The following is a 119,670-nucleotide window of genomic DNA, read 5'->3' on the forward strand; positions in this document are numbered from 1 at the left end:
TTCTTCAAGCCTCAAGTGTCATATCTGAACTGGAATTTTCACAGAATCACACATCAAGCTCAAAGAGTACCTCCGTGATCTTAATTCCCATAGCTGTGACTTAATACATCCGAGGATGCAACAATTGCATTACCCTTACAATCAAGGGCTGCATTCACAAATATGAGGCTGTGTTGTGTGTGTGTGCATGCACGCGCACAGGGCTTGCGTGCGTGCGTGCAAGGGAGAGAGAGATTTCCAGCTCTTCCTTGCATTCATGGTACTTCCTTAAAGATGACAATCGCTTCTTCAGGAAAGAGCCGACAGCTTCGGATGGGCAGTGAGACCAACGATCAAAGATGAGATGCACAATGAGAACAACGGGAAATCTATGTATATATTTCTTTTCTCTTAAAGAAGCTTTACACAGGAAATATCCTAATTGATCCTTCTGATACTAGTAAACACTCAACAAATCTTTCTTACAAAGAATCATCGCTGCTGGAATGCTCTGAAGCTACAAAGGTATGGAGGGAAAAATGGCTATGGTTCACGTTCACTCCCATGATTATCTGACACAGTTTCCTCAGATGATATTTCCCCTTCAGGCCGGTCGATGTTACAAGGATCGGAGTGAGTCTTGCTCGAGTCACCACTTTCAGTCCTGTCAGTTATATCCTTAGGAACCTCACTCCAAGGAGGGAATAAGATGCTCTGCACTGCCTTTGATTTTTCATGTACACCTTTCAATTCGGAGCTTCCACCCTCGCCAACTGCATCAGGAACCTTTGGCAAAGGCATCTCACTCCTGAGGAAGCTACCTCTCTCCATTCCTGGTACTGGTGGTAACTGTGGGCCTGGAGCCACACAAGATGCTACCAAGTGAAGCACTTCAGGAGAGGGGGATAATCCTTTGCCAATTTTCTTGCGGTGGTTTATATAGGATGATGATGATGGTGGAGAACTCATCAGATCTAAATTTAATGGCGGCAAGTTAAGATCAGGTTCACTCCAAGGAAACCCTGATGTCCCAGGCATCGATGGTGGCTGCAATGGCATCGGAAATGGCGGTACCAGAGGAACAGAGCTTGAAGCAACATTGTCACCAAGCAAACTGGTCTGAAATTTTTTGCTGGATTCAGCAATGTCTGGTGTCATCCGCTTGAGCTTTCGCAACCTACGTTTCTCTTTCTTCAGACTCCTCCTAGGATCCCTAGGCTGGGAAGGGGGAGGACCTGGAACAGTAAATGGTGGAATTGTCAGTTTCTCTTCGCCATAAAGCAAGCGTACAGAATGAGCTATTGCCGAAACAGTTGGGGGCAGGTCAGGTTCTGGCGGCCTCGCAGGAACACTGACAGCTTCCCGGAGCCAATGAGGAAGCTTGCTTGTCATAGAACTAGTTCCAGCTGTGTCATTCTTTGCAGCAGAAGAGCTACTGAGCTGCTTATTGGGCTCAGGCAGCACCCGAGTGCTAGTGGATTCACCACCATGCATGTGGTTATGAGAATCCCGCAACAAATTAAGTGATCTATCCAAAAAACTTGGCAATTTGGAATACTTATTTGCACCCTGTTCATCCTCCTTTTGCTTAAACTCGCAGCTGCTTGAGCAATTCACAGCATGAGCACTCAAACTACGGTTTGCGAAAGAATTGAGCATAAATGGATGCTCCGAATGTAAGTTTGAAGAAGTCCCAGGTCTATCTGATGGCCCAGCAGGAATATCTCCAATGAAATCTGGCCGAAATTTATCAGGTTTCCAAGGTGGAAGAAGTGCGTTATGCTCATTTGGAACACCGAATTGTTCAGATTGAACTTGTGGCAGGGTTGATGATAGATCCCCATAACTCAATTGCATATCTGTCAGATGAGTTCGAAATTTAGTTGGCGGACAGCGGTCTGTCCCAAGACTAGAAAGTCTACTTCCATGCAATGCCCGCACCATCATTCCATCAGAGATGCCAGGGAACTCGGTAGATTTGGTGGCTTTCCCTGCCTTTGATACTGGTAATCCTGTTCCATCAAAGATCTTGCGTTGTTCCTCCTCCCACTTCGCTGACAAATCTTCAGATGTTCTGAATTTAGAGAACTTTAGCTTGGAATCTCTGAGCATGGCATCCCAGTTACCCCGCCCATGGCGACGCACACCGATCCAGAGGGCATCAAGTTCATCTTCAGACCAGGTATCTATCTTTAATCTCTTTTTGAATAATTTATTTGATCCAGATCCTGTTCTCATCATTATGTTATCAAGTACCTTCTTATGATTCTCTGGTAAGGAGGAATACAAGGGCTGCACCTGACCTAGAGTCAATGTGGGAGGCACCTCTCTCGACTGTGGATTATATCTTGGATCTTCTGGTGGCAATCTCAAATTTGGCAACAATCGCATTGCAGGGAGATCTTGCAATGAGTCGTTTAAAGCTTCATTTCTCATGCCCAGTGACAAGTTAGGCAAGAAATCAGGATGGGACCTTGGCACATTCTGAACTGGGAGTGAGAATTTAGGTAGCCGGTTTTCATTAACAGCCAAGTTTGGGCGTGCCATCTTTTCTTGAAAGGCAGAGAAAGAAGAATCTGTAATACTGACAGGATCAGGGCCTCTTCCTTGTGTGGTTGCAGGAGGATACTGCAAAATAGCCACCAAATAGAAGGGGAGAATTCATAATATTGACCAAGTTGAAGCTCAAGATATCAATAATCAGAATGTGCTGCATTGTTTTAACTGAGAATGAAAGAAAATCAGAACACCGAATAGTTCCAAAGCATACATACCGGATTAAATGGAAAGTAATCTGGGATGGTACTCTTGGCTCGGCACTGTGAGCCATCTGAGCATGAATCTGGCAGTGAATATGCATCTGCAACACTCTCTCGGTCTTTTATGTCCATGTTAATTGATGATCCAGCACCAGGGGCTAGATGGAAAGGAAATTCTGGAAAACCCAAGCTTACACTGCTTTGGCCACAGTTTGATCTTGGGAGGGAGTAAGAGTGCAGGCTACTATGTATTGAATCTCGTTGATTAGCATTGGGAGCACAAAGTCCCAAAACTGGTAACAGGTTGCTGGTAGGCACTGAATTACTGTAACTTGTGCGCTGCAACTGGGGGCTATGGAGGAAGACATCAGATGCAAGAGGACCAAGGGGCCTGACAGAAAGGTCCAGACCAGGTTTTGGGGGCTTGCCTAACCCTAGAGTTGAGTCACCCTTGTTCTTGGATGCATCTGATGACTGATCAAATTTGTCATTCTCCAAATCAATTGCTAAAGCTTGTTTGCTGGCAGGACCAACTGATTGCTCCCCTCCCTTGGCATCAGTGGTAGGGAATGGGGGAAGTGACTCGGGCCCAAGCTGCCCCTCTATATAATGAGATCCATCAGTGATATTTCTCTGAGCAAGCCTTTCTTTTTGTCTAGCACGGAGTTTGGCACTGTTCAAAGATAGAATTCAGTAAATGTGGGATCTTAACATGAACAAAGGCAGTCAATACCAATTAAAGAGAAAGACTTTGAACTTACAACTTCGCTTTTAGAGCTCTACCAGCAGGTGTATATTCCGGCTCTGGCACCTGCTCCTCCTCTTCATTACCACTCTGATTGGCATATTACAATTACAGTCAACAAGTAGACATAATCCATTTCAAAAACAAGCAAAAGTAATAGGCTTCCTTGAGTCATGAAAATAGTACAGAAGAAACAAGTGAAGCTTCAATGGAATAAGCAACTAAGGAGTGAAGAGAAGAAACCGTACTTTTTTTTAAAAATTGCTGAGGTAACACAGTACAGATCACAATTTACTGAAACAGCGCTAGCTATGATGGTATGCTTCACATTTGAACACATTTAATTTGGCTCGTCAACAGATTCAGACAGCAAGGTTTAGGCTAATGCATAATTCTGAGAAAAACTAATGTGGTTCCCGTGGAAAAGATACTTGAAGTGAAGAGCAAGTTATACCAGTAAGGTGGATGAAAATGGGATTGGCTCCAGGAATCATGTTGCATCATTCTACTCTATGTAAACCAATTATGCTGCCAACTCACAAGTACACATGTCTTTGCTCATGATTTCAACCTAGGTTATATTTGGTCAGTACACCTCTTGTTTGCACCATATAACTCCTCACTGGCAATCTGGCACATTAAATGGACTTCATTGCACATGTCCAGACAATCTCGAACGATTCCCTTATCTTTTCACTTGGTGGTACACCCCCCCCCCCCCCGCCCTTTTTCAAATATCATTTCTAATTGTATCCCTCCTAGTGTTGCCATTCATACATCTCAACAGCCTCATTTCAGCCATACTCAGCTTATGTATGTGCTGTTTCCTTATCTCTGTTTATTCAGCCCCATATAACATTTATGCCACATCCATCTTGTAAAGTTTTCATTTTAATATTAACTGTGTTATGGCCACAGGACACTCCAAAAGCACCTCTCAGCTGGCATAAAAGTCAAAAACTTTAGGGAAAAGTTTATAAGACAGCTATAGCACCAACAATATTCTAAGAACCCAAATGCTGCAAATAGAGAAACAAATACATAAGTTTTAGCTGAAATAGGGTTGTTGAGACGGATGAATTGAAATACTTGGAAGCATGTGATCCAATTCTCCTCGACTGAACCAGAATAGTGTGCTCCATACCATTGGATGATTGTCATGGTTGAACTGTTATAGAGCAGCCTAGGCATCTGCATTCCCTCATTGTGCCTTATAAGTTCCTCTTTTCCATTTTTGCACAGTGAAACTTTTTCCAATAACAATAAAACAGAAGAAACGATACTAATAGAAGGTGACTTAACAACGATGAATGGCTGGAGCTCATTTGAGGAGGTGGCTGTAGGAGTATCCTATTTCATTTTCAAGTGTCATGCCTTGACTGTAGGAGAATTATCCATTCAGGGGTACCAGCTAAGCAGCTAGGCCAAAGCCAAACCACTAATTAATCAGTTTAAGCACCAGCCCAAACTCCATGTTAGTTATGTAGGAGCATTCCATCTGCTGTTTATCAAGCCTTGTCCGAGACCAGTTCAGGACAGTTTACAGGTGGGAACATCTTCTCACAGTGGGATTGGAGCATGAGAAAAATAATTTATCCCTGGTAAAAATTGTAGTTTTTTCTACTCCAGAGAGGTTTTGCCATGTGGTTTTGTAGTAGAATCAGCTTAGATATGCATTGGATAGTAAGATTTCAGTGGTCTTAGGATGGCTGTTTAGTCCTATATAAAGTTAGATATAGTTAAATTCTAAGTAGAAATTTAGCTAGTATCAATAGGATTAACTCATTCACTAACACTTGTTAGTGTCTTATTCCTTTACATTTCTAGTATTTTTAGAACTATTTAGGTAAACAAAATGCAAGTTTCGGTGTGGTGGTATTCCTACAGAGGATGCCTTGAAGGGTTTGGGTCAATGTTGTGGTCACCCTAAAGGAGAATCAGTGTCCTATTGCTTAGTGGAGGGCACTACGGCTTCAAAGGTTTGGGGTTTCTTCTCAAGGCTCTTTGATGTGGAAGTGGTTCAGGTGCAGGGTGTCAAAAATAGAATCATGTTCTGGCAAAATCATGCTAATGGTAGATCCCTTTGTGGGGTGATTATAGATTTTATCCCTTCGATAATCATATGGGAGCTTTGGAAGGAGAGAAACAAAAAGAGGGATGGTGAGAAGGCTCGCTCCGCTAGTTTCCTTGTTGAGGCTGTCAAAGGTTAGGTTAAGGAGCTTCCATATTTGTATATTACAAAACAGCCCTCGATGAAGGAGGTGCTCATTCTCCAGGTTCTTGATCTTCCTCATCCTCCAATTATTCTCAAACCGCCTATCCCAGTGTGGTGGTGTCCCCCAGTTAGTGCAGTGAAGCTTAATGTGGATGGAGCTCGTAGAGGGAATCCGGGATTCAGGGGAGGAGGGCGAATCATAAGAGATCAGGAGGGACGGATGTTGGCGGCTTTCGCTAATTTTTATGGGGAGTGCACCAACTCCATCGCGGAATTTAGAGCGATGAGGGATGGGCTCAAACTTTGTGCGGAGATGGATTTGTTGGCAGTTCATATGAGTTCGGACTCTTCCATGGTAGAAGATGCAAATTTTGGAAAGCTTGGTACTGGTTCCAGGAGATTTTGGATTTAGTTGCTGCTCTTTGCCCGAGTATAGTTTTTACTTTCAAAGAAGGAAACAGGACAGCGGATTGGTTGGCAAACTATGCTTGTGACTTGGCAAATAACTCTCTTTTTAATCCTGATTCTAATTTGCCTTGGGATCTTAGGCGAATTTTGCGTTAAGACGCAGCAAGTATTCCTGTATTGAGAAAGCAGTAGTTGCTTATGGGGTGTTGTATTGGGAGTGCGATTTTTTTTAGAGTGAGTGAATTTGTTTGCTCTCCGGTTTGGGGTAATGCGGGAATGTCCTCCCCCCCCCCCCCCTTGTATCTCTTTCTTTTGATTGGTTCTGATTTTAATAAATTCCTCAGGGCCAGCCCGGGTCCTAGAGAATATTCGGGTTTAAAAAAATGCAAGTCTCTCACTCTCTTGTTTTCAAGGAATGTTCTAAGACCCAGCCAAGCCTTGTCCAGCCTGGCTGGTAGAACGAGTTGGCCTTCCACCCATCCTTCAAATTCAACTCTTCAAACCCAATTTTACTCGAACTCATTGACATGGTCAATGAACTGTTTGACCTCAACCTGTGGTCCCTTGGACTGTTGGAACCGGGAACATTAATAAATATTAGGGGAAGTGTTTCCTGTGGAGGAGGGTAGACCTTGCACTCGCAAGGGGGCAATGGGAATGCACGCGGAAGCATCAGGTGGGCAGTCATTTCCGCCTTTCATGGGGGACGTGGCAGTCATTTTGTCTCCCTCTGCGTCTGGGCGTGGGCAGTACACTCCCCCACAGGAAACATTTCTCCTAAATATTTACAAGTATCTTATCAAAATATTTACTAAATATTACATTATGCTACTGGCAAGACTTGAACCTTTAACACATCAGATTTTTTAAGCACCACTAATGATGCAGGCCCGGACCAAGGCTACTTGGACCATTGAATAATTGTAAAAATATCGGCCCGTATTCAAGCACAAAAGTTCAAGTTCAAGTTCAATCCAAGTCCTAGTACTTAAGCTTGACCCATAATGCAAAGCAAGCCCATGACTAACATTTCTTAGTCCTTATTATGTAATACAAGGGTTTAATCTCAGCCATAGAAGCTCAATGGCAATCAACGGTTGAGTTATCATAGGAGCTTTTAGGGTTTGACATGTGGATAACTTCTTAGTGGGTAATGATGTGGAGAGTCCCTATTGCATATCATTTCAACTATCTTAGTGGAAAGATGTTGTGGAAGCAAAGAATATGATGTGAACTCTTCACATCCTTAGGGCTTGATGATGTGGCAACTACTTCTCCCAAGAGTCTTCCTTGAAGACTACAAAGTTTTCATTGATTCAAGCTCTTTCAACTACTCTCTTGGTCAATTCAAGTCTTCTCCTTGGAATAAGTATCAATGCCAAGTAACAAGTATCCACACTTTGGGGCAAGTTTCTATGTATTTTATGTTTTCCTTTTATTTTCTCTATGTACAATCTCAGCCCTAGGATTATAGAGGATGGTTGAGATCATTTTGATATTTTCAAAAATTGTAAGGCCTATAAACAGTGGCCAATTCTCATGTAATGGAAAAAAAAAGTTGAATTTTGATGAATGAAAATCATTGCTGCTCTATTGAGTAGACATTTGAACCATGATGAGTTCTCTATGAAACCAAGATGAGTTTCACTTCAATCAAGCTAAATTGAAGCCTTCTTTGCATCCTAGAAGAGTTGCAAGACCCTTGGAGCTGCAAACACATCCTAGAAGAGTTGAGTTTCAGCGCCTAACAATTCTATCTCTATCCTTCTTTCTTTGTTTTAATTTTATTTTCCAGAATTTGTGTACTCACTTCATGAGATATTTCGAGCATCTTACATACCTTTTTTTCAAGATGACTTCTTCATAAAAGTTGTAGACCTTTCTCTTATCTCGAATCTCCAATTTGAATCACCCCAAAACGATTTGTGAATACAAAGTTATCACTATTTTACTGACAGGGCGCGAATCTGTCCTATTTAGCCTTTTGTAATTGTTTGTTCTATCACTCTCCCAATCCGTTGATTTTAGTAACCTAGCCAAGGGCTTACATCTGTATCATATAAAGTTCAGAATTATCAACATTGTTTAAACGAGTAAAGCATTAAAAGCCAAATTTGCTTGGCCTCTTTGACCCGGTTCTCTGTACCGATCAATGAGCAAGCCGGGCTTCAGGAAATTTTTTCCTGGAGAACATATGGCAGAATTTAGGCGATAACAACATTGCGTACTGAACATCATCAAGTTGCACAATTATAAACCATATGCAAAATATAGAACCTAAAGGTTAGCTGTCCTGAAGATATATGAGAAAAATATTTTACTACAGCCCTCCATGAGGGGAACAGCTCAAAAGGTTAGATTGACATAATTACAAGACAACGGACAGCCATTGACCAATGAACAGTAAGACACCTTACAATGAAATACAATCCGCAAAACAAAGTAAAGGATGCGTCACCCCATTGAAATACAATATGCATTTCAGAAATTATGTGCTGAACAAGTCATATAAGTTGAACCAAGGTGCATTTGAACATGTACAATTAATTATAATAAACAACTTTTTTTTTCCTTTTTTATTTGAAATTTATTCCCATCCTTTGAAAAAATTATTCTTCAGGGCTACAAGATATACTGCTGTCTTTAAAGTCTGACGATTCACAAAATAATAAAACTTTCAACTCATTTACAAAATATCAAAAGCTATGCAGTTCTGCAAGTAAGTTTAAAGAGAAAACAGTACCTCACTCAAGTTTTCACTAAGATGCGAAGCAAAGGCTTCCCTATAAGAAACGGCTTTTCTTAAGCGCTTTCCTCTACCAAGAGATTCTTCCTCCTCAATTTGATATTTTTCCCACCTTCAAAACCAATGAAAATATATTGAAAATCAAAATTCCTCATTTGTTTCAAATGAATGCTGTCAACTTGGTTTATTAAGAGTCATTACAGGATATTTCTCTCATTCATATACTTATTTTTTGGGTGCATTCGTATATACATCATTCATTTTTCGTCTACCAGTTTTTCATGTTGTCTTCAGGTAGCTATGTTATGCATTCATAGTAAACCAGTAATATACAATTGACAATCATTATGAAACACGGTTACTTCAGTCAAACATCTAGACTGATTAATAATGTTTGAATGTCGAAAAAGATTGCAATCAACATAACGAGTGATAGTAATGGTCCCAATTTAAGAATAAAATATTTAATATTTGAATTTGATGTAAGATCTTGAAAACTATGTTTGAGGGAATAGAGATAGTGTCCATATCGAAACACAAATGACTGCATAAAAATTGTTCATATAATCAGAAAAAATAAAGACAGATGATTAAATTAAAATGAACTAAAAAACCTAACCTAGGGCTTCTAAGGAATCATACTTCGAATTTTCATAATCATGCTTTCAATTGAAAATAGTCTCCAAAGCAATAGCAAATATGTCAAATCATAACAACAATAACAAAATCCCATAATAAAAGCTACAGAAGTATTTTCAGCCCATACTCTTGTAGTTAAAGGAACTGATTCTATAAGTAGTCAACGGAACTGATTCTAAAAGTCAACTACATGTTATCTACAGTGAGATCAAGCATCCACTAATGCAATGACCAAAGAAGAAGCCAAAATGCATTTCTACACAAATTAGGAATTTTAGTAGTGGAAGCTGCAAGTATTATCAATCAATTTATAATGCTACCCAAGTCCGGATCCCCTGTAACAAGGTCATGGACCACTTTACATAAGGAACGATGCACAAGCCAGGGACAGCATATCAGGTGGTTAAATGCACTATCTGCCTACACGTCAACATACATCCCAACCCAACAGTTTGAACCTGAAGCAGGACTGTAGTTAATAAGAAGTTCAATCCAATGCATACACCAAGGCATGTAAATGATAGCTGAAAATTTAGATCTGATATGACTTGATATCCATTTACTTGGATGCTCATCCACATAAAAGGAAGCCAGATACAAAGTTAGATAACTTTCACTTCCAAACAATGTTCAGATACAAATTCAATATTCACATGCTAGCTCCGACAACACTAAAAAGTTACGACTAGAAGTAATTATTCATATAGTTTGTATTTATTTGATTGTGTTTTTGCAATTTTTTATGTAAAAAAATTATTCACTAATTTTTGCAAATCATAGATTTAAATGGTTGAAAGAAAGGTTCTTTGAACCGTACAAAGCCCAAAAAGAGGATGTAGATAGAGACCGATGAGTCAGTTAAATAAGAGCATACCCAGTTTCTTCTAATGCCAGGAATGTTCATACTACTGAAAATTTTAAGGATGTAATCGGATATAATCGTGTTTGATTCTGAATATCTAAATCTTAACAGATTTGAATTCAGAGAATTAAATGAAATATTTGAGGGATCGAATCAAATCTAGACACTCGTACCCCATATAATCACCTACAAAATTAAACCTTTTTATATCCCTATGTGCACAAAAAAAAAAAAAAAGTGCACCAATGTTGTGCAATATAAGCCACACAAAGGAGCTGTGTGGGTCACTAAATCAAAACAGAAGAAATTAAATCAATGTTAATGTCTATAAGCTGTAATAGATTGTTACCTTTATAAGCAAGTAGTAGTGAGGCCCAGATGGTGTTCGGGGAATGGATACTAATTTGTAATAGCAATAACTATTAGTTGATGTGGGTTCCACTTATTTTGTATCTCCGTGTCTCCGGGGACAGACTGGCCTCCTATTGTTGTGGGTAGCTGCTTTATACTCTCTTATTGCATCGATAAAAGTTAATTATCCAAAAAAAAAAGAAGACATTGTTACCAGAAGTTCACAGTTACAAAAAGTAAACAATGTCTCCAAGATTGTTACCTTTATAAGCAAGTAGTAGTGAGGCCCAGATGGTGTTCGGGGAATGAATACTAATTTGTAATAGCAATAACTATTAGTTGATGTGGGTTCCACTTATTTTGTATCTCCGTGTCTCCGGGGGCAGACTGACCTCCTATTGTTGTGGGTAGCTACTTTATACTCTCTTATTGCATTGATAAAAGTTAATTATCCAAAAAAACAGAAGACGTTACCAGAAATCCTCAGCCACAATAAGTTAACAATGTCTCCAAGCTATGGCCAGTAAAGTCTAGAAAGACCTTTTTGGTTCATTGTAATTGGCTTTGAAATTGCTCCCAACTCCCAAGCATTATTTTTTAAGGTGTATAAATGTGAAGGATTAACACATGAAGCAACTATTGTTTATGTTGACAATTATTCTGAGAATGTTCAAATTTCGTAGGGAATAGTTAGCAACTCTATTCATCCTATTTTCTTCCAGCAGCACCCTGCATACTTTCCTTCTGAATTCCTACTATGTACTTCTAGTTGAGGGTGTAATGCTTAACCTTTTCATTTGACACATCCAGCCTATTTTAACAGCAGAAAATACAATCACAAATATAAAGTCCTCAACATAGGGAGGGTATCTCTCTACGTGCTTTCATGAGTACTTCTCTAATGTATATTCATTAAATTTGGAATTTTAAGTAGACTTTTCCATAAAACAAATGGAACAACACTTGCAAAAATTCTATTATAATAATAGAAAAAATCAGGAGAACAAAGTGCCCTTGTAAAGTTAACTGCTGACCTCACGCGCAAAAGTCGGTCCCATTCATTTTCTTCAGTAACACCAACTGCACTTTCCTCTTTCTGTTCAGAACCTTGTGCACAGACATCACCACTCACAGCAGGAGGGAATTCAGTTCCAATTTGTTCTTCAGTTGCCTCATCGTTCCATTCCACTGACTGATTTCATATATGATAGGGAACGTGTTTAAGTTTTGAAATACCAGAGAAATAAATGTTAGATTGGCTTCTAAGTTCTAACTCCTTTTGGTTATCCAACAGAAGGAAACAACAGAAAATATCTCCACAAAAACATTACATCCGAACAAAGTAAGATCACAGATAGACTACTTTTTTTACAGTCATGGAAATACCAAAACAGTCTTTGCTGCACATACCTAATAAAAATAAACTTAGGAATAAACAGCAGACTAGTTAAGAATGCAGCAGAACAATATCAGAAGTAATAAAACACAGCATATTCATTTCTATTAAAAATGGTAATTTACATGACAGGTTACTGGGAAAGCATGCAAGATTGCAAGATATTATAAAGTTATGAATTCATAGTTGGAAAACCAGGTTTTCTTACTCCACTCGGTTTTTTCAAAACCTGGTGAAAACTAGTCATGTTTTTCTTTAACTTTTAAGCAGTTTAGTAATTAATATAATAAAACCAAGAGTGGGCAAGAGGTTTTGGATTTTTATACAATAACAAAAAGGTAGTGAAGTGGCATTAAATATATCATTTCCCCAAAAGTGGGCAAGTGGGCTGTTTACCACTTGGAAACAACACATCAAGTCTCTTGAGTCAAGAGCGAAGACAATCGTAACCATAGTACTAAATCTCGCGAAATCTCGGTCGAGATTTCGAATATTTCGAAAATCTCGACCAGGGCAAAACGAAATGGTACCTCAAATCAAAAAAATACCAAATCTCGGTCGAGATTTCGATTATCTCGTGATATCTCGAGATATCGGTACATATCTCGCGAGATATCGAGATTTTCTTTTCAAAACACCTAGTACAAAAGGCAGAAACTCATTAGTCTCAATCGAAATTTCGACCGAGACTAACAAGGCTGCTCTTTTGTGGTTTGTTTCTTCTGTTTTCTTCATTCTTCAAACTCTTTTTGCTGATTTGTGTACTGACCTTCGAATCTACGCCAGAACCACTTGGAGAACACAAGATTCAAACTTCTTAAGTTGTTAACTTGTTATTGACTTAATGTACTAAATATTATGACTTAAGTTATGACTTATGAGTCATTCACTTTATGTTTCCAACTTCCAAGTCAATTTACTTGTTTAAATTGCTTATTAATCATTAATTTATTATGTCCTCTAGAACTTAAAGTCTTAAACAATGTGTATGTGTGATTAACTAAGCTATACATTAGGGTTCGACCATACATTGCCAATCCATGGTCCAAAACACCACTTTGGGTGACTATTTTTGCAATTTGAACATTTAAATGTGTTTATATAGCCTAAAATAGGGTTTCCATGAAGTTTAAGGCCTTAACTTGGCCTAAAACCCACCGAAATGACCTACCGAAACATACCAGAAAAATGCAAAATTTCGACCGAAATTTTGGATATTTCGGTCAGCCCGAAACACCGAAACGAAACGAGTTTTCGAACTATGATCGTAACACATCGCCAACAAAGGCAACAGTCACCGCTTCATCAGAACCAGAGTTCTCTTCATGATCGGTGACGGAAACAGCAGCGGCATAACACCACAAAGCACTACAAGTAACAGGTCGTCGCTGGGTTTGGCACTCTGGCAGCATCTGAGGCTAGATGAGTTAGATTAGGGTAGATAAGTTAGATTAGGGCTTTTTTTTCTTTGCAATCGGATGATGTCTTGTCTTTGAGACAATGGAGTTTCGACTTCTCTTCAATTTCACCACGGATTTGATTAAACTTGTAATTTGAGTTACAGCAGTTCTTAATTTGTTCAGTCTCCACTATGGATTTGAGGTTCAGCTCTTCGATATCTGACATTGTACTGTGCCATGGTTCAAGTCCTCTGCGATCTGAAATTTCATGGTGATAACATCAATTTTTAACTTCTCATCTGCTGCGTTTCTAGTGTGCTCCTCTCCAATGTGGAGATCAACTTAAATCTAGCATGCATCTTCTTGAATCCCTCTCTCTTTCTCTACACGAAGTATGTTTGATGAGTTTCCGCAGAGAGAGAATCGTCTCTTGAGCTGATCAGTTATGAATGACGCAACTCGGTGACTATTCATTAACAAGGTCAAAAATACCGAGTCCAATGAAAACCAGACTGACCAGGACCGAGTCCGGTCAATTTTAAGCCTGGTCGAGTCTTCAAAACTCTTGACCAGGTTTTATGAATTTTTTACTCTACTCGGGTGACTCGTCCGAGTCCAAACGTGGTTTTCCAACTATGGTTATGATACCATTTTAATTGGACAATGTCAAGACTTCTTTTTTTTTGGGGGGGGGGGGAGAGGGGGAACAACATTGTAAAGGGATTTATTCACTGTTTTCAGATGGGCATTACTTCTATTTGTTTTAAAAGAAATTATCTGCTCATATGCCGCATAAACTAGACAGGCCCACAATACTCGACATGAGATGCATGAGTGCCCATACTTGAATTTGTAGGCCAGTTGGCATACGATTAAAAAAAAAAATTCAAGATTCTAAGTTAACCATATCCACCTATGGCCTAAGACTTCCAATTTTCCACCCACAATACTCAACATGAGATGCATGAATGCCTCAGACTTGAATTTCTAGGCCAGTTGGAATATGATAAAAAAAATTCAAGATTCTAAGTTAACCATATCCACCTATGGCCTAAGATTTACAATTTTCCATGTCATAACTTAACTAAAAACCCTCCCTTTATCTGTCATTCGAAAAGGCCATTCAATTAAGTAACTAACAAGCACAATATCACATGATATCAACATAATTTGATAGTCATGACTGTAGGATCAAGCGCTTACATAATTTGATAGTCACAACTGTAGGATCAAGCGTTTACCAGTCATCCAAAAGCCCGGATTTGTGAAGAAGGCGCAACTTTATTTCCTTAAACAACGACCAGCCAATGCGCATCGCAGTTCGAGTTGGGCACCTTCTCAGTACAGTCGATACTGGCCCTCAACAATGACCACCATATAGATAGCTTGCAATCTATTTCTCACTTACAGAGTTTTCATTGAATTGGCTTAGCGTGTTAAGTTTTGAGTTTTTTAAAACGTCTCATTGCTCAAAAGTTCTTTTTTTTATATAGTTTTATATTCTTTATTTATCATTTTTTTTTCCTTAAGGGAAAGAGAAATTTGTTAGAAAGAATGAAAGGATGTACAGGTAGAGTACGACCAGAGTATAGCTCTACAAAAACAACTCGCCATATGACTATGCCAATCAATGGGAACGACGACCAGCCATTGAGAGCCCTGAGGAAATCTTCTGTTCCTTTGTCCATCTCATTCCATCTGTCCAATAATCACAATCATATGGGGCCAAATCAAAATTTATACTTGAAGATCTGATTCTTGCTTTCCTAGTTTCCTCCCAAATAACTCCAGTGGCCCCGAGTGTGGCTCCACAAAATATTTGCATTTGAGATGAGATTCAAAATGCCAGTTGGTAAAGATTATTTTTAAACCTTGCGAAGGGAGCCATTCATATCAAACATGCCTACAAAGCTCCTCTTCCAGTCTTTTGATAACTCCATCTCTTGTGAACTAAGAGTGAAACATCTTAAGTCTTGCTTAATCTTTCCAAAATCATCAAAAATTCTGTATTCCACCTCTTAGGTTATCCTTAAGCTTCCTTAGTACATGTAAAATCTATAGCCAGCCCAACCTCATAGGAAAAATAATATTGAATAATCAACTTACCTCAACTGCATTTTGCAAGACTTCTTTTGTAGACAGATTCTTAAGCCTGGTTAAGCTCTCTTTGTTGTGGTAAGCTATAGTTGTCATTTTCAGCTCAAGCTGAAGTTATAGTAATTATAGTCCTGACTACATTCCACCCGAAGAGGAAATCAATGTAAGAACAACCCTAATTAGTATGGTGAATCCTACTTCCTACAACAAATAACCAAGTCTGACAGTAATTGTGAGAAACAAGAAAACATTAAACCATGCATTAGATGCTGGGAATCATCCAGAGTTTCACCCGGTGAAACAATTGGACATTTAAGGAATTCTGGTAGCTCCCCACAAATTAAGCCATCACTTCCATGTCAATCCTAGAAAAATATTAAAAATTTAAAAACTGGGGACCTTTAAAAATGGGATGATTCTATGGATGTCATTACCATTAAGAACACTAACATCCACTCCACAAGGGAGGAGGTTTGATGCAGGATCATCTATCATCCATTCAGCATAGAGTTGAACACTTGTTAATGAAATCAAAGTTGAGTTGCTGCCCTAAGTGTTTTGGGGTTTGTTCTGTTGCACTAAACCCTGGAGCTCATCTAATTGGTTCAGGATGTTACTTTCACTCTATATTTTAAATGGAGTGACAATAAACATTTTCCCTGAATACAGCTAATTGATTTCTGATGCAGGTGCACTACCTTGGACCAACTCAAACCTGTTTGGGAACTCAGACCGAGAACCGGGTCCAAACCTGGGTTTTTAGTCTAGTAGAATAATTAGATATTTATTTTCTTTAGGAAATATGCACTTTTTACTTTTAGAAGTTTAGCTATGTAGGATATTTGGTTTCCTAGTTGGTCTTAGTTTCCTTGTTAAATAGGTTTCCTTGGCTAGTTGGGTTTTCTTCCTTTAAATAGATTAGGATGAGATTTCATAATTGAAAATTTGAAATTGAGTTTGGTTTGAGTGTGTGCCTGCATGGCTTGGCAGCTTGGCTGTTGTTTCTCCCCCCCCCCCCCACCCTCTTTTCTTCTTATGAGATTTCCTCTCTCCCCTGCAACTCTGATTTCTTCTCAGATTTCCCTCTCCTCTAACTGGCCCTCCACCAATTTCCCATCAAAAAGCCTCATCATCTATCTTGAGGAACCAGCCAGAAAGCTCTCCAGTAGCGGGGAACACTGCATAGCTCTAAGCATGTAATTATAAGCCAAACGTGCAACATAAATAGCATAAGAAGTGAACACTAACTGGAGAAAACTAAGGAAGACCATGAATATATCATCTGTTATTCCAGAGTACACAGCAACTAAGCACTTCAATCTCAGGTGGGAAGATATAGACACAACCATTCACCAATTCTTCAAAGTAAAATTTTTATGCTAGTTCAATACAGATGTGTACAGAAGGTTCAAAGTTCACAAGCAAGTCAACTAAACATTTCATAACTAGATTTTTTTGTGACAGTGCATAATTGAATTCAGATCAGTTGAACTGCTATGGTCACACTGTGCACACCAGCCATGCTGCCAATACGTCCAGGTACATCCTCTTCTCCGTTTAATCAGTGTGAATAAACCAAAACTTCCAGAAATTCCATTCATTCTAGAAATATCTATACTCAATATGGAACACAAAACAGAGTTCAAAAATATTCTCCAACACAGTAGAAACTATCATCAACCCCAATAGAAATATAAAGATGCACATCAACCACTTCACAGAATAATGCAGGAAATGTTGATAACACAGTCCAGTGGAAATGCAAATTTGTGAATTTAAACGGAGCAACACAAAATATATTGCATTTTACCTTTACAGAACCAAGCATATCATTCTCCAAATCTCCTTCAGTGCTTTCAGATGACCCAGACTGAAGGTTTGAACGATCAAGTAACTTCAGAATTGCATTTTCATCCCAAATGATCTTTGTGCTGCCATCTGTACATCTATCTTTGTACACATCCCCAAGGCCACCAGGCCTCCTTTTATGCTTATGCTCTGTGTCTGTGGTTGTTTCATCTTTGTTGCTTGAATTTTCAACAGTATCTTTTCCAGCCACACCAGCAGAATCATTAAAAAGTTCTTCTGTTCCCCAACGTAGAATGTCCTCCACCTCTTTTTGGGATCCAGACTTGTTCACAAAAAGCTGATCAAGCATCAGCTTCTTCTTTGCAAGCTGCAAGATGCGCTCCTCAACACTTGCACGTACAACAAGCCTGTATACGAGAAGTCTTTTTGACTGTCCAATCCGATGTGCACGATTCATCGCTTGAATATCAGCATGCGGGTTGAAATCAGAATCATAGATAATGACAGTGTCAGCAGTAGCCAGATTGATCCCAAGGCCACAAGACCGTGTTGATAACAGGAACACAAATCGACTACTATCTTGGTTGAAGCGTGTAATTGCTGCTTGACGGTCTGCCACTGAGACTGAACCATCCACTCTTTCAAATGTTTTAGGCCCGTATTCTATGGTCAAGTAATCCTCCAGTATATCAAGAAGCTTAGTCATCTGTGAAAATATAAGTACACGATGGCCTTCCCTATGCAACACCTTAAGCATAGAATGCAACAGTGTCAGCTTGGCAGATGCCTTTATGCGCATTTCTTGAAGGAACTCTACTGATCCAGAATCAGGCTCGGTACCTGATATAAGATATGGATGATTGCAAACTTTCCGAAGCTGCATAACAATATTCAGCATTGACTTCTGAGCAACCCCCTTTCCGATGTTACGTAAGATCTGATAATTCTTTGTAAGCATTGCACGATAATATTCTGACTGGATAGATGACAACTCAACAGGAACCATTCGTTCAGTCTTGGGGGGAATATTTTGCATAGCATCCTTTTTAAGTCTTCGAAGCATATGAGGAGCAACAAGTTTTTTCAGCTCTTCCACCTTTTCCGCAGTTGTGAGATCATTAAATCTCTCTTCAAATGATGACAGAGAAGGAAATGAAGTAGGCTGCAAGAAATTTAGTAAGTTGTACATTTCACCTATATTATTCTGCAGAGGGGTGCCAGTCAACAGAACACGGTGTTGAAAAGAAAATGTGTTGAGCAAGCTGAAAAGTTTACTGCCTGAGTTCTTCAGACGATGACCCTCATCAACCACAAGAACCTCCCAGGGAACCCCACGCAAATGGGAGGAGTCAGCAAGCACCATCTCATAAGTAGTCAAAAGAACATTAAATTTGTATGACTTAGTTCTCTTGTTTAACACATTTGGGTCATGTGCATGCCATTCATATTGACGAATAATAGATCTTGCTTTAGCACAACCATGATACTCCACAACATTCAGATCTGGAGCCCATAATGCGAACTCAGCAAGCCAGTTAGGCATTGTGGACAGAGGAACCAAAACTAGACAAGGCAGCCTAACTTTAAACTCAAAATACAAAGACGAAATAAAAGCACAAGCCGACACAGTTTTTCCCAGCCCCATCTCATCAGCGAGAATTACATTTTTAGATTTATGCCAGCACTTGCGCAACCAGTTCAAAGCTTCTAGTTGATGTGGAAACAGGGAACCTCCTTTGAGCTCCTTAGGTTGCTCTTCAAGAGCAACAATGTCAGTATGTTGACACTTACTCCTCAGGAAATCATCCTTGGCAGAATCTTTGGCCAGTGTTTGGAATTCAAAGTGCTTGAATTCAGTGATCATATGCAAAGAATTCCCAATGGCAGATTCATCTAACTTCTCCCATGTGCATTCATCATAATGTAAACCACACCATTTTACAAAGGCTTCACTTGTGCCATCCTTGCAAGAACGGAGGGCAATCACTCTCTGAAGCTGGCACCATTGTTCCTCACAAAGATTTATCAGGGCTGTTCCATACTTTGACTTGTAATTCTCTAGTTTTCTCTTCGCAAGAACTTTCAACTGTGCTTCAGGAACCCAGCTGTTATGAATGTGAGATTGCCCAACCCACTTAACTAAAAATTCATATAAGACTGTATCAGTGTGTGATGGAGCAGATTCCTCCAAGACTGACTCTTGCGTCTTGTTCTCTACACTGTCATTCAATCTCATCTCTTTATCCTCATCTTTCGTGCCGTTAGCATCTGGAAATACAGGTGTTTTGCAAGCTTTTGGCATTGGACAATTACCATCAACATCCAAACTAACACATTCAACACCAGCATTCTCTTCTGGCACTGCCTTTTTAGTTATTTTTTCTGTATCCTCTCTGCCTACAGCAGAACCATTTAGGCCTTCAGTACTTGAGACCATAAAACTCTGAAGTTTGAAAGATCTCCTTACAGATACCGTGGCATTCCCCTCTCCACTGCCCTCTTTTGCACATCTTTTATAGACATGTATCTTATCCACCTTGGTATCATTCTTGATGCTTTTTCTCTTATCAACTGGGTTCACAGAATTATGGCATCCCTCAGCAAGAAGATCAGCATTCTCAACGTCTACAACATTACTATTAGAAGGCTCATCCTCTGATACCCTGTCACATTTTTCTAGAACAGGTAGATGTTTAGATGGCAGGTCATTTGCAGCCCGTGTACAGTTGTTTCCAGATGTAGCATGATGAGTCCCAGGGGAAGCTGAAAATTTGATTGGTTGACTGAAACATGGAGAAACTTTTTCACTACTTTGAACTCGACATCCAAGAATCCGATCAACCTGTTAGATAGATGCATAATCACAATAATGAAAATAAAGAACAGGTACAACAAGTCCAGGAATCCTATACTACTTTGAACCAAAGTTCATGCATTGCTATTGCCTCTATCTAACATAAGTTACATAATCAGATTAGTAATTCGGGCAATCTATTCTGAACAGTCTATTTACCAGCTGAACTTCAGAAGGAACATTTTCATCAGATGTCACCATTTTATCTTCTTGACCCCTTGTTTCATCGAAGGCATGTACTGAGGTTGATATTACCTCCGGGCTCCTCTGCATAAGATAAGTAGCCAAAATAAGACGGAACTATAAGAAAAGCATAATGTGCCCCAACAACAATTAATGGAATGTATCACTACTTGGACAGAAATACATATTAAGTATGGCATCAAGACTAGAAGTTTAAGCATACAGTGGAATAGTATACGATAAGAATAAAACAGAATACCATGTCATAATGAAATGAAAACTAGTATTAAAGATTTATACTGTCACATAAACGAGTAAGGCTGTTGTCCTGAAGTGCTTTGTATGTCAAAATGATAGGAACAACTAATCCGGATAAAAATGTGTGTGTGTGTGTGTGTATATATATATATATATATATATATATAGAGACAGAGAGAGAGAGAGAAGGAGGGAGGGAGAGAGGAAGAAATTAAAGTACATACACACACATCACCTCATGCTTGTACTAAAACAAATTCAGTTTATCTTTTCAACATTTCAAACATTCACCAGTTGTTGCTTTCTATTTATATCCTTTGATGGAAATCCCGGGTGCGGAAACCCTATTTGGAATCACTAAGGGCCCACACAAGCAATGGGGTAATCAAATAAATGGTTTGGTGGGAAAACTGTAATTATTTTTGACGTTTTAAAGAAGAATGCAGAACTGTAAATGAACTGAAATTTATTATAGGATGGCAGTACTGTAATTTATTGGAAGTTCAACCATAAGAGAAGGAACACAAGTAAGAGGAGTGTAATGTATAAGTGGGAGGGTTAAACTTGTAATGGAAAATAAAATAAGGACAAAAGGTAATAGTTCTAAGAAGGGTAAAATTGGAAAGATGATTAAAGGGTTTTAATTCATCACCAAAAGGTTGTCTTCAACCTCCAGAACTCAAACCAGCATTAACAAGGAAGGAAACTTCGACTGGGGGATTTTGATAATGGTCAAGATGGCCCTGTAGCTCTCAGCCAGATTTCACATAAGAGTTCCCCGTCCGCAACCCAATATTGCGTGAATCCAGCATCCAAAGAACTGGGACAACTCTGAAATTGAAACCAACAAGAGTTGCAGGTTCATGTATGAGTGCTGGTAAGTATCCCTCAACAAGAATTTTGAAAGTGGAAAACCTGGGATTATTGTCACCTTGGGTAGGTTATATCACTCCCAAGAGATGAGAGAAAACAGAAGAGAGGTGGGGTTGATCCAATCTGATGTGACGGAAACCAAAGTACCGCTGGAATAGTGTAAAATAGCAGTAATGGGAAAAAGTAACAGAAAGAAAAGAGAGAGATGGGACGACAACGATGGGAATGAAGAGGAGAATCTCACAGCCACAATTGCGCCACACTCACGGTGAGCAAACTCAAAAAAAAATTCTATTCCAAATCTCAAATCTGATGTTCATCACAAGTATATAAAGAGGGAAACAAAAAAATAAGGACTCCAAACTACAATGTAAAACCCAAGCTAACTCAAACTCTATCTCCTATTTCCTATGTATCCTACTCAAAGCAAAACATGAGAAAATAAATAAATAAAAGACTAAACCACTACCAGCCTTAATTAGACCAAAAACCAAAATTTGGGCTTCCAAACCCAGTCGTGCAGGTCCAACCAATCGAGTGTCATTGCATCATCTTTTACCAAAACATCCTATTTATATATCCAAACCTTCAATTGAAATTCCCGTACATACAAGACATACATGTTATCCACCCACCTTTCCGTGTGTGCATGTGTGTGTTACATGGGTTTCCTCCCATGGTAATTCAATAGTCCCTGTTGAGCTGAGTTATTATCATTCCTCATGCAATTGTCAAAAATCTATACTAACAAAGGGATACGTCAGATTGGCTAGATATTTTACCCAAGGGTGGACATTGACGTGGACCTGTCCAAGTTCAAGGCTATGGCTGGCATGGTTGAACCGCTACTGTCTAAGGACATGGTGGAACCCTGCTAGTTGCCTCTTTTTACTTTTATTTCAAAGAGATTTAGGAATGGAAGAATGGATAAGGCTCGGTTTTGGCTTCCTAATTTTCATAAGCAATTAGATGGTTCCATACCTCCAAAATACATAACATACAACTAGCTGCATACTGTGTACACATGACTACTTCAAATGAAAAGATCAGCATGCCACAGAACTCATGTGACTCTGAGCACGTGATTTCATCTCTAAGTTCAATAAATTTGATTTGGAGGAAAAGGATGCTGTTGTGCCAAAAACAAGCATTCTTAAAAATAAGGAAGACCCAAATAAACATTAAAAAATGTACCTTATCTTGTTGCTGCACTACAGAAGATTTTGTTCCAAGATCCTCCTTCAACATAGATATTGAAACCCGATTGTTGCCTGAACTGTATTTTTGGCGGAGTTTACTAGTTTCAGGACCTGCAGAAATTGATTTAGATTCAAGCTTACGAGATGCTTTTACAGCAGATTTCCCCTTGTCAGTTCTGGTTTTATTATTATTATCTTCCTTGTCAACTTTTTTCTTCTTTTTCCTGGTTTTCTGAGTGGCATGACCAGATGTCAGCATGAGCTTGTTTCCATCAATACACAGAGAGTCGGACTTCTTCTCAGCAGGTTCACCATTTGGCTCAGAGTCAATAACCCGACCAGAAGACTGGACTTCGTTAGCAGGAGAGTGCAACTTCTTGTCAACAGATTCACCTGCACAACACAAGCTGTGTTTCTTCTCAGTGTCAGCATTTCCACATGATGAAATAGCTTCTCCAGGTCCACCTTGAGATGAGTGGCATGATTTTGTGCTACAGAACACATCCGTTTGGGAGGAATCTGACTTCTTTTCAAGAGATGGGACTGAATGAGAAAAGGAGGATCTTGCTTTGCTGGACGACCTACTTTTTGCTGGAACTAAGCTTTCCAAGATCTGAGATACCTTGTGAGGGTTAGATGACTTAGTTCCCATCTTAGATTTTTCAGCAGTAATCTTTGTTCTCGCACGTCTTAAAATGGATTCTGGATGGTTTACAGGCTTTACAGAATCATTTCGCTCACAGCAGTTTGGACATTGCCACCTCCCAGGAGGAGTACGCTACAGGAATAAAATTTAACTAGTTTAATGTTACATACTCATACATTCAACTAAAGGTTAATGAATACATACAAGTAAATGCAAATATCACCATGAGACATATATATACCTTGAGAGGGGGATTAAGGCACTGGAGATGATAGGTTTGAGGGCAACTATCACAACACAGCAAGTTGCCACCAAGATCACAGATTACACATTCAAAGTAGTACTGAAGACCAACAAAAAAATGGACCAAAGGTTATTAGTACTTAGTAGACGCAGAACTAAAGGTGCATCAGAAGATGATATCATTAAGCACAAATCTGGAATCACCCAAAGGGCACATATGAGAAAGCACAGAATCTAAGTCGACACCAAAATGCACTGTTTAAGTCATCTCAGTTTTGGCATAAAAGCATGTCTAGGGGTATACGCATAGAGCTGGCCCAATAGGTTATCCAAGTCCAGTCCAGGTGGGGCACAGAGGTATGGACCTCAAATTGAGGCCTACATAAATGGAGCAGGCTTGGGCATAACATATTTATTAAGAATATGCCACAGGCCAACACAATTACAATATCTTCAGCTCTTTGCCACCATTAGGGCTTTAACCTGTGCCTGAGTGTGTACACACCATGTATGATCATTTCACTTAGAAGACAGATTCCCAATCTTTACTCTTATGAATGGTTTTTTGATCAAGAATTCAAGACTCTTGGCTTAGTGAGCCCATAAAGACACTAAAACTACTCTTTGCATAGATTACAATCGATGAGCTTAAGTTCTGACCAAAATCATCTCTTACGTTTTAAGTCTTGGTCGGTACCGTGCTTCTAATATTTTGGAGAACTGCTAAAGACATTTCTGAGGAATTAAAGGAGCAAGAACATGAAGTTACTCCATTAAATGGGAGTTCGACATTGCTTTCACTCACAAAAAGGAAGTGGAGAAGAACCAGATAATTGTTTCAGCAGAAATATGGAAGACCCTCGGTATTTTCAGCATATGCTATAAATGGGCTGCACATAATTTTCTGCAGGAACTCCATGGCATAGTTGTCAAGGCGTCCAGGCTCTTTATTGGGTCCAAGGCGATAACAAGCCTTGTTGACCCTACACGAGTTTACGTTCATTTATGTTTATTACTTTGTTTTTCGATCAATATGTTAATATTATATCCTATACTTTGTTTATTATATGTTGATAATATTAAGTCATTACTAGCATTGTTATATCATATTGCATTGATATGGATTCTATGTTGCATACAAGTATAATTATACAAAATTATCATTGTTATATTACATGTAGTCACATACTGCATGCCTAGAGTGCCTAGGCAACGCTTACACAGACTCCTTGTCGCCTGGATGCCCCTCCAACGCCTTGGATCGCCTAGTCACCTTGACAACTATGTTCCATGGAGTGTCTCATTTTTGCGTCTGAAACCTGTGCCCTTCTTTTCATTTTTTTTTTCCCCTTTTTTTTTTTAATTTGGACAAGCATCATATACATCAGCAACATTTCCACTCCAGGGCAGTTAAGACACACCCTAAAGGTTTAAATAGTTCTTGTTTTTCCTGATCAGTAACAATATTTTATGCCGGAAAAGAAAGGGGGGGTTGGGCAAAGGCTGGCACTGGTATAAGGATAAGATGAAAGCAAGTTAGAAGGCAGATAAAGCCTGACCCAACCAGTCAAAACACCAACAAAGACAAATAGAATACACACTGCTGACTCCAACAGGCAACACTCCGCTGCCATGACCATCTTAGCATCAGAGTGGGGAGGGAACAGCTCGACTACTTCTAATATGAATAATTTCACCCATGGATTTCAATTTCATAACCCAGCTAATGACTTGGTTAAACAATTGTTATTAACATCCATTTCAGTAACTCAAGGGCCTCCCTCAATGCCAGGATGATCGAATCAACTGACTGATTCAACCATTGATTTGGATGAGGATCACAAACATTAATGACCAATATACCCTGTCCATAAAACATTCAACAAATCAAATTCTTTTGCTAAAGCCACTTCCCTATCATCCGAGCTTGCTATTACTTCAGCACATTTGATATTTGCTCTTCTGAAACATCAAATGCTTTGTCTCATTCACGATACAATCTTTTCATCAAATATCCAAAAGAATGCTTTGGCACAATAATTTTCTCAAATAAAGATGATGCCAAGGTCCTAACTAACTCAACTTCCCATTGAACATGATGAAGGAACTAAATTTCAACCCTAACTTCCCGGACCTTATCCAAAATTTCCGGCTCAACACATCAAGATGAACTTCCAAATCCTTAGAATTTGAGCCCTCAGCTTTTTCCCAGTATGCTCCTCAAAGATCTTGTTAATTAACCCACTGTTATATGACAACTGAATTTGCATTTCTCCTTACTTCCACAGACAGATCAACCACACTGCGTTAAGAGCCACAACTGGACCCGAGTCATATCAATGTCTTATAAAATGAATTTGAACACTTCTATGAATATAAAAAAGCTTGTGTATATTACAGTATATTTTATGGCAACTGGGACAATTTTATTCAATGCAATTCAAAACCAAACAGTATAGAGTGCTATTCTGTGCATGCATATGTGCAGTAAATGTATCAAAATCAAGCCAGCAAACTTTTAGGGAGTAATTATCCCCTTCTCTTTTGAATGTAATCAGCTCTCCCTAAAATACTTTGATTTCCACACTTTCATCAAACCCAGAAACTGAAGAGAGGTAAGCACTCTTCTGAGTACCGTCAAAGAATTCAAACCACTGTACACACATTACAGCATCTGATGAGATCTTCTCACCCCTCATCTCCAAGCTCTTACTCAGACAGTACTACAATTTTGATCACCACAGCTACCACCAATGCCATTTCAGGAGACAGTCTAGAGAAACATGAATCTTCCTTATGGATCATCACAATGAAACCTGAAATATGGGGAAAAAACCTCATTTCTTCTAATATCATATAAACCAATCAATCATTCTGTAGCATTCTTTAAGACAACTCATGCTAAAGGCAGGATGTCTAGGAGGTCCTACTCATCTGGTACATGACAGAACCTTTAAAAATGGCAATTGTAATTGAACTTTGTCATCCCCAAGGATAAGCAAAACCCTTGGTTTACTCAATGCTCATTCCATGAAAAAACTATATAATTATAGTCAAACATGCCTAGTCACCCTTTTTATCCTCCAAGAACTAACAGAAATATTTGATGTTATGTGCACTCTTAAGCAAATATCCCATGTATGTATTGATGTGAGTCATTTCTAGAAACAACTCACTATTTCTCACCAGGACCACTGATTGCAACCCTTACGCAATCCCATTCTTCAAAAAAAAAAAAAAAAACCAAGCCAAATATACAAGAATTGAAGCAAAGAAGCATACACAAACACAATGTATGTAACTGGGGAAAATCTGTTTACAGTTTCAAGAGAAGTTTCTCATCCATTGGGGACATGTAAGAATTAAGATGAGTCACAAAAATTTCAATTCCTGCAGAACTTGCAGAAATTTCTTGGGTACACCTTGGTAGCTCATGCCATCAACTAAAAAACAATATCTCTATGCTATGAATGCATGCATCTCTCGTCTCTTTATGTAGTGCATTGTCAATTAAAACAGAACTTTGAGTAATGAGGACCTGAAATCCCCCATTTCCAGTATATGTTAAAGATCCAGAAGAGAACTCACCCCGTCATTTCCTTTCTTCTTGTATGATGATCGATCTGAAATGATGTCACTTTTCAGCCTGCGTTTAGCATGAGGATGGTTCCTGGGAGATTCTGGAGGTGCAGAATTTCCTTCTTTAGCATTGGATCGATCTTGTCCAGAGTGAATATCACTTTTCAGCCTGCGTTTAGCAGGAAGAAGGTTCCTTGAAGATTCTGATGGGACAGAATCTCCTGCTTTGCCATTGGATTGATCTGGTCCATATGGAACCCTCCTCCTTTTGCGCTTCAGGACCCAATTTCTATCAATCATTTTATCATTCACGGAATTATTTTCCTTCATCTTTTGTCCCCTGGTCCTACATTGATAATTAACAGTATCCGGAAGCATAACATTTATTTAATGAGTGGGACCAGGGATCCGGACCTCTATATGGTAATCAAGCCGCGGTAGAACCTCCACGTTCAAATCCTACAAGTTCAAAGGTATAAAACAAGTTAACAAAAGAAGAACGAAAAAAAATATTCAAATAACAGAAATATTACCCAAAAAAAATGCAGGAGAAAATAAGATTACTGTGAAACCAATTATTGAACGTACGTAAATTGCAAAAGCAATTAGCAAAACAATGAAGAAGACTTCTTATGAAGCATTAAGTTATCAGCTCTTTTAATCATGCATAACCTTTGCAAATTTTACAACATTCACATAATTTACTGTTGAGCAAGTAATGGGGGGCAATATTAAACTCCACAAAAGAGTTTTGCTCCCTTTCTCAATGTTACATCTTTCAAAAAGGTAAAATACCATTTTAACATTCCATTGAACAAGGAAGATCCACATACATCATATCAACTGTTGCCACTTTTGAGAGTGTCCTACATATTAGGTGCTTTCAATAATATAATCTGTTTGACCATCACAATGTTAACAGGAAAAAATATTCAATCACCCGGACTATAGAAAAGGCCAACATGGGGGAAGATTGGAAGGAATAAATGCATTTCATCCTAGATGAGCCAACCATTTGACTTAATTAAGTCATGCTACAGATATGATCCAAGATCTGATGGTAACACTGCCAATGTTAGAAGTCAAGATGTAACAAAATCATGAGAGTGTCAAAATCCCAGCCAATGTTAGAAGTCAATATGTGATCAAATCAACGGAGCATCAAAACTATTGCCTCAAAATAGGCAGTAGGAGCATAACAGAGAATTATCAAAGAGAATTTTGCTTCCAAATTGAAGTGCAGTATTTCTATTCTATAGTATTCCATTGTATACCCCAGATGACAACCACTCAACAAAAAATGTAGCCGCTCAATGGCTCAAAATTATTCTGTTAATTCTTACATCTTGTTCCACCAGTCACAATGTTCACTGCAGAAAAAGATGATTCTGTCCTAATTGTAAGTTCATAAAATTTAGAAGGATACATACATCTATTTTAAAAAGCCAACCTCTAGATCATACCACTAAAATTCAAGTCTCTCAAAAGAAGAATTCACTAATTCCAAACTTAAATTAAATATCAAGTTCAAATTTTCCTCATACATCAACACCCCCCCCCCCTCCCCCAAAAAAAAAATAAAAAATACCTCCATCATGCATCAAGCAACAAATAAGCAACTTCTCAGCCATGCAAAACCCATAATTGAAGTACAGGAAGAAAACATTCAGAACCAACCAAAACAGACCTGAACTCTGTTCTTGAATCCGACTAGCCTCATTACCAAACAGTAATCCACCAATGCCCAAAACTATATTATACCCTCCATGGGAAACAGACTTCAAAATACCATAGGCAATCAAACCCAGCTAGAGCCAACCCATGTTCAGTAGCTACTCACCATACAACCAACTCCCTAGTTTAGCAAAAAAATATAAGATTTTGAAAAAGAGGGCCAAAAGGACAAAAACAAACAGCAGGTAATAGCAATACTTAAATATTCATACATATTCAACAACAAAAACATAACTACATAGAAAATGAAAACAGAACTCAACCTGATTCAGCTGGAAGTACAGAAAGGGAAATACCCACCAGAAACCTGCGGCAAAATGAGTGAAAATGAAACCAAGAACATCCAAATGGGAGAAAACCCAAAAATCTTCTGGCAGAATTGGACAACTGAGAACACAAAGATGATCAAACAACACTGGAAAAACGATTGAGCAACAGATGCAGTGAGATGGGTATAGGAAATTAGGGCACAAAAGAAGATGAGAAACGAGAAAGAAGGAAAGAGAGCGAGCGGTGAAATGAAATAAATAGAGAGAGGTATACGATACGGATTCCCGGGGTCATAGGACGAGGGCGATACTGACATGGCAGGTTGGTATGTTGTTGTGGGAGCCCCAGAGCACACATATACCAAATAGAATCGCTCCACGTGTCAGAAGCAGAAGGCATGTTCGCAATTTGCGAGGCTATACCTCTTTCTTTATTACTTCTTTTCCTTTTTCGAGCCATTGCTGTCGCTGTTGAAGAGAGAGAAAACAAGATGAGAGACAACTGACTACTACTGAGTAACACAGTGACCACTAAATCTCATAATCGCCATTATCGATCGCTTAACGCTATTGAGGTTTGAAGAATGAGTGCGTGTTTTGCAGCCTTTCTTGCAAAAAAAAAAAAAAATTCAAACTTTGGCCACAAGAGTCTTTCTTTTGTGAAGAACGGTTATTCGATCTTTCCTTTTTTTTTTTAAAAATCAATAGTATTAACTTATTAAGTAATTTATAGTTAAATATTGATAAAAGGAAAACAACCTGGGAGTTAATTACAGTTATAGTAGAATGGTAAGTAGTAGTTACTAAATGGGCACTGTGAGATCTCTCTTCCACTGTTTTTTCCACTGTTTTTTACAGGGGCAAGGTTGAATTGAGTATAATGTTGGGAAAAAACATGAAGAGAAAACCCTAAAATCAATATATGGTCTTTTTGAGGAATTTTCTTTGTCAAATGTTCATTATTGATTTTCTATTTTGGAATAATTCCATCAAAGAAAATACATAAGTCACTATGATCCCGAATATTAATTGACATCAGTCTCATAATTTTAAATACCAAAACACCCTTTATTGTACGGAGATCGAGTTTGATAGGTACTATAATCATGCCGATTTCTTGATTAGGAATCAAGTAACCAAGCAAAACCCCTTTTACTTTTATTGTCGAGTTGAGTTGAATGTTTATAAATCTAAAAAGGAAAACCATAAAAAATGCTTGATCCTTTATGGAACTTTTTATCATATTCAAAAGGCTTAGAGAATGATACCTTGATATTCATGACATTCACTTTATGGTAAAGCAAATGTGAAAATGCAAATTAGAATTAATTTTTAGTTGCATGCAGAATGCTCTATCTTAACTAGGCAAGAAAAACCCTAATCGTCGTGTTTTTTATACATACAATTTGTTGCACATTGGTCACAGCTTAGGTGAATGTCTTGTATTCAATTGCATCCAGCTATGATGATGCATTATTTCAAGCACAATACTCTGTCTTCCTTGTAATTCTCAAATGGAGTTAACCAGAAAATTAAATCTCACACACAAAAACACATGAAAAATTAAATTCACACTAATTGTTTACCAAACAAATCTATACATTTATGGTAAATTTACAAGTTGGATCCATTGGAGATCTCAAAATTTTTTAATTCACTTGCTAACTTCAGAGTTGCCTAGGTGTAATACAATATGTACATTAGGCTGTATAGCACACCAAGGTATTCTTGCCTTGCCTATCCTAAATATCTACTACATTGCATTTTAGTTGATTTCCAAATCTTCAATTTGTAAATTAGTTGGTGTTCCAAATCTTCAACATATATTATTGGATTTTTATCCCCTAACTATGCCTAGAGAAGCATAACACCTCATTGTTGTTGCTCTTGAAGAGAGAGAGAGAGACTCACATCACTACTTAATGCTCATTTGGGTTTGAAGAATTAGTGTGTGTTTTGTAGCCTTTTTATTTGCAATCTTCCTTAAATCCTCTTTTTTCGTATTTTGAACCTTTGTGACAAGAGTTTTGTGAAGAAAAATCATTCGGCCCTTCTTTTTATTTCAAAGTGTATTAACTATTAAGCTATTTTTAGCTAAGTACTCATAGAAGGAAAACAGGTTGTGATCGATTTGGTGGGACTTGAGGATGGAAATAATAACATGTGGCCAGGTCACAAGTAGTAAGGACAATAGTTAAATAGAGTTAGAGTTGAATGGTAAGTACTTACTCAATGGACAATGTGAGATTTATGTTCCACCTTCCACCTTTTCTTAGGGACAAGGTTCAATTGAATAGAATGATAGGGAAAATCTTGAAGAGGAAACCTAAAATCAATATATGGTATTTAAGGAATTTTTTCCTTAAATGTTTAATTGTGATTTTGTATTTTAGATTAATTCCATCAAAGAAATACAAAAGTCACTATGACATTGATATCAACTGATATGCCTTATATTTTCAAAAACCAAAAACGCGCCTAATGTACGAAGGTCGAGTTTGATGGGTCAGTGAGGGCTCAATATAACCACGCAAAACTCCTTCTATTTTTATTGATCATGTTGCATTCTAAGAGATAAAGTTTAATCGAGTTGAATGTTAATAAATCTAAAAAAAAATACCATAAAAATGCTTGATCTGTTATGGTATTTTCGATTATATTCAAAAAGGCATAGAGAAGAATGCTAACATTAATATTTACGACATTCAGTTTTACGTTGTTTTTTTTTTTTTAAGGGTTGATAAACAGTCATTCACTTTATTAGAAAAAATTGTTGAAATACAAGTTAGAATCAGTTTTCAGTTGCATGCAGATAAGGGTGTCAATTGGTACGGTATCAATAATTCGGTACGGTTTCAGTACAATACAAAAGATAGAAACTAGACACTGAAACCATACTGTATCGAATATAATATGTATTTCCAATACCGATGTAGTACTGATTCAGTATGGTTTCAGTACAGTATGTTTTCGATATTAAAAAAAAGAGTATGTTTTCAGTATTGAAAACAGTTTTTATTTGGTAGTGAAAACGAAGAAATGAGCCAGCCATAGCTTTATACAAATTTTACCTTCATCAATCGAGTATGGCTTGTTTCTGCGGGGATTTGTTCCTGATCCTCGCAACTTGGAGAATGTTCTACTCTATTGTATGAGGAATCATGAGTTTCAACCCTAAAAGCAATTGTCATGCCGCCTACAGCTATTAGTGCTAAGAACGATGGTGGCCAACATGTGCTTCGTCATGTGGCTCATCCCATCAATCAGTTGTGGCACTAAATGTTCATAACTCACTTGGAGCAATTGCACATTTGAATTCCAATCAATCATGCATGTAGTCAATGGTTATTTCTCCAAAGAATCCCCGACTCCTCACACTCGTGGTAACATAATTTTTTTTTTGGTAAATAGCATTCTATTCATCACGTGATGGACACATGGTGCTCGAAGAACAGCTCTCTGTCAATCATGGAGTGAATTTGGCTAAACCGTCGAACGTGGTAACATAATTTCAGTGGTTATGATATTGAATAAAGTTTAAAGAATAAAATGGGAAGGTGGGATAGTACCGTTATGAAGACACAAATCCATAAATTTAAAAATTTTAAATACTATGATGAAACTAAATGTACAAAATAGATATAATTAAGTTCGGTATACACTCGATATGGTAGAGGTGATTCGGTACGGTGTCGGTACATACTGAATGGTTTCGTCTTAGAAAGATACCTACCACACAAAGAGAGATACCATTTTCCCATATCGAAACTGTACCAAATTTGTACCAGTACGATTTCGGTTCCAATTGACATTCTTACATGTAGAATGCTTTATCTTAATTAGGTAAGGAAAACCCTAATCGATGTGTTTTGGTCCAATCTGATTTGTTGCACACTAGTCATAGCTTAGGTGAGTTGGTGTGTGCATTGGTGCACGAAAGGTGATTGTTTTATGTTCAAGGGCATCCAACTATGGTGATGCATTATTTCATGCACACTACTTTGCCTGCATTATAACTCTCAAATGGAGTCAACTAGGTGAGGAAAACCCTAATCGAGTGCTTTCCTGGAATTACACAAAGCTTGAGGGAAAGGGTTGCAGCACTCAACGGGAACAACTACAGGTCAACCAAAGCCTTCTTCACATGGCACTCATTGGTTTCCACCTCCAACAGGTTTTATAAAGGTAAATTGTGATAAGCTTTAAAACAGGGAAGCTCGAAGGGAGGCATTGGTTTGGTTTTCTGGACAGATGTGGGAAGGACCTTACATGCGTTATCTGCTCCTCTTCATTTCACTATAGCTCTTCAAGGTGAAGCTCTTGTCATTAGAATGGCAGTTTCTAAAGCAATCACCTTGGGAATCTCTCATCTTATTGTGGAGTCTGATTGCAAAGAGACATTTCAATACCTCCAAGGAATTCTCATGCACCCTCCTTTAGAAACAGTTATTGTCTTAGATGATGCTAAAAGCCTATGTAATTCCTTTACTGTTGTTTCGTTTTCTTTTATTCCACGGGTTCTAAATGTTGTTGCAGATACCCTAGCCAGGGGGTCCTTGTTTATCGTGTGTATGACAGATTGTCCTATTTCTACTCCTTGGCTCCAAGATTTGTTTGGAGCTCAAGGTCCCTCACATGATTATCAGTAAAGCTTCTTGTTATCAAACAAAAAAAGGAATCAACTAAAAGCCACACAAAAACATGAAAAGTTGTATTCACATTAATTGTTTACCAAACAAATCTGTACATTTATGGCAAATTTAATAGTTGGATCCATTGGAGATCTCTAAATTTTTAATTCACTAGCTAAATTTAGAATTGCCAAGGTGTAATACAATTTGTACATTAGGCTGTGTAGCCCACCAAGGTATTTTTGCTTTGTCTGTCCCAAATACCTACCACATTGCAGTTTAGTTGTTTTTCAAATCTTCAATTTTGTAACTTAGTTTTTTTTTTTTTTTGATACATAATTTTGTAACTTAGTTGGTTACCCAAATTTTCAAAATATAGAATTTTTTTAATGAAATTTTCAAGATATATTAGTCAGGTCATATGTACTCATTTGGTGAGTTCCTATTGAAAAGAATTTCACCACATGGCAATATACATATAAGAAATAGTAGCAAAGGTCAGTTTCCAATGGTTTGATATAACAGTTGGAAATTTAAAGAAAAAAGTATATATAAATAATGGGAACCATATGGAACATGTGATTCATTCTGAGATCTCTCTTCCACTTTTATAGGGACAAAGTTCAATTGAATAGAATGTTAGGGAAATTTTTTAACAGAAAACCTAAGATCAAGATATGGTTTTTTAAGGAATTTCTTTCTCATCTATGGTACTGACTTTTTATTTTGGATTAATCTCATCAAGGAAAATACAAAAGCCACTATGGTTTAATATCAATTGATGTCAGTGGTTAGCCTATAACTTCAAATAACAAAATAACCCCTATTGTACAGAGGTCATATTTGATGGGCAAAATCATCATGTTGATTTCTTGGTGAGGGCTCAGTATAACCTTGTAACCAAGCAAAACCCCTTCTATTTTTTATTGATAACTTTTCTTGCTAGGATGAAACAATCATTATCATTCCAATGTTGCATTTTAAGAGATAAAATTTAGTTGAGTTGAATTGAGTTGAATATTAATAAATCTAAGGAATACCAAATGTAATGCCTGATATTTTACGGAATTTCTGATTATATTCAAAAGGCTTAGAGAATGCTAATCTTGATAGTTACAACATTTAATTTATTTTCAAGGAAATTGAAGAAGGAAATTTATAATCATTTTTCAGTTAAATATGGAATACTTAATAATTTTACCTTAACTAAGCAAGGAAAACCCTAATCGCCATATTTTTGGTCCAATAGGATTTGTTGCACATTGGCACAACTTCGGTGAGTTGGTATTTACAATGGTGCATGAAGTTGAATGTCGTGTTCAAATACTTCCGAATATGGAGATGCATTTTCACAAAAAGAAAACTACGGTGATGCATTATTTTATGCACACTACTCTACCTTCTTTGTAACTCTCAAATGAAATCAACCAGAAAATTAAATCCCCACAAAAAAACACATGAAAACTTGTATTCACTTTAATTGTTTACCAAACAAATCTACAGATTTGTGGCATGCAATTTTATTAGCTAGATCTATTGGATATCTCTAAATTATTATTCACTTTCTAATTTAGAGTTGCCAAGGTGTAATACAATTTGTACATTAGGTTGTGTTACCCACCAAGGTATTTTTGCCTGCCTTTTTCAAATATCTATCACATTGTAGCTTAGTTGGTTTCCAAATCTTCAAGCTGTAACTTAGTTGGTTTCCCAAATCTTCAATATATAATAGTTTTTGATAAAATCTTCAAGATATATTGATCATGTCATATGTATTCATTTGGTGAGTTTCTATTGAAAAGAATTTCACAGCATGAAAGAGAGAGAGAGAGATCAATTTCCAATGGTTTAGTGTAATAGTTAAAAATTTATGAAAAAAGTATAAAGCATGGTGACAATATGATAAAGGTGGTTCACAAAATTTAGAATTAACACCAACCTAAACCTCACCCATTAAGCAGTTCAAAAGTATCAGCCCAAACCCTAAACTAGCAAGTTGGGTTGCCAAATGCTTTAGTGAAATACTGATGTAACATCAGTTTAAACATTCCGAACAATAGCTATGTCCTCAAACTGCCTGTTTTATTAATCAATACAAATGTGTTGAATTCAATTCTATCACGTTCGGAATGTTCCCTTTTTTATGGATAAGAAGTGAAGATCGAAAGTATTGTTAAACATTTTTGTCCATCTATAACTTCATATAAAACAAAAAAAAGGAGAAAGTTCTCTAGTCAAGCCACCTAGATAACATATGATTATTTGGGTGGCTAGCAGATAGGATGAGCACAAATTTGGTGGACAATTAGACTACCTTTGTTCACATGTCAAGTTAAATGGAATTGCATTTTAATCCGAACTATGGGAGGGTGTATGAGCTACAAGAGGGTGTGTGTATATATATAAATGAAGATTAAGGATTTAACACTTGAATTTTAGTCTAAGATCTAATTTTTGGCCAGAGACCATTTCCACATAGCACACCCACCTAACGTTACAAGTGACAAAACCATGAAACTTTTACCGTATCTTATACGCAAATAATCAAGGGAGCCCAGTCCCTATACACTTGAGGGGCGGTAGTAACTCTTTCCCTCATGTTCACTTTAAATGTCAATAACCGTCATGTGACAGATCAAATGGGGTGCAATTTCTTTTTTTTTTTTCTTTTTGGGTAGAAAATGGGGTGCAATTTTAGTGAATAGGTATATCATAGGTTTTCAGTTCACGTTTCAAGTCTTAGCTCTTTACCACGTGACAAAATAAAGCTTTGAATATCTAGGGCTATAAGAATGTGCATAGTATTAATTGGAGTGCCATAGGCATGCATGCAATGGAAGTATCACGTGAAATGAAAAAAAAATAGATGACTATATAATCCCTTTGAAATAGCTTAGAGATGAACTAGACGATTTTGTTCAATGTACGACTTATTAAACTTTACCCTTAACAGGTTTAGGTTCCTTCCATGACCTACAAAGGAAGGCCATATATGTCCTATGGCAGATCAAATGGGCACTAATTTTGTGGATAAGGTATGGGCAGATTCAAGAGTTTTTCGTCAAGGAGAAGCAAATCTCTCCCAATTATGGTTGGAGTTAGGGGAGTAAAAATCCAGTTCCAACAACACCATTAACTCAATTGTCTTATTTTGCCTTTACCAAAAAATAAAAAGCCTTATTTTGGTACAATGGATACAATGTTATATAAATTAGACAAAATGTCATACTATTTTGAAATGTAGCTTATAGCCCAGCTATCTGGTCCAATAGTCCAAACAATCCAATGACTTAACTGGTTTGGTAAATCTAGAGGGTATCCCTAAATCGACACAAATATCAGTCAAAAGGCAATTGGATAAAGTTGAAATTTTGTAGATAAATAGACCCTAAGGTTTTCCTTGCTAACATGTCAGATTTTAGCCTTGATAAAGTTTGCCAAGTGGCAAAGCAAACTAATAAAAAAATAATTTCTCAATTAAATGATTTAAGAAAATTTTTGAGATAGGGGCTCTAAAGTATCATACCAGTTATTCAATTAGAGTTTTCACCATGAGATTGCCATTATATATTCTCAACCAACCAAAGGCATCTTGTTTATTATAATATTAGCGTCTCGTGTAGTACAAGAGATACCATTTAAATCATTATGGTACAAAAACTTGAATACACTATATTTAAAGATCAAATATATACAAAAGGGATTGTCTTAATGACACTTCTATAGGTGTATTTAGAACATGTAACTGTTTTTTAATTGACCATTGTTTTATTTTCCAAAGTTTTTGAATTTGGGGGTAAAAGAGGATTTTCAAAATTTTTTTTTTTGGTTAAAAGATTTTCCAAATTATTTGAAAGTAACTTACAGTTGTGTCATTGCAAGAGTTGTCATTGTCTTGTACGTTTTCGAACACACATGTGAAATGTCAAATTTTACCCTCATTGAAATAAAAAGTGTATTAAACTAAAAAGGCAAAAAATAAGATAATAAATTATTCGACACAGGTGCCAAAAAAAATCCCTCTACAGTATAAGGGAACACAATTTTTATTTTTAATAAGTATATTAAGGAATTGGAGTTCCAATGGATTGCACATTGCCACCGGGGTCCCAGGTGGTTAACAATTGCTTTAAAATTTGTTAGAAAATGTCAAATTTCTTAAGACTAGTTGAAGAATAAAAATTAGGAGAAAAGAAAATTCATAGTGGAGCACACAAACGTGATTGTGATGATACTATATTTGATATGAGACCAATCAAATGTGTCCAGATTTGTCTAAATGGTTAAAACTCCAAATTATTTGTTTGCAAGGTACAAAAGCTGTCCGCGTGGGAAAAGGTTTTCCACACTTTGTATAAGAAGATGTCATTTGTTGAGAAGGGGAAACAGTCCATGACCAATGAATAATAAAAAAAATGCAAATACAGAGTATATGATTATATTTGGTTCTAAAATTTGACAAGAATGCAATCCATATGGCACCCATGTAAATTAACAGTTAAAATTACCACATCACTTTTTAACATGACAAAAGTTAGGTGAGCTGTACATGAAGCCCCTCTTATGCAGGCTGTCTAAAGAACCTTAGGGACACACATATAAGCAGCCTTATCCAACCCAACTGCTAGTCAAGAACTGTGCCGAACACAACTATGCCCCAACCTGAGTCCCATCAATAGTTCAAATTTGCTGATTATAGTTTCTTAAAAAAAGAAAAGCTTAATTTCGCAGGACAATGTAGGGGACACATAAAACAGAGGAAACGAAAATTAAAATGGGGGAAAAGATGTGCTGTCTTGGTCATAAACAACGAAGTACAATGAACTGATTAAAGCCACAACACTGCCGCAATTCTTTGAAAAAAAAATCACAAAGATATATTTGGTTAGCAAGAAATGAAAAGAAAATTAAAAAAAAAAACATAATAAGACAAAAGTAATGATGATAAGAAAGATTAGCTTACATGTGTTTCTCTCTCTTATTTTTCAAAATTTTTATTTTCTTTTCTTACCAACCAAACATGCCCTAAGTGATTTCCAATCTGTAACAAATCCAATGAAGTAGATAGACTCCCCTCCCCTAAACCAAAAAGGGAAAAAAGCATCAATAACAAATATAACTAAAGATTAATACAATGAAATTGTAGAGGTTTGATCTTTGGGTGTGAAGGCAACTAATATTACAACTCAAATGATGTCGACTACTTGAGGAACTTCTGACAAATTAAATTGCTCACTCGCGCAGATAATACTATCCAAGGTATAATACCAACCTGCATACAGATTAGGATAAAGGTTAGAATAACCAATGAAGAAAACTACTTGGGTTGATTTGAGCTATGAGCCTGTGAATCAGTGGTGAACTGTACTTTTTGAACATGTTCTAGAAGTTCGGGATTCAAACCTTCAGGTCTAATTAGTTTTTGACAGTAAAATAGAATACATAAATACAATAAATTTAATAAGTTAACCCATCTATAACAGTTTAGCCATTCAGGCTCACAGGTTCAACCATCCAATAAGGAATGAATAATTGACTAGTCAGCACCTTCTTTTTTTTGGGGGGGGGGGGGAGTGATTCACTGTTTCAAGGTCGGGGTGACTGATCACGAATGCAGCCAGTCTGGCCAGGAGGAGTCAAAATGCTGGTTGGTATTTGACAAAACAAATGCCTTGTTTGCATGCATGCACAGACACAACAGAAGCACAAATACATAAATACAGACAAGACAGAACTTGGATCTTTACCACAGCATTGCCATTTACAGGACCTCCAGCACTCCACGACAGTTGCTTCCCTGCATAAACAACCATAGATGGAATCATGGAGACAAAGTGTTTCTCAAACATTCCATGCATGACAGATTGAGTGGTGAGACCAACTAAGAGAGTAGGCAGCTTAGACTTCGATGCTTGGTACAATACCTCACAAGTGGTGCTAGTTCTAGTGCACATCACACCATGCACAAAATTTGGAACCCTACAATATAGCATATCCTACTCCATCTTCAATACAGAAAAGGATCCCCCCCTTTAGGTCGGGATCCCAGCTGTTGCATGGCCTTAGCATTTTCCATATCTTATGCATCGTAAAGCTTCATAAAAGAAAAGCATAGTTTTGACAAGCTTTAACAACATTTTACGAATGTTTTGAATAGTGTAGGATCGTTGCTTCCTGTATAATATAGACATAATACCCATATAATTTTTTTAGACTGGGGGGTGGGGGGGGGGGGGGAGGCGGTGGAGTGGGTGTAGAGGAATCTCCCATCTTAGGTCCAAAACTAGGGGGAAATAATCAATTTATTTTTAACTTAAGCATAATGCACATTGTCGCACATACATTTCATATGCATAAAATTATCAATTTGTGAACATATACATGTATTATAACATTTATATTATATATTTTGAGAACCAATAATATGGAATTTCTGCCACATCAAATTTAACAGTTTGTATATAGTGAAGGTGAACTGCACTGCTGAAGGATTGTTCCTTAAAAAAAGTAAGAAAAAAACTTCCCACTTCCCTGTGGATTGTATGTAGAACCAGCCAATTGCCGTTTAGTACACCAGAGTTTGTTAAAACGCATTTCAGTTTGTTATCTAAAGTAGGCATGTTGAAGAGAGCTCTTTGAAATTTAAGCGGCCAATTTGGCACATCACAAAATGGAATGGTGGAATCGGATTTATATAACTGATCCCATGTGGTTGGATTATACTTTGTTGAAGTCAGTTGGAAGATCTATATATTCTAATTACAAGTGATTTACCATTGCACTTACCAGACCTCAAAGAAATACAAAACCTCCAATAAAAAATGAAGAACAATTGCAATCAAGAATGACTCACCCAAAGGTTGCAGAAGTTGAGGAGAGAATGTAGCAAGAGGAATGCCCCAAAACCAGAAAATCAATGCAAGATATGTGATTCCCTAATTGCCATCAACAATGGAAACTTTTAAAACCTCAGCAGAAGGGAACTTGATTAGTAACTTACTTAAATGCACAGACAGCTACCTTCAAAGCCATTACAGCTTTCAGATATTTATCATGGGAAAATATCTTTTTGTTTTGCATCTCCTGACCTGGAAAGAGTAAAGCTGTCAGCAGCTCATGCTTCATATGAAAGGGAAGAGAATTATGACATAGGAAAAGCATGCAATGTAAAGCAACCCCTATGCTATGAAAAACAATGAAGTAAAACAACACATTCATTACATAAAAATTGCCAACATCAAGAAAATATGGTCTAATGTTTTTTATTTTTATTAAAAGTGAGTAATATGCACAGCATGGAATCGATTGTCGATTATATAAGAAAACACAAAGTTACAATACCAAATCTTGAAAGATCAAGTGAAAATAATCTCCATAAGCACTGAATTGACTCCCTTGAACTCTTTCAAAACCAAACCCCTCTAGTTTGTATGAAGTTTTTCTTCCCACGAAAAACAAAAAAAAACCCAAACCCCTCTAATGATCTTCACCTAATATATTTGCAGTTTCACGGAAGAACATTCCATTCCCCATTAAGTATTTCCATACACCCCAAAAAATTCCATGGGGAATCATTGACCATATATTCCTTATTCACCATAAAAGACATGGCCATTTGATGGAAATATGTTTTGCTTCTTCCAGGATGACCCGATCAGTCCAAAGCACCTCGAAAAAGAGAATCAAATTGCCCTAGTCGTGAAACAATCAAGAAAAATATGATAAGTGTTCTCCTCTTACTTCTTACACAGGGCATATTTATTGCCCAAATGAACTCTATGATTTGCAGATCGTCTTACTTGCATTCATTTCCTTCCATCAGCCCTCCAGAACACACAGAAGGATCTCCCCCAAACCTTAGAACAGCATCAAACATTCCATCTCTATTTGGTTAAAATCTGTTCTAGATAAGGGACACCATACAATTCTTCCACCCACAATTTCTAGTTAGTTGCTGACAGGAAAGTCCTTAGCAGGGATTGAGCGATAAGCCATGTGTACCGATCACAAAGCATCACCTTCTAACCCAGTCATCCTCTCAAATTTTTTGTTTTTATTTTTTCCTAGGAACGAAAGTAGAGTATAATTTAAAATTTTTGAAGAGTCAGAGGCATAATATTTTCAGTGGTTCATTTTTGTAGCACAAAGTAATTGACTAATATGGTAATTTCTCACAACCCCCTCTCTCTCCCCCCCCCCCCCCCAAAAAAAAAAAAAAGAAGAAGAAGAAGGTAATGGTTCTTTCTCTCCTTTTATTGTTGCATATTATATTTGTATTAGAGAAGTTCATTATCTTGAAAGCATAAAACACTGTAATATTACTCTCAGCATTTTAATAAACATGAGGACTTGTTTCACCAGAAACCCCCATAGAGAATAAGTTACTTGTATAATGCCAACATCATACTTTTCTGAAGTTCCTTCTCCTTAGCTGTCGCTGTCCTTTTAAGTTTTGCTGCTTGGGCAAATGTTGATGGCCTGTGACCAAAACGGAAGCAAACAGTTATTCATATTGAAAGTGTACCTGCATGCTAAAACAGTATCCTTTAACAGAAGTAGAATAGTATTTACTGTACTGTGACATTTTGCCATCCAAACTGCAAGAACAAAAAGATTACTGATGTAGATCGAAGGAGGTGGAAGAGAAGAAAGAACCAGCCAGCCAACCAGCCTAGGCCTTTGGGCCCAGCTATTGGTCCACTATCGTAGGCCAGATTTAGGCCCAATACTAAATGTTAAACAGTCCATGTGTGGGAGACCTTTATTAGTTTCTATTTTGCTTTGATCTTCCTTATGTTTGTAGTAGTTATTATTTAAGTGAATGTTTCCAATTTGAGTTGGATCTAGAAGTTAGATCTTAGCTAGGATTAGTTTCCAATTTTATTTGTTCTACTATTTTGTAGTGGTTTCCTTTTCCACGCAAGGGGGGAACCTAGTTTCTGTTTAGTAATAAAAGAGGGGGCTACTACACCACCCCCACAATTTAGCCAAAAGAAAAAAACAATGGCTTTGTGCTGTTCTTCCTTGTGTGATGCAGGAATTTGGAGAGAGACAGGGATCCCTAGTGAGATGCTAGTGGAGCTGGTGAGAGACTAGCAAGGTTGGGTGGGAGGTTATTCCAAATCTTCATTCTTCTACTTGTTTCTTTTCTTTCATTCTGTCCTGCGCATCAAGTAAGTGTTAGAACTGATTTATCTCTCTTGATCATTGACTGTTTATGGATCGCATCAGAAAACTTAAGTATAACCCCCACTGGCATCTTTTCCTATTGAGTTACCCAATAGCCCTTTCAAATTCTGGTTTATTACAAGTTTGCCATTCCTCATTGAAAATTTGTGTTAAATTACATATTTGCCACTCCTTGTAACTTGGGTATTTGGCATTTGGGTGGGCCATAGTGAACCCAAGAGGGTATTTTGACCCAAGGATCGCATCATTCTTATGCTATTTATGTTGCATATTTGGCTTATAACTACATGCTTAGAGCTATGCAGTGTTCCCTGCTACTGGAGAGCTTTCTGTGGTTGGTTCCTCAAGATGGATCATGAGGCTTTTTGATGGGAAATCAATTAGCTGTATTCAGGGATAATATTTATCCCCACTCCATTTAAAATGTAGAGTGAAACATCCTGAAACAATTAGTCAAGTGTTTGTTACAGAAAACAGATTTTCCGAGGAAGGAAAGAATCCTAGTTGAAGTAGGATCTCAAAAATATAAGGCTTGTGTTTAGTTTTAAAGACTTCACAGTAATCATAGCATAGGCTAGAGAGTGTGCAACTACACTAGGTTTAGATTTTACAGGGCTGACTAATCCCAACCCCCCCTCCCCCCCCCCCCCTAAAAAAAAAAAAAAAAAAAGAGGTATATTGAGAAAATATGAAACAGTAGGCAAAGAGCACCACTGCAATCAGTGTTAGTGCGTTTCAACAATTCAACTGCTAGGTTTAGGATGGTGGTGAGGACTAGGATCTGGTGGCTGAAATTGAGTGGACAAGTATAGAACAGCTGAAAATTTTGGTATGGGACTCATATAGAATGTAAAAGTAGAAGAAGAAAAATAGGGTGCCTCAGCAATTATGGAGATCTCTAGTAATCAGCGGCTATAAGAGCTTGAAGCCTTCAACTCTGATCAATTGTTCAGCCATGCAAATGTACTGGAAAAAAGTGGAAAATTTGAAGGGAAAAACATAGGGATTGTGTAATAGATGCTGAAAGTAATGGTTAGATGAACAATAACTCAACTAGGGTTTAGTGCAGCAACAACAAACTCCAAAACACTTTGGCCAGTAACCCCAGGAGCAGAAAAGCAGGGCAGCAACTCAACTTTGATTTCATTAACAAGTGTTCAACACTTTGCTGAATGGAAGATAGATTATCCTGCATCAAACCCCCTCCCTTAAGAGATGGATTTTAGCATTTCTAACGATTATAACGTCCATAGAATCATCCTATTTTTTAAGGTCCCCATTTTCTACTTTTTAATATTTTTCTAGGATTGACATGGCAGTGATGGCTTAGTTTGTGGTGAGCTACCAGAATTCCTTAATCATCCAACTGTTACTCCAGGTGAAAACTCTGGATGATTCCCAGCATCTAATGCATGGTTTACAATTGTGTTTGGTTGCGAAAATATCTGGATGTGTGCATTGATGCAGATGTAACATCAATAGATGAGAGTATCTGTAGATTTGAAATTCTGTCAGAATAACTGTTTGGTTACCCTGATTCTGAAACCTGAATCTACCTAAAAAACTGTTTGGTTACCCTGATTCTAAAACCTGAATCTACCTAAAAAACTGAAGCGGCAATGGCGGTTTGCAAGAGTGACGTTCAGTTTACTACAGAATCCGGTGAGGTTTGGAGAAATATCATTGGGAATTGAATTAGGGCCACTGCTATAGAGTAAATTGCATTTGCTGACGCAACAACTTGGCAAAGATTTTCAGATCACTCGATACTTTTCCATTTCCTTCCCAAGTTTTGCTATGCAGTCGTGGAAGTTGGTCTCGCCTGACGTAGAATTGCATTTACAGAGTATTCAGGAAAGAAAAAGAAAAATAAATACGAAAATCCCAATTCAAATTCAAATTGCAGGAATCTCCCATACTGATGAATGATTCAATAATGCGTGGAAATGAGAAAATAGGAAAGATTTCAGTCGCTGGGGCTTGTTCTTGCAGGAAAGGATTTAGAAATCAGAAAGAGAAATGGGTCTTGCGTAACAGATGGGTTTGATTTTGGGAAGAAAGTGGGACAGAGAGTATTCGGTCAGTGGATTATAAAGTGGAGTAAAAAAAGGGAAATGGAGATGAGAGGTTTTTCGAGAAAGTCTCTGGAAATCAAGTGGCAATGGCGATTTGCTGAGGAGTGCCGGAGATATTGCAGGTACTTGAAGCGGCAATGGCGGTTTTTCGATGGAGCTCTGTGATTTGGTCTCCCCTCTCTCGATATTATGTGAATATCAAGAAACAAAAAAACATGAATCTCTGGATTTTACCTCATGAGGTAAAATCTTGAGATTCAGCCTTTTAGGCTAAAAGATTGAATCTTAAGATTTGGTGAATCTCAGGATGTAAATCCGTTTTTCCAACCAAACGGTTAAAAAAGTTGAGATTTATGCGCCCACAAATGTAACACCCACAGATTTACGCAACCAAACACAATGTTAAGGTTTTCCTGTTTCTCACAAGGGAAAAAGAACACTGCCTGGCAGAGTGGCTTCTATGCCCAGACACAGCCCAGGGAGAAATGACCACTGCCCCTCGTGAAATGCAAAAATCCCATCCCTGTAGATGCTCCCACGCGTGCTGTGATTGGCCCCTGCAACTGTCGCAGGGGCCATGCTACCAGGCAGAGAACCTCTTCCCATGTTGTTGGACTTCGTTATTTGTTGTAGGAAGTAGGATTCACCACACTATTTCTACTAGTAATGGGATTCAAAGAATGATGAGAAAAGAAATCAAAAGAGAGAATACAACTTGTTCTCTTTCTGGGCAGAGTGAAGCCCAGTGTGAAAACGGGGTAATTGTAAGCAGTAGGTTTTCAATTCTTTCAATGAGCATGAGAATTGGACACGGATGACCCAATTGGAGTTCAAATAGGGTACCAGGAATGGATAGGAAATGTCAATCTAGAAAAATGACAGATGGGGGAGGGGAAGTCTCAGCTCTTTACTCGACCAACTGCACGTTTTGATTCTTGAATAAAGTCCTTACAGGAGTTTCAAACATAGGAAAACAGATGGAGCAATACCACATCATGTAGCAATAGCTTTTAGAGAAATCACTTTATTCATTGGCAACCCTAGATTACATCACTTTTGTTCCTATTTTATCGACAATATACTCGTGGTGAATTAGACTTGGGCTTACATTGATTTCCTCTTCGGGTGGAATGTAGTCAGGACTATACTTACTATAACTTCAGATTGAGCTGAAAATGACATCTGTAGCTTACCACAACAAAGAGAGCTTAAACAGGCTCAAGAATCTCTATCTACAAAAGAAGCTGAACTAAATGCAGTTCAGGTAAGTCGATCCTACGAGAGAGTCCTACATGTGTAACTTTTACAGGAACCTAGAGTTGAGAAACCTAAATCCAAACAAGAGACAACCACCAACCAATCTATGGAAGTCAGATGATAATTGGAGTGGTGTTTTATGGACAAACCTGGAACCGGGAAATTCTGACAGGGAAGGGTATCCATCCCCTGCTAAAAACATGAGGATTATTTCATGGAACTTGTGGGGTCTTGGTGATTCCTGATATCATGACCAAGTAGAAAATCTTTAAGGGGATTTTAGGTTTGAGATTGTTTTGTTTATAGAAACAAAGTTACATTAATGTAGAAGGAGTTCATCTAAGAACCACTCTACAGTAGGATCGATAATAGTTGCAGCAGAACACCAAAATAGAAATTAAATCAAAATTAGTAACTTAGTGGATAAGGACCAAACCAGCAGTAGGAATGGCTCCAAATTATGATCGAGTGAAGGCCTAGGCAAGGTGGTTTGTGCTCCAAATATCAGCCAATTCTAATGGCTGGTTGTGAAGTTATTCAAGTCTGAAGTTTGCAGCAGTCCTTCACTTGATTGTGTGAACAGCAGCAGCAGTACTTGATGATGATTGTGGATTGATTCAATCTTTAAAGAGTTTTCCAGTAGCAGTTTATTGCAGTCAAAAGATGGCAGTAACAGTATGGGTCGATTGGAAGAACCAAAAAAAAAAATAGAAGGATAGATAGAAAGGGGGACAGGGATAGGAGGGGGGGTAGGCTATCACAGCCTTGGGTCGCTCACCCACAGCTCTCTCAGCTGTTGAAAGGAAAAATCTTTCTCAGAATTGGAGGCAAGCATTGCTTGTAAATTTCATTAATCAATTGGTGACTCTTTCTTACAACGGATGCCAATTTTATAGCTTAGGCAAGCTTAAAAAAAAAGTAAGAAAATAGAAACTTCCTTAAATAAAATAGAAAGTACGAAAATAGAAACTACTAAGGCTTTATAGGATCCAGCCTTCTAAACAAACAAGGAAACAAAAATAGAAACTAACTAAAATTAGAAGCTACCTAAATGAAATAAAATAAACTTTCTAAAATACTGAAAATAGAAACTAAACTATGGCAGCATTAAGATCGAATCTTTCTCCACTTGATGGGCCCACAAGATCTTCTAAAAAGCATCCACACACAAGGCAAATATGGACAGTGACACTGTTCGCGTGGACAGTGACACTGTTCGCGTGGACAGTGACACTGTTCGTGTGAACAGTGTTTTGGCCTTGTTTTCTTCATATTTCGATCTACATCATTACTAGATTTGGATCTTGAGATGGTTGGCTATATATGGGGTTCCAATTTGATGGATCTTCAGGTGGATCTTGGACCTGCCTGCTGAAGAAAATATTGGGGGTTGCGCCATCTTTTGGGGCAGTTTACAGCCCTCATAGTGTTAATGAAAAAGTTGAAATATGGGAGGAGCTCACAGCTATCAAATATCGGAAGGGTGATATATGTTCAAAGGGTTTCCAGGAGAAAGGAGGAGCTCAGAAAAAATTTATAGTCCCTACCCTTTAGATATGAGATTACTTGGCCAGTTGGCAGGAAGTTAGGGTATTCTAAGACATGATTCAGTTCTGGTGAAATAATGCTTCGGTGAGAGGTTGGGCTGGCTATAGATTTTACAGGAACTAAGGAAGCGTAAGGAGAATTTAAGAGATGGAACACAGAATTTCTGATGATTTTGGAAAGATTAAGTAAGACTTAAGATTTTCTGTTTCAGTCCAAGTTCACAAGAGATGGAGTTATCAGAAGACTGGAGAGGAGCTTCGTGGGCATGTTTGATATGAATGACTCCCTCCTCCAGGTTTAAAAATAATCTTCACCAACTGGCATTTTGAATCTCATCTCAAACGCAAATATTTTGTGGATTATTGTATAGATGGAATGAGATGGACAAAGCAACAGAAGATTTCCTCAGGGCTCTCAATAGCTGGTCATTGTTCCCAGTAGACAGGCATAGTCATATGGCCTTTTTTTAAATTTTGGTAGAGCTATTCTCTGATCATACTTTACCTGAACGTCCTCATATTATTTCTAACAAAAATTCTCTTTGCCTTGAGAAAAGAATAAGAAAATGAAAAATAAAGAATGTAAAACTATCTAAAAAAATATTTAACTTCTGAGCTATGAGACGGTTTAAAAACTCAGAACTTAGCACAATAAGACAATTCAATGGAAGACTCTGTAAATGAAAAATAGATTGCACGTTATCTATATGGTGGTCATGACTGTATCAAATTATGTTGATATCATGTGATCTTATGCTTGCTAGCTACTTAATTGAATGATCTTTTCAAATGACAGCTAAAGGGAGAGTTTTTAGTTAAGTTGTGGAAATCTTAGGCCCCAGGTGGAAATAGTAAACTTAGAATCTTGATTTTTTTAATCCTATTCCAACTAGCCTACAAGTATAGGTAGTCATGCATCTCACATGTCGAGTACTGTGGGACTGTCTAGTTTTTGTATGTGGTATATGAGTTGATAATTTCTTTCAAAGCAAATAAAAGTTATGCGCACCAGAGAAATGTTTAAGTCTTCAATTTTCCTACTAAGTTTTCTTCACTCTTATAAAACCTATTGCTGGATTCGGCTACCGTACACCCTGCAATAGCTTTAGTAGTGGAATTTGTTGCTGGTTATACATTGGGAAACTACTTTTACACCTGTTGCTGATGTATTCTTATTATTCTCCTGGATTCCTTCATTTTTATTTTCAATTCTGCATTGTTAGGTCAACTGCTGGAATCTCTCAAGTTGCTGAGAGAATCAGAGAATACAATACCTGCCACCATGTAGGGATTGTTATTGAGGTTAGAGCTCATAATTGAGTAGGACCATCAGCTTCTCCAGTGTGACTTGTACTGCTACTGGTAGAGACAGCCCTTGATATTCTACATCATTCTTAGTATTATTGATGTTATTCTTCTTCAAGATCAGGTCACAATATTGCTTTCTATTTTATTTTGATATTACACACTAATCATTGTGCATCTATGAAATTGTTATTGATTTACTGAAATCTTGAGCCTTGCATTATTCTTCTACTTGTGCTTCTCTAGGTACCCAATCCCCATAGAATAAGTGCTGGTAATTGCAAGACCTTTCATTTTCATCCATTTCCTCTATTTTTCCATTGAAAATTGCTGAGTTACACCAGCACTTCCAGAGAGAAGGAGCCCAACTATTTATATTTTATTAGATGTTCGAAGCTGATGATTATCATGGATTATCAACTCCATGAGGTACTTTGCCAAAAAAGAGGTTCCTCATGAACCTCATATATGCCACAATTTACATTGATTTGGACTAAGAAGCACCGAAAGCATGCATTCTGATGCAAAAGAAGTTTGACATAGCAAAGGTCCACCAATAGAATAAAGGTATTTGAGCCCCTTCCACTAGGATGACCACTTAATGATTTTGCTCTTACACTCATGGCATCTAGAGCTTCCATTCACCATTGACAAACATTGTCAACTTCATGGCACAATTCCATGCCTCACATATAGGCCCTTCCAAATAACAAAAGTTCAGAATTCACATTCACCATAGTGCAAACTCAAGAACCTGCCCAATAAAGAGCATCCAAGACCCACACCAAAAATAAGATGTAAACAGCTTTGTCAGACAAGCAGCAACACGGTGCTCGCATGTTGAACAAGCAGAATTGAACACTCTATCCAGTCCACAGAAATAACCCAAAGAAAATTGTTCTTTTCAAATCAAACTTGAAATGGTATGGGTATTTGGAGATCAGATAGAAATTATTGTCAAAGGAAGGCATTCTAAAATATAATCCTAGATTTCAAGTAAAAACAAATTAGAAAAAATCCTACAAATCATGATCAGATAAAGTTACTTGATGTTTGAAAATTCAAACTAGTATTGTATATTTTCTACATATGGAAAAACAAATAAATTTTACTGTTCCACAAGATCCATTTAAAGGGGGATATAGAAGCAGAAAAAGGCAGGGCAGCTAATTCAATTAAACACCTACTGGGATAAAGCACTTGCTTCTTTTAGAAGTTGCTTTATTTCTGCACGCAATTTGATTTCCTCTGCACTCATTGAACCTTTCTGGAGGGGACCAAAAAAAAAAACATTAGGAAACATTATATATACCAACATGGAGAAATTTATGCAGGACCAATGCAGTTCTGAACGTAGGAAGTGGAGATATTTAATTGCAAAAAAATATGCCAACAAGATTTTAAGGGCTCTAAAAATGTTTAAAAAGTTGTGTACTTAGGATTAATCAATGATATTTGTTGATTGTAATGATCCAGAACTAATTATTTGATAACATTCTTTCATCAGAATATTCCAGTTGTTTAGAGTGTCAAACATTATGGTCAAATTTATCATTGATGCTTATCAAAAGCAAACAACCATGAGATACTGCTTTGAGACCTTATAACAGATCATCTAAAACTAACTACTTGGCTAGCATCATAAGGTCTAATATTCCCTCAAGAAAATGGAAATAAAAGAAAGAGTTGTGGCTTCCTGGACATCCGACTGAGAAAGGGCTTCCTGTATAGCCCAAATATCTGCCATGTGGCCGCTCAGATAGGACCCACATTTTGTGAACAGGTAACCCCCAAGTTCCCCTGCTCACACGTCAAATTTCAATCCAAATGGAGTTCGCCATGAGGCAGAACAAAGTTTTGAAAATCTATGAATACCAAGAGACACTAATATATGGACTACCAAGAGGGTGGATATCAATACAAGGATGCATGCTAAATGAGCAAGAGCTTTTTAAGAAAGACGCGGAACATCGGTCTCCATGACAGAAAAGGGAAAATGAGATATTGATTCAGTTGGAGGTCGACTTTCAATGAGCAGAAGTAGATGCACAATCAGAGACCCTGGATTGACTGGGTTAGTGGTCAATATCTAATCTGTCTCTCTTTTTGTTGGAGAAAAATAGGAGAAAGCTGAGCTCATAACTTCTATCGTAGCTTGGTTTTTATCTTAAGTACTCGAAAGCCCAGGCCCCAGCCTCTTCTTTCTCTTCTTTCCCATTTCTATGAAAAAGACCAGCTATGCTAGTAGACTTCCCTGTAAAACAAGATGTCTCAGTGCTCTTCCCTACAGGTTTTAGCTCACCGTGCATCTCATAATTATTTGATTCCATCCGAATTACCTCCTCCTCCTCCTTTAGGACAGGATCATCATTTCACTTGCTTTTTTACCAGGTTTGCTACCCACATAGACTATGTGTGCTACCGACTCACAAGTAACAAGCTACGGTACCAAGCCTACTACAACAACTGCACCTATTTACTGATGCTACCATTGCTCCTGCTCCTCTGGATTGACCGCACCTGCTATAGAGGTACTGATTGAAAACAAAGAAATAGGATTCCTGCCACCACCGCAGCCCGAAGAGAGGATATACATGCGAGGGAATATAGTTGAATTAAGCTACAAAATTTGACATGTGGCCAATCCTGGCATGCCCTATTTATCCAACAGCCAAAATTGCCAAATCATCTTTCAACATGGCACAACTAGGTGGGCCACCTAGAGATCATTTTTTCCTATTTGGGTCGTGCAAAGAACCTTTTTCTGAAAAGGAATAAAACAAATTTGCTCCAAAATGCTAATTTTTTCAGCTATCAATTCGCAATACATGGAATCTGATTATATACAAAACTATAAATGTTGACCCTTTTTCATGGGATAGGCAAAAGAGTTGGGTTAACACACAAAATAAAAAGAGAAAGTAAGAGAAGAAGAGTACATAAGCATAACATGATAAAAGCTATACTGGTCCAAATGCAAAAATACAATTTAAGCAGAAACAATTATCTCAAATAGTCTTCATAACATTAGTAAATAAACAATACAGAAGTTCTATAGGTTCACCCACCTTGCCAAATCACTTCCTCCTAGAAGCAAACATACATAATACAACACGGTCTTCCTCAAAATCTCTCTAGACAAGATACGAACAGTAAAGCCGGACCATCAGTGCATTTTTTTCAATATTCGGCACTATTGTCCCACTATGAAAATGTCAAATTAGATGAAGATGTTGAAGTGCAAACACAACACTTGCAAAGAAATTTAACTCTACCAAAAGAAAAACCAAGCACTTCAACAGTGGGTAGCCGAAACCGAATCTCAAATCCGTGGGGACTTGATGAATATAAAAAATGTCAAAACACTCAAAATGAATCGGCCAGCTCAATGAAATTTTGCATCTTAATCGACGGGAACGCAATAATAGATTGATAATTGCTCCAAAACTTATATTTCACGTACACAAACTTAAAATTCCCAATAAGCAGAAATGAGAGATGTCATTCCGCTATAAAGTAGAAACCCTAGAAATTTGTAAGAACGCACTTTTGAATTTGACAATGAACGTTAAAAAGATAATCAGAAAATATTTTACCTTCTTTAGCAGGTCCAGACATTTTGGGATGAGATGGAGAACGAAGACGACGAGGAAAACCAGAGGAGCAGCGAGAGAGCTTCGATCTTTCAAGGTTTCGTCCATGCTTTGTCAGCAATACTACTTGTGTTTCGATCTGTTTTTTCTTGTGATATATGGATCTGAATGTCTAGACCCTAGAGGAATTCTTCATCAGAAACGGTGATTTTTTAGCAGAGGAGAATTTGGAGGGAAGGGCGCAACTGTGCACACAGACCGCGCAGGGACTAGTAGGGACCGTATCGAGAATCAGATTCCAGTTTGTGGTACCGAGTCTACCGACTAACGGTCAAATGGGTCCCACTGAAGTGTGGAATCCTACAAGGCTGTAAGCCAGTAACTGAGCTCGACCTTATATCACTGATTGATCACATGGTCGCGTTACGAATGAGGATTGAGCTCTACTCTAGGGAGCCCAGCGCGCCCAAGGGGCATCTAGTCGTTGGGCTGTGCTGCACACATCCTTGATCACATAGTCGTATTACGAATGAGGATTGAGCTCCTCTCTAGGGAGCCCAGTGCGTTCAGGGGGCATCCCGTTGTTGGGTTGTGCACACATCCCTAGGCATGCATTGAGATGTGTGCAGCACAGCCCAACCCTTGGATGTCCCCTGGGTGTTGGGCTCCCTCGAGAGGAGCTGGATCCTACACATGATCAGGAACGGGATTAACCCTACAATGCAGGTATGTCAGTAGCCTGGTTCTTTTGAAAACCTGACCAACCTAAATGGCTAGAATGTTAAAAGTAGGGGTGAGCCTAATCAGTCCGCACCAATTTTAGGCCCTGCACTATTTATGTTTGTTTAGATAATTGGACTTCATGGGCCAAGGCATGGACATATTTTTGTTCAGTCGATCTATTTCTGATCCATAATCAGGTTTTAAACAGACTAATTAGCAAATCATGTTACAAATAGGCCATAAATGGGCTTAAATGTGTAACAAACTATCAATTATCAATCAGTCACTGTATTCGATCAGTACCAGTTGGGCAACCGTGGAGCCACAACCTTGCACCCAGTGCTTGAGCTTGACGCGTTTAGTAATTGGTTAGGCCAATCTTGAGCTTCAATTGATCGATTCAGATCAGGCCAATCGGTGCGGACCAACTTTTGACTCTCCTAATTGAAAGATACAAGGTGGCTTAAGAGGTAAGAATAATGTTTTCAAAAGGGAAAACTACTCTACACGATCCATATAAGAAAGGGCTCGAGTCATATTATAGAAAAGTAGATATATAATATGGTCACTCCAACCTTTAGATACAAAAGACAGTCTAAATTAGCCACGTATCAAATTTCAAAACCTAATTCAATCGTACCCTCTCATTTATTTGCTTATATCTCCATGCATGCGTACATTACCCCAATTGATACTATGTAGTCTCCTAAAGTCAAAGACTTACTTTTCTGCAAGATTTAGCTCTACCTGATAAGCACTTTCTTGACATTAGTCTTATTTTTCGCTAACCTATCTAAGAGACTGCCCAAGGGGACTTTACTCACGCACACCAGATGTTACACCCGCACCCCGGATCATAATTAATTATTATTTCTTCCCCGTGACGTGTGGTTATCACTGCCACGTATGCTGGTGAGCTGTTCTCACTGGTGGTCAAACCCAGCTACAAAATTATTGACCACAGTGCGGGTTTACCTGTGGAGGAAACTATTCGGGGTCACGGGGGACAAACCATGACAAGGAAATAGTAAGTTTTAGCCCTTAAGGTTATTTATTTACCCTTTCTCTTGATGCCCTCAAGTACGGGTCAAGATTTGGACAGCCGGCTATTTTAGTTGAGTTGGGAATATTCCATTTGTGGGTCCCACTTATTTAAGGGAGCGTGTGATGGGCTTATAATCCCATGGTGGATGGACCCATCCCCAAGTGGGTTCTTTTCTATTTGAAACCTGTAGGCGAGCCCATTTAGTTAAGAGGCCCATTTGACTCTATTTGACCCATCTAACTTAGAGTACCCATTTAACTTGGGTGACCCATTTAACTTAAACTACCCATTTAGCCTAATGACCCATTTATCTTGGATCCACCCATTTAACTCTTGACCCATTTAACTTAAACTATCCATTTGGCTATTTGACCCATTTAACTTAGAGGATCCAAGGTCCATTTTCTTTAAATAAGACAAAGGGGGGGGAGAAGCATTCATTTCATTTCTTCTCCCATCTAACCTAAATCGTGGAGGAGAGAAAGAGGAGAGAAAGGAGAAAGAAGAAAGAAGGAAGAAGGAAGGAGAGAAGGAGGAAGAAGGGTGGATAAACTTGGTTGGAGGTTGGAAGAGCACTTCTTGGAGCCTCAACATGGAGCCTTCTACCTTGGGGTGGGTAAGCCATTCAATCCCATCTCTTTTCTTCTATTTTGGGTTTTGGGGTTTGGGAAATGGGAGAAATTCGACCTAGGGTTCTCTTGGAACCCAAGGAATCAATGGAACCTCTAAACCTAGACTATGGTGGAGTTATTTCACTCCATTACAAGCCCTAAGCCTAAGTAATCTCTTTCCATTTAAGAAATTTAAGGTTTCTAACATATTATGTCCTAATTTAGGTTCTCTTTGTTTTCTCTTAAATCCATGGGATTACATGGACCTAATGAGGTCTTAGAACCCTAATGGACCTAGGAGGAAGCTTTCTTGAAGCCTCCCTACCTTTAAACCCCTTGAAAAATGAATCCCTAGTGAGAAACCCTTCAATTTTCGGTTCTGCAGTATGTGGTTTTACACTCGGATTCAGTGTTCAAACCACATCCGCATCCGACCTTGACTAAAACTATCCTAAGCCCCTGGTTAGCTAGGATTTACATGTGGTTTCGACTGCAAGAAACCACCCCGAAATTACCTTCCCGAGAAGGATTCTGTGAAGGTCGGATTTACACTTCTGGATTCGATTTTCGAAACCACATCCGCATCCGACCTTGACAAAAATTGTCCCGAGCCCCGTGAAGCTCGGATTTACACTCGATTCATTTCTCGAAACCACATCCGCATCCGACCTTGACTAAAACTGTCCCGAACCCCGGTTTCCTAGGATTTACATGTGGTTGCGAGAATTTGGGCATGAAACCACTCCCGCAACCACTTCGTCTCCGAAACCTTATACTTAAGTGTTTATGGGAGACCTTTGGGGATCCGTTCCTTTCGCTCGTGTAACCTTATTCCACTCCTTGTATAGGTTAATATATTCACTTTTGTGGCTTATTGCTTGATCGAGGCGACAACTGATAATCGTGGTGCTTGGCGTATACGTAGTGAGTGGGTTTGGTCGTTTGGGCTTGTTATTATTATTGCATTATATATTATGTAATCATTATAATTAATAAGCATGTTTGTGCATATTGCATACTCTTATATACAATTGTTATAATGTTGATTGGTAATGTGATACTTGATGGGTCTCGGTTTGCGGTGGTCGTGGTAACCCTGAACACTATATACATTTATGAAGAAATTTTGTTGAATGTCATGTTGAATCAGATGCGCGGCCGTCTTGGGTAAGGCACTAAACCGATGAAAAGTTGATGCGCCGGATTACCTCTCGGACGATAGGACTCGCATGTAGTATATTGTGGCTAGGATTTCACACCCTTATGCTACGACCCTTACCAACAGGGGTTTAGGTGTTGGGTAATCGCAGACACCGGATTCTCGTGGAGGTGGGAGAGGCCATCATGGTAGTATTGGTTATCGTGGGTCCGCCACCGAGTGGTCTTGGAGGCTTCGATCGGCGTAGGTCCCACGTGACAATTGAGGTTTCATTGTGGCGATAAGTTAAGTGACCCACGTGTCTCCCGAGTTGTCACAGTAGCATATGCCATTGACTTAGTTGTTTGTTAGGTGGAAAAATGGACTTAACATGTGCATGCATCATTGGACTATGTGAATTGCGTGTTTGTGCATCCCCATCCCCTCATGCTCAGTGAGAGCTAACCCCCTCGTGTACACAATTTTTAGATCATGATGCAGTACGGAGGAGCCGGAAGTCGTGTTAGAGGAACATGGCAACGGGTGTCCTTGTGACGATTGCGCTTACGGGCCGTGAGAATTCTAGGGACTTGTTCCCCTTTTGTTTATTTTAGGCGTAGGCCCATATATAAACATTTATCGTTATATCCTTGTTGATCATTATTAGATGGTAATAAAAATGGATTAACTACATGATTTATCATCTAGACTTTGATCATTTTGTAATTATTGATTTTATACGCTCCGCAAAACTATTGATCATTTGGAATGTAATATTTTCCTTTCCGCACTCGATATTATATTGTTTTAATATTAGTTATGATCATGCGTTGGGACACGTGTCGTGATCCCGGCACTTAATAGGATGACAAGCGCGTCCTAGTCACCCCTTATAATGTATTTTATCCCTTGCGGGATGGGGCGTGCAGTGGTATCGAGCATGATGCTCGCACCGACCACGCCTCGCGGACTCTTGATTTACTCTCCACAATTAGGTTCTAAACTAAAAATCTTTAAGAACATAAATGATTGTATGCAACATAGGAGAAGACCGATTGTGGTGAAACAAGAACTTAGAAGATAATAGGCAACATGACACTTAGGACTTGAACCATAGGCTGTTAAGCTACAACTTTGAAATTGCTTGGTTGGGCCTTAAGTAGGTCATAAATGAGTAACTATATGTTAAAATTCATAAACAATGATGAACCAATTATAACCAAGCATAATTATCAATAATGATTTAAACAAGAAAGAAGTAAGCAAATACATAGAGATACATATAAGATTAATTACAAATATTCAATCGTTCAAAATTTTCTTGGGAGGCAATCATATCCTTCCCATTTCAACATTCATGATTTCATCTATTCCAACAAAAACATACGACTCTATCCTGCTCAATCAAAAGATACCAATCTAAACACTATAATTGTTCCAGATTCTCTGCTTCGGCATAACTGTGCCTTTCCCCAACTCGAAATGCAAGATCTCATCTGTTCCAACTCAAAACATTTGATTCTATTCATCTCAGATTAAATATACAAGTCTATCATTTCTAAAAGTCCCCAGTTGTTCATCCTAAGACAGGAACTAGAAGAACTGATCCGAGATAACTTCAATTTGTTGAGAGAAAGCTGGGCTAGTCATTTACACCACCGCCACCACCGCAACCAAGAAAGGTGTCGATGTCACCTACCCCTCTCTCGATACCCTCTAGGCGCCAAGTCTGGTTGGAGAGTTGCTTCGTGACCTCATCGAAGCCATCCACCACTCGCAGGTTCAGTCGCCTGATGGCCGTCAGAATGTCAATACCTCCCACTTGATTAAGGTATAGGGATTCCTTCTAAGTGAACAATAGGTCCTTGCTCCTCCAATGGACACGTTGATAACGCCGCCAACGTGCGGCAATGAAGGCTATAGGAACCCCTTGACACATGAAACAACCCGATAGTTTTGTGTGCCCAGTGTTCTCAGTATCCGATTGGCATAGAAATGGCGAATGAGTTTCGGTAGTATGGTTCAGGAAGGTTGAGAATGTTGGTCCACCCCAATGCCTCGAATCTCTGCCCCACCATGTAAGCTTTGAGATAATCCAACACTACATCCCGCCCTTCCACTATATTTTTGAAGCGGAAGTAGTCTTGGTAAAGCTCTTGGTCCTCTATCTTTTGAAACCATAGTGGATCTAGGACGCTTGGTGCAACTTGTTCAACGCATGCACGCTGTGTTCTTGGAGCCATTGATTATTTTAACCTGCAGCTAAAAGCCAAGATTGATAGCAAATTTGTACCTTGAATGCTAAGGCCTAAGTAGATGATCAATGTAAGGTTGTGAAGTTCAAAACCTAGTCCTTGATTTTCCTTCCAAAGCAAATTAAATTTTAGCAGGATTCTTAGGCTAGAAAATTTTGATTTTATCCAATTGTGATCTAAGAAGTTAGGGAAAAAAAGAAAAGGCATGACCATTATGTGAATGACATGATAAATAATGAAGATTCATGGTCATAATATGCCTAGAAAGTAATGCTTTATGCAAAACAGTGAGTTCAAGCAAAATATGGATTTATTTGATCTTGAAACATGCTATAAACTTTAAAGAAAATTTTTAGATTTTGTGATTGGAAGTTTGAATCTTGAGAAACAAGTAAAGTTGGCTTGTGATAACTCAAAGGATGTAAACTAAGCCCTATCTAGTAAGACCGATTCATACATGGCAAAAGAGAAAAGGAAAATTCGAGTAGGTTTTGGTTTTTCCAAAATCCAACCTAAATCCTTGAGTTAGATGCCAAGATTGTATGCAAGCCCTTGTATAGGTTGCTTATGATGAGAAAATGGTTAAGATTAGGTTGTGAGTAACCTACCAAGCAAAAGGAAACAAAAACCCCAAGTTTTATAAACCCGAAATCGATTTTGGGGTTTCTCCTTGAGAGAAATCGATGGGAGAGAGAGATCTTACCGAATGTGATTGGATGTTGTTGAGGAGTAAATTGGAGCACTAAAATCCACCGAGGAGGGAAGAGAGAGCAAGAACGATCACGGCTTTTGGTTCTTCAAATGTATTAGGATTGTGTTTGAAGGAGGGAAATAAACCCCTAAGTTGCGGGTTTTGAAATTTTAATTTTTGGGCCATGCGGTTTCATCCGTGGATTCAATTTTGTGAAACCGACGAGAATCCATGAATTTCTAATAACAAAATTGGTTTGGAAAGCTCGGATTTACCCGTGGTTGCAACTTACGAAACCACACCTAAAACCGCCCAAGCCATAAAGGGTTTTCTTGCCCTGTCTTGATGAACCAACCTATGTTAGGCTTTTATTACCTCTATTTGATGTTTCCCTCGCCCCTCTTGTGGCATATCTTACCCCGGTAACTTAAGCTTTATCTTGGCAAATAAAAGTATAGAAGTGAAATGCCTACAAGATGTGAAAATTGTATTGTGACAAGAGCATGTAAGGGAAATGAGACATGATAACCAGAGGAAGATGTTTGGAGTGAAGAGAAATGAATAAGATCAATGCACATGTAAAATCCGTGTGAAATCCCTAGTGCATGGACGTGAATAATGAGATCAATGTGAACAACATATACTTTTGGCTACTTTACATCCCAACGAATATGAAACAAGCAAGTTATTGGATGAAAATACCTCAACAAGAGACAAGAATTATTTATTTGAGGAAGAGAGGAAAGATTCTAAGGATTTTTATCAACGATCATGTATACAAGAGAATATGCTTGAAGATAAGACAATGTGATAATTTTCTATGAGATTTTATGGCATGTAAAAGGATTAGATTTGAACTTGAAGAGTTTCTTCAAAATATTGTGAATTGAGGACTTTACCACAACCAAAACCTGGGCATAATCCAAGTAAAATTCAACTAGACATGACAAGATAGTGATAATCTCTAAAATGCTTGCAAAGACTTGAAAGTTTATAAAAGATGCAATAATCAAACAAGGATCCAACAACTTAGTGCCATCGATCAAATAGGACTTGATTTACACCCAAAAACCCTAGTTCCAATCGGTTTGGCATGGATTTGGTGTACATGGTCATGGTATTACAAGCAAAGTCAAGACATGATCACAACTTGAAATGATTCATCCCAAATCCAAGAAAAGAGAAAGTAGGAATGGGAAGAAAGCCATATCTTGAACAAGTGAGAGTTAAACCTTGAGGCTTAAGATTACAAGAAAACCACCGAGGAAGCTTGAACGGAAGTCCTGAGAGCTTTTTCTCCCCGTGGTTATGTTCCTTTCTTTGGAGCCAAAAGTGAGTTTTAAAACTCGCGGCTCTGTTATGTTAAATTTCGCAAATGAACGAACGAGCGAATCCACTTATCGTGAATCCGCTCCGCATAAAACTTGAAATTATCATTATAAATGCAGTGCGGATCAACGAACGGATCCACACTCATGCATCCGTCCAGTAAATCCGTTTGACTTAAACCCTCTCGGCCATTGAGACTTTTGAGATTGGACAAACGAATGGATTCGCATTCCACATCCGCCCGTTAGTCCACTCTCCCTATTTTAGCGGAGGGGCCATGAATGCACCCGGAGGCCGACGTCGCTCGTGAGTCCACCCGATTTCTTTTAGGATTTTTAGCTTGTTTTGGAGACCTTTGACTACACTTATATGTGATGATTATGTGCCTATACCCTAGATCGGACACCCGTTGTGTGACCCATTTGTGGGAACCACCTAAGTCTAGTCAATACCTTGAATTGAAAGAGGTTAGGACTTGTACCGATTGGGCACTAATAAAAAGTAGCAGGCATTGGTAATCGCTGTGACTCCTCTCTTACATAAAGGAAGAAGAGTTACCTTTGAGGATAAAGACCTTCGATCCTATGAATTTAAAGACCCGAACCTTATGGATAGAGAAACCTAAACCTATACGGGTAGAGACCCTTAATGCGGTGCGTAGAATCTAAACCTATGGATAGGTACTAGGAAAGGAAAGTAATAGACTGGTTTATTTGAGTAAGCCATGAAGGTCACGTGTATTTGGAAGTCATTCATAACACCTCAAGCTAGTGACGACTCTATTTGAACTTTACTTGGTCCATCCAAACCTTGTTTAGACTCATAGAGAAAGTCCTACACCGTGATTTGACTTTCCAAAAAAAAAAAAAAAAAAAAAAAAAAAAAAAAAAAAAAAAAAAGACTTAGTGAACCGTACCTGAGAACTTCTTGTTCTGGTGGATTGACCTAGATGACAAATATGTCCATAGGGATTGAATGTAATTATTGAATCTATGCCTACATATTGGTGTGATAAATATATATAGATATCCCTTAGAACCTTGGACTTGTGTGACTAGAGTGATTCTCTGGTACTACAAGTATGACCTTACATCGACCTTCTTTGTGTAACTAGTTGGTGCCCTGACCTTGGTTGACCAAACCTTAGGGTAATGAAGAATGAATTTAATGATCGGATAGGTTAAATTATGGAGACTGCTTAAAGAGTTGACTTGGACAAAAGCTAGTAAAGGTTGTTGGTTCTCGAAAGAGGACTGATGTGGACTCTTTCTGTGGGATAATTGTGTTATAGGTTTAAAGGTTGTGAAAGCTAAAACTGAAGGATGTAACAAAACCTTCTCCAACGATGGATATGAATGGGGTAATGGATCACCAAATGCGTTCCTCCGATCTGGGAGTGAACAATAGGAGATTCCATCAATATTCCAAATCATTCTAAAGTTGGGTTAGGTAATGAGACAACCAGATGTGAAAGCCTTCAGAATGTGAACCCTATGTTGGGACATGGACAGGTTAAATCCTATAACCCAAGACTGACCAGAGTAGTGAAGGCTAGAATGGTATCACCTAATCTGGAAGATTTAGGGAACTCGTTCCTTGAGACTTAACTTAGTAGTTGGAACCCCTGTTTTTCTAGGGTTATTGTGAACCACACCCCCGTGGTAATGTGACCTGTAAGGAAAAGAGAATTGTGGAACGACTTGCTGTGCCACGTAGGCACTACCTCATCTTGACCCGACCTTTGACTTAGTTCAAGATGTGGGTGACCTGGGATGTTGTTATCCAACACCCTTCTCATGAGACCCTAGTTGCCTCAAATTTCGGGGACGAAATTTCTTGTAAGGTGGGGAGGATGTTACACCCGCACCGGATCATAATTAATTATTATTTCTTCCCGTGACGTGTGGTTATCACGCCACGTATCGGTGAGTGTTTCACCGGTGGTCAAACCCACTACAAAATTATTGACCACAGGCGGGTTTACCCGTGGAGGAAACTATTCGGGGTCACGGGGGACAAACCATGACAAGGAAATAGTAAGTTTTAGCCCTTAAGGTTATTTATTTACCCTTTCTCTTGATGCCCTCGAAGTACGGGTCAAGATTTGGACAGCCCGGGCTATTTTAGTTGAGTTGGGAATATTCCATTTGTGGGTCCCACTTATTTAAGGGAGCGTGTGATGGGCTTATAATCCCATGGTGGATGGACCCATCCCCAAGTGGGTTCTTTTCTATTTGAAACCTGTAGGCAGGCCCATTTAGTTAAGAGGCCCATTTGACTCTATTTGACCCATCTAACTTAGAGTACCCATTTAACTTGGGTGACCCATTTAACTTAAACTACCCATTTAGCCTAATGACCCATTTATCTTGGATCCACCCATTTAACTCTTGACCCATTTAACTTAAACTATCCATTTGGCTATTTGACCCATTTAACTTAGAGGATCCAAGGTCCATTTTCTTTAAATAAGACAAAGGGGGGGGGGGAGAAGCATTCATTTCATTTCTTCTCCCATCTAACCTAAATCGTGGAGGAGAGAAAGAGGAGAGAAAGGAGAAAGAAGAAAGAAGGAAGAAGGAAGGAGAGAAGGAGGAAGAAGGGTGGATAAACTTGGTTGGAGGTTGGAAGAGCACTTCTTGGAGCCTCAACATGGAGCCTTCTACCTTGGGGTGGGTAAGCCATTCAATCCCATCTCTTTTCTTCTATTTTGGGTTTTGGGGTTTGGGAAATGGGAGAAATTCGACCTAGGGTTCTCTTGGAACCCAAGGAATCAATGGAACCTCTAAACCTAGACTATGGTGGAGTTATTTCACTCCATTACAAGCCCTAAGCCTAAGTAATCTCTTTCCATTTAAGAAATTTAAGGTTTCTAACATATTATGTCCTAATTTAGGTTCTCTTTGTTTTCTCTTAAATCCATGGGATTACATGGACCTAATGAGGTCTTAGAACCCTAATGGACCTAGGAGGAAGCTTTCTTGAAGCCTCCCTACCTTTAAACCCCTTGAAAAATGAATCCCTAGTGAGAAACCCTTCAATTTTCTCTCGCAGTATGTGGTTTTACACGGATTGAGTGTTCGAAACCACATCCGCATCCGACCTTGACTAAAACTATCCTAAGCCCCTGGTTAGCTAGGATTTACATGTGGTTTCGCACGCAAGAAACCACCCTGAAATTACCTTCCCGAGAAGGATTCGTGAAGGTCGGATTTACTCGTTGATTTTCGAAACCACATCCGCATCCGACCTTGACAAAAATTGTCCCGAGCCCCCGTGAAGCTCGGATTTACACTGGATTCAGTTTTCAAACCACATCCGCATCCGACCTTGACTAAACGTCCCGAACCCCGGTTTCCTAGGATTTACATGTGGTTGCGAATTTGGGCATGAAACCACTCCTCGCAACCACTTCGTCTCGAAACCTTATACTTAAGTGTTTATGGGAGACCTTTTGGGATCCGTTCTTTCGCTCGTGTAACCTTATTCCACTCCTTGTATAGGTTAATATATTCACTTTTGTGGCTTATTGCTTGATCGAGGCGACAGGATAATCGTGGTGCTTGGCGTATACGTAGTGAGTGGGTTTGGTCGTTTGGGCTTGTTATTATTATTGCATTATATATTATGTAATCATTATAATTAATAAGCATGTTTGTGCATATTGCATACTCTTATATACAATTGTTATAATGTTGATTGGTAATGTGATACTTGATGGGTCTCGGTCGGTGGGTGCGTGTTAACCCCGAACACTATATACATTTATGAAGAAATTTTGTTGAATGTCATGTTGAATCAGTATGCGCCGTGCGTTGGGTAGGCACTAAACCGGATGAAAAGTTGATGCGCCGGATTACCTCTCGGGACGATAGGACCGCATGTAGTATATTGTGGCTAGGATTTCACACCCTTATGCTACGACCCTTACCAACAGGGGTTTAGGTGTTGGGTAATCGACACCGGATTTCGTGGAGGTGGGAGAGGCCGATCATGGTAGTATTGGTTATCGTGGTCCGCCACCGAGTGGTCTTGGAGGCTTCGATCGGCGTAGGTCCCAGTGACAATTGAGGTTTCATTGTGGCGATAAGTTAAGTGACCCACAGTGTCTCCCGAGTTGTCACAGAGCATATGCCATTGACTTAGTTGTTTGTTAGGTGGAAAAATGGACTTAACATTGCATGCATCATTGGACTATGTGAATTGCGTGTTTGTGCATCCCCATCCCCTCATTGCTCAGTGGAGCTAACCCCCGTGTACACAATTTTTAGATCATGATGCGTGCACGGAGGGAGCGGAAGTCGTGTTAGAGGAACATGGCAACGGTGTCCTTGTGACGATTGTGCCTACGGGCCGTGAGAATTCTAGGGACTTGTTCCCCTTTTGTTTATTTTAGGCGTAGGCCCATATATAAACATTTTGTTATATCCTTGTTGATCATTATTAGATGGTAATAAAAATGGATTAACTACAGATTTATCATCTAGACTTTGATCATTTTGTAACTATTGATTTTATACGCTTCCGCAAAACTATTGATCATTTGGAATGTAATATTTTCCTTTCCGCACTCTGATATTATATTGTTTTAATATTAGTTATGACTGTGCGTTGGGACACTGTGTCAGTGATCCTGGCAGCTTAGTAGGATGACAAGCGGCGTCCTAGTCACCCCTTATAATGTATTTTATCCCTTGTCTGGGATGGGGGCGTGACACCAGAGGGGTAAAGGGGAATGATAAGGAGAGAAGGGGGGGGGCATGGATCCAGCTCCTTAGCGCACATCATGCTGTTGGGTAGCCCCGATCCAGACACCAACACACATCCTGATGTGCTTGACGTTTGAATCGAAAATCCCCAGCCACACGATGTGCATTACACACCGTACCACGCTGGAAAAGAACCCAATCCAAGGGGACAAACTATATACACACATACACGTACACATGTGACAGGAGTCGATCAACTGACCTCCCTTGATGCCTGCTCCACAAGTGAGAGTTAGATGATCAAGTTAGCATTGTGGTAAGAGAAAAAGACTGCAATGGAAATCATTAAGCCAGCCTTGCAATAGGATGGACGGACATAATGGGAGAGATGGATTCAATGGACGTCCAAAGGCTAAATAACATGGCCAGTAACTAAGATAGTGAAAGGATTGATGGGGATGCTTCAACAGTCCAAGCAGGCAAGCACTACCGTGGAAATATCAGCCCAACAAAACCCACAAGATTGTGCGTCAATGTCTCAATGACCATGACAGAGCCGCACATTTTGAACAAGCTAGTGCTGTCTTCCTTTTGAGAGAAAAAAACAAATCTACATAAGCGACAAGCAAACCCATATTTTAACTTCCCACCCTCCTTTCCCAAACGCTCACACACACACATACATATACAGACACTCACTTCCATAACCCATGACAAAAAAAAACAAGTGTTGAAGCTTTTCTGGCTTTAAAAAAATGATAATGAAAGGCTTTTCCGGTCCAGAGGTAAAGGAAAGGATAGTGAACTTGAGGTTGAAGGAGAAGGGAGGAGAGAAAAGTTCAAACAAAAAGTGTTTTTGATTTGGGATATTCACCATGTGTTACCAATATTTTTGGCATGGACAATGTGAGTTGAAGATATACGGGCGTGTCACAGTCGCAAGGACTTGAAAGATGATCGAATGAATCGTACCCGATTTGTAATCAAGAAATGTTGGGATGTTTCTGGTGCTTCAATTACTCCAAGGACTTTTAAGATAAACGGAAAATCGTATTGCCAAGAAGATGTGAATCGGAATAACTATGTTACAAATTATTACTAAAAATTATAAGAGAATAATAAAATATTCTGCTACAAAGTAAGTCAATTCTAAGGAATTGAAAAAACAAAGTAAATAAAAGGGTTGTACTTGAAGCCGTGAAAGGAAATCTATTATAAGGAATTGAAAGGATAAAGTAAATAAAAGACAATAATGGAAATTACACCCAAAAAGTAAAAATAAAAGACAATATACATGTAAGGATTGTTGTGTCTAGACTTGTATCAATCAGGGGATCTTTTTCTTTGTTGTTGAGCTGCTCTTTTATAGGCATACTTAGCAGTTCTCATGGTTTCTAGTAGTTACTATGTAGTTACGCAACCACCCATTTCTTTGAAGATTAGTTATTACTCCCTTACTGAATGTTTGTCAATCACTGATTGTTTATCAATTACTGACTGTTCATCAGTCACTGTCTGTTTATCGATCAACGACTGTTTTTCAGTTACTGACCATTTATTAGTCACTGACCGTTTGTCAGTTATTGACCGTTTATTAGTCATTGAAAATAGATCAGTTATTGACCATTTATCAATCACTGAAAATAGGTTAATCTTTACTGAAATAAGTTCGATTTAATTAACCGAAATAGTTAGGGTGTAATCATCATGTAATCGTGTATAGTATGATTATATTGAGTTGTCACTATCTAATGTGGAGCATATAAAAAAATGGAAAAAACTCATTTGCATCCTAGTCTTTGATAAATCTATGCATATAGAATGACGATGTGGCATTTCTGACCGTGGATATAATACATGGTTTAGACTTTGGATTAGCCATATGTCAAATTTTATCGTGTAATTCAATCAAGGGTGGGGATTGACACCTTCTAGGTAGGTGTGGCACCAAGCCAATGGAAGTATACATAGGAGGGGGTGTCGCACGATTTGTCTATAAGCCCACATAATAGGGAGGAGAGAGAAAGTGTGAGAGGATGCATAAGACTAGCAACATGGACATCATTTTCCTTTCAATCAAATACCATCTTATGTATTGCCATCCATACCCATTTATGTTTTCAAACATATCTGCAAAAGCTTCAATGCAACCACTACTATATGCATTTTCCTATAGTTTTGAACTTTCAATCATATGTTTTACTACTTGACAAACTATGTTTAGAATAAATTTTCAATGTGACCAGTATACCTTGGCTTTTATACTTGTCATCGCAATGTGGGTCATCTGATATTTCTTTTTTATTTTTTTCTCACCTATTCTCTTCTAAATATTATTTAATTATTAGACCGACATGGAGTCCAATATTTTAGGCTTATATTGAACACTAATGTTGAATTAGATCATAAACCCCAACTATATATGGTAAACAAACACATGATTAACACACCATCTGGTATAGATTGATCCAAAAAATAATTCACTATCTATCCAATAGATGACAATCATTCATACCTTTACATGGCAAAAATAGCAGTCTTGCATCACACAACCCATAAATGAGAATGAGTTATCAAAGTATTTTCGTGCAAACTAGACAATCTCTGTGGTCATGATGGTCCTTCTTCTAGTCCTTTTGAACCTAAGATACATGTAAAGGCAAGAGATCGCTGCTTGGTCTTGTGGCTTTTGTATTAGCAACGAAGCCAATGAGAGTGTGTTTAGGGGTATCGATATGGATGGAATTTTGTTTATTTTATGGGGACAAAATGGTAGTTTACGTACTCCTGTGCTTGGACCCAAGATCCGCATGACCGGGCAACATTGTTTTTCCCTACATGTAATTATAGGTTTTCTAGATTATTTCATGGCTCAGATTCCATTCTTATATTAAAGTTAAAATTATTATAGAAATATAATCGGGTTCTTTTACTATTTATTGGGATTAAAAAAAAATTTTGGTGAAATTTATTGGGATTAAATTACAAGCCATGGTTTGGAGTCTAGATCAATGTTTTAAATCAAGGTATTTGTAGCGGTATTGGTCGACCGATCTCGATGTTGATACTCATACAGATCGTCCGTAACAGGCCGAAATGGATGATTTTGCCTTCGATTTTGAATAAAAAATCATTTTTGGGGTCATTTCACCGTTGATATGCACTGTTCCACTGATCTTACATCGACCAAAAATACAATATCGGCATCGGCCGAACCATACTTATATCTATACCGATATAGATTAGCCGATCAGATCCCAATACTTAAAGCAGTGGTATATACAAACAATTGATCCAGGATCGTATCCATATCCTCTACGGCACGAAGCCTGTAGCAGCCTGAGCGGAGCAGACTGAGCCACGCACGCAAAGACCGCCTTACCCCTGCCCAAACGTCTTGCTCGAACGGGGTTAAGGTGGTCATTACGTGCACGGTTCAGTCTGCACAGGCCGCTATAGGCAGCTGCGTCGTAGACGATCTGAATTGCTCACGATCTACTGAACTATTTACACGAACCATCAAACTAGTATTTTAGTGAACAGAACAAAGTCACCAAGACAGATTCCCATTAAAAAAAGAAAAAAGAAAAGGCCAAGATAGCTTGGCACCATAGATATCTTATAATCATATATGATCCCTTGACAGAGATGGATAGTGCCCAGGTTCCTACCCAGAGAGGTTGGCCAGATAAGAGCGAATGATGGGATGGGGGATTAGTCCATGGCTTGCACTAGTGTGGAGAGACAATTCCAGCAAAGCAACTAGAATGAGGGGGCCACGACAAGCCACACGTTTTCTTCCTAAAGTTGAGGTTAGGTCATAGGTGCCAAGCAAAGTTCACTTTCATAACATATCTTTTACCTAACAACTATATATAGAACTCCTTCTAATTGAACCAATTAAAATTACTAGGGAACCCATTACACATGGTTGTATTTAACTATATAGGTATTAAGTATTAGATCGAGTTTTCTTTCACTTATGCTGAAGAGAGAATTTCTTAAGTCACAAGATCTAAGTGTTGGACTATAATGCAAATTAAGAAATACATACGTTGAGATTCTATCTTCGTCTTTGGTGGCGATAAATTTTTTCTTTCGTGTTTAATTTTGTATTGAAGATTTTTGGTAAAATACAATTGTTTGTTAAGTTCTTCTCAATAATATCTAAACCATTCATTTCTAGTTAAGAATAACAATTGTTCATGTTGTGTCAATTGTCATATGATATAATATTGCTAGGTTTAACATAAAAATGACTTCGTTTGTGATCATGTGGGACTTTTACAATTTCATTGAACGGGTTCCACATGAACGAGACACAACACAGCAAGTTCCAATCTGCGTATATATATATGACGCAACACCTTTACTTCATTAGAAGGAGAGAGAGAGAGAGAGACCATGGTCCATAGTAGTTCACTTCTAACCAAATTTTTTTGTTAGGATATACTTTCATCTTTTGTTTTATCACCTGCATATAGATCTCTACACCTCTTGTACCCCAAAAAGCAAAGAAAAATAGGTCTCTAAAATTCTTTCTTGTAAATTTTCCTCCTTGTATAGGATAAAAGATCTGTATATCTTGTAGAATCATGAACAATCTCTTGGTATAGCAAGAAGTTTGTAACGTTGACCTAATCTGATCTATAAGCCATAACGTTGACTATTACTAATCGGAATATATATAAAACCGACATCAACTAAGAGTTGTTCATCTACCAAAGAAAAAAAAAATTAATTAGAGCTGTTCGAGTCTTTTAGTTCTTGATTATCAATAAATGAATTGCCTTGACCACCTCCTTAGACCATGCTACTAGGATAGCATAATCTAAGAAGGAAAACCGACCAAGCTTAATCTTGCATAGATAAGCTTATCTCTATAAGATAATAAGTATTTTTCAAGCATAAACTAAATCTCAAGGATAAAAGGATATTGATCATATTATTTAACATGGTCAATATCCTTTTGAGAATGATTTCTTAATTTCAAAGATAACTACACTTTCTAATTTCTTGCTTATTTTTTGGATACCTTAAATATAAAGCCCAACTCCTTATTAAGAAATATATTTAGAGCTTTATGGCTACATTTATGATGGATTGATTATTCTCGATCTTTTGATCATCAATCGTAGGATTAAAACTTTACGATGTAAAGCTAATTTTGAATCATTGATAAAATAGAAAATATCGATATGAACCAGAAAAGGGGATAAACTAAATCAATGATAAGATGTCTATGATCAAGTTGATTAGTGAATAGTAAGTGGGGGTAATGGGCAGGGTATGGTAGGATTGTGGTTTTTACATCCTCATTACCAACAGGCAAGGCAGGTAAAATCTAATTAATGATATGTTAACCTATTTACTTATAAGGTTGGAATGATCCTTTTAACCCATAGATGTTGTGCTCAATTGTTGAGTAAAAAAAAGGGATAGGGTTTTCTGAGCAAGTATCATAGAGAAGCAAAAAATTGTAATTTGGAGAGCAGTAAGGTCATTTCATGTGACGATAAGAGAAATAGTCACAAAAGTGCTAGAGTACTTTGCCCTGACGGCTTAGAAAACCATTTCTCCATGAAATGACATCACTGCCCTCCTACATTGTTACACCCCATAGGTGCACTCCTCTATGCCATTGGATCAGTTGACACGTCGTTTAAAGGTTCAAAAAGGTTGAAATTTTTTCTTCAAATGAGCCTTACTAATACAATTAATAGTGAGTATTGAAAGAATTATCGTTTATAAGAATATGATATCACTTTTCACTATATAGGATGGACCCCCTTCTTCAATTAGCAAAAAGAACCTAGCCATTGGGGTGTCATCATTCCTTGGCTCGCTATTGCGCCACGTTCAAATTGTCCTTAGCATTATCCTAGGAGTTCTATTCAACAACTATAACTTGTGGATTAAATGATTCTCTTTTCACCATGGGTGAAAAAAACTCAATTCTAAAAAAAAGAAAGGAAAAAGAACTATGTCCAAGAGTGTGGCCTACCCGCACTTCCATGAGTCTATCTCTCTCATTCCCATATGAAAAGATACCTCTACCCCTTTATTTTGAGGAGGAGAGAGATAGACACATGAGAGTGTTGGTGTAGGTCACACTCCTGGACAGGAAACTACCTCCCAAAAAAAAAAAAAAAACCCCAAAATGTATGTGTACTCCCCTAAAAATAGAAAGAATGAAATTGAACCTCATAGGATTGGTTTTATTATTCGGTTTAATAAACAGTTTTTCATCAAAACATCAGGTCATCAGCAAAGTAGGAACAAGTTAGGTGCCCAAGTATATTTCAACCAGATTCAATAGGCCGGTCTGGTCCAGTTTAAAAACTATAGCTTGAACTGCTAGGTAATGTCTATATAAATACAATAGTTTTGGTTGTATGAGGACGGTCAATCCTTTTGAGGGCATACCCAGTATAAAAGGCTCCCGCCACTATGGGTCTGGGGAGGGTCATAATGTACTTAGTCTTACCCCTACTTTCGCAAAGAGCCTGTTTCTGAAACTATTCAAGAAACCACACAATCCATTGAACCAGTATGATGATCATTTTGGTTTGACCTGGTTCAACCTACTTGTAATCAATCAAACACTAGAGAAAATGAACCATGGTGAACCTGAGAATACAAACTATGGATCTGATGGTGATTTGGAGGTGCTAATGTGGGAATTGATACATGCACATCTATTATCATGATCATACATGAGGGCAAATTGGTCAGACAATATAAGAGTGGTACATAAGTAATATTTTAGATATTAAAGTGCTAAATTGGTCAAGAGTTGCAGGTGGGCTTTTTGGGCTTGAGTAGTTTGACTTAAAAAGCCTAAAATATCAGCCGGATGTGGAAAAAAAATATAAAAAGGGCGGAGATTTATTTTAAAAAAAATCCAAAAAAGAGAACCGTCATAACTGCGTGCCTAAAAGTCCTAAAACAATAGATGAGACATGTGAGAGAGATACAGAGAGAGACAGAGAGAGGCTTCAGCCGTTTTTTTCTGTCCAAATAAAATTTCGAAACTTGTCGAAAGACAAAATGAAGAGTAACTAAGAGAAAGAGAGAGCTGATCTTGTCGAGCTTCCGAAAAGATTATTTTGTTGCAGTACTGGCAAGTTCACTGGAGTCCTCTTGATTACTGAGAAGAAAAACCGCTGCTTCGGTACTGTGTAGACGAGTTGTTTTCAGGTACGGATGAGATGAGAAGCTTATCTGATTTTTAATCGAACTGGTTTTTATGTGACTTGAATTAGTAGGACTTGGATCTGTAAAGTTCGATCTTTTTTGATGGATTTTTATTTGTGGTTATAAGTTAATTTAGGGCTATCTTAGTGCAAACGCCAACGCGTTTTCTTGGATTATGGGAAAAGTGAATAAATAATAAACTGTTCTTCGACTTCCTTGGTTTGCTTGTTAAATTGAAGCTATGGTTTTCGTTTTTGAATATTGTTTAATGTGTTTCCAGCTCTTTGGAGGTTTGCACATACTGGGAAAGGTAGGTGCAGGCCTCGGATTTGTTTTATTGTTATATACTTGGGAAATGAATCTGAGGTGATTGCCTGTTGTATGTGACTCTAACTAGGGTTATTGAATTACGTATGATTGGTTCAGATTTACCTTTTGGGGTTGCTTTGGAATTTTGACTATTTGTACCATCTAAATTCTAAATATACAACTGTAGGTATATTTTAGTCCATATCTTTTGTTTCTTTGCTGCTAGAGCTAGAAATCCTTTGTTCTGTTCTTGCAATGGCCGGCTTCAGTTTTTTATTTTTTTTTTTTTCCACTAAAAAAAAGTCCATTTATTTATTTATTTTTTGGTTTAATAGTCAATGATAAACAAAATTTCATTTCAGCTCTATACTCTGCTTCTGCGCTCGATCTGGAAACCGTTCTTTGCTTTTTGCCGCTCCATTGTTTCAGGTTCTTCCCCAAAAGGACTGCTGCACCCCTGTTGTGGATTGTCTGTCGTCTTTCAAAATGTATGTGACTATTACATGGTATTATCTATATTCATTACATGAGTATATGTTTCTATCACATTCACAAGTAGATAAATGAAACTCTACATACTCTTCAAGCATGAGAACCATTTGAAACTGAAACTAGATCTGCTAACAAACCCAAACTTTTTTGCAGCAAAAGTCCAATCCTTATTTTTCATATTAATAGCATTTTGTATGTTGACTCTGTGTCATTGTGTTGCCTGCTTACATTTAAAAAGAAAAAAAAAACCTAGTCCATAGTTTTGGTGGACTTGTGGTTTTAAATTTTGTTCATTGAGTTCACTGGAGGGGATTTTTGGCTAGTTTTACTCAGAGGGACCTGGAATTTTTTTTCCCTGGGTTGGGAGAGGGGCAAAACATTTTACTGTATTGCGGGCAGAGGTAGGTGCTGAAAATCCTTGCTCCAACACTGATACCGAAGTATTTGCTGCAAGATTGACAACAATTTTAAAATTGGATTTGATATTGGACTGTTCTAGTGTAGGTTCAGTGGTCCATTGTCCAGTCCAATGAGGTAAGATTAAGCGATGCTCTAATATCCAAGTATAGGTAGCATAAAGGTTTTGTTTAACATAATAAATAGGATTGTACTAGTAGTTAAGGCATTCATAATTCATAAATAGTATTCCAACAACCTGGCAGACTAATCATCCATTTCAAATTGGATTGTTGGACCAGATTGTCTGTTTACAGTTTTTAGTCAATGGTCTGTGAGAGCATTGAGATAGGGGCATCAGGTGATGTACCAAATTTGTGGCTATTAGAAACAAACATTCAATAGTCACTATGGCTCCATAGATATGACTTTCGTAATATTTTTCTAGATGGGGATTTACAGTAATCATAATGTCATATGCTACATCAATTAGGACTCTTTCAGTCTTTCTTTGGTAGAGGTTGTCATGATGAATATTATTGGAGAGATTTGATCTCTTAGGAGGTTAGAATATTCAAATTTTCTGATCTTTAGTCTAGAAAATCCCTTGGGTGCTTACAAGTCGAGTTTGTTGGATTTTTAAAGATCAACATACCTTATAGAAGTATGACGTGTTCCATTAAAGTGTAGTGGTACGAGGGCTACCTAATACATGCCCTTGTAAAGAATAATTTACATGCACACAAAATATAATGAACAAATTTATGTTGGCATTGCCACTTTTGCCCCTCGGTTCTGCTCGTGGTCACCATTCATGTGTATTTGCTGCGACAACTAATCAAGCTAAATTTTTCTTTTTTCCTTTTTTCTGTCACTTCGTTTTGATTCATGAGTAGTTCCTGAAGGGAGTGGCTCCTCTTAACAACAGCAACAACCCAGCCTTATCCCAACTAAATGGGGTTGGCTACATGGATCCTTGCAAAGACAAAATATTAATAATAGAAGTAAAAAAGAAAGTAACACAACAATTACAACTACACTCATACATAAACACACTACCTGTGGTCGGCAACACGGATCCTTGCCCTCCAGTCTGCTCTATCGACGTAATACTTGAGACAAGGCCTAGTCTATGCATGTCTTTCCTCACCACTTCACGTATGTTAGATTTAGGCCTGCCCCTAGCTCTTTTAGTACCTTCAATCCGGATCAAGTCACTCCTTCGTGAATTGGAGCATCCAAATTTTGGCCTTTGTTGAACATGGCCATGCCACCTTAGACGACTTTCACAAAGCTTATCTTGAATCGTGGTACTCTTAAATCAGCTTTAATATGATCATTCCTTATTATAACCTTCCTGGTTTTGCCACTCATCCATCTCAACATCTTCATATCCGCTACACTTATATGACGCTTCTTAATTGCCGAGTCTCAACTTCTTATCTATATGACCCTTCACTGGAGAGGAGTAGCTCCTCTCCAGTGAGAGAAATGAGAGTAGCTGGAGTCCTCAAACAGGACCCTACTCTCACACCGCCTCCTCTCCTCCCTCATTTCTCTCACTAGAACTCTTCAGTCAATGGAGAGGATCCTTACACCTTGTTTGGTGCAAGTTGAAAGATCAAATAAAGATTATGGGGTACCTTTAAGTTTATTCGATTTATGATTTGAAAGATGTAGAGAATGATAGAATACCTAATTCTGAAACTCCAATCAGTGATATCTTGTTTCTTAAGTTCAACATCTTTTCATTTTTATTTTTTGCTTTCATATGTTAAAAAGAAAGAAAAAAAGAATTTTGCTATTGGTTTTGTTTGTCCTTGTATCATTGCCCCTGTTACAATTGTTCTCCCACTGGTTTGAGACTGATTCTACATTAGCAATGGTGCAATCCATTATGGAGCTGGTTTTTAGCTGTCTTCGCATTGGAAAGGTTGTCATGCTGTCATGGGCTTGGGCTTTAGCTCAATCATCAAGAGATCTCCACTACAGTGATGACTTTGCAGGTCTCCTATAGCCTGGTCCCTTGTTCCCCAGGAAGAAAAAGGAGAAACTAAAAAGGAAAGGAACAAAATGCTAAAAAAATGAAGGATAAGAAGTTTTAAGGAGCTCTCTGTATGTAGTCCTGTTCTCTTTAAGAAGGAACAAGTTTATGTAGTTCATGGGGCTTGCAATTGTTGATATTGTTGTATACTGGTTCTCTAGGTAAGTACTCCTCTTTTCTTGTTATAATAAAACATTCATTGAGAACTTGAATGTTTGTGTTTTTGATGAAGTATATTTTTAATCAAAGAAGAGGAAGAAAAGGAAGTTAATATGGGGCTTGGCCTTGTCTCTATTGGTTGATTATATATTCCAAGTAAGAGGTCTCAATGAATAGTGACCTTGAATGGCTGTTGGTGGGCATCCTTTGGATTGTTTCTATGTAAAGTTATGACAAGGTCGGGTTGGTTTCTAGTTTATTTTTGTTTTTGTCAATTATGGTTTTAAGTCATCTTCCACCGTGATTCCTTGTACATGCAATCTTATAAACTGCTCTGTCTAATGTGTTCTAGATGCTTTGGGAGGGACTGAGGGACAGGGACAGGGCAGAAGGGAGGGAGGGAGATAAAATTTTGCTATGGCAAACTTCTATCATGGTTTGGGATTGACTTCAACAACTTATATCTTATCTCATTTAAAAGAAGAAGGATGTAGCTGGTAGAAAAGACAGTAATTGGGCACTGTAAAAATCCTGGAAAAACAAGAAATTACTACAAGGACTCAGAATACAGGTCAACAAAATGCCTACTATCACTTTAGAAACCAACAATGCTCAAACTCAAAGACAAACTAAATCCTGGTAGAAGGCTTTAAGGCTTAATTTTAATAATATGACTTCTGAAAATGAAACTTGAACTGGAACATGTGTACCATAAATTACACAAATATGGGCATGAAAGTGAGCTTTTACAAGTCAAACTATGAGTAGGGGAGTTGGGTAAATTGACTTGAGGGATTCCGTGTTCCTTATAAGCCTTTACTTGGACTAAACATGGTTTTAAAAAAAATAGAAGGTTAGCACAGCTGACTTGGCTGATTTGAGTTGAAATCAATGGTCCCCATTTCTTCTTGGCTATTATCTCCTTCCTTTGATCAACAAAGGTGAATGAAGGAAACTTACCTCTTGTAGTTAGATTTACAATTTGTTTTTTAAAATATCTAACAACTATAAAAATCTGAGACTTCAGCAAAATTTGTACCCTTCCTGATCCCATTTTGGTGTTCCAATTGATTCCGGCATCAATTCTGGCCGATCCAGATCGGAATTGGATCAGAATCCATGGAGGTTAATCTCACTGCCAATTCCAAATTTTAAAACCTTGGGACTGAGTGAGGCTGGATGTTTTCTCATGCTTCTCCAGTGCCCAAGGCTCCCGCCACTGCGGGGTCTGGGGAGGGTTATAACGTACGCAGCCTTACCCCTGCTTTCGCAGAGAGGCTCTTTCCAGACTCAAACCTGTGACCACTTGGTCACAATGGAGCACCTTACTGTTGCACCAAGGCCCACCCTCAAGTCTGCAGCATTAAAGATATTTTTAGTTCTAGTTCTAGTTCTGTTGTCTCTTTGTTCTTTCTTGAAGTGCAAATGAAATTATGCCAGGTTTTAACTTAAACTTACTAGTGGTGATCCCTCTCTAGTCTCTTCCTATATTCTCTTTCCTTTGTCCTGTGAAAGTTGGTAGCTGCTAGCTTCTACTACTAGTACTATTTTGCTACTAGCCTACTATGTTGTTAATGATTTGGTTTTCATCTGTCAGAAACATTGTTTTCCTTTTTGAGCTGACATGAAGCTGATGGCTGTTTCTTTCCTTTTTCTTCTCTAGGGTAATAAGCTTTGGAGGCTTGCTATTTGGGGAGAAATTGCGACTACTGCTTTGTGTCCTGTGTGCTTGACCTTTTTTTATGCTAGCATATTTCTCACTTGGGGATGCTGAAGTAGGAAATTAGCGAATGCTTATTTCCTGTTTCAAAATCCCTGTCTGAGAAACTTGACTTCTCTGTGCTATCTAGATGGTTAGCAATGGCATTCACAAGCAATACTGTGATTAGCTACATTTTGGACTGCGCTGTCCAAATATGGTTTTCATATGATCTTCATGGTAGTCTAACGGCTGTTGTTTTTCCTCAATGAAACTGAGTTAGATGGATAGAAAGCCCAGCAAAGGGATAATGGAGCAATCCAAAAGTTATCATCAGTTACGATACAATTCCACAGAAGCGAGGAATGAGGAAGTTGGCAGTACAAATCAAAGGCTTATGCAGGATCCTTCAAGCTCAATTAATACAAACACACGACCTCCAGAATTCACCATATCAGGTGGACCCAAACCTGTACTGAATTACTCCATTCAAACAGGCGAGGAGTTTGCGCTTGAATTTATGCGAGAACGGGTGAATCCTCAAAGACAATTCATTCCTAATACTACCAGTGATATGAACAGTGCAACAGGGTATATGGATCTGAAAGGCATCCTGGGCATGAGTCATACAGGATCGGAAAGTGGGTCAGATATTTCAACGCTTGGTACTGTAGAGAAAGGTCCAGTTAAAGAGTTTGAGAGGAAGGACTCATCAGGAAATGAAAGAAAAGGTTATTATGATTCTGTGCGATCAGTACCACGTACAACATCAGGAAATGGTAGTAATCGAGGAGCTCATGGGTATTCTTCTTCAGGGGCCTCTGATAGCTCGTCAACAAAGATGAAATTTCTCTGCAGTTTTGGTGGTAAAATCCTACCCCGGCCTAGTGATGGAAAGCTCAGGTATGTGGGAGGTGAAACACGTATTGTTCGGATAAGCAAAGACATTTCTTGGCAGGAGCTTATGCAGAAAACGTTGACAATCTACAACCAACCTCATACAATTAAGTATCAACTTCCTGGGGAGGATCTGGATGCCTTGGTCTCTGTCTCTTGTGATGAGGATCTGCAGAATATGATTGAGGAATGTAATGTAATAGAAGATGCAGAAAGATCACAGAAACTTAGGATGTTTTTGTTTTCTGATACGGATTTCAATGACCCCCATTTCAGTCTGGGTAGCATGGAAGGGGATCCTGAAATTCAGTATGTTGTTGCTGTAAATGGCATGGATGTAGGCTCAAAAAGGAACTCAGGTGGGGATGTTTTACCAAGCACTTCAGCAAATAACTTGGATGAATTATTAAATCTTGATTTTGGAAAAGAGACAAGTAGGGTTGCAACAGAGTCAGCTGGGGCTAGCATTTATCCTTTGACAGATATTCTTGTCCCTCCTCCTGTTACTCAGTCTTCTCAGCGGATCCCATTAAGTTCATCTGGTGCTTATGACACCCATGTGCAGTCTTATGAGGGTCAGATGATGCATCATCGAGAAGCTGAGCAGTATCCATTCTCTGCTACCCACCCACTGGAAAACTTCCATGATCTGGATGGGAGGAGTGCTGCTCCCACATCTGTGCCAATGCAATATGGCTTTGGTTCTCATCCTTCTAATCATGCACCATTTTTAGAAAGTCCAGTTCCTATGCCCCTCCAAGGGCTTCTAACACAGCAAGGAGGCTTGACTGGAGGGAAGCCATATGGTGGCTTCATGGGACAGGATCCGGAGGTGTCAGTAAATGTTGCTAAGATGAAAGCTGATGGTTCAGTCCAGCAGACGAGTGAAGCTGAACAAACTCAATATTTAGAAAATGAACATGTTGTTTCTTTACAGCCGTGTGATGCGTCTGTTCCAAATTATATTCCGGCTGAAGAAGCATCATTTGCCACCTCGGTGCCAGAGAAAGTAGCATCATCTTTGTCTTCAAAAAGTAATGCAAAGCTGAAGGATCCTGTGCAGAGCCCAATGCCTCCTGATGCTGGGAAGGCTACATACACTATGAAGTCTAACGAAGATGACCATTACCACACATCTGGTGGAGCATATACTGCTGGATATACTGAATCCGAGGGTGATAAATCTGAATATGGCTATCCTGAGCCAAATGTGCTTCCTGAGAGGAACGAGAGGATCTTTCGTTCGGAGAGGATTCCTATGAGGGAGCAAGCGGAATTACTGAACCGGTTATCAAAGTCTGATGATTCCTTTGGTTCTCAGTTTGTGATGTCTCATGCACGGTCTGATTTGGCACAACAGGATTCAGTCACAGAAAGCAGTGATAAATTACACGGAGGAAATGTGGCTTCCCAGACAGAGCAGACAATATCATCAGCAAAACCAACCTATGCAAACTCTCCAACAATTGAAGATGGACTGGTGCAATTTGCGAAGTACAAAGAGTTAGCTGATGTGATCAGTCAAATGAAACCCAACTTTTCTGAAGAGGGGTTGGACTCCAAGTTTCATAAATCTGAATCAATCGATGCATTACTTAACCCTATTGATGATAAAGATACTAAGAATGAGGATGCACTACACCATGAGACTGATAAGAGTAGACCCCAAAAAGAACCATCTGAAAACCAAGATACTTCTCTTGAGCACCAAGAAGAATCTTTGTCTAGTCATTTGGAAGAGATGGCTTCCAAGGCTGCCGATAGTAACCACCCTATGGGGAACATGCATCCTTATCCATGGATAGGTACCTCAGCTAGACCTGTTTCTCGAGAGGAACCCTCTGTTGGGGTTTCTAGACCAGAGCATGGGGATATTCTTATTGATATCAATGATCGATTCCCTCGTGATTTTCTTTCTGATATATTTTCTAGGGCAAGACTTGCAGAGGATTCCTCCGGTATTAATCCTTTACCCAATGATGGAACTGGTTTAAGCTTGAACATGGAGAACCATGAACCTCAGCATTGGTCATTCTTTCAAAAATTGGCACAAGATGAGTTTGTTAAGAAAGATGTTTCTCTCATGGACCAAGACCATCTTGGTTTTTCATCCCCTCTTACAAAAATTGATTTGGGCCATGTGGATTCTCAAATCAATTGTAATGAACTTCCGTTAGAGTCAACTGGTCCTGTTGAAGCTGATACCATCAGTTCTCATCCAGTTTACGTTTGCACTCAGGTCAATGGAAGTGAAGTTGTACAGTTTGATGGTATGTCCTATCCAAAAGTGGGTGAGAACCTGAGAACACCAGATTCAGATTATGAGGTATATTCCTCCTAACCTCCACTTGCTCCAAATGATTGTTCTTAACATTGCTTCACTGGAGTTAGATTTTCAAATTCCATTGTCTAATTATTTGTTTGATGTTTGTAGGATGGGAAGTTAGCAATGGGAAATATTAGTGGACCGCTGATTGACTCCTCTTTGGAAGATTTTGATATTAGTACTTTACAGGTATGATGCGTGCAATATGCCTTCCGCATTTACATGAGCAGTATGAAAAAAAAAGAAGCTTTTCATATTATAAAAAAAGAGCATCCCAGTGCACGAGGCTGCTGCTACAGCAGGGTCTGGGAGGGGTAAATGTACGCAGCTTTATCCTCCTGCTTTGCAGGAGAGGCTGTTTCCAAGTTTCAAACCTGCAACCAAGAGGTTGCAATAACTTTTCATGTTATAATGTTCCGAAATAACTTTTCATTCTGTTGGTAAGGTGAATTGATAATTTTGTCCTACTCTGCGATTTAGCTTTAATGAGGAAGAGGCACGATAGATAATTTGTTCCTCCTAAGGGCTCTGAATCAGTTGTATGAAATCAATTATATTCAATAACTTAAAAAATAAGGGTGTCACAAGACTAATGTGATACATTTTGGGATTTGTAATTTTGGAGACTTACCTGGTTCCTGATTTGAATCTTACCTTTGAATATAAGATTCCAATAGTTGAAGTGACCTAGTACAATTAAATTCTAAACTTTGAATGCTTTAGTATGAAAAGCATGACAAGAATGAAATCATTGGTGACTGGAAGTGGATTAAAAACTAGATCATCCTTTTGTTTTGTTTCTTGAGATTTGAATATCTTAAAATTAGAAGGCCAGAAGGTCTAAAAGTAACCTTCACTAATTTTGTTTTCACTTATACATGGTTTGATCTATTGCATTATAATATGGTAACCATGGAGTACCTGCTTAAGAATCTTTGCTTCCAAGGCCACTTAGTTGGAGCAGTATTGCACTTTTTAACTATTCAACCAAACTTAGTACCTAACTGGCTAAATCTTATCGAAAAGGATGGTTGTTTGGTGTGTCCAGAAATAAAAAAGCCGTTGTATTCCCTCTAGGTAATTTTTAACCTGATAAGTAATTATTCAGAGGTACAAATGGGTTTTGATCTCAAAACTTGACAGGTCACGTCACTCCAACAATTTTTTACAAAGGCGTAAAAACAGGACAAATCTGCTATTTCCATGGATATCCAACTCAGACCTGGTCTTTATCCAGATATCGGAAGAAAAGCCCATATCCCACATGGCCCATATCCCACAAGGTTTCAATCTGGATAGTATTTTTGTTAAGTATAATAAATGCATAATTAGTCAAACAAAAAGGTAAGATTTACAAGGTTTCAACTCAAAAAACTTTAAAACTTGGTGTTTAAAACAACATAACTCTTATCAATCAAACATATTATATAATTTACCTTATCGAGAAATTAATATGAAACATATTATATATTTGAACCAACCTTGTAACTTTTTCTATCTTACAATATTCCCATTATCTCAAATTTGGATACACTGGGTCAAGTTGTCCCAATAATGACCTACAGATTTTCAATTTCTGATGTTTTGTTCTTGTTGGGACTTAGATTTTGGACAATGGATTCTTGTGTGGACATGGTTTTAATTTGTTGGATAAAATCGGTTGGACTGTTACCAACTAGACAGGTAACATTTTTTCAAATGTTGAGGTTGTTATCTAGTAGGTGTAGTTTTAAGGATATATCAGCCTCTCAAATTAACAGTTAGGTTTGGATATTGAATAATGTGGCCTTGTACCAACTCAGAGAACTAGTCTTTTGCTCTTTTGGCTTCTGGACTTACAAAGGGAAGAACAAGATTCAATTGGTTTTATGGTTGGGTTTAGGTTTCTTGCCTGCTCTTAAACAAGGTTCAAAAACTCGCCTCGACTCAGTGTCTCAACCAGGTCGAGACGACTGAGATCTCGGTGAAATATTGCAAATTTTTTTTTTTTGGATTTCGGTATGATGTTTCGGTGGGCAAATGGCTATAGTTGGCTCTGAAACTTTAAGGGAAGCTTGTTTTAGGTTTAATAAACATATTTAAATCTTCAAATTGTAAGAAAAAGCACCCAATTTGGTGTTTTGGATTTGCACCCATGGTTGGCTGTAAATGTAAAGCCCTTCATGTAATATTGCCTATTCTACACATTGTTTGAGTGCTATGAAACATAATTGGCAGTCAATGTCAAACCCTTAATTTTGACACTGTTAGGTCGTAGATTGGCCTCCGGTGTCTGACATATAAAACATATACCCCCATACAACAGGCCTTTGTCATATTTTTTTTCAAAAAATAGTTGTTGGGAATAGTAACTTGACCTGAAGTAGTTGAATGTAGCCAAATCTTCCACAGTAAGCAGCAATCGATCTCTTCGCAGTGATGTGGCCACCTCCAGTAGTATTGAGTGATGATGTGGCAAAAAAAATCAAGATCCAAGCTTTCCCCCCCTTGTCTAGGTCCAAAATCACGAAACTGTCGAGTTTTCTTCGAAATTTTGAAGAATGGGTAGAGTTGCTGCCTATTTATAAGGTGGTTTGTACCATTTCGGCGAGTTTCTCGAAACAATGTTGAATTGAGATTTCGTAAGAGATCTCGTCTTGAGCAGCTCGAGATTCTCAAGTTTTCTGAGATCTCGGCGAGTTTTAGAACTATGCTCTTAAAGCATAGTGTTGTAGGTGAAAGCAGTGAGTGTTGTAAGTCTTGTCAACAACACTTCACATGACTAATTACTAACATACTGTTCACTTCTGTACTTCTCAACCGCCAAAAGACAACTTTGGAATTTAACAATTTATAGGGCATGATGAGATGAATTTTACGGAGATAATGAGCCAAGTAAATTTTGATTATGGGGTTATGACGATTTTCATATCCATGTAGTGGCAGATTCTTTTATCATATAATATATTAATATCACCACTTCACAAGAATTGAGAGGATTCCCCACATGATTGTGTAGATTGAATTTCATGCCAACATGTATGCTTGGGAATGGGGTGACTTAGGTGGTTGAGCTTCCTGATCCTGCCCCCAGTGGGATTGGTTTTTGATGGCCTAATCAGGTTTTGGCTTTCATTTGGTAGCCTCCTTGTTTTGGTTCATGGGATATCTTGGTTTTGCATGTGATTAGGTTCAGCTGGATTGATTTGGGATCATCCTTGACGAGTTTGTGTTGTTTTGAGTGTTTAGTTACAGACCATTGGACTGGATTTTGGAAGCATTTTATTACAGAATTGGTTGTTTTCGTCACAGTCCTTTGGGTCTATTTTTGGAAGCCAACTCATTCGTTTAACCTGATATTGCTGCGCCATTTGAAAGGTTATTGAGTTATAACTTACAAGCAAGGTTTTAGGTCTCGGTTTCGCTAGGCCACGAAAATGAGATATACGGAGATCTCGGTGAGATCTTGCATTTTTTTCTGGCTAACTCGATGGTTGGTTTCGGTGGCCATATGGCCAAGATAGGTCCTTAAACTTGACATCCACCCTATTTTAGGCCTTCTAAATACAGTAATCATTAGTTTTTACAAATTCAAACCCAAATTGGTACTGACTTCAGAACCTAGGTTGATAGTCTACGGCGTTGACCCTAGGTTGATAGTGTACAGTGTTCAACATATATTTAATTGAGCTCCAAGCAAGGAGTATAAACCTTATTTTTTTCAAGTTATTTTTGCAAGAAAATCATTTTATTTGACAGAAAAATAAATAAATAATTTAAAAACAGAAAAAAACATTCTGCCTCCGTCAATCCATAGATTGGTGGACATTACAACAACAACAACAAACTCAGCCTTATCCCAACTTAATGGGGTCGGCTACATGGATTCAAACAAAACAAAATAGAGAAAACCATAGTTATACTAAAAAAAAAAAGGTTATATCAGTGGACATCGTAACATATAATAATTTCATAGTCAACAAACAAGGTTAGATCATGTTGCTATGAAAAAAATTGTTTTTGAGAAGGATTTTTTACCTAAAAGTGTTCTTGAGATGCAATGCAACTCCCAAGAGAGATGTTGAAGCTTCAATCTTCAGCTGAGGTGAGATTTGCCCAAAAAAATCACAAAACATCCACTTTTTATGAGTTTTCCCTTCACAGCAGACCAACAGAGGTGAGATTTTTGACTTTGGGGTCGAAATCTCGTTGAGAAGGGTTTTTTTTTTTTTAACACTTGAGTTGGTCTGGTTCAACCGAGTTGAACCGAGACACAGATATTTGGCAAGATTTCGGTGAGATACTGAGATCTCGGCCGAAATATTGTAGTTTTTTGGTATCAACTATGATCTCGTCTCGAGATCCACCGAAACCGAGTTATTAGCGAGATCTCGCCGAGATCTTGTACCATGGTTACAAGAGCTAGATCTTGTGAGTTCAACTTAAATTGGGAGTTATGACCCATTACTGGTAAGGTGTCCGGCTGTGATGGGATTTCAATTTCAGAAAGATTAATTAGATCAGGAGTTTAACTTGGAGTCTATTTCTTAAATTCATATTTTTATTTGTTTAGGAAAGGGATAATGATTCATTGGAGTTGCTAAATTGTAATTAGACATATCATATTTGTCTATCCCAAAGTCATATCATATTAGCAATTTTTTTTCTTTCTCAAAAAGTTAAATTCATGTAGGTACATAATGTATGTAGAGCCTTGCAATCAGCATAATTTAAGTGGGATGTCTAGTTTTTGCTTATGGTTAGTGGACTGGTTCTCTTCCAAGTTTTATAGTCAAACCCTAGCTTTGTTCATGGTGAGCAAGCCTCTTATTTCTTTCTTTTTCTTCTTCAGTTAGATGCTATTTTGTTATAGCTTCGCCAGGGAAATAGTTCCTGAGCGTAAACCCCAAATCCTTTTATGCTTTCTTAAGTCTTTAGGTTTGCCTCCGCATCTCATTTCCTTAACCCGTTGGTCATAATCTCTCCCGCTACTGTATGAAATCCCGAAACTGCTCTTAAAAACCTAAAAACTACTATATAACAACAATAATAGGATGGTGGCTGAAAATGTCATTAAAAAAAGGGGTGGTGGTGGTGTGTTGACCTATAACAGAGGGTTTTTATAACTTCACTGCATGATCTGAGTTTGGTTAGCCAAAATCTGTTTTGTTACCATCCCTGCCAACAATGTTTCCAAGAATGAGGAGGTTGGATGGAAAGTTGTATCTTTCTGGTGGACTTTCTCTCTTAGTCTCTGGCAGGAGCCATGCAGGACTGTAACCATCTAAGAGTGTAATGCTGTCACCCTTTGAGAGCTCCTCAGCTCCCCCCCCCCCCCCCCACAAAAGAAAAAAAATCAATTTTTGAGAGGATTTATGCATAATCTGATTTAGTATTCTCAAGGCTGCCATATCTGATGCTTTGTATCATCGTTAGATGCTGAGAAAAATTTTCTGACGTTGTTCAATAGGTGTATGCTTATCTCTCTTGAATGATCATGAACAGATTATAAAGAATGAAGATCTTGAAGAACTGAGGGAGCTTGGTTCTGGTACATTTGGTACTGTCTATCATGGAAAATGGAGAGGGACAGATGTTGCAATTAAGCGAATAAAGAAGAGCTGCTTCACAGGTCGATCATCTGAACAAGAGAGATTGGTGAGCATTTTTAGCTTAAATACGATTATGTAGTTATGAAGCAATCCCTTTTATTATTATTTTTTTGTGGGAAACCATTGTAATGCATTAAGTACAAAATGCTCCCACCTGAAAAAATTTAAAAGGCTCCATTTGTGTCGATTTAAATGCCTAGAAGTTGAATGAAGGGAAATATTTTACTTCTCATGATTTAATTTACAGTTTTGAGGCATTAAGCAATGGAGACCATTGTAGAACTGTGTCCATTATGTTTACTTCAAATGAAACAATCTCTATAATTAAAAATTTAGATTCCTTTTCTTCTTCCATCCATTTTACGTTGAAGTAGATGGAGCCTATGCGATGCTGTGATTATATTAGTTAGGTAATTAGTTGATTATAATTGCTTTTTCATGGGCCTTCTCATATCAATTAATCATAAATTTTTGCAATGCCAAGCTAAATTAACAGTTTTGATGCACCCCCTCACCCAGACTGTGGAGTTCTGGCGAGAAGCTGATATTCTCTCAAAGCTTCACCATCCGAATGTCGTGGCATTTTATGGTGTAGTTCAAGATGGACCAGGGGCAACATTAGCAACAGTGACAGAGTTCATGGTCAATGGTTCTCTTAGGCATGTTTTACTTCGCAAGGACAGGTAAATCTTCTCTTCTTCCATATATCTCATGAAGTCATGTTGATGCTACTGATATTGTGAACCATCTTCCTCAAATTTATATTTTCCTGAATGTAACATCAGGTATCTTGATCGCCGTAAGAAACTTATTATTGCAATGGATGCAGCTTTTGGAATGGAATATTTGCATTCTAAGAATATTGTGCATTTCGATTTGAAATGCGATAATTTACTGGTGAACCTCAAAGATCCAATACGACCCATTTGCAAGGCAAGTATCATTACTTTGAGCAGGAATGTTATTTTATTTGTAGTTATTGAAAACCTCTGTGGCTTGGAACTTGATGTTCAACCTCAAACCATATCGCTTGATGCAGCTTTGTTGCATAACATCCCAAAATTGGGCCAAAAAACCCAAACTGAACAAGCTAGCTGGCTTTCACCTGACGAGGACCATCTGGTTGTTTTTTGGTATCAGGCCAAGCCTTTTATATATGAATCATTGTCTTTCGTGCCAGTCTAATTTGTTTGGATTTTGTTCTCTCTCTCTCTCTTGTTTATTTCCTTCGCTCTGTTCAAATGACAGGGAAAGGGAAACACGGTTGTTTATGTATTATTGGTTGTGCTATGTGGCAAAAGGAATCAAACTTTCTTAAACTTTCCTTGTCATACATTATGTTGCTCAGACACATGTTAACACTTTCGTTCGGACAAGTTTTGTCATCTAATATTTCTGTATATCATGTGATCTGTTTATGCTAGAATCACAGCTGACATATGAATTGGATGCATATGTGCTTTTGATTTTCTAAGTTGCTTCGTGTGGTAAGGTTTGATGTCAGTGGAGTAGATCGAGAATGAAAAATTGAAGATGAAATTGAATTTTGTTTTCTTCAGGCTGACGACGGGGGATTTCAGAAGCCTTTTTTTAGGGTTTCTCTCCCCCCCCTTTTAGTTTGTTTGGATCGCTTTCTCATATTTACCTCCTGGATGGATATCTTCCTTTCCAGAATTATAACCCCAGTGAATGAGAAATTACAGTAATTGAAAAAAGAGAAAGTTGGAATAAGATGGCACAAGAAATTACAAATTGGAACGAAAACTGTTCTTTACAAAAATAAAAAAAAGTTTATTTCGATGCGACTATTTTTGATCTATATTCTTTGTCACTAAAATTAAGATGGAAGAGAAATATCATTTCACTTGAGAATAATAGTTTCACTCTAACTCTTTGCTTTTACCATACCTATTGGCTTTTTCGTTTGAAGTTTAGCCTTTTCTGCCTTGTCCTTTTTGAAGGTCACCATTTGGAGTGCAAGTTTGGCCCAGTCGGCCCGAACCTGCCCTGAGCCCGAACAGGGCCTGGGCTGAGATATCTTGGCCCTGAGGGCGGGTCAAGTTGGGCTAGGGTTGAGGCCTTGGGTTGAGGCTGGTTCGGCCCGACCCTACCCTATTTTGTTATGCTATAAAATATATATTAAAATAATATATATTATAAACTTTAAATGTCATCCACATTTTGTTATATGATATATGTGAAGATAATAAGTGATATAATACATTTTATTTTAGTGTTATTTTACGTAAAATTGATATTTTCTCTCTAGCCCAGTCCAACCCATGCATCTCCCTTCCCCCTCCCCATGATCAGGGCTAATCAGGGTCAGCCCGACCTGACCTTGAGGGCGGGTCAGGGTTTGATTTTTCAGGTCCTGAGTCAGGGTCGGGCCTGGGCCCAGCAAAGGGGACTCAGGGTTGGGCTAGGGTTTATAAGGCCCGGCCCAACCCGACCCTGTTGCAGCCCTTAAACCATCCTCCTTGTAATTTGAGGCCCTTTGTTTATGAATTTCTCATTTGAAATTTAGCGTTTGTTTCTCTTACTTTTCAAAGCTTCCTCTTTGTAATTTAAGGTTGAAATGACATATGTCTTGGTTTTCTTATGTATCTTGGGTTTCTAAATGTGTTGTCTAATAACAATTTCTATATATAAGAGTGAGTTAAGCAAGGCACATGCGAAGCTGGAGTGTTTGATGTGGTCTGAAGGTACATCAAATAGAGTATTATTAAAGTCGAATAGAGAACACACATCTTTGCTTGGAATAAACAAGAAGACTCAAACCCAGTGATGCAGCTCCAAGAAGGAAGAAGAAGAAGAAGAAACCCTAAACTTAGGGTTTAAATAGGGAGCCGTAGGCTAGGATTTCTATTTTTCCATACTTAGTTATTTTTATGTTTTTTAGATTGAACCGGCTTAAATTGGTTGCATCCAATTGGTTCAATTGGTCTAATTTAAGTGAAATGTTCCTATTGGCTAATTGGTTCTTATATCCTATTGGCTAGTATGGAATCTTCACTTAAGTTAATTGTTCTAAGTTAGATTCTTTTATTTTTAAGTTAGTAGGGGTAGTTAAGTCATTATACTGTTTTAAGTAATTAATTAGACTTAAACCTCTCCCTTCCACGTTTTTGTGAAGGAAAGGCATTTAATTTGTAGTAGGAATTGGCCTATGGCCTTCTTAGAAATATAAGAGATCGTGGGAGGCTCCCCCACAATTGAAATTTGAATTAAAAGACTGTTTTCTGCTGCTGGCTGACTGCTGCTGCTACTCCTTGCTCTTCAAGAGTGTTTGCATCCTTGTGGGTACATCAAGGTGGAAGGGTGGGTGGAATCCTGCGACTCCTTACGCCGTGATGGCTGGGAGGGTCTCTCTTCGAAGGTGATTTCATCCTTCATCCCTTAACTTGCTGCCGGTGGAATCCTATAGTAAGTTGAGATTTAAATTTCTGTTTTTAGTTTCCTTCCCTCCCCCATTCGATCCCTCTTGTTTTTCTATTTGAAGTTCCAAAACCCTAGATCATCTAGGCATTATCCAGCCATCATCCTACCTCTGTTTTACACCAAAATGAGAGCACAGCCTTCCCATACCATCTCCCCCACTCGACCAGACTTGCTGCCCATTCTGTCCAGCCAAACCCTAAAATCCCTCTTATCCTTTAAACCCTAAAAAACCCTAATTTTCTGCTGGGACATATTCAGCCATCGAGAAAACCTCCCTGCTGCAGCCGAACCTTCCCCTAGTCCCTCTAAGACTCGACCTTAAGCCCTGCCCCTGAATCCCTCGTAAACCCCGTTTTGGCTATTTTCCTAATTTTAAAAACCCGGAACCCTAACCCTAAATCTGCAGAATTTTGAAACCTAACCAAATCCAGATATTTTTATACCATAATGACCCTCTAAACCTGCAGATTAAAACCCTATAAACCCCATTCCCAAATTCCCATCCTAAACCCTAATTTTGCCATAAAACAGCCCCTAATCAGCCCTAAACAGCAGGCTTAACCAAAGCTTGATTCCAATTGGCTCCTAGTAGGATTATCACCTATTCTAGGACTACATTACCCAGGATCTCCCTGGAGACATCAGTACTTCTATAATGCATGGATAAGATACTGTAAGATTGAACATCTGTTCATTTGTTGTCCACGTATAAACTTTGGTCATCAGAAGGATTTTGAGGGAGATGATCTCGTTCATGATTTTTTTCGAGATTGATGGAAAGGTATTGTTAGATATATGGCCAGAATACCGTGGGGGTATTCTGGACCTTTTCTTTGTTATTTTGTTAGTTTTTGTATTATGTGGTTTAGTCCCACATTGCTCATGTACATATTTTACTATTCAATTATTCTTATAAATAAGAATGTGCTTGGGATGGATTAATTATCCAAGCATCGAGTTCTAAATCTGGTCCTCTTAACATGGTATCAGAGCTGGATTAGAACTCAGATTGCAATCCACGATCTCCTTCCCTCTCTAATTCTCGATCTTTCTCCCTTTCTCTTCTCTTTTCTTCTCTTCTTCCCTTTGTTTCGTTTTGTTCTTCTCTGTCCCATAGGGCAGCACTGATGAGGTGATCAATTGATCCAGCTGCTGCCCTCCTTTACCTCATCCCATGATATGAAGAATTGATCGATAAGGTGCTGCACTCCTTTGCTGCGAATATTGAAGACTTCAGCCTTCATTGGACAGATTCACACTATATTACAAGGATTTTGTTCACTATATTGGAGCTTCAGACCTGCGGCAGATCAGTATTCCAGCACCTACATCAAGCTACATCAAGTTCCAGCCCTCAAGATCGATATCTCTTCACACTTTCAGGGTTTTTTTCAAAACCCTGACAATTGTCGATCTTGGGGTTCCACTTATCGATTAATTCTGATTTTTTGAGGAGTGCTTCACATCTGTTCAAGTGTACTTATTGCAATTTCAGCCTCACACAGTCATTTTCCAGGCCTCATATCATCTTATCGATTTCAGCAATTTCGGGTTTTTTCAAAACCACGAAAATATCGATCTCAAGGTTTTCTCTTCTGTTGCTGATTCTTGGAGACACTTATTCCTTTATTATTAGAGGGCTTTCATCCTTGTTTCAGCCCTTAACTTGGAGGTGTTCTTGGCTTTCTCTTCACAACAGCCCTCTTCTCCGATTTGGGATTCTTCACTTGTCTCCATGGGTGACTCTATGGATTCGATTGCTACTTATGTTGGTGATGGAAACAGCAAACCGAGTATCATACTTTCTCTCCAAATCCAATCAAGTTGGATGGCACCAATTACCTACTTTGGTCTAGGTCGCCTCCTTTGCCATTGCTGGCCGTGGCCTTCTTGGTCATATTAGGGGATCCACTCCTATGCCCTACGAGGTTGGGGCTGCTCAAGACAAGTGGCTTGCCAACAATGGAGTTCTTATGTCCTACTTGATTGGTTCTATGGTTACGGATCTACAACACAATTTTCTTCTTCTTGATACGACCTCGAAATTTGGGCTGCTTGCAGAGACTTATGGACACTTGGCAATGATGCCCGAGTATATGAAATCGGGAAGAAGGTCCTTCACACTACTCGGGGAGAATTGACAGTCTCCAAATACTATGCTACCTTGCGCAGCCTTTGGCAACAATTGGACCATTTTTCCGATTTTCACCCAGTACATGCAGTGAGATATTACTTCTTATAAGCAACACATGGACAAGATCGGGGTTTATGATTTCTTAGCGAGGATTAAATGTGGAGTATGATCAGATTCGGGTTCAAGTGTTGGGTCAAGCCTTTTCCCACACTTGAGCAGTCCTATGCCCTCGTCTCCTCGAAGAAAACCGTAGGGCTGCCATGTTGCACCCTCCTATTTGGACGGATCAGCTCTCAGTGCTGCCCCTGCCACTCCTACACCTAGTGGCATTGCTTCTCTTGGTGATTCTACTACGAGTCGTTGTTTGTGAGTCTTGTCACAAACCTTACCACACCAAGGAGAAGTGTTGGAAACTTCATGGGAAACCCGCTGATTTTGAAACTAAAAGGGCTGCCAAGACAAAGATAAAGACAAAGACCAAGGCCCATCGATCGAGGATCATTCGCAACTCCTGCTCACCTGGTCTATCCCGGGATGATCTACAGGCCCTCCTTCGTATGCTCAGGACTTCCGCTGCTGCTGCCTCTACTACATCAGCTACTGCCAATTCCTCAGCTCCTTCAGGTTCACACTTTGCCCGGTCAGGTATTCCATTTGTAGGTCATTGTGCTTCTGTGGCTTCCCATCCTTGGATCATAGATTCTGGAGCTACAGATCATATGACCGGTTCCTCTAGTCTGTTTCACAGATATTCTCCCACTTCTGGGAAAGATAAGGTCAAAGTGGCTGATGGGTCCCTTTCTTCAATATCTGGAAAAGGACTCATCAACTGCACTTCCTCTCTTCCTTTGTCTTCTGTTTTACATATTCCTAATTTTACTACTAACCTTCTTTCCATTAGTAGTATTACTCGTGATCTTAACTGCAAAGTCACTTTTTTTCCCTCTCATTGTGTGTTTCAGGATCTGGCCTCTGGGAAGACGATTGGATTGGGTAAAGTGCATGGTGGCTTGTACCTGCTTGATGACGGTCGCTTCTCTCCACCACCTTTGCCTTCTCCGCTGCATCAGAACTCCTTGGTCTCTTCTGAACTTTACCAGTGGCACTCTCGGTTAGGTCACCCCCCTTTAGGAATTTTAGCTCATTTATTTCCTCGTTTGGTCACCCTACATACTAAGGATGACTTTTTTTGTGAGGCTTGTGTTCTGGCCAAACAGACACGTTCAAATTATCCTATTTCAAATAAAAGGAGTTCTTCTTGCTTTAATTTGGTACATTCTGATGTTTGGGGCCCTAGTCGCAAGCCCTCTATTTCTGGTCATCGCTGGTTTGTCTCTTTTATTGATTGTCATTCTCGGAACACTTGGGTATATCTTTTGCACACTAAAAATCAGGTTTTCTCATGTTTTCAGCATTTTCATAAGCTGATTCAAACTCAGTTCCAGGCTACTCTCCAAATATTGAGAAGTGATAATGGAACCGAGTTTACTGAATCACAATTTCAAAAATATTTGGCTGATCATGGCATCATTCACCAAACTAGTTGTGTTGATACCCCTGCCCAGAATGGTGTGGCAGAAAGGAAAAACCGTCATTTGTTGGAAATGGCCCGGGCTTTGATGTTTGGGAGGAATGTTCCTTCTCAATATTGGGGGGGGATGCGGTTCTCACTGCCGCCTATCTTATCAATAGGCTCCCTTCTCGGGTTCTTAATTCCCGTACCCCCTCTGATATTTTACTGGGTCATTCCTCCTTTATTGTCCCTCCCAAAGTATTTGGGTGTGTGTGTTATGCTAGGGATACCAGATCTCCAGGCAAGCTTGAGCCTCGTGGGCTCCGTTGTATTTTCTTGGGTTATTCTCCAACCCAGAAAGGTTATAAGTGTTACCATCCCCCTTCCCGTCGTACCTTGGTGAGTATGGATGTTGTTTTCCATGAGACCCTTTCTTATTATTCTTCACCACCTCTTCAAGGGGAGAGTTCTAGTGAAGATGTGCCCTTTGAGATTCCTCCACTAGAGGTTCCTCTGGCTGCTGCCCAGCCTCCTTTGACTGATGCCCAACCTCCTTTGGATGATGTCCCAACTCCTCCGGCTGTTCCTCCCTCACCTAATGGGAATCCTTTACAGGGGGAGACCATAGAAAATAGTGTTGTTAATGTTCCTCTTCAGGGGGAGCTGACTCCAGTCCAGAGAACTATTGGTGCATTTCAGAAGAGAATTGACAATTCCAACATACTCACCTACACGAGGGGCAGAACCAACAGAGGGCAGTTGCAATCCCCTTTAGCACCAATACCCATCCAATTGCCGGCTCCAGATCCAGATCCTCCATCTCCTGGTAATCCCTCTTCATCCGACCTACCTATTGCTGACCGCAAAGGTACTAGGACTTGTACTTTACATCCCATATCTCGTGTTGTTTCTTATAGCTCTCTTTCTCCATCTTTTCGTGCTTTTGTATCCTCTCTTTCTTCTTTTGATTCCTAAAACTTGGCGAGGAAGCATCTACAGATGGAAAGTGGAAGGCGGCAATGTTGGAAGAAATGAGAGCACTACATAAAAATAATACATGGGAGCTTGTGACTCTTCCTCCAGGAAAGAAACCGGTTGGATGTAGATGGGTCTTCGTGGTCAAACGAGAAGGTGATGGTTACGTGGATCGATATAAGGCACGTCGGTTGCAAAGGGTTCACTCAAACTTATGGAGTTGACTATCGGAGACCTTTGCACCGATGGCGAAGCTCAACACCGTCCGGTGCTATTATCTTGTGCTATAAATCTTGGGTGGGATCTTCAACGAGTTAGATGTCAAGAATGCCTTCCTCCATGGGGAGCTTGAGGAGGAGGTATATATGGACATTCCACCAGGCTTTCTCGATGACAGGACCAAGGGCAAGGTCTCAGGCCGGCGTGCACTTTATGGGCTGAAAGCAGATCACCTAGGGCATGGTTTGGCGATTTCACAAGACTATGATTTCAGCGAGGTTATAGGCAAGTAATGCTGATCACACTTTGTTTATCAGGACGAGTTGGTGACAAGGTAACTCTTCTCATAGTCTATGTGGATGATATTGTGGTCACTTGGTAATGATGGTGATGCTATCGGGATTTGAAGCTCCTCCTTGGCCGTGAATTTGAGGTCAAAGATCTTGGTCCTCCGAAATATTTTCTAGGGATAGAAGTTGCTCGCTCTTCAAAGGGCATCTTTCTTTCTCAACGAAAATATGTCCTTGATCTATTGACGACACGGGCTGCTAGGTGTCATCCTTGGATACTCCTATGGAAGCTACTACAAAACTTAGGGAGAAAGAGGGTGAGCCTGTTGACAAGGGTATTTATCGGTTAGTGGGCAAGTTAATCTACCTTTCTCACACACGACCGACATTGCGATTCTTTGTGAGTTTGGTGAGCCAGTTCATGCATGATCCCTATTCCTCTCATATGGATGCGGTCAGTCGTATTTTGAGATATTTGAAGTCGCTCCCGGAAAGGGAATCCTTCTATCTCCCACGGGTCACCTTAATATTGAGGCCTATACTGATGCCGATTGGGCTGGTTCTCCTGACAGGAAATCTATCTCTCGGTTCTTGTTCCTTTGTTGGTGGGAACCTTGTCACATGGCGTAGCAAGAAGCGAGAATGTTGTGGCAGGTCCGATCTTGAAGCCGAGTTTCGTGCGATGGCCCAAGGAATTTGTGAACTCGTGGCTTAGAGGATTATTACAGGATATCGGTATTGCTATTCATCTTCCCATGATGCTTTATTGTGACAATAAAGCAGCCATTAGCATTGCTCATAACCCTGTCGGCATGATCGTACTAAACACGTGGAGGTTGACCGACATTTCATCAAGGAGAAGCTTGAGGCCGGCCTCATTTGTGTTCCTTTTGTGAAGTCTACTGATCAACTGGCTGATGTGTTCACCAAGGGACTGAGTAGCAAGCTGTTTCATCCTATCTTAGTCAAGTTGGGCATGCATGATATATATGCTCCAACTTGAGGGGGAGTGTTAGATATATGGCCAGAATACCGTGGGGGTATTCTGGACCTTTTCTTTGTTATTTTGTTAGTTTTTGTATTATGTGGTTTAGTCCCACATTGCTCATGTACATATTTTACTATTCAATTATTCTTATAAATAAGAATGTGCTTGGGATGGATTAATTATCCAAGCATCGAGTTCTAAATCTGGTCCTCTTAACAGGTATTATATGTTTAAAGGGACAAATTGGGAGATCCAAAATATATGCTAGTAAATCAATGCTAATTTGATAGAATGTGCCATGTTATGAAAAGTGTTTTGCAACATGCTTCCTATTGAGCATCATGCATTAGAGATTATCTAATTTTAGATTAAGCAGAGGGAGACCGAAGAGTGACTGGAATTAGATAGAAGTCTAAATCTGTACATCTTAAGGTCAAAACTACTGGTGCGGAGTTAAGAAGTAGAATTATGCTGAAGTTAGAGGTATATTAGAGTGGTGGTTATTTTAGCAAGGAGTAAATGAGAGATTTTGAGGAAATGGGAGGCAGAAGAAAACCCAGGGAAGGTATTGAAAGAAATCAATGAGATGTAAAGAGTTGGGGAGTAATGATGTGAGGGACAATTGTCAGTTTAAGGTTTCTCAGAGACCAATGTGAAGTATTAAAATAGATAAATGGGGCATTGAGAGCTAAAACATTGAGGGTAAGAGGGGGGGAGGGGGGAAGGAGAATAGGTAATTGAAGACAGGCCAGGGAGTGAGAGGGATATTGCTTTGAGAATGCAAGGAGTAGCAATTAAGAGAAAGAAAATTAATATGGACTAGAGAAGAGATTCTAGGATGGCATGACACCTGAATTTTATTGTATTCTTTTAAGTATAAAGCCCTCATGTTTAATTAATTCACATATCTTGACCGTGTACCCTCCATGTATGGGCTTTTCTCGCCTTGTTTTCTCAGTATCTCTGTAATAGATTGGACTTCTCCAAACAATTTTCATAGCCTAAAGTTGACAACATCGGAGAAGTAAGATTGATCCAAAAATTAACCAATGGCTAACATGGACAACATATTCACAAGCCCCCTCCCTCCCCTCCCACCCCCCACCCCCCCCAAAAAAAAAAAAAAGGAAAAAGAAAAAAAAGAGACGCTGCTTATAGTAGACAAGATGTCTGTGTGGGAAACATGCCTCTTTCCTTTCCTACAAAAAAAAAAATTATGTTTGGGTTTTCTTTTGAGGAAGGTGGGAACACCGCTTGTAGCGAAGAGCTGAAACTACTTCCTTATAGGTTATATCGTTATGGAAACCATTTCATGTTTTATCATCAATCTCATGGATCTTTAGGCTTATTTCCCAATTTCTGTTTCTTGTGCACTGGTTAGGTGGTGGGTTTTCTTTTGGGGCCCTGTCTGGAGACACGGGTTTTTGGTGGGGTGGGAATAAACAGTGAGGGAAAGTTGTCTAACATTCCCAAAAACATGGGAAGATGAGGTGTTTGGATACCAGGGATGGGAAATTTCTCAGGCAAGCTCTGCAAGTCTTTCCTTGTCGGTCATGTTTTTTCTCCACCCCACTGGCCATCCCCCTTCAAAGTCCGGGACTCTTGTGGGGAGACGAGGAAAACTTGCAATGGTCCTCTGTCTCTCTTTTGTGTGTGTGTGTGTTTGTGTGTGCTCATGTTGTGCCTGCATGCGAGCTTCATCGGCTGCTTGGACATCACCCAGACCTTAAATCTTCAGTCAAAGAATTTCAGGAGATCGAAGCACTGCTCGGACATCACATACATCTTTGAGTTCCACTCAGACATCACCCAGATCTGCGGACTACAACTGCACCCTCCAATTCTCTCTCTCACTGTTCAAACATCGTCCATCATGCCATTGCTCAAGCTCTGCAGATTTCATGGTGATGGGAATGCAAATAAGACCCTAGCCATGGCGATAGCTGTGTGTCCTTCACAGCTCTGGTGCAAATGGGTTTCTTCACTATTCTCTCTCTCACATATGCACTGCAATCGTTGCCCGAGGCAGGACCAGAAGGGCGGTGTAGCAAGCCGACGATCTCCATTCCCGACCCAACGGGCGATGGCCCAGCACCCCATTAGATCTTTGCTCTTCCTCTTGTATTTGTATACACTGACAGCTCTTGACATAAATGAGAATCTTTTATGATGAATTTAAAACAAAGATTTGGGGTCAAATGAAGTAGGAAACCACATCACAATTACATAACATAAGGCTTAATGCCAAATGCTAAATTAGGGAAGAAAAGGTTATGGATGAGTTGGAGCTATGGGTTACAGGTTAGGAAGAAAGGTTTGCTAACATAATAAAAGGGAATTGAGACGGAGCGTGAAGCTGGACGAGTAAAGCTTGGTAGGAGAAAGTTGATACCTCTCCAACCAGGCCTCTGCAAGAGGTGAAACCCTGGTCGAGTGAAGGTCTTGGATGGGTCTATCAGTGGTGAAATTCTCAGGGACAACAAATAGTTATAGCAGGGTTGATTGGACTGAGAATAGGGAGAGTAGGGAATTTTGGGAATTAAAACGTAACCACCTGAGGAAGTTATACTCTTCTTCGGCGCCATTGCTTTTCTTCGTCTCGTGATCTACAATGCCTCTTATCCCTTCCAGATTTTTGCATAATTCTTCCGATTCATACGATCCCTCTTCCGCCCTGAACTGCATTTTCTCCTCTCCACACACACACACACTCTCTCTCAAACATTCCCACCCAACCAAACTATACAGGGTGGGATGCCCCAGTGATTCTCCCTTCACTTCCCTTGCCCTGTTATCCCACCCGACTACATGTGGGACCCATCCCCACAACTAGCCCACCCCATGCTTCTTGCTATCCAAATGGGTCCTTGATGAATTTGATTTTGATAAAATGGGAACACTTTTATTGTTTATGTTATATGAGGATTTAATGTGAGATTTCATTTTTTATTGTTTTCTTTCTTCCTTGTATATTTTTTTATGTGGATATTTGCTTTGCTTAAGTTATTTTTTGATTATTTTTAGATGCTTTTTATTTGATTTTTGTTCTATTATTGTTTTTCTCCCTTTTTTTTTATTCGATAAGAAAGTAATTTGCTCTTATGTATTCAGTTTATTATATTAAATATTTAATTTATGATGTCATGAGTCTATCCTGATCCATCCAGAAGTCGAACCTGAATGACCTTAAGCTCGACCCCTCGGCTGGCTGACGGTTGGTCTGGGTTTAATAGCTATAGTTCCTGTAAAAGTTTTATACTTTGTGAATGTTGATAGCGTAGTAATGCATGCTATGTCTTTCTTTATTGAATTTTTACAGAGAAACAACTGAGAGTGATAATTTTTGTTGTCTTACAGGTAGGTGATTTTGGCTTGTCAAAGATTAAGAGAAATACCTTGGTTTCTGGTGGTGTAAGGGGAACCCTACCATGGATGGCTCCAGAGCTATTGAATGGCAGTAGTAGTAAAGTTTCTGAGAAGGTAAGCTGCCATTCTTCTTCAAAGGGTAATCCTAAAGGCATTAAGGGGGATAATAAATAAAAAGAGAGAGTTGGCTGATCCAAGTTCCCTGTAACTCTGGGAAATGCTGGCCTTTATGTGGAGAATATTTTCCATCCCTGCTTTCCTCTAGTAATCTGCTAATGAAAAAGGCTTTGGGCAATTCAACTTTTTCTGTAGTTAACTTGTCAGATAAAATTTGGCTGGGTGTGAGAATTTTAGTTGTTCGTGTTCATCCCAAACCTTTTTTGCTTTCATATGTTTTATCATTAACGCTTCAGCTTTTGTTGATGGCAGGTTGATGTATTCTCATTTGGAATTGTCTTGTGGGAGATACTCACAGGTGAGGAGCCTTACGCAAATATGCACTATGGTGCAATTATAGGTATTTCTCTAATAACCTTCCCTATCTTCTTATGATATTTGGGTTGAGCCATCAATTTAGTTGGATGGTGCTCTATGTGAAATCTGGATAAATTGATTCCACCTGCAAAGCATGAAATGGTTCAGATCCATATCTGGTATGATTTGTTCTATTAAAACTTGGCATGCTGTGATCTATATCTAGAACTGTATCTAACTTGGATTTTGGATCCAGATTCAAGTCAGATCCTCTAGATTGATAGTACCTGAGGTTGATTTGGATTCAAATGTAACCAAGTAGAGTAAAACCAGATACGACGCTCGTATCAAATTGAATCACATGTTAAAATCCTGATGCCACAGGGTTGGATGGACTGGGTTGGATCTCAGACCTGAACTGATACTTTTTCATATTGTCACATATGGTGGAATGGACAAGCCCCCCTTTTTTATGCGTTTATCCATTTGGTTAAATCCTTCTTCAGCATTGTGGATCTGCTACCTTGTAAACCATCTTGTGATGTAGCAGTTATTTTGCTGGAATTATTTACAGATTTAATGATTTAAGAACCATGTGCAGGAGGTATTGTGAATAACACATTGAGGCCACCTGTGCCAAGCTACTGTGACCCTGAATGGAGAAGGTTGATGGAGCAGTGCTGGGCCCCTGATCCTGTGGTTCGTCCATCATTCACAGAAATAGCAAGTCGACTACGTGTGATGTCAGCGGTGAGTCAAAGCAAACCACCGGGTTATCAGGCACAAATGCAGGCAGCCAAGTAATGGTCTGTAGATCTGCTCATTTCTGATCCTTCTGCCATGAATTATTACAACAGAGTTCTTGCTTGATTGTATGTGGAGATTATAGTAAATTTCGTATGTATCATAAATGGGGAGAATTGTCTCTGAAGTAAATATTGTGTGTTCAAAATGTGTTCGTGTTATACCTGTTGTGTGTAGAAGCTGGAGGAAAAAATTGCTGTATGTTGAGGTACATTCAAACTCGGCCATTATTTCCTATTTTTGATAGTGAATTCTGAATTTTTCATTATACCCAGCCACTTTCTACACACAACGAAAGAGGAAATCTGGGGAGTTTTTGCAAGCGTGCAGGTTCACTTTTTCCCTATAAATGGGCAAATGACCACAACTGAGTTCTTATTGAGATCTCCTGTGCTGAAATCGTAGACCAAATCGTCATGTGGATGCCCCAAGTGGGGTTTCTTGATTTGAATTTACTAGTGTTAGAACTCTCCAGCCCAGGTTTGTCATCTCTATAATTACTGATGCGTGAAGATGGTGCAACTACTGTTGTTAGACGTGGGATGGAGCAAGAAACCGTGAGTCTCACCAATTGGCCTTTTTAGTGTCTTCTCTGATAGCACAAATGCAGGAAATGGTGGTTCAAATGCCACTTTAAAACACGGTGCAACGGTTATTTTAAGAAATGTCCAAGGTTACTATTTAGACATGAACGACTCTGTGGCTCATCGTAGATATTGCTCCTGAAACCATGCAGCTATTAATTGCCCTTAAATGGGCAAATGACCAGTGCATCTGATAAATGGACTTTGAGGTGCAGAGGTTTGTAATACTGAGGGACATGTTATAGGACCTTCGGATCAACAAATTCACTTGGAAAAAGGTGGTGAAGTAGATGGATTGGATACCATGCAGTGCAATGCAATTGGGGGTATTGTTGCGGGCGCAGTACCTTGTGCGAGAGAGAGAGAGAGAGAGTGATTCTCATCTTCCTCTTCTTCTATTCAGCAAAAGTAGTGAAACAGCTAGAAGCACAAGAAGTCCAGAACTGTATCAGTTTCCAATAGAACATTGTCGTTATAAAACCAGTGGAGTCATGACATGTCTGGCATATTTGATCCATACTCTTCCGGAGCTTTCAACCTAACACATCAAATTAGGGTTGATCATAAACATGACGACCGGATCGATATTGTTTCCCTCCAGTGTCCATTGGAAATCTGCTTTAAAACTTTAAACAGGTTCCTGTCATTGAGACATTAACACTGACAAATACTGACATATCAAGCATATATGAAGTTTTTATACGGTCATATCATGTGCAAGCAAGAGCATCGATCCCATCGATCCTTCAGGATTTGAAAGACCTGGAAACCCAATTGTTGAGCATGTTTAAGGAGTGGGAATACCTCTTGGGGAAATGTTCCAGACTTTGTTAGCTCTTCTACAACGTTACGATGATTCCTCTCCATCACTAGATGGTGTTTCATGCAATAACAATTAGCAATTGGAGTAACACATTCGGACCTTCTCTAGCTCCTCTGTCGGGTCAAACACCGGCAATGTCACACCCACCCCATCTGCATATCGGATGGCGGATGAAATCCTTCAACTCAAGTTTTTGAGAATTCGACTCTATCCGTGGTGAGATACCTAATGCAAAAAGCCGGGCAATTTCGGTTCGACTGGCACAATCAAAGCATCAACATGGAAGAAGGGCTTGATTGTGGGTAGTTCTGCAGCCAATAATGGTATAAGGTGATGATCTAAAACCCTAGGTCGTCCATGATGTAGAAAGTGTCCAAAGGAGTTTCTTGATCTATAATGCTAATGATGTTTTTATTACTTTGATGTTGTTTGCCCAATTGCAAATTAGGGTTGTATTTCAAGAATACATACCAAACACACTTGGAATCCATTTATTTATGATAAGTCTTGAATTGAATACGCCGCACTCTTCTCTACTTATTTGTCTAGTTTGAGTCAAATTTTGATTCTTTTCATATACTAAGAAAAAGAAATAACACAAAATACATGAGCAATTCTAGACCATTGAAAAGATAAGGAAAAGGAGCAATATAAAATGGACTTACTTGGTTGATTAAGGCCCCAAATTTAGCACTGATTGGTACATGCTATATAACATATAGATTTTAGAAATTTCTTTCTTTAGATTTTTAAATTTATTTAAGGGATTTTCTTGACACCTCTAATTCTATTAGAAAAAAAGTAGGAAAAAAAAAAAAAAAAAACTCTAGTGATGCTGGACCTTGAATATACAAGAAGAATCATTATATTATGGGTCATTTGATGAATTAGGGTTCTAAATTTCACACATGACCATCATAAACAAAGAAGGGCAGTCTAAGGGTGATATTGTGGTTTAAGACGTTCGGGATAAAAGAAAATCAATATTAAGAAATTTGTATAAAATATTAAATTTTTTTCTTTCTTTTTTATTAATTACTGATAAAAAAAAAACCAAAATTTTCTTAAGCCATGGTGAATGAAAATTCTGTTGAGACCTCATATGTGCACGAAAAGGTATTGAGAGGAACATACTAAAACCATAAGAAATGTAAGCCCAAATGATCTCAAATTGACAATCGCGTGCAAATCCGTTCAAACTTTTTAAATTCAGAGATCCAACCCATAATTTGACCTATCATCGTACCTGTATATGATTTTAACTGGATGATGAGTTTGATGATAGAAATATTTACATTCATCAGATATACACATGCGACGCATAGGATGGAAATTTTATCTTTTCAATTGCGGTGCACTGTCCAATGCATCTCACTTGTGCATCCGACGGTGTTGAGACTCTGAGAGGATAATGTTTAAAGATCAATGCACTGTCGGCTGCACAAGTGAAATGCAGGGACAGTGCAACGTACTTGAGAGGATAAAGCTTCTTATAGGATGCCTAAATGTCGGTTCTGATGCCATCTGGAGTTTTACGTATCGATGGCATGTGAAACGTCTGTGGGACCCAAAAGCACCAAATGTCAAATCGCATGGTTAGGTACGTAGGTGGGAGTGGGGACTCTCGAGTCTGGAGTGTGTGCGCTCTACACGTGCAGGTATGATGCTGGGAACCATTCCTTCGCGTACGTTAGAAGGTTTACCCTCACATCGTCCACGACTCCACGTGGTCATTTAGTATGTTCTAACTGACTTAAATAACCTTCCTCATTATCTTTTTTCACAGAATTGCCAGTGCCGTTCTCATGACTCATGCTTCGTTACCTATCACTGTCTGCTAAACGCAGCATCTTCTTTCTACTTAAAATCCGCCACGTGGAACGTATAAGACGATTCTGACTACTGTAGAGTGTAGACTGCCCTTCTTTGTTTACACGTGGCATAGTACCCGATTCCCTGCAACTCCCCTTCTCTCTCTCCGTCCGAAGTTCAAAAGCCCCTCCTCACCCACTTCTCCCCTTCCATTTCTCTCTCTGTAATAGGGTCTTCGCTAGTCGCCATTAGAGTGCTATTCAAAGCTTCAACTTAGCTTGGTATGGAAACCCTCTTCCGAAATCCTACATGCAGCTTTCCTTTTGATGTCTGTGATTTCCCGACTTACAATTGTGTCTGTGTTTCTAGGGTTTTGCATGCAAGAACCTTGGTAGATTATTCTTCCATTGTTAGAGGGTTTGTGCCGATGAAATGATAAATGATTTTTATTTCTATTGTTAGATTTTTTTTTTCTTCTCCTTTCTGTTTTAAATTTCAATTTAAAGTTTGATTGGTTGTGTCGTCCTCTTTTCGACTTTTGTGTTTATTCTGTGATGTTTGATCTTTATCTTACGTTGTACTGGCAATGGTTTGGGATAGCTGCAGTTGACTCGTGGGGAAGTTGCAAAGACTGGAGCAGACGACGCAAAAATTGTGCCTTTTTCTTTTTAGTCGGATCATGTATCGAGTGAACTTACTTTATCAAATATAGATGGAAGAAGATAGAAAATCTTTAATTCATTATTAAATTGGCATCTTTTATTATCCTTTTGATCTGTCGTTTGAGTGGTTAGGAACTTCTTCTAATGAAGAATTTCTGCCCTTGCCCTTTCCCCACTCCCTCCTATGTTGGTTAATTTGATAAGCGAGCTGTTTAACTTGCAAAACTCTAGTTGTTAGAAGGTACTGATGGGTTATAAAACTAGGTCTGTGGTATGAATGTCTTGAGGTTTTATCCAACTTCTTCTATGGAGGAAATCATTTTGTGTTGATTTATGCTGGTACAGGTGGAACTTGGTCATTAGACACTCTTCTTTGACCATGGGATCAGATCACCTAGTGATATTTTTATCCTTTTCTAGGAATGTATTTGCAACTCTTAACAACCAAAACTACATGAGGTCACTCGGCTAGGTGATCTGATCCCATGGTCAAAGAAGAGTGTCTAATGACCAAGTTCCACCTGTACCAATAGACCTAATGACTGAGACACTCAATATTACACAACATCCTCAAAAGTCTAGACATAGTACAAAGATTATTAGACCCACCTGTACGCTATACCCTTCTCACTGAAGAAGATGAAGGAAAGGTAGAAGAGTTATACGTGGGTGTCTGATTCTTCTAAGTTAGACCCAATTACAATTTCATAGGGTCTTAAGGATGTAGATGCACATAAATGGATAGAGGCCATGCGCTCTGCAATGAACTCTATGTATTCCAATGATGTTTGGACTCTTGTTGATCCACCACAAGGCGTGAAGCCCATTGGATGCAAGTGGATTTAAAGAGGGAGAGAGGTGTGGATGAGAAAGTAGAGAGGTTCAGAGACTAATTGCAAAAGGTTATACTCAAGAAGAGGGGATTGACTATGATGTCACTTTCACCAATAATTGATTAAATCCATTTGGATTTATTGTTGATAGTTGGACACTATGATATTTTGTAGACAAATGTGCATATTGCATTCCTTGATGGATATCTTGATTAAAATATCTATATACAACAACCAGAAGGGTTTATTTCTTAGGGAGGAGAAACCAATGCATGTAAGTTGTTGAGATCAATTATGTTCTAAAGTAGGCTTCTAGGAGTTAGAACAAACCATTTTGATCAAACCATCGAAATGTTTGGGTTTGAATAGGACATGGAAGAGCCATGCATGTCGTTAAAGGTGAGTGGGAGTGCAATATGTTTTCTGGCCCTATATGTGGACGATATATTGATCATTGGGAATGATGTGGGCATACTGACATATGTGAAGGTGTGGTTGTTTACAAATTTCTCGATGAAAGATCTTGGTGAAGCTAGTTAAATCCTTAGGATAAAACTTGTGAGAGATTATAAGAATAAGATGTTAGGCTTGTCCAATCCAACTACATAGATAATATTCTGGCTAGGTTCAACATGCAAGATTCTAAGAGAGGAAATGTTCCTTTTAGATAAGGAATAACTTTATTAAAGTCACAATATCCTCAAGACTTTTGAAGATATTGAGGCCCTGTGGAGAATTTCTAATGCTTCAACAGTAGGAAGGGATATGTACGATGTTGTGCACAAGGCCAGATATTTTCTATGCAGTGGGGATTGTGAGCTGATATTAGTCCAACTTTACACAGAAGCATTGGGTTGTTGTCAATAATATCCTCAAGTATTTGAGGATAACTAAGGATTATTTCCTGGTTTATGGTTCTGACCAGTTGCTAATCATGGGTTATATAGACTCCACTTTTAAACTGAAAAATATGACAAAAAATCCATGCCAAACATGGTTTTTAATCATGGGTGGCTATCATATGGAACAGTATCAAGTAGAAGTCAACAGTTGACTCCACAACTGAGGTTGAATATCTGGCAGCTAGGGAAGCAGCCAAAGGAGTTTTTTTGAGAAAATTCTTGATTGAATTACTTTTAGCACCTGAGCTTGCAACACCCTATAATGTTGTACTGTGATAATAAAACAGCTATTGTAGATGCAAAGGAACCTAGAGCTCATCAGAAAAATATGCATGTTGGGCGAAAATATCATCTCCTTAGAGAGATTATATAGTGGGGTGATGTAAGACAATTTGTAAGATCTTATCACAAAGAGGAGTTTATCACTAAATGTACTTGAAAAACATGTTGAGAACATGAGACTAAAATACATAGATAATTGGATTTGATGTACAAGTGGGAGATTGTTGGAAGTGTGTCCATCAAATTCAGTAATAAAATGATTATTTATGGTTATAATTGCATGACATGATGGGTTATGGTTGCCCTTAAGTTTTTGCCTAAAATTTTGTTCACGGCTAGGAACAAATTGGGCATTCTGTTCATATGATCGTCATATTGTGTGCTCTCTGAAATGTTGATTCTGAGTTGCAAGTTTGATTGTACATACTGTGTGTACAATGAACTTGATCAAAGGAGAATCTTGAATGGATTACAGTCATTCGTTTAAAGGTCCAGATGTTCTCATTTCTAGTTTTCAATTGGTCCCTTGACTTGAGAGATCCTTATCGTTGTAGCTTAGAATTATGGGTTTTGGTGTACCAACAATTGATGTCTCCTTGACTAATATAATTGCGGTAGATTCATAGTTTTTGACTGTGAACAAAGAATGTGTACAATGAACTTGATCAAAGGAGAATCTTGAATGAATTACAGTCATTCGTTTAAAGGACCAGATTTTCTCATTTCTAGTTTTCGATTGGTCCCTTGACTTGAGAGATCCTTATCGTTGTAGCTTAGCATTATGGGTTTTGGTGTACCAACAATTGATGTCTCCTTGACTAATATAACTGCGGTAGATTCATAGTTTTTGACTGTGAACAAAGAGATGCTCAACAAGGAATCCACTTCCCCATATGGAGAATATCAAAGAGAGTATCTGGACATGATTAGATGAAAATCCGGATCTAGTGGCACATTTTCTAAATTGTTTACAAGATGTTAAAATATTAATATCTTATTTTCTAAAATGTTTTGCAAACGTTTTTGGTACCTAATCAAAGGTTCAAATTCTCTGCAATGGATTTTTGATAGACTTGGGTGGTGGCAGTTATATTTCCATGCCTTGAGTTTTGCTATGCATAATGCAATAACTTTAAAGTGGAAGGATTGTATCGTGATTACATACTACAATTCTGGGAGATTTTAAGAATTACATTTACTCTGGACTTTCTTAATGGTAAAGGTCGTTAACTTTACCTGTTAAACATCTTTGGTAGATTTCTCAATGGGATCCTACTCTTCTCAATATTAGCAGCTAGGTTTGTTTTTTGGGCAGCATGTTTATTGAGGAGGGAAGGAGGGAGAGTTATTCCTCTTCTCTTTGGTCTTTCTTAAGTCTCTCTTACTTCTTTCTTGCTGACCTCTTTCTATCAAAGATTTCTTCTCCTGTGAGATGAGGAGTTGATTCTCTTGAGAAAATTTGTCGTGTAAGAGTTGTCAACTGTTTTTTGCTGCAGATCTTTGCTGCTAAATTATAGAAGAGCTATGATCTCTTGGAGGTATTGCATTTGTGATACTTAAGGTAACTGTTCTCCCTTTCCATGAGATGGAAATTGAGTTTCGAATACGCTATACCTACAAGAGGACTGATCCTTAGGCCTAATGAGATTAGTAGAATTTAATTTATATTCCCCTGCGTTTAACCATTCCGACATGTATAACAAATTAAAAAAATATATTTTTCTTAATTTTTGTGATTGGTGTAGCATAGGATTTTCCAATATTTTAATAGTATCAAATGGTAGTGATACGTTGCAAATTGGAAGGGGTACCAACTGGTCAAAGAGGACGTGAAGCCTCTCAACAAGTCCCACAACTTTCTGCTCTTAGAAGAAAACCCTGCTGATGATAAAAACAGAGTTGCCTCAACCACCAATTTATGGTGTATAATTTCAAATATTTCTGAGATTTAGTTATAAAAACGACCTGAATTTTAACCTCCCTTGGGAGGTGAGGGATATGATGTTAATGATTCTGGAACAGCTTCTTCTGATGTCTCTAATGGGCTTCTGTTGATCTTCTCCTGTTGCTGCTTCTGGTTCATATCATTCTCCAGTTGCTTCTTCTAATGCTGATGCTGAAATTCATTCATTCCTCTCAGCTATTCCTTTCCCCAACCCTTCCTATACGAATGATACAAGCTGGTCTAGCTGTGACATCCTACACAGCAGTGGGCTATGGTTTGCCACTTTAATCTCTTTTCTGATATTTAATGCAAATTTTAGCCTGAGAGTTGTGGGATTTTATTGGCTAAATCATTTATATGATGCATCAGAGGTGGACCATGAACTTCCCAACCCTTGTTGGCAATTGGGCATCTTTCTTTACTATATAAAATGACTACCTCAATTTCTTGTTTACCACATATTCGGAGTGTGACGTTTTAGTTTTCTATGGGGAGTATTTGACAGCTTCATTAATTATCATATTCATGTTTTTGCTGTAAATGCTTTTGGGCTGTAATTTGGGGTTGAAGTATGGGCTATCCTTTTATTGGAAATTAAAGTTCCTCGATGATCTGTATTGGAATTGATAGTGAGGAGCAGGAGCAATGTGCTTAATGTAGAATAGCTAGGCTGCAACCAATTCTACAGGAGGATCGTAAACTCTTCAATGAAGAACAGCATCCACAGGGTATTTTAAGGCTTTCTTCATTCAGAAACTATGGTAGCGTGAAACCTTCTATTGAATTAATGAATCCCAGCTGTAGTGTGGAACCTCGGTTGATCTCAGATTTGAATGGAAATAAAAACCAGAATAAAAGGCAAAGAAGAAAATAGAAAGTAGTGAAGATGGATAGGATTGGATTGAGTATCCCACTCTCTCCCGGGTGTCTCACCCACGGCCCCTCACCGTACCTGTCTCTCACAGGAGCTGTCTCTCACAGCCATTAATGGCTTTAACCAAGCTCATTCTTTTTTCTCAAACTCGACTTGGCTGTTTATCAGCCTATTCCTTTATTATAATTCCAATTGATTGAATCCTAGGTTCTTCTAGAAATATCTGAGACAAAATCCAATTAAAATAAAACTCCTATTTCTAATCTAGAAAATAACTACATTGATAAACTTCTAAAACCCCACGCAAGGCAGCAACCTTCTTGGATTCAAAGTACTCCACGCAAACTGTCATGGGCCTACCAAATCTGGTAGATAAATAAAGAAAATAATCCTAAATTATCTCACTCTAATTACATCAAATAACTGAATAATATCCTAATTAAAAACCGATCTAAAACAGCTGTAGGGCTCCATGTATTGGCAATTGAGTCTTCAATTTGCATTCACTAGCTAGCTGGCTGTGGGGCCCTTTTAATCACGAAATCTCCTCCCAATAGAGCTGAACGATCTCATAAATTAACAAATGAATTATAAGACTAACATCAGTGTTGTAGATAGACTGTAAAGTACTGTTGGGCTCCAACTTGGCAACTACTTGCTTCACTGCTTCAATAAGAGTAGTATTCAACCCAAGCCTATGACTATATTGGTACTTGGAGTTTGAATAGTATGCTGAAAATTCACATGTAGATATTGCCAATGCATGTGTAATTAGTAATATATCCTTCAAATTATAAGATGTAATGTGAATTAGTTACATAAAAAAAATTACTCACCAACCTTATGCAGTGGATGCATAAGTTGAAGTTCCCTGCGATCCTTGATAATCTTGATGAAGTGCTTGCTACCTCGTGGATTCGCATTCTACACGCTTCCTTCATCAAGTCTATATTTGCATACAAATGGTGGTCCCCTTGAGAGCGGAGTCCACTATATGCAGAACCTTGATTACTAGGTCCAAAATTTTCACCACTTTATTCAGCTTTGTCCAGAATTCATCAGGTGGAAATAAAATGGTAGCCTGTTCTTCCTTCCCACCTTGGTATTGAACCCCCTCCATTCAAACCACTCCTCACAAACAAACATAGATCTGAGTCGGGACTTCTTCGTCTCAAAGCTCTTGAGGGCAATGTAGTTTGTGACGAATCTAGGTATGCCCGGCCTCACCAAGTCATCCTCACACTTATCCCTCAGAAGGTTTAGTGCATACCCATGGTTGTATACAAAATTGGTGACTTGTCTTGCCATATCCACCACACCTTGTACCAATTTTATCTTCCCCATATCCTTCAGCATGAATTCTATACAATGGGCTGCAGAAGGTGTCCAAAAGAGTCGATACTTACTGTTATGCATCAACTGCTCACCGGCCTTCTTGAAGTAGCTTCCGTTGGCCGTTACAACCTGGACATCGTTCTCTACTCCTACATCTGTTACCACCTCCTTCAACAACTTGTATATTTTGCATTCTTTTTATCCTTGGATGCATCTACAGATTTGAGGAATATTATCCTCCATCACAATACACCATAAAGTTGACGATGGACTTTCTTGTAGGACCAGTCCAACCATTACACATGATAGTCATCCCATAGCTTTCCCATATCCCCCTCATTTCAGCAACATACTCCTCAAGCTCACTCTTCTGTTGGGGCGAATAAACATTCATTATCTCATATGGGGTGGGCCCCTTATAACCTGAGCCAGCCTCAACAATCGCATCTATCATTGTCTGATAATAGGGGCCTTGTGTTGTGTTTGCTGGGATGGTATTGTATAACATCCACTTAGCTATAGATTCTTTCACAACCCCCTTCTGATTTTTCCATGCTTTCTTTATCTTAGGTTGCTTGCTGCCTTTCTTCTTGCAGACACCAGGATCCTGTTGTAGTGTGGAGTCAACTCATGGTGGTACTATTGGAGGTGGTGGAGGCAGAGCTGCACTTGTACTCTGTGATCTCTTGAAAGGATTAGGCAACCTAAGTTGCCTATCCACCTGCTCTAGAGGTATCGGCTCCTCCACTACCACCTGCTCAGTCTATCTTGATCCTCATGATAAGTGGCTTTGCTCCTCACCTGTCTGTGCCCGCCAAATATCCCTAGCCTCTTCCTCAATCTATATATCATCAGGCACATAGATAGTCACCACTGTCATCATCATCATCATCATCATCATCATCATCACTATCATCATAGCCCCCACTGTACTCCTCACTGCATCCTCATGTTCTATCCTTGTCTTCTCCTTCTGAGCCTTCCTCTTAGTCCCTCCCCTTATGTGCTCACTTATGGTCCTAGCTACCTCAACAGGGACCATATGACATGAGACCACATCAGGAGCATTCCCAGCCAAATGTTGTTTGAGTCTAGTGGCCCTACCTCCCAAAAACCTCTTGTGATAGTGTTTCCACTATGTTTTTCTTTTATCTCCATCAATTGCCACTTCGTGCAACAATGCAATGTCATCCCTGGGGCGCCTGGGTGGCCTCTGCTCCCCTTGCCTTTGCTCTCCCTACCTGTGTTGTCTTTCACAGTCCGCCATAATTTGACTTGTTTATTGTTGCATGAATAAAACAAATCATTAATAGCTGAAGCACATCAATTAAAATTTTAAGAGTTGGAGACAATTGAAACGAGTATATAGCTATTTAGTGTTTTTCCCTAACCATTATATTTTTCTCATTTTTGAAAACAATTTTTAAAATGTTTTTCAAATCAATATTGGCCTAATAGATTAACACAATAAAACTGAAATGATACACCATAATATGCCTCTAATGTACTTCAAAAACATGTAGAAATTACTTTCATATATTTTCATTAATTTTCAAACCAAAATCTCATATTTTCCCCTTTTTTTTTTGAAAATTTTAGATATTTTTCTTGATTTCAGAAAATAAAAATAATTAATTATTGATCCCCATTCAATTTACTTAACCCCTATTTTTTTTTACATTTTTGTTTTAGGAAAATCAAATTTTTTAGAAGCAGAAAAAAATAAAAATAATATATATAGAGAAAAATTCGATACCGTGAGTTTGTATATCGGCCTCCGGTGTCTGACATACAATAAATTCATCACTAACCAACATGTATTGATCATATGCTTTTCAAAAAAATCCATTTTTGGGGAAGGGGTTTTACCTGAAACAGTGGAGCAAGCTTCAATGATGTGCTAGGAAGCTTCAATGATCTTTCCCAAGTGATTCCGGTGTTGATGCGGTGAAAAATCGAAGAAGAAACTCAAAATCTCGAAAAACCAGCTTAAAATGGCGAAATGGGACTTCTAGAGAGCTCTCGGTCGAAGTTTCGATCGAGAGTCATGAGATATGATCCTTTTATACCTAGCTTTTGTAGCATCCGGCTGAAATTTTGGCGAGATGTTACAAACAGTCGAAATTTCGGCCGAAACTTTGTATTTTTTCAAGTCGACAAAGCATTTAGTCTCGGACCCACCGAAATTTCTGAAATTTTGGTGTAATTTTGCCGAGATTTGGAATTATGCTGATAATGTGCTGGGAATAGCTGCTTGATATAGTAGGAAATAGGATAGAATATATCTCTTTAAATAACTGATCGATCTCCTTTTTAATTCTGGAAGTAAATGCACTTCAATTCTGGGAGTAAATCCACTTTAATTCTGCTGGACGATAAAGGGGGATGAACCTGGATAGATTCTTGCTCCATCGAATCAACCAAGAACCAGGCCACATCAGTGATCAGACCAGGCCGTCTCCCACAGCAATTCTGGACTGGTTTTTGGACCTTGTTCCTTCGGCTACACCTGTGCTGGACAAGAATATAGTGTAACTGTCAAGGCCAAGGAGAAGATTTCCTTTGGGCTTCTGTCTGTAGTGTGTTTCCTGATATATCCATATCTGACATTAGAAGAGGCTAGGGGTCATTTTTTCTGTAGTTTCTAGTTTTCTTGTTGAATAGCCTCTGTCTTTGGGGCCTTGTAAAGTACATTAGGCTTTTTAATTAAATTTTTGTCTGACTTCTCAAAAAAAAGAAAGAAAGATGAACAACATTTTTTAATGCTTTATGGGTGAATGAAGGGAATAAGTTAAGATTAGTCTCTAAATTTGCTGCTGACTCAGTATTTTAAATTTATAATCGGAGGGCCTAATGTTGTTTGTGAAATCTGATTATTTATCACTTAGTATTTCATTATTTTCTAACAACCTATGAAGGGAAGTATGAAACAAGTTTGAGCTCATATTGGCACTGGATAAATCATGGACTGGGAGAGATGAGAGCTAGTAGGCCTAGGACCATCCTTAGAAGATGGTGGCACACTAGCATTTGCAGATCCTCGCCAGGAAAAAAGGTCCCCCTTTTAGTTGCCTTTGTTTTAGATGGCAGGCCAACCAAATTGTAACCTATTAACTCTGTATATGGTGTTTGTTATTTTTTTTTGTTTGGGTGGGGAAGAGCATGAAAGGGTTAGCACACCCTTTGCTTTGGAAAGGGGGATTTTTAAAATGAGAGGCTTGTTATTTGGACTCCCCATGGTTGGTGTAAAGGTGTTGGTTCAACCGCTGAGCTATATTGGAATTTTAGGATATTTTCAAAAAAGTGCATTCAGAAAAGCTGTTTTTACACTTAAAACTTAGGACCAGTTGTTGTATAAAGTGAAATAGTCACCAAGAGGACTTTGGGTAATTGTAATTGGAAGGGAAAGATGGGCTCCCTGTGCCAAATGATTTTTTGGAAAGTATAATTCCCTTTATGCTGCCTTTATATCTTTGAATTCAAAAATTTCATGGAACTGTGTGTGACTTGTGTATTATGAGGCCAGATCTGCCCACATCATGACAATTGGTTTTTTATCTGACCAGTTCAACTCCTACAACCTATAGAAGTTCCAACCTCCACCTGAATTCATGGGTGCAAGAATTGCATCACCCTCTTTGGAGGAAATAGGATACTTTGTTTGAAGCTTGCTTTTATCACAGCAAATTTTTTTTAAGAATGTCTAATAAAGAAGTCAATAGGATAGGATTTGGAATAGAGATGACTCCTACGATAGCTGCTCTGTTTGAGTGGTGGCTATCTCTGCTTTGGTAATTCGAAGCTAGACTCAGTTTCTTCCATGAAATGGTTTGAATTTTCATGATTCCGGAATTCCAGATGAAGAGGTGATCTTAAGTATTTTAATTAGATGGGCTGACCTTCTGGCTAGTACTCCTCATTTCTTAGTCTGTTAAACTTTGGACTGATTATTGTTCATGCAACCTGGAAAATAAAGTTGCTCAAGGATTGGAGGTTAGGAATGGTCGTCCTGTTCTGACATCCCTCAAAAGCCATGAAGAGAAGCACATGTGTGGTTGCTGGGTGAAGTTATGGTCTGTGGCTTTTGGGAATGTGTATATGAGAATATGAAAATAAATTTTTTCTGTGTTTTACCACCATGGACACCAATAGCTGTCATGATAATGAGAATGTACCAGGAAATGAATTTGGTTTGAGCTTAACTGATTCTTTATGATACTTGCATGTCTGCCAGGTCATATTCTCAATCTACATTTATTATCGATTCCTGTCACTTTGTACACCACTTTGTTAGACACTACAATCACATACAAAGACAGATTAGTAAGGGTCTGTTTGATAATGTTCTTCTGGAGTATTTCTGTGTTTTTTATGTTCCTTTGGAACAGTATGATGACAGAAACATGTTTGGTAATCTGGTTTGTTTCTCTGTTCTTTAGTAATGAACCAGGCATTTGGAACACTATTTTTTGAGAGAGATTAACAAAATTAAATTTGTTCTGTGTTCCAGCAATGCAATTGAAGGGGGGGGGGACTTCCAATCTCTCTCTCCCCGCCCCTGTCCTCTGCAACCCCCCGTCTCTCTCATCTCCTCCTCTCCATCTCTCTCATCTCCCCCCTCTCCCCATCTCTCATCTCCCCCACCCTTGCGCCAGCTCACCCCCAAGCTTTGAACTGCCCCACCCCATGTCCGCCGAGGCCTTGAGTAGGTCTTCAAACTCAAACGGTCAAATGCTTTTGAAGAACACCACCTTACTTCAATCTATCGCCATTTGTTCTATCACAATCCCCACAATGGCACCGGTTCGGAGCTCCTTACTCTAGCTGATCCTCAGGTCCCGTTGAGGTGGTTGCCATCAACAATGGAGAACTTAAAACGTTGGTATTGGTGTACTTGAAACATTGATGAGAAGCTGAATACACATGAAGATGGATAGCAGGTTAAAGAAACGGAGGAGAATATTGTTGGTGGCATCGCTTAGCCATTATTTCTTTAAGTTGAATCACCTCGCATCTCAGCTGGGTCTGCCATTTCCTCGCTCTTCCTTTCCTCTTCTGCCTATGTTCCACCACTTGTCGGCATCTCCCCCTGTAAGCAGCAAAGAGAGAGAACCTCCTTGTCTCTCTGTTCACATTCGCTGCCCAAAAGATGTTGCTGTGAGCTTCTCTTTCATTCCAGCTCGTACCTTCTTTTTTCCATTGGAAGAAGTAAGAACTTTCCTCTGTTTCAGGATTTGTCGTCTGCAAGTGTTTTTGGTTTGGGTTGGGAACTCAATATTTGGAGATTTCACCTGGAAAAGTAAAGGGGGCGTTGCTTTAATGCTTCGGAAAGAGCGCTCTTGAAAGATGTGTGTTTCTAAATGAATATAAGAAGAGTCATGGATTCATTGGTTTACTGGTTGTAACCTAAGGATTGCATAATTTATTCGAGGATGGGAGGGAGAGGGAGATGACCCTGCCTGCTCAGCAGCGGACGCTGTGCCATGAGGAAGTGCAGGCTCCGTCACCTGATGTCCAGTTGTTGAGGAGGTTGTCGTGGGTGTTGGTCTGTTCAACAGTGTAGAAGAAGGCAAGGAAGAAGGTGAGAAGAGGATACAGAAGAGGAGGAAAGAGAGAAGTGTTCTTTGTTACTAAACACATTACTAACTTGCAGAAATGCATCTCAAGAAACAAAAAAGAAAAATCTGACTCAGAAATATTCCTATGGAACAGAAACGTTATCAAGCAGACTCTATAGAGAGACCATAACTTCACAGATATAGAATGGTGTTGTTTTTACTGATACCTATTGTGAAGTAAGGACTTTCTAAAAGTATTATTCTTCTGTGGCAATCTCATAAATGGCTAGCACTCTCAAAGCAACTTAGGTTCAGGTTATGATATTTCATTCTCTGGATACATTGTGGGCAAATAAGTTTGGGATTGATCTAACAAAATCCCGGATTAAGATGAATGCGATTTTTGTATTCATTTGCTTATTCCAGGACCTACAATCCCACTGGAGTCTGATGTGGTTAACCTAATACTATTGATTGTAAAGAGTGTTTGGTAATGGTTATTTGTTCACTTGTATGGAATAACAGACATTATTGTTAGAGGTTTTTCTGAAGGACACTGCTACTGCTTATTCCAGCCTTAGAATATTTATTTTTAAATATAATATCTGCCACCTTTGAGAGCACAATACTAGGAAATGTCTGGGATGAAAACTAGAAACTAAGTCTTTTGATAGTTCTGTAAATTTAATCATTTTTGTAACAGAAAGAGGCGGTACAAGTCTTTTGGCCAAGTCCTTAGTTTTTAGGAATATTGATAGCAATATGGTACTCAAGGAATCGAAATGCTTGCCAAGAATAAGTAGGAATTTTCTATATGCTGGTTGGTTTGCTTCATGTTAGATCAAACTCAACAGAACCAATTGTCAGTGCCTAGGGTTCAGGATCTGCCAGCCAGACTTCAAATTTCTCTGCACTATGTTTAGTTACTAGTAGATCTTCTAAATATTAATATTTATTCAACAGGCTCATGCCATTTCTTTGGTCCTGTTTCTTGCCTCTTGAAAGACTTGGTCAAAGGGAACTAAGTTGAACAAGGCAAAGGAGACTCCTACATATTGGCATGGATCAATCTGAAGAGCAGCAGCAACAGCAGCCAGCGATAGGATCAAGTTCAGCTCAATTGTCCTACTCTACCCCCTACCAAACTGGAGCTATGGTGGTGTCAGGGGCCCCTGCAGTAGCAGTCACTTCAACCCAGACGGCAGCTGGCTTCTCTGCTTACCAGCAGGCTCAGCAGTTCCAGCAACAACAGCAGCAGCAACAACAGCAGCAGCTTCATGTTTTCTGGACCAACCAGATCCAAGAGATTGAGCAAACAGCTGACTTCAAGAACCACAGCCTCCCGCTTGCGAGGATCAAGAAAATAATGAAGGCTGATGAGGATGTCCGTATGATATCGGCTGAGGCTCCAGTTGTATTTGCAAAAGCCTGCGAGATGTTCATCTTGGAATTGACATTGCGGTCATGGATCCATACGGAGGAGAACAAGCGACGGACACTGCAGAAGAATGACATTGCTGCTGCCATTACAAGGACCGACATATTTGACTTCCTTGTTGATATAGTCCCAAGGGACGAGTTGAAGGAGGAAGGACTTGGGATTCCTCGGGTTCCTACAATTGGTGCCCCTGCAGATTCTATCCCATACTACTATGTGCCTCCACCTCACCAAGTGGGAGCTCCAGCAGCAGCAGCGCTTTATGCTTCTCAGCCTCGCCCATCTGTGCCCTATGTGCCTAGCATCCCATGGCCTAATCCTCCTCAGCAGCAACAAACTCAACAATCTCAACAGCAGCATACCAATGCCTGATAGCGGCTGAGGTAAGGGCTGTTTCAAAGTTTTGCCCATGCTGTGAATGTGTCAGACAAGTAATAGAGATTGTATTTTATAACATATGTACAAGGGTTGTGGTAGGTTTTAGTGGTGCATATGATGTCTTAGTTATGGTATATCAATGTGTCATAGTAGCCGGATTTAGTATTTGCATTAGTAATAGTTGGTTTCATGTCAAGATCTTAGTTACAACATCTACTAGAGAGACTATTTGTGGCATGTCTAGATGCATAATTTTAATTTGAGGGAATTTAGGATTGCTTGGAGAATGCTTCAATAATTATTGCTTTAAATGAGGGAGGCCAATTCAAACTTATACTTGAAAGCCTTATAGTGAATGGCTTAGATTTGTACATGTATTATCGATCCAAAAGCTAAAGAATTCTCTAGGACTAGCTCTAGAATCATCATTGCTACTCTTTCAAAATTTAGTCTCGCTTCTAGTCTTACCTCATTTCTATAGAAGTGTGGAAAGCTCTTAAAGATGTAGAACTTTTTAGTAATTGGGCTTTTTGGACCCTTAGTGAGTCGTCCCAATGGATCGAGTCCATGAACAATGAGCCCATGGGAAAGAGCTCCACCTCCATGAGAAGGATTAGTTATTAAGTCCATGATGATAGTTGATGATGATGACCTAAATATTCCGACCTTTATTTTCCAAAATTTCAATCCATAGAACATAATTCAACAATCATGTTTTAATATTTGTGAAACTTTGATTTAAATCATGATCGTTCATTTAGCATTTTAATTCATGTCAAACATAATGGTACAGTGAATAGAGTTCAGATCAAACCATCAATTTTCTTTTGAAAGATTACTGTTGGAAGGATAAAACTCAATAATCATATTTTAGTCAATTGAAATCTTTTGGAAACGTGGGAGCATTGTGCACTGGGTACGGTTTTTTTTTGAATTCTTTTGGAAGTTTTGTTCCAATTTTGGATCAAAGCGTACTATCATGTTTTCCATAAAAATCAGCATCAGATTAGTCGAATCACCAATTCTGATCTGATTCTGTCCAATTCCGGCTGATTTGGATTGGGATCGGCACGATCTGATCCCCGGTTCTGATTTTCATAATTTTGATTGCATTGTCACAATAAATGAGTCCAAAGACTCCAAAGGTTGTGTTTGGTATGCATTCTTAGATGATAAAAATAGTAGTTTTTTGCATTCGATAATACGGGTCAATCTGCATTAGTGTTGGTATCAGAATAATAGGAAGGCATGAACAAAGATGAACATACATGGGGATGCATGTCAATACAAAGGAGAGTAATTAATTAGATTAGACTGTTATTTGCCACACGGTTAATCCAAGGAATATATAAAGCTATACAAGAATCATAATTGCCACATCATCATTCCACATGGCATAATGTGATGGATTGCCTCGATAAGCTTATCAAGACCAAACCATTAAAATTAGTTTTTTCACTAATTATAATTACAAAGGTATCCATGTAACAATAGAACGTGATGTTTCAAAAATCACAAGACAAATTTGAACCATTTCTTTTTCCAGTTTTAAAAAATCTAAACCATCTGTTCCCAGAGAGTTAAGAGA

General features: G+C 38.7%; 4 protein-coding genes across 9 annotated transcripts; 2 read left to right on the top strand and 2 right to left on the bottom strand.

The window, feature by feature from the left end:
* Positions 1–339: 339 nt before the first annotated feature.
* LOC122638569 (protein CHROMATIN REMODELING 4-like) lies at positions 340–29,809 on the bottom strand. Of its 4 annotated transcripts, XM_043831427.1 has the most exons (12): positions 29,239–29,809; positions 27,251–27,700; positions 23,661–23,762; positions 22,769–23,551; positions 20,425–20,527; positions 17,408–20,253; positions 11,739–11,896; positions 8,850–8,964; positions 3,500–3,573; positions 2,754–3,411; positions 1,808–2,607; positions 340–1,774 (listed from the first exon to the last, which is right to left on the bottom strand). In XM_043831427.1, exons 2-12 carry the CDS (start codon positions 27,617–27,619, stop codon positions 523–525), a joined length of 7,260 nt encoding a protein of 2,419 aa, XP_043687362.1. In that variant the 5' UTR covers positions 27,620–27,700; positions 29,239–29,809; the 3' UTR covers positions 340–522. The 4 variants fall into 4 exon arrangements, with proteins under 4 accessions (XP_043687362.1, XP_043687361.1, XP_043687360.1 ...); XM_043831426.1 differs by having other exon boundaries at positions 340–2,607; positions 29,607–29,809; XM_043831425.1 differs by having other exon boundaries at positions 340–2,607; positions 29,276–29,809.
* A 9,112-nt stretch (positions 29,810–38,921) lies between these two features.
* On the bottom strand, positions 38,922–53,080 carry LOC122638540 (protein GET1). The gene is made up of 7 exons (XM_043831378.1): positions 52,845–53,080; positions 50,436–50,515; positions 42,283–42,353; positions 40,896–40,963; positions 40,729–40,810; positions 39,623–39,672; positions 38,922–39,147 (listed from the first exon to the last, which is right to left on the bottom strand). The coding sequence occupies exons 1-7, from the start codon at positions 52,947–52,949 to the stop codon at positions 39,076–39,078; spliced, it is 528 nt and encodes a 175-aa protein (XP_043687313.1). The 5' UTR covers positions 52,950–53,080; the 3' UTR covers positions 38,922–39,075.
* A 19,262-nt stretch (positions 53,081–72,342) lies between these two features.
* Positions 72,343–100,817, top strand: LOC122639285. 3 transcript variants are annotated; one of them, XM_043832103.1, is made up of 10 exons: positions 72,344–72,542; positions 72,966–73,035; positions 77,603–80,861; positions 80,970–81,050; positions 86,346–86,498; positions 86,972–87,135; positions 87,238–87,385; positions 99,370–99,492; positions 99,808–99,895; positions 100,454–100,817. In XM_043832103.1, exons 3-10 carry the CDS (start codon positions 77,922–77,924, stop codon positions 100,654–100,656), a joined length of 3,900 nt encoding a protein of 1,299 aa, XP_043688038.1. In that variant the 5' UTR covers positions 72,344–72,542; positions 72,966–73,035; positions 77,603–77,921; the 3' UTR covers positions 100,657–100,817. The 3 variants fall into 3 exon arrangements, with proteins under 3 accessions (XP_043688039.1, XP_043688038.1, XP_043688037.1); XM_043832104.1 differs by lacking the exon at positions 72,966–73,035 and having other exon boundaries at positions 72,343–72,542; positions 99,808–99,853; XM_043832102.1 differs by lacking the exon at positions 72,966–73,035.
* Positions 100,818–117,086: 16,269 nt separating this feature from the next.
* LOC122640940 (nuclear transcription factor Y subunit C-2-like) lies at positions 117,087–118,298 on the top strand. Its single transcript, XM_043834236.1, has one exon. The coding sequence runs from the start codon at positions 117,327–117,329 to the stop codon at positions 118,074–118,076; it is 750 nt and encodes a 249-aa protein (XP_043690171.1). The 5' UTR covers positions 117,087–117,326; the 3' UTR covers positions 118,077–118,298.
* Positions 118,299–119,670: the final 1,372 nt, after the last annotated feature.

Source organism: Telopea speciosissima, chromosome 9 (genome assembly GCF_018873765.1).
Source record: "Telopea speciosissima isolate NSW1024214 ecotype Mountain lineage chromosome 9, Tspe_v1, whole genome shotgun sequence".
NCBI classification, from domain to species: Eukaryota; Viridiplantae; Streptophyta; class Magnoliopsida; order Proteales; family Proteaceae; genus Telopea; species Telopea speciosissima.

Bases quoted from the DNA above. Each gene is read 5' to 3' on its own strand.
- LOC122638569 (XM_043831426.1), bottom strand. From the start codon at position 27,619: ATGCTTCCGGATACTGTTAATTATCAATGTAGGACCAGGGGACAAAAG. The intron at 20,528-22,768 runs GTACATTTTTTA...TATCTTATGCAG, and splicing joins TAGTGCAGCAACAAGATAAG to AGGAGCCCGGAGGTAATATC. The intron at 11,897-17,407 runs GTAAAATGCAAT...ATATGAAATCAG, and splicing joins ATATGCTTGGTTCTGTAAAG to TCAGTGGAATGGAACGATGA.
- LOC122638540 (XM_043831378.1), bottom strand. From the start codon at position 52,949: ATGGACGAAACCTTGAAAGATCGAAGCTCTCTCGCTGCTCCTCTGGTT. The intron at 50,516-52,844 runs GTAAAATATTTT...GGTCCCCTCCAG, and splicing joins GTCTGGACCTGCTAAAGAAG to AAAGGTTCAATGAGTGCAGA. The intron at 39,673-40,728 runs GTGAGTCATTCT...TTGTTTATGCAG, and splicing joins TCAACTTCTGCAACCTTTGG to GGAAGCAACTGTCGTGGAGT.
- LOC122639285 (XM_043832103.1), top strand. From the start codon at position 77,922: ATGGATAGAAAGCCCAGCAAAGGGATAATGGAGCAATCCAAAAGTTAT. The intron at 80,862-80,969 runs GTATATTCCTCC...TGATGTTTGTAG, and splicing joins CACCAGATTCAGATTATGAG to GATGGGAAGTTAGCAATGGG. The intron at 81,051-86,345 runs GTATGATGCGTG...GATCATGAACAG, and splicing joins TTGATATTAGTACTTTACAG to ATTATAAAGAATGAAGATCT.
- LOC122640940 (XM_043834236.1), top strand. From the start codon at position 117,327: ATGGATCAATCTGAAGAGCAGCAGCAACAGCAGCCAGCGATAGGATCA.